Source organism: Amphibalanus amphitrite, unplaced genomic scaffold (assembly GCF_019059575.1).
Source record: "Amphibalanus amphitrite isolate SeventyFive unplaced genomic scaffold, NRLGWU_Aamphi_draft 000118F_arrow, whole genome shotgun sequence".
NCBI classification, from domain to species: Eukaryota; Metazoa; Arthropoda; class Thecostraca; order Balanomorpha; family Balanidae; genus Amphibalanus; species Amphibalanus amphitrite.
Genome location: NW_024881613.1, coordinates 501,454 through 643,803, shown reverse-complemented (window position 1 = coordinate 643,803; position 142,350 = coordinate 501,454). Strand labels below are relative to the sequence as shown.

The 142,350-nt window shown below is 48.4% G+C and overlaps 9 protein-coding genes and 1 long non-coding RNA gene across 12 annotated transcripts; 5 read left to right on the top strand and 5 right to left on the bottom strand.

Moving 5' to 3' along the window:
* Positions 1–2,587: 2,587 nt before the first annotated feature.
* LOC122381335 (microfibril-associated glycoprotein 4-like) lies at positions 2,588–3,982 on the top strand. The gene has a single exon (XM_043365372.1). It carries the CDS (start codon positions 3,040–3,042, stop codon positions 3,964–3,966), a length of 927 nt encoding a protein of 308 aa, XP_043221307.1. The 5' UTR covers positions 2,588–3,039; the 3' UTR covers positions 3,967–3,982.
* An 11,451-nt stretch (positions 3,983–15,433) lies between these two features.
* LOC122381334 (techylectin-5A-like) lies at positions 15,434–17,256 on the bottom strand. The gene has a single exon (XM_043365370.1). The coding sequence runs from the start codon at positions 17,188–17,190 to the stop codon at positions 15,850–15,852; it is 1,341 nt and encodes a 446-aa protein (XP_043221305.1). The 5' UTR covers positions 17,191–17,256; the 3' UTR covers positions 15,434–15,849.
* A 15,088-nt stretch (positions 17,257–32,344) lies between these two features.
* Positions 32,345–34,122, bottom strand: LOC122381333 (alkaline phosphatase-like). The gene has a single exon (XM_043365369.1). The coding sequence runs from the start codon at positions 34,069–34,071 to the stop codon at positions 32,410–32,412; it is 1,662 nt and encodes a 553-aa protein (XP_043221304.1). The 5' UTR covers positions 34,072–34,122; the 3' UTR covers positions 32,345–32,409.
* A 2,241-nt stretch (positions 34,123–36,363) lies between these two features.
* Positions 36,364–39,567, top strand: LOC122381332 (alkaline phosphatase-like). Its single transcript, XM_043365368.1, has one exon. It carries the CDS (start codon positions 36,399–36,401, stop codon positions 38,052–38,054), a length of 1,656 nt encoding a protein of 551 aa, XP_043221303.1. The 5' UTR covers positions 36,364–36,398; the 3' UTR covers positions 38,055–39,567.
* On the bottom strand, positions 38,457–39,545 carry LOC122381304. The gene has a single exon (XM_043365310.1). The coding sequence runs from the start codon at positions 39,543–39,545 to the stop codon at positions 38,457–38,459; it is 1,089 nt and encodes a 362-aa protein (XP_043221245.1).
* A 3,840-nt stretch (positions 39,568–43,407) lies between the features above and the next one.
* Positions 43,408–89,418, bottom strand: LOC122381331 (cell adhesion molecule 1-like). The gene is made up of 6 exons (XM_043365367.1): positions 89,337–89,418; positions 66,475–66,680; positions 65,895–66,027; positions 52,208–52,347; positions 46,572–46,800; positions 43,408–45,035 (listed from the first exon to the last, which is right to left on the bottom strand). Exons 1-6 carry the CDS (start codon positions 89,386–89,388, stop codon positions 44,947–44,949), a joined length of 849 nt encoding a protein of 282 aa, XP_043221302.1. The 5' UTR covers positions 89,389–89,418; the 3' UTR covers positions 43,408–44,946.
* A 661-nt stretch (positions 89,419–90,079) lies between these two features.
* On the top strand, positions 90,080–102,786 carry LOC122381303. Its single transcript, XM_043365309.1, has 3 exons — positions 90,080–90,450; positions 90,947–93,244; positions 102,405–102,786. Exons 1-3 carry the CDS (start codon positions 90,080–90,082, stop codon positions 102,784–102,786), a joined length of 3,051 nt encoding a protein of 1,016 aa, XP_043221244.1.
* A 6,078-nt stretch (positions 102,787–108,864) lies between these two features.
* LOC122381330 lies at positions 108,865–112,761 on the top strand. Its single transcript, XR_006256518.1, has 2 exons — positions 108,865–109,079; positions 111,428–112,761. It is a non-coding gene; the product is annotated as an uncharacterized LOC122381330 (long non-coding RNA).
* A 1,377-nt stretch (positions 112,762–114,138) lies between these two features.
* LOC122381328 (transcription factor IIIB 90 kDa subunit-like) lies at positions 114,139–137,765 on the top strand. 3 transcript variants are annotated; one of them, XM_043365365.1, is made up of 13 exons: positions 114,139–114,258; positions 116,803–117,058; positions 118,342–118,432; positions 118,976–119,112; positions 121,302–121,406; positions 130,547–130,790; positions 131,189–131,321; positions 131,900–132,008; positions 132,408–132,569; positions 132,888–133,142; positions 134,549–134,828; positions 135,223–135,455; positions 136,539–137,765. In XM_043365365.1, the coding sequence occupies exons 2-13, from the start codon at positions 116,848–116,850 to the stop codon at positions 136,652–136,654; spliced, it is 2,076 nt and encodes a 691-aa protein (XP_043221300.1). In that variant the 5' UTR covers positions 114,139–114,258; positions 116,803–116,847; the 3' UTR covers positions 136,655–137,765. The 3 variants fall into 3 exon arrangements, with proteins under 3 accessions (XP_043221300.1, XP_043221297.1, XP_043221298.1); XM_043365362.1 differs by lacking the exon at positions 114,139–114,258 and adding an exon at positions 114,451–114,579; XM_043365363.1 differs by lacking the exon at positions 114,139–114,258 and adding an exon at positions 114,463–114,567.
* On the bottom strand, positions 122,318–129,625 carry LOC122381329 (BTB/POZ domain-containing protein 6-like). The gene is made up of 8 exons (XM_043365366.1): positions 129,429–129,625; positions 125,589–125,855; positions 125,166–125,313; positions 124,762–124,978; positions 124,363–124,545; positions 123,990–124,175; positions 123,522–123,782; positions 122,318–123,332 (listed from the first exon to the last, which is right to left on the bottom strand). The coding sequence occupies exons 1-8, from the start codon at positions 129,499–129,501 to the stop codon at positions 123,114–123,116; spliced, it is 1,554 nt and encodes a 517-aa protein (XP_043221301.1). The 5' UTR covers positions 129,502–129,625; the 3' UTR covers positions 122,318–123,113.
* Positions 137,766–142,350: the final 4,585 nt, after the last annotated feature.

Here is a 142,350-nt window from a genome sequence, read left to right as displayed (position 1 = left end):
ATTAGGCTCGTCGAAGCGTAGCGCTGTTCCAGCCTCGAGGAGCTCACGACGCATGTCAAGTCAGTCTGGATTAACTTTAAGCTTGCTATGCAGCCAAACATGCTGGTTGGCATGCCGCAGCATGTGTTCATGTGTTTGCCTATTAAATGGGGAGCACATTGAGGGGTCACAAATATATCAAGACGCAATGTACTCTGTTTCACATGCAAATATAATGTGAGAACGAACTTATGAGACACCCTGTACTTCCGGAGATATAAAGAAGGGGTGTGCACTGTGCACGCGCTTACGTGCAGCAACACCCCTCTTCGAAACATGGGATTGTGGTAGATCTATGACATCTGACAACACACCGAATTTGAGCTTGCTCGGGCCAGTGGTTACTGAGATATAAAGAAGGGGTGTGCACGTGCGCACGTGCACCAGCACCCCCTGTTTCAGAAATGCACTAGTGGCTAATTGATGTCATCTGTCCACATACTAAATTTGAGCTCAATCGGGCCAGTGGTTACTGAGATATAAAGAAGGGGTGCGCACGTGCGCACGTGCACCAGCACCCCCTGTTTCAGAAATGCAATAGTGGCTAATGTATGTCATCTGGCCACATACCAAATTTGAGCTCAATCGGGCCAGTGGTTACTGAGATATAAAGAAGGGGTGCGCACGTGCGCACGTGCACCAGCAACCCCTATTTGACAAATGTGATAGTGTCGGATGTATTGTATCTGGTCACATACCAAATTTGAGCTCAATCAGTGACGCGGTTTTGGAGATATCATTAGACCAACTTTGTAAACACCCCTCACGCGCCACGCGCAGACCCTCCTCTGTGCCAGCCGATATCTCCCGGAGACATTGCATTCAATTTTTAATGCACGGGGCCATCAAACAGTGAAGACCGGACCTATCTCGGTGTTACTGATCTCGAGATATAACATCTGAAAGTTAGGGCCACTATGGTCATGGCCGAAATTTCTGCGCTCAGTCCAGGTGTACAGAGGTCTATGATATATATTATCATATGCTCTCTATGATCATCAGGTTATTTTGACGTTAACTAGCTAAGTGCCTTTTTCATCAGTAGGTGCATTTTGTAGTGTTTTAAAACAAGACGCCTCTTGTACCAAAATCCTCTTGCACCAATGCTTGGATTATTTTGCATCGTATACCCAGTCCAAGTCTCAAATGTAACAATTTACGTGCAAAATTTAGCAAGCACATGTAGGATTATGTATTGGGCTATTGCAAACAAATTTACCATCGTTAGATTAGCTTATTCTGAAACCGGTTTTTCGATTTTACCTAGCTAGGTAGTTTGGTGCAAGAGACCTCTGTTCACCGGGGGGAGGGGGAGCAGTCACTAATATAAATGTAGGTACGAGTACTCTGCTGATGTCCACATGGTTTACATAAATATTATAGAGGGTACTAGGCTTCCAAGTGTTTATTGTCTGTCATTCCTACAGACAGATGGCTGGAGGTAGGTATACAGATGTTTTGCAAGCTGGTTATAAATTAACCCTCGCCCATGTAGGGGGGGGGGGGGTTGGTGCAACCCCCCCCCCCCTGAGGTTTTTCTTAGCTACACGCCGAACCGTTTCAGATAGCCTGCTCAAATTTTCAGTACCCTATTAGGCATCCTTTGCGCAACTTTTGGTTTTTTTTGTCAAGGTCATGTCAGGTCACGGAGTTATGACGTCATAAAGGGAACAACCTCCGGCCAGATTTACGCTAAATTGGAGATTGCTTCACATTGGTATAAATGCCGACTGACCTGACACACTGATGGATTGTTTTAGAATCATAACTGGCTGATTTGACATTGGCACAATGTCCGTTGACCTTTTCAAGGTTACTAAAGGTCAAGGTCAGGTCAGTGACCTCGGTTGACCTGTAATGACTTCTTGCACTTGTATGCCTTTTCGGGGTATTTTGATGCCCTGAATTCGAATTTGCTATCCATTTCAGGCATCGTCGGTTGTTTCTTGTAGTTCATTTTGGGTCAGGGTCAGGTCAGTGACGTCACACGCCTGACGTGACAAAATGCACAAATGACCTTGCAGACTTCCGATGCTCCCAACGCATCATTTTTAGAGTTATGACATCGAAATACACACCAAACGATAGAGAATTGATCAAGGATCACGATAGTGAAGGTTTCAAGTCGATATCTCTTACCGTTTTGCCGCAATCGGCGCGGAAATCTGAAAAAGTTCGATTTTTCCGAAAATTTGACCTTTGACCGGTCATAAGTAGGTCAAATGTTGACCTAGGACCAAAAAATATACCACCAATCGCGAGATCTCGTTGAGAGCAATCCGTTGGTCTTTTCCGCTAAGCTCTACGACGCTCCGTTTTCAAACGCCAGGGGGGGGTCGCACCAACCCCCCCCCCTGCATGGGCGAAGGTGGCAAAATACCGTTAACGGGCGAGGGTTAAACTACCGCTAACACCTAAACATCAAGTCGAGTTTCAGAACTGTCTAGCGGCTGGTTTGCCCCAGAGAACATAAACAGCTCCCTGCCCAGCCTCTGAACACGTATATACAGCCGCTGTCTGCGGCCTAAGAGACAGTATCCGTCTACACAGCGTGGCTAGTGCACATCTCCGGCTGCTCGTCATGGCCTCGCACGCCGGCGCTCCCCCTCGGTGGCCGCTGGTGCCGCTGCTGCTGCCGCTGCTGCTGACCTGTCTGACGGGGCTGGACGGAGGCGCCGTCTCCGCTCATCAGCCGGCCGACCCGGCCGCCGCGCCGGCGAGGCCTGTCTGGCCAGCACGCTGGACCTGCTCTGGTCAACCGTCGGCAGGATCGTCCGCTCGGCCGTGGAGCCTGAGGTCGCCGAGCTGGACGGCCGGCTGGCCGGACTGCAGACTCAACTGACTGAACTGGCCGTGAGACTGGACAGGATTCAGGGAGGACAGGAGGCACAAAATTCCACAGTTCAGATCCATCTGCAAGAGATCGAGGTAGGCCTGAAGAAAGGCCACCTTGATTTCACATCGAAGGTTGATGGAGTGCAGTCCCAGGTGACGGAGCTGATGGCAAAAATCGACGATATTCAAGGAGGACAACAGTCTCAAAATGTCTCACTTCAGCGCCAACTTCAAGGCATGGAGGAGGGACTTGGAAGACTGGACTCTGATCTAAAGTCAACACTAGATGGAATTCAGGCCCAGACAGAAGCACGACTAGGAACTGTTCACGCCCGGTTGGAGTCCAAACTGGACCGCGTTCAGTCCCAGATCGACACGCGGCTCGGCCAAGTCCAGTCTCAGCTGGAGTCCAGGCTGGCGGACGTCCAGTCCAGTCCAGTCCGGGACTGTAGTGACCTGCCTGCCGGTGCCCGGAGCGGCGTCCACCTGCTGCGGCCGGGCCTGAGGCAGCCGGTGCCGGCCCTCTGCGACCAGGACACCGACGGCGGCGGCTGGACCGTGTTCCAGCGCAGGGCAGATATCCAGCCGCGACAGGACTTCTTCCTCGGCTGGGAGGCGTACAAGTGGGGCTTCGGCGCGCTGGATGGGGAGTTCTGGTGGGGGCTGGAGCACCTGTTCCACACCACATCGCTTCTGGACCGGCGCTACGAGCTGCGCATCGACATGGAAGACTTTGAAGGCGAGAAGAGGTTCGCGCTGTATCAGGACTTCAAGATATCGTCAGAGGCAGACGGCTACCGTTTACATGCCGCCAACTACTCAGGTACTGCCGGGGATAGCCTTAAAATCCACTTTGAGAAGCAATTCACAACTAAAGACAAAGACCAAGATGTGCACAAGACCGCAAACTGTGCCATTTCTTACAAGGGAGGTTGGTGGTACGAGAAATGCCATTTGGCGAACCTCAATGGCCTCTACCTGGGAGGTGAACACTCCAGCTACGCGGACGGTGTGAATTGGCAAAAGTGGAGAGGATACGAGTACTCACTGAAATCCGTTCAAATGAAGATAAGGCCCTTTATTAAAATGTGATTATCAAATTGATAAAACCAGTAAAACGCCTTTTGGGCGAAGAACGAGCGAGCGAGATTGTGAGCCTTGCACGTGCGGAAGGGCGAGAGGGTACTTCCAACGGGCTTGTGCAAAGCACCCTTCTAACCGGTCGCTAGCGGTGTGCCAAATTTGAACGCAATCGGCCCAGCCGTTCCTGAGATCTGGAAGCGGTATTCTGCACGTGCGCACGTGCAAACGGGGTCCAAAATGACTTTTGCACGGCACCCTACTAACCGGTCCCCAACCGTGTACCAAATTTGAGCGCAATCGGTCCAGCCGTTCTCGAGATCTGGAAACGCCCCCTGCACGTGCGCACGTGCAGTAGCACCCTAACCGCAACACATGGGAATGCATTGCCTGGTGGGTGCCTACCTGTATGCCAAGTTTCAGCGAAATCGCCCCAGTAATTACCGAGTTACTGAAATAGGAACAAATTTGGCACCTCTTCTTTTTGTATTTTGCACGTGCAGTGGGGGTCACTCACATAGATCAAGAGTATCCGACCTTTGGTAGAAGAGATTCAGCTACCCTATAAAAATTACCGCAAGACAATCGCTCAAGCCGCTACTGAGATATGGGCCTCTCAAAATCATTACTTTTGCAAAACTGCTTGAACACCCTTGACTTTTCACGTGGCACGTGCCACGACGGTCACTGAGATGTATCAAAAGTAGTCAATTACGGGGTAGAAGGGATGGGGCTACCCAGCAAAAAAGACCGCAGGCCAATTGGTCCTGCGGTTGCTGAGATATAAGCCTCTCAAAAGCGTTACAGGCCGGGCCGGGCCGGGCCGGGCCGGGCCGCTCATACTGAGATTTTTCCGTTATATTGAAAAGACTTCGCTTCGCTCGCTGCGCTCGCTCGCTCGTAACGAGTTCACGACATTTACCCGGAGACTTTTTTTTTGGAAAACGAGCAACCTTATCGAAGACTGTCATAAAAAAGTACTTCTGAGTGGATTGGAACACCAAGCAAATAATTATGGACCTGGCGGAAACCAAAATTCCTAACCACCCAACCACCACTACCAAGTTTTAAGCTGTTACCATAATATTGACATGATTTCAGAACCAGCCATTGGCCCAAGAGAAAGAGAATGGTTGCTGTTCGAGGGAAGAGTGGATTGTGGGCTGTGCTCGGATGCTGTGAAACGTTAATTCCTTTATAGTTTCGTTGAAACAATGCCATTTGTTTATCAGGACCCTATTTGGTTGTGTTGTTTTGCGACTGCAGCAGAGATGTAAGCGGATGCATGAGACGATAATCCGGGATTTGACCTCATAGGTGTCGTCTGAGATTCTCTTGCATTATGCTCCAAGTTTTATTTTTAAAAGGTATTTTGCATCCTAGGGCTAAACGTAATTGTGCACCATCGCAAATACATCTTGGATCCTGTCATGATTTTGGTTGAGAGCAAACATAATTTACCGGCACCTTCTTTCAGATATTCGAATAAGGCCTGGTCAATAATTGACAATTGCGTTATATTAGGTTATTTAACTCGCGCAGTGGAAAGGGGGCGGATTTTACCCATCCCTCCTCTTTTTCGCCAATAACTTACGCCGTAACCATCCCATTAACCCTCGCGGGCCAGGAGGGGCGTTTTTCGCCCCCCCCCCCCTGGAAAATATTTGCGATAGCTCCAGAATGCTTAGGGATAAGAAAGCGAAACTCACAGTAACTTTTCTGCCATTAATTTGACATCTTCTGAAGTAAAAAATTTAGACCTAGCCCCATTGATGACGTCAAAGGGTCAATTTTTCTAGACCCCTGCACGGCAAACTTCGGCGTCACAGACGCGAACTTCAAATACAGGGTGACACAAAAAAAACGGTCATCACCAAAATTCGAATAACTTCGGAAGTTTTATTCAGATCATCACCAAACTTCGGCCACTTTAGGTCACACCTATGTAGCAGACATCCACCAAGTTTCAAGTCTTCACTACGAATACTTTTAGTACAGTGTGTGTTTTACGGACGCTCCACAATGTGCTCCAGGTGAGCGCCCCGGCGCTGCAGGGCGTAGACACACCTGCTTCCGGCGGGCAAAGTTGACGATAACCCGATAAGAATAACGTTTCAGGGGTAGCACACCCCCTGAGCACTGTCTCCAGAGGCCATTGCACTCTGTAAAGTGCACAGCCATCGGGTTATCGACAACTTTGCCCGCCGGATGCAAGTGTGCCTACGCCCTGCAGCGCCGTGGCGCTCACCTGGAGCACATTGTGGAGCGTCAGTAAAACACACACTGTACTAAAAGTATTCGTAGTGAAGACTTGAAACTTAATGGATGTATGCTACATAGGTGTGACCTTAAGTGGCCGAAGTTTGGTGATGATCTGAATAAAACTTCCGAAGTTATTCGAAATTTGGTGATGACCGTTTTTTTTGTGTCACCCTGTAGCTGCTAAAAATAGAGTTTTAGAGATAAATACAAATCACGAGCACGGTTGTGTAGCGTTTCACCTAGAGAAAAATAGAAAAATAGTTTTGGTGACCTGAGGTCAGAGGTCAGGTCCACGACCCCGAGCTGTGGGTTTAGTTTTTTTTTCGCAAATAACTTCCACAAAAAATGGTCCTAGAGCTACGGCAGTGGTACCATCGCATTCGCCTTGTCAAGCCGCGTCGAGTGACATATTTTTTGTTTGGAAAAAGGTCAAGTTTTATGTTGACCTCATGTGACCTCGAATACCTTTGGTTGACCTTGACACATGAAAGGCCGTTTATGATGGATCCGTACCCGCTGATCACGAATCTGACATCTATTTTCCTCTAAGCCTTCATTTAGAGCCTCCGGATGGCAGAATTGTCTTACTTATTATTACTAACTTGAATCAGTAAAATAACCTCTAGCAAGGGCACTCTTCTGTGACCTTGACCTTTGAACAGCATTGTATCGTAAGATGAACCACAAATAGGGACCTGCTAAGCCTCAAAACATTTCAAAACATATTGGAAGTTAGCACGCAACATGTACGAAAAAGTGCAAAGTTTGTGGTCAATTTTGAGCATGACCTTGACCTTGACCTTTGATGTTGAACACTTTTTCGGAAGCGACTGGAACGGACCTATGAATGCCGCCCCTGTAGGTGGAAAATGTGCCGCTCCTGCGCTGACTGTCCCCACCCTATAGAAATCCTGGATCCGCCCCTGACGGTGAGAGCGGCATTTAAATGCCCTGTTTAAGTTGTGCTTAATCTAAAGAACACATTTCTTGCGCCATGACATCGTCCGGTCGTAATTGATCGAGACGAGGAAAGTCTTTTCACGCATCCCATAGCAATGCTCCAGGGTCATGGAGCTATCAACTGTTGGATATTTTCGGACAATCAAGGAAGGTTTTTGGTCCTTTGTAGGTTAGATCCAGGGTCAGGTCATTTTGCACCCATCAGCCCTCCCTCTAATAAATGTTGGCAAATAAATGTTGGCTCATGTCTGCCTTGATATTTTTTCATATCATCCTTCGCATTCGAGACGCATTTTTTTTCATCCGAAAAGCGCCATGCTGCTTATCAGTTGATCTGTAATCTTGAAATGAGCACATTCGACGTGTTTTCACATATGTTTTCTAACATGTTTGATCCAGAGATCAGAATACATGCTTAGAATATATGAACATGGAGCTAGAGCTCTTGATAAGTGACAAAAAGTGATGAAATCAACATGTAATACAATGTATTACATATGTAATACATATGCGTCATGCATATATATGCGTGATGGTAACATATGTAGCAGGGCACTAAAGAGTCACTAAAGAGGCACTAAGATATGTAGCTGTGAGTCAGTTAGGCTTGTTCATATAAAGACAATAAAGGGCGGTAAAATGTCACATGGAGCTTTTAACCCTCGCCGGCGCAGGCCATTTTCCGTCCTTCGACGGCACAAGGGTTGGTTGGTACGACCCCCCCCTCGCGTTTGGCCCCTGATCGAGCTAGAGCTTCGCGGAAAAAAACGAGCGTGCTGCCCGTCACGAGAGGAAGCCGATAATATCCAATTTTAACCCGCGCCCCACTGGGGGGGGCTATTCATAGCCCCCCTCCCGTTTTTCTGCAATAACTTCCAAACCGCTTGACGTATCAACGCCAAACTTTCAGTACCTTCGGCTGCATCAATTTGACACCTTGTGTCGAAATTTGAACTTCTTAGCTACCATAGGTCGGCTGGAAATGACGTCAGAGTGACGTCATGTACGGCCGATTTCGACGCAAAACATTGAACCACGGCAATCGCTCCCAAGGGCTCAGTTTTTAAGCTAGATCCATTTTCTTTGCATGAGAGGACTCAAAATAGACTGCGCTATCAAACTGCTATCTCGGATTTTCGAAATTCTGAAAATTTCGAAAATTTTATATAATAAAATTCAAAATTTACATTTTTACATTTTTTCCAAAAAGTTTTTGACTTTTCGAAAAAAAACGGAATATATGCGATAGAACGCGTTATTATTACTATAGTCCATTTTTTTTTTCAAAAGGCGCACGGCCCGAAAATCGATTTTAGAATTGTCACGTGCGAAGTGATGGTTTTTACAGAAATCAACGAACACCGGCTTGGCACGCTTGGCACCACTTGGCACGTTTCGAAATCACTGGCCGGCTCGGTCGGCTGGTCTGGGCTGGTCTCTGACTTGCGATAGTTTGGAAAAAAGTATAGACATTCGACTCATAATGAGGAACTGTGAATCGAAAATGCTTCCACACGGGGTCTAGCCATAGGCACTAAACAAATGATTAAACTGATGACGTGGATGACCTGTTTGCAGACCTACAAAAGTAACACACGGATTGACATTTTGTTTTAGATTTATTTCTGTTGAGTACAAAAAGAAACATGAGCCAGTATATCTGCCGATCTATTACAATGCTGATCGATCGATTTCTGCACTGGGAAGAAGTCGGGTATGCGCCAACTAAATCTGGAAAGACTTATAAAAAGACGACTGAAGTTTGTAGGTAGCATGCGAGAACACAATGCAAGACAACAATACGGAACGTCACCAGCTTCAGCAAATAATGACATGTTTTCCATGAGCTTTTCGCTCAGAATTCCGGCCCCCGACAGATTCTGTCTTGAATGTTTAAATAGTTGCCGCTTGCTATTTCTCAAGTGATGGGCTAGCTGTGGAATCAAGGTTAACCCGCGCCCCACTGGGGTCTGTGTATAACACGCCCTACTGGGGGGGGGGGCTATTCATAGCCCCCCCTCCTAACTCCGAAACTACTGGGCCGATCGTCAAAATTCAAACGGCGTCTGATAGCCCCGGAAAAACTGTCGAGCGAAACCTAATTTCATTGACCTCGAGGTCACCGATGACGTCACAGGTCAGGTCAAAGTAAAAATTATTAGCACTTTGGCTTGTTCACATTTTGGGCTCTGGCCGCCGTCTTACAAGTCAGATCAGGCTCATTTTTGGTTTCCACACTCGTGAACAGATGCTCTAGATACCTTCAGGGTACCAAACTTGTACCTTGATTTTCAGGTCAGGGTCAGGTCATCACAGGTCACGAAAATATGATATCATGCGTCGGTCACGTGACACATGTTTTATGGTCCATTTAGGCCATAGATTTCGAATTTGATGTCGTCTGTGCCATTCGAGGTCATTTTGAGTCGAATTTAGCTTAGGTCAGGTCACTTTCAGGTCAAAAAAGGTCAAATTTTGAAGTTAAAATTTGTCAACAAAAAAGGTGTCTATTGGATGCAGTTTGAGCTCAGGAACACGATGGTGCCATTTATATTGGTGTACGATGTCAAATACGTGCTGAAAAATTGATTTGAAAAATTGATAATTGTGAATTTTTTGCAATAATGCGTATAACTTGGCCATTTTTGAAGATATTTAGCTAAAACTTGCTAGAGTTAGTCATAATCATGCGTTCTGTCACATATATTCCGTTTTTTTTGAAAAGTCAAAAACTTTCTGAAAAAAATATAAAAATATAAATTTTGAATATTATTATATTAAATTTTCGAAATTTTCAAAATTTTGAAAATCCGAGATAGCAGTTTGATAGCGCGGTCAATTTTGAGTCCTTTCATGCAAAGAAATTGGATCTAGCTTAAAAACTGAGCTCTTGGGAGCGATTGCCGTGGTTCAATGTTTTGCGTCGAAATCGGACGAACATGACGTCACTCTGACGTCATTTCCGGCCGACCTATGGTAGCTACGAAGTTCAAATTTTGACACAAGGTGTCAAATTGATGCAGCCGAAGGTACTGAAAGTTTGGCGTCGATCCGTCAAGGGGTTTGGAAGTTATTGCAGAAAAACGGGAGGGGGGGCTATAAATAGCCCCCCCCCAGTGGGGCGCGGGTTAATACAGGAGTGACGTTAAATTTGCATGCAAAATCAACAGAATGGCTCAAATCTATGAAATTACTAACATTCTGCAATGTGACACGTTTTAAAAGCTAAATTGAACAACTTGCTCCGTTGCACCGTGCTTATCTTTCAAAAATGGCCGAGAAATTCAAGGCCCTAAAACATAAGGTTGGACGAAGTTTCCTACCAACAAGGTACTAGAATTTGTCGTGATATTTCGTCCTTGCAGTTGTTTCTTTACAAATATAGAGCAAACAAGCATGTTTTCTAATAGTATGAAAATTTAAAAGGAAATAATAAGTCACTTTACATTTGATTCACAAAAAGCCATTTCGAAATCAAATTCAGTGTAGTTTTGACCAAACTCTAGTCGACTTATCCAGTATCTACTTAATTTTCCAGATGCGTGGTTCAGACAAACACGTTGCTATGGGCGGTTGCTAAGGACGCTATCTCGTATTTGCAGATAGTTTTGTTGTTATGAAATAGGGTAAAACAAGCTCTTTGGATATTTTCCTGTATTTCGGGGCTCATCTAATTTATCTAGCTTTGGCATAATATTTTTACTTTATCATATCATGGTTCCAGACACAGGTGGTTAATTTCAGCGCGTAAAGAAATAAGAATAAAGACTTATTATGTTATACAGAATGCAAGTCGCCAGTCCCTGGTGGTAAAGTGAATGATACGCAGAGATATCTGTTTTTATCCCGGTAGAAGCATCCTTGTGATCTAAGTGTGATCGATCATAAATTGTCTGAGAATCAGAAGTTTTGCTATAAGTCAAGAACCACGAAACAACCAGCTTATAGCTGGTGGAAGAGCCGCCACTCAGAAGCTTTCAGAAAACCGTGAACGGTTGAGACAGCCGACAGGTTGAGAAATCAAGAGACAGAGAACCAGAGAATGCCTGGAAACTTTAACCCGCGCCCGGCTGGGGGTCCTGGATTTCCACGCCCTGCTGGGGGGGGGGGGGGTTTGAACACCCCCCTTCTAACTCGGCTCCTGGGCCACGTAGCGATACGCGGAAGGCGGCGTTCGAAAGAGCGTCAAAAATAATGACGAGATCACTTCGGTCAATTTTTTGGTCAGGTCAAAGGTCAGGTCACCAGAGGTCATTGAAGGCAAAATTTCGCCGATTTCCAGGTCGAATGTCGACAATTTCCAAGAAGCCGACGCATAACTCGGGAACCAATAGAGCTACAGCGCCGCGGAAAAGCGCATTCGATAGCCCTATTAACGCCCTTTCTGAGGAATTTTATCAGATTTGACCTAACGTCAACGGTTTTGCCTGCAGGGGGCAAAAACTGCAAAAAAGCCGATTTTTTCGGAAACAGTTTTTCTGCAATAACTTTTGACCCAAGCCTTGTACGAGCTTACTTTCATCGGCATCGTGTTCCTCTCGTCAAGACGCATCGAATGAACTATAACTTGACCTTGAAAGGTCAAGTTGAAAACTTGACCTCAGGTCAAGGTCATGACCTGACCGGAAAGGGTCATGTTGCATATCAGTCGATCCGTATCGTCTAGCTAAACACATCTAAGGCGTTTTCATTGCTCTAGCATGTCTCTATCAAAAGTTATTTGCGAAAAACTGTTAGATACAATTCGTGACCTAAGATGACCTCAGGGCATATACAAGGGTCACGGACACCATTTTCATATTCAGTGTGTCTAAACCACTTGTAATTCGGTGTTTGGGAGTGTTTATAATGTCTTTCGTCCAAAAGAGGCGCATTTTAATTTTCTCTCATTGACTTATAATGGGGAGGTCGCAAAATTGACCTGACCATAGGTCATCGATATCAAAATTCTGAGATATGCATTTTGTACATGCTATTGCTCTTAGCAATCGCTAAAAGTTTTAAAGCGATCAGTCACTCGGTGTAGCTATGACAGACATTGAAACTTTTTATGAGGTGAGGTCACTTCAAGTGACCTGGTGACCTGACCTTGAATGACTTTGGTCTGAAATTTTCACAACATGTGTAGAATTGATGTATGATAAGGTGTACCAAAAACGTTGAGATATTCGCGAAAAACCACAAGGGGTGTTGAAACACCCCCCCCCCCCCCCCCCAGCAGGGCTCGGGTTAATCAAGAATCATATCTCTGTCAAAGGTTACGGTAAAACAAAAAACTGCTGGAGACCATTCTTGACCTGAAATGACCTTAGGGACATAAAGAGGGGTCACGGGTGCAATGCTGCGCCTCTTGGGGCACCATATGCGATGAGATCGATGCGTGGCGACTGGCGTACACCTCGCTGTTTCTGCCTTTGAACAATTTTGTCTGCTTTATCTGCTAAAAACACAATAAACACATCGAGCGTAGAAGCATGACTCTTTTGTTACGTACAAGCTTTGTTCAGTTTGTCTGTAAGCACCATCAAATATTGCAAGCTTCAAGGGGTCAATGCCCTGGGGCTGTGACGTCACGCTGGGGATCGTGACGTCAGCCGTGGGGTTGCCAGTCTAGTATGAACTAGACTTCGACCCCCCCTGGAGAAATTAATCTCAGCTTGCGTTATTTTCTAGCGTCTCGCACGTGCCAACTCCAAAATAATACTTCGGGCCATGAGCCTTTTGAAAAAAATGGACTTTTTTATAACTCTAGCAAGTTTTACCTAAATATCTTCAAAAATGGCCAAGTGATACGCATTATTGCAAAAAAATTCACAATTATTAATTTTTCAAATCAATTTTTCAGCACGTATTTTACATCGTACGCCAATATAAATAGCACAATCGTGTTTCTGAGCTCAAACTGCATCCATTAGACACCTTGTTTGTTGAAAAATTTTAACTTCAAAATTTGACCCTTTTTGACCTGAAAGTGACCTGACCTAAGCTAAATTCGACTCAAAATGACCTCGAATGACACAGACGACATCAAATTCGAAATCTTTGGCATAAGTGGACCATAAAACATGTGTCACGTGACCGACGCATGATATAATATTTTCCACGGTGACTATAAATAATATTTTCGTGACCTATGATGACCTGACCTTGACCTGAAAATCAAAGTACAAGTTTGGTACCCTCAGGGTATCTAGAGCATCTGTTCACGAGTGTGTGAACCAAAAATGAGCCTGATCTGATTTGTAAGACGGCGGCCAGAGCCCAAAACGTGAACGTGACGTGAACAAGCCAAAATGCTAATAATTTTTACTTTGACCTGACCTGTGATGTCATCGGTGACCTCGAGGTCAATGAAATTAGGTATCGCTTCGACAGTTTTTCCGGGGCTATCAGACGCCGTTTGAATTTTGACGATCGGCCCAGTAGTTTCGGAGTTAGGAGGGGGGCTATGAATAGCCCCCCCCCCCAGTAGGGCGTGTTATACGCAGACCCCAGTGGGGCGCGGGTTAAGGTCCTAGGTCATCGGGTGACCTTCCAGGTCAGATCAATGACCCGAAAATCGGGAAAATCGGGACCTGTTAGAAAGTCGTAAAGTGTGGCTGCTATGGGGTTTCCGGGGTGCTGATCACGAATATCGTGTTAGTTTTGATCACAGATGATGTCTTTAACCCTCGCCCGCACATGCTATTTTCCCATCCTAGAACGCACATGGGGGGGGGGGCTGCCACCCCCCCGCGCCATTTCGTTCCTGTTAGAGATAGAGCTTAGCGGTAAAGACCAAAAACATTCTTTGGGAAGAGACAAATCCAATGATACCCAGTTTTACCTTCTCAGGTCAGTCATTGACCTTCCAGGTCAGTTCAAACTAAAAAATGTTGCTGTTTTGGGTCACCGTTGGATATCAAGTGCGCTGCTTATCATATACCGATGACGATGCCGTTTTCTGGTGCCAAGCCAGCTAGAACCTCTTTGTCACACTACCCGACCAGGTTTTTGCTGCTAAGGCCATTTCAGGTCAAGTTAGGTCAAGGTCAATTATGTGTGTTTGTATGTCTGTGTGTGTCTGTGTGTATACTGATGTGTGCACCGATCGTTTATGTGTCCATATTACATGAAATCATGATCTGAGAAGCTTTTACCAAAAATGTAGTCAAAAACTTCACAAAAAGTAAATTCCGCTTCCCTAAAACGCAATTATCTTAGATGACCTAGGTTGACCTTGACCTTGACCTTGATATCTGTATATCGTCGAACAACATGTTCCATGATAGGTGGGAGGTGAGACTGGCAAAAAAGGCCGAAATCAAGGTGTCAAAAGCTCACAAGGCCCATAGCCAACGCAAAATGTTGAGAATTGGCCATTTGGGTCATGACATGACCTGAAAAACAAGGTCATATCTCCGAAACCAAAAACCAAAGAAACTTGAAATTTTCAGTGGACATCAAGAAAGGATAGAGGAGCAGCTATACGAAAAATCAGCCTTCTAGCTATAACAATGTTGAGTGCAGAGCAGAAAGACTACCTGGGGGGGGGGGGGTGGCAACCACCCCCCATGTGCGGGCGAGGGTTAAGCATTTAGACCAGGTCGGGTCAGGTCAGGTCAGGGCAACCGGCAGGGGTCGTGACGGGTATTCGTAGTACGTGTCAACCGCATCTGACAGCTTCGTAACATGTTACGAAGGCACCAAAACTACTTCGTAAATGTTCAAATGGTTGCTAAATTCGAAATCAGCTCCGAAAACTAGCCTAGAAACATGTAAAACTCGAAAAAGTGAACCGAGGTCACCAAAGGTCAATGACCTGACCTGACCTTCAAGTGACCTTGACACCCACCCTAATGCATGCGAGCAACATCAAATCACATGTTTGAACGTTTGAAACCACGAAAAGCTTGCAAACGCGCGGCTAATGCGAGCCGACATACGCCGAATCGCGATTCCGGCCAAACATGGTCTCGGAAAAGAGGTCACAGGTCGAAGGTCATTTGGGTCAGGGTCATGAGATTTTCAGGGTTTGTGTAAAATTGATCAATACGAGGATACTGAAAGTTCCGTTGCAAATCAGCCGCTTTTTACGCGAGTTAGTCGCGAAAAACCTTAGGAGGGTACATCAACCCCCCACCCCCTGTGCAGGCGAGGAATAACGCAAGCACCCTTTTCAACGTGTCCTTCTCTCCGTTTCATGAGTTTGTTATTTCTCTCTATTTATTCCATCCTTTGACTTCATCCTGTAACATCGTGAATTCATACGCCTCCATTTTCCCCGGCTGTTTATTTGCAACGACGAAGGTCCACAGAGAACATGCGTGAAGGAACATTTGGCTTTGCTTGATACATATAATGTAAAAAAATGTTTGTACATATAATGTAAAATGAATCACTTTCAGAGCAAATAAAGAAAATAATTTTAACTAAACCAGCAAAAAATAATAACGGCTAGGGACAGCACGTGTGGACAGGACATGTGTATTTAAATACAGCTAATTTTCAGACGTTGCATTACCTCAATTCTTGGTGCGATGCTTTTCAAATTTGCATTTTTTTCATTCTTGGGCTTCACATTTTCCATCAGAGCTCTTCTAATTACAATCCAATGCTTGGTAGGCAATCCGACTCCCTGACGCGGCTAAGCTTCGTGTGTCCATTATCATTTGTATGAAATGGCGTTGTTTTTCATAGCTTCTTAGATGCCCTGATCTTCATTTGAACTGATTTTAGCGAATAATTATGCTGCCTCCATGCATACCAATTGATGCCATCTGCGTAGCTGGAGTGTTCTCCGCCGAGGTAGAGGCCATTGAGATTCGAGGAGTGGCACTTCTCGTACCACCAGCCTCCCTTGTAAGAAACGGCGCAACTACCTGGTGGATGATCATCTTGGTCTCTGTCTTTGGTGGAGAAACGCATGCCATTGTGAGATTTCAGGCTATCCCCGGCAGTACCTGAGTAGTTGGCGGCATGCAGACGGTAGCCGTCTGCCTCTGACGATATCTTGAAGTCCTGATACAGCGCGAACCTTTTCCCACCGTCAAAGTCTTCCATGTCGATGCGCAGCTCGTAGCGCCGGTCCAGAAGCGATGTGGTGTGAAACAGGTGCTCCAACCCCCACCAGATTTCCCCGTCCAGCGCGCCGAAGCCCCACTTGTACGCCTCCCAGCCGAGGAAGAAGTCCTGTCGCGGCTGGACATCTGCCCTGCGCTGGAACACGGTCCAGCCGCCGCCGTCGGTGTCCTGGTCGCAGAGGGCCGGCACCGGCTGCCTCAGGCCCGGCCGCAGCAGGTGGACGCCGCTCCGGGCACCGGCAGGCAGGTCACTACAGTCCCGGACTGGACTGGACTGGACGTCCGCCAGTCTGGACTCCAGCTGAGACTGGACTTGGCCGAGCCGCGTGTCGATCTGGGACTGAACGCGGTCCAGTTTTGACTCTAACTCGGCGTGAACAGTTCCTAGTCGTGCTTCTGTCTGGGCCTGAATTCCATCTAGTGTAGACTTTAGATCAGCGGTCAGTTTTCCAAGTCCCTCTTCCAAGCCTTGAAGTTGGCGCTGAAGTGAGACATTTTGAGACTGCTGTCCTCCTTGAATGTCGTCGATTTTTGCCATCAGCTCCGTCACCTGAGACTGCACTCCATCAACCTTCGAGGTGAAATCAAGGTGGCCTTTCTTCAGACCTGCCTTGATCTCTTGCAGATGGATCTGGACTGTGGAATTTTGTGCCTCCTGTCCTCCCTGAATCCTGTCCAGTCTCACGGCCAGTTCAGTCAGTTGAGTCTGCAGTCCGGCCAGCCGGCCGTCCAGCTCGGCGACCTCAGGCTCCACGGCCGAGCGGACGATCCTGCCGACGGTTGACCAGAGCAGGTCCAGCGTGCTGGCCAGACAGGCCTCGCCGGCGGCCGGCTCGGCCGGCTGATGAGCCGAGACGGCACCTCCGTCCAGCCCCGTCAGACAGGTCAGCAGCAGCAGCACCAGCAGCAGCACCAGCGGCCACCGAGGGGGAGCGCCGGCGTGCGAGGCCATGACGAGCAGCCGGAGATGTGCTAGCCCCGTTGGGGAGACGGATACTGTCTGTTAGGCCGCAGACAGCGGCTGTATATATGTGTTCAGAGGCTGGCAGGGAGCTGTTTATGTTCTCTGGGGCAAACCAGCCACTAATGAGCTCTGAAACTCGACTCGATGTTTAGGTAGTTACGATAGTGTCCGAAAGCAGGATACACGGAGCCCTGATAGCGTCGGTAACCAGGAATTTCTAAGTCACCGACGTTTTTTGGAACGATATTATGTTATGCTGCATCATGTTATTTATTTATAGTTACACTAATAGTTTACATCTGCTCTGGAAAGCCATGGCAGGAGTCACAGCAAATGAGACAGCAAATGATGTGCTATTGTTTTGTCCAGAAACAGAGCTTTTTAGGGACAGGTTCCCCAATCTGAATTTTAGGGATTTAGAAGCGCTAATGGAGGGAAACCTTTTATACTTAGCAGGGTTTTGTCACATGGTTTTAGATCGCTTCGAGTGCTTTGATCGATGACGTGTTGTTATGTTATGTTCTAAGCAACCTTTTAGTACATATAGTCGTACATATATGTCATTTAGTTTTTTATCATGTGTCAATAAACTAACTAACTAACTAACTGACTAACTAACTAACTAACTAACTAACTAACTAACTAGAATCCTCACAGCGTGCATTGCCCCTTGTTTTGCACATAGATAACTCCTAGATTGGTCGCAGCAGTCCTTGGTGTAGTTCAAATGAATCGGTTAAGTATTTCGAATGAATATTGCACGTCATATCACACATGCCCTGGCAATGAGAGCTGTTTATGGCGCCTGCCTAGTCTGAATAACCTAATTATAGTGGCATTTTGCTTACGAACATTATGAAAGTAAATCTTCCTCAAGCGAAATAATTGTTCCTTTTGTTTGTTTCGGGCCACACTGTTCTAAATTAGTTATTTAACCTGAATATTTAGGCTTTATCGAATTTCCTCCACTCCATTCAGTAACCTTTTCCACGGGAGTAACGAGTGCATGCAATCGATGACGCCCTTGTATGCTCGAACACATGCTGAGCGTCTGCCGTCTGATCACACACATCTTTTGACAACTTATGAGTGATATCAAGATAAACACAGGGAAAGAAATAATGCAACGGTTCTTGTTCAATACGCCGATGACGAAGCATAATTAAAACGGATTATTTCTCTCGTCGATGCTATCGATCCTCAAAACTGACTCGGAAAACCCATGCTGCTGATTGCAGACATTTATAGAAGTTGCATCGACAAAACTGATGAAGCCTCAGCTCACGTGCACCAGGCACCGGCACGATCGCTCCGCCGTGCGTTCCCTTAGTAGTTGCCCGGTCAGCGACCCCGGTTATCGCAGGCTCTTGACCCTGTACCAGATCAGCCGCTGACCGGCAGGCAGTGCAGCGGTCATCCTAGCAATACACCCACGATGCACACTCTAGAATGCGTATTGTAATGCTCAAGAATGGTAAAAGTATCAAATTTTCAGTTTCTTAAAATCCTCAGCCATTTATTGAGGCAATTGAAATCACGTTGTTTTCAATGGAAAAAAGTTTAACCCTCGCCCGCACATGCCATTTTCCCATCCTAGAGCACACATGGGGGGGGGGGGGGTTGCCACCCCCCGCGCCGTTTCGTTCCTGTTGGAGATAGAGCTTAGCGGTAAAGACCAAAAAGATTCTTTGGGAAAAGACAAATCCAATGATACCCAGTTTTACCTTTTCAGGTCAGTCATTGACCTTCCAGGTCAGGTCAAACTAAAAAATGTTGCTGTTTTGGGTCACCGTTGGATATCAAGTGCGCTGCTTATCATATACCGATGACGATGCTGTTTTCTGGTGCCAAGCCAGCTAGAACCTCTTTGTCGCACTACCCGACCAGATTTTTGCTGCTGAGGTCATTTCAGGTCAAGTTAGGTCAAGGTCAATTATATGTGTTTGTATGTCTGTGTGTGTCTGTGTGTATATTGATGTGTGCACCGATTGTTTTTGTGTCCATATTACATGAAATCATGATCTGAGAAGCTTTTACCAAAAATGCAGTAAAAAAAAATTCACAAAAAGTAAATTCAGCTTGCCTAAAACGCAATTATCTTAGATGACCTAGGTTGACCTTGACCCTGATCTTGACACCTGTACATCGTCGAACAACATGTTCCATGATAGGTGGGAGGTAAGACTGGCAAAAAAGGCCGAAATCAAGGTGTCAAAAGCTCACAAGGCCCTTGGCAAACGCAAGATGTTGAGAATTGGCCATTTGGGTCATGACATGACCTGAAAAAAGGTCATATCTCCGAAACCAAAAATCACAGAAACTTGAAATTTTCAGTGGACATCAAGAAAGGATAGAGAAGCAGCTATACAAAAAATCAGCCTTCTAGCTCTAAAAATGTTGAGTGCAGAGCAGAAAGACTACCTGGGGGGTGGCAACCCCCCCCCCCCAATGTGCGGGCGAGGGTTAAAGACCACGTTTTTGCATTATGATTTTTTACATATGTCACATTTTTTCAAGTACAGTGGAATCCGCTTAATAAATCCACCTTGGTGACAAGGTATTTTGGATTTATTAAGCGGTGGCTTTATTAGCTGGAGTCAGTCATATTCATTAAAAATGCATGCATTGGCTATTGCAGCTGCACGTTCCGTATCCCCACAATACAAGCGTACAGGCTAACATTCCTCATTGCCTTGCTTATTACAATGAAAGTGCAAGCAGGGGCTCCGCTACCGTTGGGGTCACGTGGGTCCGGACCCCAATAATTTGACTTTCGTAATGCAGCCTAATGTATAAAGGCAGGTTTTAGAGTTGGGCATGCCCCCAAACCTGCGACCGTAGTGACCGTAGTGCAGGGGCATATCCCCCTGAAAGTGACCAGCGCACACTGCAAAGCTGTCGCAGCGATCAAGTCAACATATCCATCCACAATCACTCCCCGTCATGCCTGCTATGCCAACGAAACAGTTGAGTGTGCGGCAGTGGCGTATCTAGGATTTCTCTCAGGGGGGGGGGGGGGGGTCCGCAGTCAAAAGGGCCCTTGACTGACTGGGTTCAAAGGGCCCTTAACCCTCGCCCGCACATGGGGGGTGGTTGCCACCCCCCCAGGTAGTCTTTCTGCTCTGCACTCAACATTTTTAAAGCTAGAAGGCTGATTTTTTGTATAGCTGCTCCTCTATCCTTTCTTGATGTCCATTGAAAATTTCAAGTTTCTGTGATTTTTGGTTTCGGAGATATGACCTTGTTTTTCAGGTCATGTCATGACCCAAATGGCCAATTCTCAACATCTTGCGTTTGCCATGGGCCTTGTGAGCTTTTGACACCCTGATTTCGGCCTTTTTTGCCAGTCTTACCTCCCACCTATCATGGAACATGTTGTTCGACGATGTACAGGGGTCAAGGTCAGGGTCAAGGTCAACCTAGGTCATCTAGGATAATTGCGTTTTAGGCAAGCTGAATTTACTTTTTGTGAAGTTTTTTGACTGCATTTTTGGTAAAAGCTTCTCAGATCATGATTTCATGTAATATGGACCCAAAAACAATCGGTGCACACATCAGTATACACACAGACACACACAGACATACAAACACATATAATTGACCTTGACCTAACCTGACCTGAAATGACCTCAGCAGCAAAATTCTGGTCGGGTAGTGTGACAAAGAGGTTCTAGCTGGCTTGGCACCAGAAAACAGCATCGTCATCGGTATTTGATAAGCAGCGCACTTGATATCCAACGGTGACCCAAAACAGCAACATTTTTTAGTTTGACCTGACCTGGAAGGTCAATGACTGACCTGAGAAGGTAAAACTGGGTATCATTGGATTCGTCTCTTCCCAAAGAATCTTTTTGGTCTTTACCGCTAAGCTCTATCTCCAACAGGAACGAAATGGCGCGGGGGGGGGGGTGGCAACCACCCCCCCCCCCATGTGCGTTCTAGGATGGGAAAATGGCATGTGCGGGCGAGGGTTAAGTGGCAAAAGGGCCCTTGTAGCCTGAGTTGAAAGGGCGTTCAACCCGCGTCCCGTGGGGGGGGGGGGCGAAACGGCCCCCTGTCCTCTTCCGTAGCTATCTCCTAAATGACTGCAGATATCCCCACAAAACTTTCAGGACCTCTACGGGCATCCATTTTACACATTGTGACCAATTTTTTCCAGAGGCTATGATAGGTTGGCCGCAAATGACGTCATGTTCTGCCATTTTCGACCCAAAAAAGGTTTCGCAGGAAGAGCTGTCAGCCCTACAGAGCTGTAGAAACATAAAAATGTTCCGAGATAAAAGGTGTACAATTAACAGGCCTAGGTCAAATCTGAGCACAGTTAAGCCCCGCCTTGGGTTGGGCTCAGGCTGGAGCGTTGACCCTAGGTCAAATCTGAGCACAAATTACAGAAAGAGTGTCAAAAGAGTTTTGTTTGTTTTGTTGGGCTATACCCTTTCGGTCTGACCAGACCATTTCAGGGCCGGAAGGGTGATAGGAATTGAGGGAGACATTCGTCTGGGCGGGCACCTTGGTGAGTCACCGGGGCTGAGCCTGTCCAACAGGACAGGCCGACCAGCCCCCCAAGTGCTCACTGCACCCGGTTACGAGTGTGCTTCCTTAGGAGCTGCAGTGCGCTCCAATGGGAGCCGCCCGCATGGTATAAAGTTGCCCGTCCAGGTCCAGCCTGGATCATGGGTTGCGGCATGGAGGAGAAGGATTTGAATGTCCTGAGTATGGAAACGGCGAAACGGGTGTTAACCCGCGCCGGGCCGGGGGTGTTTGAACACACCCTGCGGTTTTTCTCAGATATCTTAAAAACGGCAGCGCGGAGCGCCGCCGTTTTTAGCACACCTGTTTGTGCATCTTTTCCGCACATGTGAAAATTTCAGACCCAGGTCGCCTTAGGTCAGGTCACCAGGTCACGCCAAGTGACCTCACCTCATAAAAAATAAGAGTGCTCGTCATAGCTACACCGATTGATCGATTGCCTTGAAACTTTCAGCGATTGATAAGAGCAACATTATCTATAAAATGTTTATCTCGGAATTTTGATATCGGTGACTTAAGGTCAGGTCAATATCGCGGCCTCTCCATTACCTATCCGTCAATGGGAGAAAATTGAAAAACGTCTTTTTTGCACGAACGCTATTCTAGACACTCTCTAACATCGAGATGTAAGTAAAATTGGCACACTGAATCGGAAAATGGCAACTGTGACCCCTCGTTATGTCCCCGAGGTCATCTCAGGTCACGAACAGAATCTAACAGTTTTTCGCCAATAACTTCTGATAGAGGCGTGCTAGAGCGCTGAAAACGCCTTAGATGTGTTCGACTCGACGTTGCGGATCGACTGATATGCAACATGACCCTTTCCGGTCAGGTCATGACCTTGACCTGAGGTCAAATTTTCAAGTTGACCTTTCAAGGTCCAATTATAGTTCATTCGACGCATCTCGACGAGAGGAACACGATGCTGGCAAAATTAATGTCATGACTTTTTTGAGTCAAAAGTTATTGCCGAAAAAACGCTTTTCGTAAAAACGGCTATTTTTGGAGTTTTTGCCCTCTGGAGGCTAAACCGTTGACCTGAGGTCAAATCTGAGAACATTGCTCAGAAAGGTCTGTAAAAGGGCTATTGAACGCCCTTTTCTCTGGCGCTGTAGCTCTATCGGTTCCCGAGATAGTCGTTGGCAGTTTCCAAAATGTTGAAATAGTCAACATTTTACCTTTGGTGACCCCTGGTGACCTGACCTTTGACCTGCCTTAAAAAATGACCTTAGTGTTTTTGTCCTTATTTTGGACGTTCTTTCGATTGCCGCTTTTCGCGTGTCGCTACGTGGCCCAGGAGCCGAGTTAGAAGGGGGTGTTCAGACACACCCCCCTTCCGGCCCGGCGCGGAATCTCAGAGCACGGGCCCGGCGCAGGTTAAAAGAGCTATTAACTACGCTTTTCCCCGGCACGGCATTCATTTCCAAGTGATGCGGTGGTTTGTTGAAAATTGTCGAAATTGGACCAGAAAATTGGCGAAATTTAGCCTTGGATGACCTATGTGAACTGACCTTTGACCTGATCTAAAAAGTGACCAGAGTAATTTCGTCATTATTGTTTGCGTCCTTTCGAACGCTGCCTTTGGCGTGCTGGTACGTGGCTCAGAAGCCGAGTTAGAAGCAGGGGGGTGGAGCCGGAGCTGGAGCCGGAGCCGCCGGAGCCGGCATATTTTGCCCGGAGCCGGAGCCGTCCAAAAAGGCGGCGACTCCGGCTGCTTTTTTGAAGAGGAAAAAATTATTGACCTACATAGTTCGGTTTGACAGTACAAGGCAGTAAAACATGTGGTATTCAAAATAGCCTTGTTATGCAAATACAGAAGCAACGTGAACCAATCCTTCATCTTTTCTCTTCCACCCGTATTTAATTGTATAGAGGATGTACTGAGTATTGGAGCCGGAGCCGCCGGAGCCGGACCATTTTACTCGGAGCCGGAGCCGGAGCCGAATCCGATTTTTTCTCCAGAGCTGGAGCCGGAGACGTCTGGAATTTCCACGGCTCCGCATCCCTGGTTAGAAGGACCCTGGCCGGCCGAGTGGGAGGGTGGGTGCCACCACATCGTTTTTTTTTTGCGACAGCTCGGAACACGTCGGCAACAGAGAGCCAAAACTGGGCATAGCTACCTGACCTTTGATGCAAACCGGGCCTTGTGACACCTGCATTTTCAAGGGGGCCTCTGGTCGTCTTAAGGACCCTCTGTTACCCTCAGAGGGACCCTCTGATGGCCTCTGCACTCTGCAGACCATCACTGGCCTCAAAGGGCACTCTAGTGGCCTCCATGGACCTTCTGGGTACCTGAAAGGGCCCTTTGTTTTCTCTCCAGGGGCCCTTGTTTACCTCAATGCTTTCTCTCCAGGGGCCCTTGTTTACCTCAATGTTTTCTCTCCAGGGGCCCTTGTTTACCTCAAAAGGTCCTCTTTTACTTCAGATGGCCGTATGTTTGTCTAATACATGAGGCCCCTGGTGGCCTGAGAGGCCCTGTTTGTGTCCCAAAGGGCCCTTTGTTGACCTCTTAAGGCCCTAGTTGGCCTAAAAAGTCCTCTGATTGTCCTAAAGGGCCCTCTGTTCCCCTCAGAGGGCCAGTCTTTTCCTCAGAGTGCCTGCTGACCTCATAGAGCCCATAGTGGCCTGACATAGCCTTCATATCACCTCAGAGGGCCCTCTGGTGTAAGGCTCAAGTGACCTTCTCAGAGGGCTCCGGCTGCCCTGTGACTGACAATTGTCCACTCTTATCCCCCTTTTGGGTGACCTATTTCCCCCTCTGACACCCAAGCCAAAATACAATTTTGGGACACTGACTCCGAGGGCCAGTTGATTTTCAGAGGGCCCTCTTTGAAGTGGATGTGAGGACCCGCTATTCGCCTCAGAGGGCCCTCTGGTGGCTTCAGACTTCAGAGGACCCTATTTTGGTATCAGCGGGCGCCTCTCTGTGGCATCAGAGGGCCCTCAGAGGCCTCAAATGGCCCTATTACATCTCAGAGAGCTGTCTTTGAACTCAGAGGGATCTTTTTTACTTCTTTGTGGTGTCAAAGGGGCCCTCTGGCCTTTGTTCGCCTCAAGGGGCCTCAAGGGGTCCTCCGATGACTTCCAAGGACCCTCTTTGATCTCAGAGGGCCTGATGACCTCATAGGGCTCATGGTGGTTTGACATAGCATCATATCACCTCAGAAGGCCCTCCAGTGGCCTGAGAGGGCACTTTGTGGCCTTTGAAGGCCCTCCATTCGCCTTAGAGGGCCCTCTTTGATCTCTTTGATATCTTCGATCTCAGAGGGCCCTCTTTGAGGTGGCTGTGAGGGCCCTTTGTTCACCTCAGAGGGCCCTCTGGTGACCTCCAGGGACCATCTTTGATCTAAGAGGGCCGTCTGGTTGCCTCATAGGATACCTTGTGGCCTGAAATTGACCCTCGTACCTCAGAGGCCCTTCTGTTCGTCTTAACAGGCCCTCTGCTGGTCTTAGCGGACCCTTTGTGTGCCTGGGAGGGCCCCCTGAGTACCTTAGAGGGCCCTCTGTGTGTGTGAAAGGGCCCTCTGTGTGCCTGAAAGGGCCCTCTGTGTAGTTTGCCTGAGAGGGCCCTCTGTGTGCCTGAGAGGGCCCTCTGTGTGCCTGAGGGGGCCCTATGTGTACCTGAGAGGGTCCTCTGTGTGGCTGAGAGGGCCCTCTGTGTGTCTCAGAGGACCATATGTGTACCTGAGAGGGCCCTCTGTGTGTCTGAGAGGGCCCTTTGTGTGTCTCAGAGGGCCTTTGTGTGCCTGAGAGGGCCTCTTGTGTGCCTGAAAGGGCCCTCTGTGTGTTTGAGAGGGCCCTCTATGTGCCTGAAAGGGTCCTCTGTGTACCTGAGAGGGCCCTCCGTGTGTTTTAGAGGGCCCTCTGTGTGCCTGAAAGGGCCCTCTGTGCACCTGAGAGGGCCCTCTGTTTGCCTGAGAGGGCCCTCTGTTTGCCTGAGAGGGCCCTCTGTTTGCCTGAGAGGGCCCTCTGTTTGCCTGAGAGGGCCCTCTGTGTGCCTGAGGGGGCCCTATGTGTGCCTGAGAGGGCCCTCTGTGAGCCTGAGAGGGCCCTCTGTGTATGTACCTGAGAGGGCCCTCTGTGTGTCTCAGAGGACCATATGTGTACCTGAGAGGGCCCTCTGTGTGCCTGAGGGGGCCCTATGTGTGCCTGAGAGGGCCCTCTGTGAGCCTGAGAGGGCCCTCTGTGTGCCTGATAGGGCCCTCTGTGTACCTGAGAGGGCCCTCTGAGTGCCTGAGAGAGCCCTCTGAGTGCCTGAGAGGGCCCTCTGGGCTCTGGTCCCCGTTCGTCTCAGAGGGTCCCTTTATTCGCCCCTTCAGAGGGCCCTCTGTTTGCCTCAAAGGGCCCTCTGTTTGCCTAAAAGGACCCCCTATTCGCCTCAGAGGGCCCTTTGGTGACCACAGCTGGCTCTATTGTTGCATTGTAGGGCCCTCTGTTGCCTCCGAGGGCCCTTTTTATCTCAGAGGGCCCTCTTTGAGCTCAGAGGGCTCTTTTTGACCTCTTCGAGATGTCTGAGAGGGCCCTCGGGCCTGAGAGGACCCTCTGAGTGCTTGAGAGGGCCCTCTGAGAGCCTGAGAAGGCCCTCTGAGTGCCTGAGAGGGCCCTCTGAGTACCTGAGAGGGCCCTCTGAGTGCCTGAGAGGGCCCTCTGAAAGCCTGAGAGGGCCCTCTGAGTGCCTGAGAGGGCCCTCTGAGTGCCTGAGAGGGCCCTCTGAGTGCCTGAGAGGGCCCTCTGTGTGTCTGAGAGGGCCCTCTGTGTGCCTGAGAAGGTCCTGTTCGTTGTAAAGGGCCCTTAATTTACTCTAGAAGGTCCCTCGTTGGCCTAAAGGGGTCCTCTGATAGTCCTAAAAGGGTCCCTAACAATGTAATTCATACTTTTCATTATGTAAAAAAATGTAAGTGGTGAAAAGGGCCCTCAAAGTGTTTTCAATTTTTTTTTCGAGTAAAAAAAAAAATTTTTTTGCTCCAGGGGGGATCCTAGGACCCCCAGGATCCCCCTTGGATACGCCACTGGTGTGCGGTGTGCCTACTTTGCGGGAATATTTCTTTGAAGTGCATAGTAATTGCACTCTTGATAGCGCTTAACCTTCCAGGCGGTGGGGGGCATTTTTTTGCCCCCCCCTTTAGTTTTTTGAATATATCTCGAGAACCGCTGCGCCGATCGTCACCAAACTTTCAGTACCCTCCCGGGAGCAGCTAGCGCACATGGTGACCAAAAAAAATTTCCAAAGGCTATGATAGGTTGGCCGCTAATGACGTCAGAGTGACGTCATTTTTGCCATTTTCGACCCAAAAAAAGGTTTCGCGGGAAGAGCTGTCAGGCCTACAGCTTTAGAGATACAGAAAAATGTTTCAGACATAAAAGGTTTGAAATCAAGAGGGCTACAAAACTGTCCTTTCAGTTTTTCGAATTGTTTGGATTTTGACCCCCAAAAATCAAAAAATAGATTTTTTTGAATATTATAGCCAAAAAATCAAAAAAGTTTTTTGAATTTCGAAAAAAAACGGAATATATGTGATAGTCCCTACCGCCTTCTATCTACATACCAAATTTGAGATCGATACCTCTTTTTTTGGCCTAGTTATAGCGAAAAAAAAACTGTTCAAAATTGATGACGTCAAATTTTCAAACTCAATTTTTAGCAGTTCTAGACCTCGTTGCGCAAAAAAAGACCACCATTAGACTCCCCGTGACGAGCTGCATCGAATCAATACCCATTTTATGCAAAAATATCAGTTTTGAAATTTGACCTTTTTTGACCTGACCTTGACCTGATCTCCACCAGAAAGTGACCTAAACCGTACCTGATGGTCTTATAACCAACACCATTGAGTTGGAAATGAAAAACTGGCCATAAAACATGCATCGCATAACCTTAGTAAAAATGGGCTCATGTGGTGACCCTTGGTGACCTTTGGTGACCTGACCTGTGACCTGACCTGGTATGACCAGTGACCTCTAACAGCAACATATGTACTAGACAACTGACGCCTTATCGCTGATTTTCGACAAAATGCGTTTTACTCGGTGTTATAGCGCTTTCCCTAGAAGCCCCGTGAACGGTGAAACATTTTATCTTTGACCTGACCTGCGACGTCATCGGTGACCCCCCAGGTCAATGAAATTTGGTTTCCTTCAACAAATTTGACAGGGCTATCGAACGCCGTTTGAATTTTCTGGATCCGTCCAGTAGTTTCGGAGATACGGGGGGGGGGGGCAAAAAAATGCCCCCCCCCCCACCGCGCGGAAGGTGGCTGGTAGGCCCACCGCCTGCCGGGTTAACTCCTGTTTTTAGAACTCCAACTGCTGCAGACCGCCGTGCTGTACCAGCGCTGTTCTTTAGGAGTGGGTTGGATGCCACATTTCGAATAGGGAGACGTTACTGCGGAGTGCGGACTTCGGAACTCCCAAGTGGCTACTGGCGTTATTAAGCGGAGTACGTGGGTCTATTTACTACAGGTATCTATGGGGAAAATCCGTGAACAGCTCAAACGGCCACAATAAGCGGCTGGCTTTGTTATCCGTGGATTTATTAAACGGATTCTACTGTATGATCATGTTTGCTAATCGTTCTCAGTTGTTCCCCAATCTCATTCTCTCAGCTAAGTTTTATTCCTAGCTAGAAATAGTTGTCCATTCCGTTCCGCAATGGAGTGGAGGTTTCAGGGTAGCAATGCTCATTGCTGTGAAGTGATCTTCCTTGAGAAGATATAGCGGGTTGGTCCGTGTCTCGTCTGACATGTGCAGAATAATCATTAACCCGCGCCCCGTTGGGCTCTGCCGAGCAACGCGCCCCGTTGGGGGGGGGGGGGCCATTTTGGCCCCCCCCTAAGATCTCGAGAACCACGCAACCTAGCGACAAGCGGCAAACGGTGTTGGATAGCCCTATCAGGGAACTACCTTGTGACCCAATTTTATTGACCTAGGTCAAACCGATGACGTCACAGGTCAGGTCAAAGGTCCAATTTTCACCGTTTACAGGCATTTCAAGAAATGCGTTGTAAAATCGAGTAAAATGCATTTCATTGAAAATCATCGATGGGGAAATGTTCTTCAAACACATATTTTGCTATTTGAGGTCACTGATACCAGGTCAGGTCACAGAGGTCAGGTCACTGGGGGGTCACAATATGAAAGTGTCGTGTGATACATGTTTTATGGTCCATTTCACATGACAAATGCGATTATGTGGGTCAGGCAGCCTTTGGGGCCAGCTTAGGTCACGTTTTGGTCAAGGTCAGGTCAAGGTCAGGTCAAGGTCAGGTCAAATTAGGTCAAATTTCAAAGTTGATATTTTTGCATAAAATGGGTATCGAATCGATGCAGCTCGTCACGGGGAGTTCAATGGTGGTCTTTGTTTTGCCGTACGTGGTCTAGAATCGCTAAAAATTGAGTTCAAAAATTTGACGTCATCATTTTTGAACAGTTTTTTTCGCTATAACTTGGCCAAAAAACGAGATATCGATCTGAAATTTGGTATGTATATAGAAGAGCGCAGGGACTATCACATATATTCCTGTTTTTTTTCGAAATTCGGAAAATTTTGGATTTTTTTTAGTTTTTCTAAAAATATGAATTTTTTGAATTTTTTGGGGTCAAAAACCCAAAATTTTGAAAATCCGAGATAGCAGTTTTGTAGCGCCGCTTTTTGTCTACTAGACCATATAAAGAACTTTGAAATTGCTTGATAACTGTAGATTTGGTGAGCGTTTCAAGATTGCATGTTTTTTGCTCATTTTTGCTCGAACATGACCTCAGTTTGACCTCAATAACTCCTGACCTAAGGTGACCTAAGACTTGAAATTTTGTGTGAAGGTGTCAAATTGATGCCCGGGAAGGTACTGAAAATTTGGCGGCGCTGCGCGCCGCCGTTTTCTTGCTATTCAGGAAAAACCACAGGGGGGGGGCCAAAATGGCCCCCCCCCCCCAACGGGGCGAGGGTTAATCGACCCACGCTCCATAAGATTATCATCATTTATCCCTTTCGGCCAAACGACAAATCATCTGTAGTTCGAAAAACAGTCGCGATAGTCACTGAGACAGGGGGCTTTTTGTCACGATGCAAGAACACATAAAAAAAAATGCTACAAACTAGGACAAAGAGGCACAGGTTACTCGATTCATAAGGATATTCAAACCATCAGTTTTCATGACAACGTCAAAGATGTATTAACAGAGGTGAAATAAAGTGCCGTCACGGCGACGCACGGCGGTGGAAAATCGAACAAGCCAGCGGTCCTCGATGGTGGAAAAAATGCCGCCACCGATGCTCTGCCTGGTTTACCCGATGCGACTTTCTGATGTCTAAGGAAAACAACTAAAATTAAAAAAGGAATGTTTTTATCAAAACTAATACTTTTTATCTCTTTTTTCCTGAATTTCACTAGAATTATGAAGACTTTTAAAACCCTAGAGAAATATTCAGGTGTTTAGCAGATTTCTTGGAAATTCCCTATATCCACTGACTTTTCGCCGGAAGTTCTGGTTGGTGGAAGATGGTGGAAGACGAAAATAAAGCAAACTGCTGCGTTGAATGCGTCAATACTGCCACCAAATATAGATGGGATTTTTTAGATCTCGATGACCTCTTTTACTTTGTTCATAACTCATTATTTCTTTAGTTTGAGGCCTTATTGAAAAAAGCTAGTGATGAAATGCTGCCGACGGCCGGCGACGGCGCGCCGACGATGGTGGAAGAGCAATACTGAAAAGACTAGGAAATTCTGACATTCGATAATTTCCTCAAAATCTTTGTTTATACCACACCATTCTAAAGTATTAAATTTGTATGTATTTTTATGCTGTTTAATAAAATAACATTTATTTCATGCATAAGCGCTCAACAGTTGAACAGCACTAGGAGCTCCACTGGTTTCCGCGTTGTTCAAGGCCGCGTTCGAGGCGCGGAGTGTTATTAGTGAGTTGCGGTGTGGTGGGAAAGGTTGGCGGATAAATTGAAGCGAAGAAGTGGATAAGTGCAGGTACTCAGTGTTCTACTACTTGCCCTGGATCTGAATTGAAGTCACCATAACTGTGAGTGAACTGATCTGAATATTATTCCCCGTTTAAAATTTCGGTACCCGTCGCCCGTGCTGCTGTCGTGAAGCCATCAGAAAATTCATTGTGGAGATGTATTCATTGCCAAGTAAAGATTTGTGTATTTTTGAAAGACGCATCCAACGGTGTTATTTTCATTCGTCTATCTGCTCTCGCTTGCAAGAAAATCGTCAATATCTGCAGGACTATTTTCTTTCCCGATGCGGATGCTTTCAACTACTACTTCTCCCCCTGCCAACCGCCTCGGTTGTCATGGTGACCAACCCCTACCGGGGCCGGCCGGCGCCTGAGACGCCGGTAGCCGGCTAAACCAACAATGCCGGCCGACCCTTCCCCCTGCCCCGGCGGCCCGCTTGGCGCGGCCGTCGCGCGGGCTGTCGCGCTCGGCGTGCGAGGGGACATGGCAGCCGACAGCTCACTGCTTCTGGCACTGGGGCGGGCCCCGGACGGGTCTCGCCGTGCAGTAGAGTACTAAGCACCGGACAACGATCACCGACGGGACGACCACACTGCTGCATCTGCCAGACGTGCATACGACCTGGCTCATCTGATGGCGGTGGCCGTGGGCGACCGACTAAGCAACGACACACGGGAAGTAGCCGAGACTATCCGGCGCAGTCTTCCCGCCCATCTCCTCCGCCGTCATAATCGGTCACGCCCCCTCATCCCAGCAGAAACGGCTTGTGGACCCCGGCCCGCACGGCGGACTCCCCAGTCCAGTCGGCCGACTGACCCGCTCAAATTACTAATCGGCGCCCTAAACATCCAAAGTATCAAGAGCAAAACTTCAAGTCTGAAGTGTGAACTCGATCGCCTCAGCTACGACGCAATGCTGCTTTCCGACTTCCGAGACCTGGGTTACGTCCGCCTACCCCGAAACGCCTCCTGGTTATTCCTGGCTACTCGCTCAGTCGTGTGGACCGTCCAGATGGCTGCGGTTATGGCGGTGTCGCCATCATCACTAAAAACACAATGACGCTAAAGATACCTCCTGAAGTGTTTGCGGCTACTTCGAATGAGACAAAATGACGTGCCGAGCACCTAACTGACAAGTAGGTCAGTGAACGTTCAGCTTCTTAAGTCACCATCGCCGAGAAACGTTTTTGTCATTAAATCATTTTTAGATTGGTGATAATGTCGATAAAGCATAATAAGTGGTATATCGTTCAAGTATCGCCATATTATCCAGTAGCGGCAGAACACCTTCAATTAGGGGGGGGGGGGCACTGACGACTTTTGGTCCCATGCTTTCTATGCAACGTCCATAGGGCTTATGTTAAAATGTCAAAATCAAAGGGGGGCACGGTGCCCCTGTGCCCTTCCAGCTTCGCCGCCTATGATATTATCAAATGGACGAAATAGTTTTTTTTACATTTGCGGTAGTAAGAAACAGCTCACTTTATATTTACCTATTATGGTGGGAGCTTGGTGGAAATCTAGTGGTGGAAGAAATGCTGTCGGTGGAAGATTCGGCCTTTGTTTCACCTCTGTGTATTAATTCAGCGGTTGAACAGCATTCCAGCGTAGTTCATTTTGCTCTAATGTCAAGAAAGAATGATCAATCGACAATCATCATCAATTCTGTTTTGTTGGTATCGGTATCCTAGGCAATTCATTCATTTATTTCTTGTCGCACACGGTGGCAAAGTCTCCCTGGCAGAGGGCGTAGTTTATGACGTGGTGGATGACATTCTCCTCCAAACTGCCACGCAGGAGGTGGGCGCCCGGACCGCGCGCGAAGATGCCCACATCCTCTCCACCGTGGGTCTCCTTGGGCAGGTAGATACCGGCGATCTGCTTGTAGTGCGGGTCGCGCCACTCGGCCGTCTCGCTCATGTCGGTCAGACGAGCGCGCTTGGCCTCGAACTCAGCCCAGTCCTCGGTGCCTCCCGGGCCGTTGGCGTACTGCATGATAGGGTAGGGCAGCTTGGGCGGCGGGCCTCCCTTCTGCATACCGCCGGCCAGAAACGAGGACGGACCGAACATGTCCAGGCCGCGCTCCGGGTAGCCGTTGATACCGAAGGTGTGCGAGTGATCCGAGGAGACCACGATCAGCGTCTCCGACTCATCAGTGTTGTCCATGACGTGCTGAACGACCTCCTCCAGCTCGATGGTCTCGTCGATGGCCGTGTATGCGTTGCCGTAGTGGTGGCCGTGGTCGATCTTGGCGCCCTCCACGAACAGCACGAAGCCGTTCGGTCCACGCTTCAGGATCTCCAGAGCCTTCTTCACCATCTCGGTCAGGTTGACGTCGTCGGGGGTCTGGAAGGCGCGGTACTGCATGTGGCTTCGGCTGAACAGACCCAGCACGTAGTCGGCGGAAGTGGCGTCGAAGTTGTTCAGCTCATCCTTGGTGGTCAGGTAGGCGTAGCTGCGTCCCAGAGAGGCCTGCTTGTCCTTCCACTCCTGGATCAGGTCACGGCCGTCCAGACGTGAGCCACCCTCGACCTCCTTCGGCGTGAACTTGCCCCAGCCGCCACCGAAGGCGACGTTGATGTCGATGCCCTCACGCTCGACGAACTGGGTGGACAGGTCCTTCATGGCGTTCCTGCACGAGTCCTTGACGGGCCCGGTCATCCATTCCATGGCGACGAAGTCGGCGTCCGACTCCCAGGTACGGTATGCGGTGTGGCCGAAGGTGGCAGCGGGAGAGGCGTGCGTGATACGGGCGGTGGACACCAGACCGACCCACTTGTCGGCCTCCACTCCGTAGCGGAGGATCGACTTGGGCGAGGAAGCCTCGTTGACGGCATCGCAGTTCCAGATGAGGACAGAGCAGTCGACACCGACCGTGAGGAAGTTGCCCTTGGCGCCGGTCAGGTAGGCGGTAGCCGTGGAGGCGGAGTCGGCCGTCCAGCGGTCGCAGTTGTACGTCTTGGACAGTCCCAGGTAGGGGAAGGTCTCCCAGGAGAGCATGGTGTGCTCGGGCACATCAGCGCCGTTAAGGAGACCCTTGCGCTTTCTGGCGGCCGCCAGCGTGGCGATGGACATACCGTCTCCGATGAAGAGCACGGCGTTCTTGGCCTGATGATCGTACACGGGATCGGCCAGCTTGGTCCTCAGGATGTCCTGGGCGATCTCCTTCCAGAACACCGAGTCCAGCACCTGACCGGAGCGGGAGAGGGAGGCGCCGTCGCCGAGGCCCATCTGCTGCTGCACCTCCTGGTAGGTGGGCGCGTTCATCTCGTGCATCTCCAGCTCGTCCTGGTCCTCGACCCGGGAGTCGAGCGGCACGGCCACGGCCACGGCCGCCACCCAGGCGGCGACCACCAGCAGCTTCATCCTAGGGATCTGGTGGAAGGATTGAGACAACAGACCCACTACTGCAGGCTGTCTGTGCTGAGAGGAGCCGCGGGCGTTGCTTTATACGTGAGATTCGTGATGACTGACACTTGGGCCGCCATCAGAGGTAATCATATATAATGACGTGACCGCGTTTCGAGATTGGTTCCTCTAGTCACGACTGCCTTAAACATCTGTGGTCGCAAGTGTGGTCAAAGCTGTGATGACAGACACGTTGAATTATACAGTACTTTATATGTACTCTATACTGACAGAAATAATTTTTTCGTCTTTATAGTACGAGTAGGCATTGTATTATATTGTATTAAGATTCAACGTAAGTCCGTGTTCTCACAGTTTTGAACCCCCCCCCCCCCCGGCCCGGCGCGGAAGTCTCGGAGCACCGGCCCGGCACGGGATAGGCGCCATTGGGGCCCTCAAGGGAGGGGGAGTATGGCGGCTATGCCCTGTTGACTGTCCGACTACTAGTCCACTGCGCTTATGGACAGAGCATGGAAACAAATGGGCAGGTGACCATCAATGTCCGTGATTACCCCACGCATGCATCCCCGCTGGGCAGAGAATGATGGGCACAGATCTTTTATTAAGCTCTCACTGAATAGATTTTGTGGTTTGAGGCCTAAATGTCGTCAGAAATGGTGTTTAGTCAATAATTGTTTTTAGAACTGACGAGCCTCCCATGAGGAGCCTTTATAAGTAACATTTTTGAGTGGTGTAGATAGATAGATGAAGATATTTCTTTCATCAATCAGTTCATATACGGCCTATATAATATTGACAGCTAATTGGTGCAAAAACATTTTGCTTAAATTGCAGCACCTCTCGGCTCAAACACGTTGTCGCCCGAGTCAGATCACTTGGCCACGCCCGCGTCGCCCCCGCAGCGACCGCCGCCTCCATCACCGCCGCCGATCCGCCCGACCGTTCCGGCTCCGACCGGCCCGAGGGGCCAGCCCACCAGTGTGTGGCTTACATACTTCTGAACCACTGGAATAATTCTTATTACTTTCTTTAATCTTCAGTACTTAAAGAACGTGAGCCATATCATCATTAGAACAAACGATAATCAAAATCCCGCTTGAAACTTTCTACAGAAGAAGTATTAAATACCAACAAAACATTTCCCAAGGCTGTTGTTCCCCAAATTTGAGTTTAAGTGATTGTTGATGTGTATTTCGTGTTTGCCATGTGTTGGCCTACAAACATGTCAAGGTTGATAAGCATCGGATGAAACACCGAAAAATTGTGATGTGATTCTTTCAATAAACTGTTTGGGGACATGTATTTGCATATCATATCACTTCAAGTTTCAACGTAAAATCTATACCCAGTAAACATGCCGACGTCGGCCCGACATCGGCTGGACGTCGGATATGCCCGCATCTTCCGACGTCCAGCCGAAGTCCAGCCGACGTCGAGCCGACGTCGGGCCGAGGTCGTTTGCCGAGGTTGACGAGATCGTTTGTCGTTGGACCGACGGGGCCGACGTCGGCATGTTTATTGGGACAACGCGCCAAAAATATCAACCGGCGGCGGGATTCGAGCCCCCCAGTCGCCGACGTCGGCATGTTTACTGGGACAACACGCCAAAAGCATCAGCCGGCGATTGGATTCGAACCCCGTGTCAATTGAACGCGAGGTTAGTGCGCTAACCACTACACCACGCATCCACATAGCGAATCTAGTTTGTTTTCGGCCGGGCAGCAAATGGGTGGTGGCTGGCTGTGTTCATGCTTGACCAATGAAGACTTGCCTAAAGCTAGGCGACCCCTACATTGGCAGTATGGTATGACAGCGCCACCTCTTTTACCACACATCTTAACATTTTTGCGGCATCTATGTAGATGATGGTCGCGGCGTGTACCACGTGCCAAATAAAGAGGTGTCAATTTTGTTTCCAATCGAAAATGCAATACACATGCAACGTGTAAAAAGTACACAATTCCTCACTCATTTTTTGTAAAGATATCATTATGAAAAAATGATAAAGGTACTATATAAAACGCTCGGGGACGAGATTGGACGAGGCGTAAGGGTGACCATGAGTTCTGCAAACAATCATAATGTGTTATGTGATTAGTAATTGGGATGATAACGCCTCGAGCAAAACACATGGTTAACCTAATCATCCACCACATGCGTAATTCTTGACATATGTCTAACCACACACGACCTGCGCGGCAGGTAACACTTGCCTGACCACATGTAACGCTTCAGTCCCTAATATTCTGTGGTATATAAGCGCACGCGAGTGAGTGGATCAGTATCTTCGTCTGACCACCAGTTAGGCGGCGAAATCCCTCAGGATGAAGGTGTTCGTGGCCGCCACCCTCCTGGCCCTGGTGGCCTCTGTGCCGCTCGACTCCCAGGTCGAGGACCAGGATGAGCTCGAGATGCACGAGGTCTGGGGCTCTTCCTACAAGGAGGTCCAGGAGAAGATGGGCCTCAACAACGGCGCCTCCCTCTCCCGCTCTGGTCAGGTGCTGGACTCGGTCTTCTGGAAGAGCATCGCCCAGGAGATCATCCAGACCAAGCTGAACGACAAGGTCTACCACCACCAGGCCAAGAACGCCATCCTGTTCATCGGAGACGGCATGTCGATTCACACGCTGGCCGCCGCCAGGAAGCAGAAGGGCCTGCTGCACGGAGCTGATATTCCCGAGCACACCATGCTGTCGTGGGAGAAGTTCCCGTACACCGGCCTCTCCAAGACGTACAACTGCGACCGCTGGACAGCCGACTCCGCCTCCACGGCCACCGCCTACCTGACCGGCGCCAAAGGCAACTTCCTCACGGTCGGTGTCGACTGCTCCGTCCTCATCTGGAACTGCGATGCCGTCAACGAGGCTTCCTCGCCCAAGTCGATCCTCCGCTACGGAGTAGAGGCCGGTAAGTGGGTCGGTCTGGTGTCCACCGCCCGTATCACGCACGCCTCTCCCGCTGCCACCTTCGGCCACACCGCATACCGTACCTGGGAGTCCGACGCCGACTTCGTCGCCATGGAATGGATGACCGGACCCGTCAAGGACTCGTGCAAGAACGCCATGAAGGACCTGTCCACCCAGTTCGTCGAGCGCGAGGGCATCGACATCAACGTCGCCTTCGGAGGCGGCTGGGGCAAGTTCACGCCGAAGGAGGTCGAGGGCGGCTCCCGTCTGGATGGCCGTGACCTGATCCAGGAGTGGAAGGACAAGCAGGCCTCCCTTGGACGCAGCTACGCCTACCTGACCACCAAAAATGAGCTGAACAACTTCGACGCCACATCTGCCGACTACGTGCTGGGTCTGTTCAGCCGCAGCCACATGCAGTACCGCGCCTTCCAGACCCCCGATGACGTCAACCTGACCGAGATGGTGAAGAAGGCTCTGGAGATCCTGAAGCTCGGACCAAACGGCTTCGTGCTGTTCGTGGAGGGCGCCAAGATCGACCACGGACACCACTACGGCAACGCATACACGGCCATCGACGAAACCATCGAGCTGGAGGAGGTCGTTCAGTATGCTGTCGACAACACCGACGAGTCAGACACCCTCATCGTTGTCTCCTCCGATCACGCCCACACCTTCAAGATCAACGGCTACCCGGAGCGCGGCCTGGACATGTACGGACCCGCCTCGTTCCTGGCCGGCGGTATGCAGAAGGGCGGTCCGCCGCCCAGCCTGCCGTACCCGATCCTGCAGTACGCCAACGGTCCCGGCGGCACCCGCACCAAGGAGGAGCAGGATGCCAAGCGCGCCGCCCTCACCGAGACCGGCCCCGACGCCGAGTGGCGCGACCCGCACTACAAACAGTTCGCCGGCATCTACCTGCCCAAGGAGACCCACGGTGGAGACGACGTGGGCATCTTCGCGCGCGGCCCGGGCGCCCACCTGCTGCGTGGGAGTCTGGAGGAGAACTACATCCACCACGTCATCAACTGGGCCCTCTGCCAGGGAGACTACCTCACCGTCTGTGATGAGTAGTCGCAGTGTTCTTCTTATTCGGAGAGGACGTTTTACCTGATGATTAATTTGAATAATGAAATTGTTATTTTGGTTATTGTGTTGTCAATGTTCAACACCCGGAGGTTGAGTACTTCAAGAAACGACGAAATATATTTTTTTTCGTTTATATTTCTTTCTACAATTGGCATAAACAGTGAAAAAAGCGTAGCTCAATCCCACCAGCATTGATATTACCAGAGTACCTACATTAGAAATTATAATCAGAATATATTACGAAACATTTTGAAGACACATTTGCAAGACAAGGTCCCAATCTTCTTGCCTGGAACAAAAATGGAGACAAAAAAGACAGAGGAAACAAAGCATCCAGACATGATTGTTACCACACGTATATAAAAAAATGTCACGAGCTACATCGCACTAAAACGGATAGCCGCCGCCATTGAAGGAGCCGGGGAACACTGGAGCGCGATTGAATGCGCCCGGGAAGGCGGCTGCCCCTCCGAAAGGGCCCGGGAACTTTCCGAGCCCTCCTACCCCTGAGCCGGGGAAGCCTGCGCCACTAGACAGGGCTGAAGGGAATGCAGCACTCCGGAAACCCTGGTTCTGCGGGTTTTTGAATGAGAAAGAAGCGTAGCCCTGTGGCTTCTTGTAGGGATCGTTCTTGTATCCATCACCATGTGACTTGTAGGGATCCTGGTTATATCCGTCATTATTAGGCTTGTATGGATCCCCGTATCCATCACCATTGGTCTTGTAGGGATCAGTATCGTATCCGTCACCATGGGGCTTGTAGGGATCTTTGTCGTAACTGTCACCATGGGGCTTGTAGGGATCTTCGTCGTAACTGTCACCATGGGGCTTGTAGGGATCCTTGTCGTATCCATTACCATGGGTTTTCTTGTAAGGATCATCATACCCGCCAGTTAGTCTACCAAGCGTAGGGGAATTCTTATACGGATCATCACCGTAGCCGGTGTGGGGCTTCTTGTACGGGTCAGAGTATCCATCTTGCTGTTTGTTGTGTGGGTCATTGTCGTATCCATCTTGATGGCTCTTGTACGGGTCATATTCGTTACGCTTCTTGTACGGATCCTGATCATATCCGTCATAGGGATGGTACGGGTCTTTATCATATCCGTCATTAGAATGGTACGGATTCTTATTGTATCCGCCCTGATGACGTTTGTACGGATCACCGTACCCACTCGACAGCTTCCCGAGCGAGTGGGGGTTTGCGTGCTGGTAGCCGTTGTCGTGTGGGTTCTTGTACGAGTCGTATCCGCCAGTGGCTCCGTATCCGTACCCGTCCTTTTTGTCGGCGTACCCTACTCCATCTGGGTAGCCGTGCGGAGGACCGTAGCTGGAGCTCGGTGTGCGGAGACGCGATCCGGCGGCGAACGCTCCGGCTCCGCCAGCGCTCGAGAAGGGGCCACCGCGGTGCGGGCCTCCGTCGGCGGTCACCAGCGCTGCGGCGCAGAGCAGCAGCCCGGCGCGGTGGGTCGCCATCTCCGCCACACCGCCAGTCACCACTGGTAACCGCTGGAGGTCTGCAGGCCGTATTTATACGCTTCTGACGGCGTGAGAGCCAGAGAGGCTGGAACAACCGTGCAGCGTCACACCAGGAGACTTTCCCGATATGGGTGGGGCCAACGGTACCTCTGCACCCAGCAGACACTCGGTGCCATATGGGGACGATGTATGGATTGAGCCGCGTCTTTGGGACGGTGACATATGGATTGCCAGACTGATGAGAAGAAGCGCAGCTGCTCTCTTTTTCTTTGAACTCGTTACACAGCATGTGCACTTTGAAATGACACCAGCTGTTGGTTCGTGATTTTGGGGAGCCACTCCTGTCTTTTCAGTGTAATTTAGATTCGGCACCACTGGCTGATGTTTGGATGACATGAACTGACCTAAAAATGAAAATCTGTCTGCTCCTTATTTAGACCCGTGTAGTATCTGCTTGATAAGGAAAATTTGTGCACACAAAGTTGTCAAAGACATCTGCTAGTTCAATAACAAGTTGTAACAACTGGCACGAAAACCAGACAAGAGTCCCCAGTTGGCAGGTCTGGGTAGTGAGATGTTTGACAGAGGATATATCCTTTGGGCTTTGGCATACCCCATCCAATGTTACTGATATCCTTAGGATTCAGCATTAGCTCTAGTCAAGATAGTGCCGAAGTTTATTTCTCTCGATCAGTTAGCGCTTAATTCGTCGTGTCTTAGTTTTTTTATGCACGCCTTTTACAATATTTTAAGACCCTTTCAGTCCAGTCATGCCGTGGGCCCTTTCCATGTGACTTGACGTTTCTAAGCATAGCAATCCAAGTATAGAAGTCCTGTGCACACTAGTGGTGTCAATCGGAACTTGAATCTTCGGAATTCCGATTTTGTCCAATGTCCAATGCGGAATTCGGTTGGACAATGACAGCAGGCCTTGGACAACTTTGGACAATCGCTTGCTACACCTCAACATGTTTATAAAGTAATCGTGTTTAACATTGATTGGCTATTAGAAAGCTCAGCTTTCGATATGATTACCACTTTTGAGCTGGTAACGATACATTAAAACCAAATTAAATAGCGGTGTTGAGTGTAAACTATTGTGTAGATGTCGGACATCTTTGGACAAATGGCTGGCTTGGAAATTTTTGGACGGACAGTCGACGTAAGTATTGGACATTGGACGGACATTGGACATATGTTTTCTGAAATTGACATCACTAGTGCACACCACTTCGAGAACAAGGGAAGCTAAATAGTCACTTACTTTGAAGCCCTCAGTCGTTGAAAGTATATAGGCATATCCTAGACGAAATTATTGTGAATAGATAAAATCATCGAAGCACATTGACCAGTCGAAAACCCCTAGAAACAGAAAAAGCAGATTGGGTGTTCTCTAGAGACTAATGCTGAGCCGCATTGGTCGCTGGGCACCACTTCTTCTCCGAACAGTTTCCCAACTACGCCGTGTTTTGCTTTACAGCCGAACAGCGGGACCATTGGACTGTTTTGCGTCTATCCGCTTCATATGCAGCTGTATTTTAATGCAAACGTGAGGAGGAGCAGAGGAACCGAGGCTGCAAAAGAATCAGACTGCTAGGTCCGTCAGGTCCGTGTGGCTCACCAGTGTTGACTATCGACAGGCTTAGATTTTCAATGCAGTTGAAAACTCCTATATCAAATATCAGAGTACTGTACCACAGAACACCCCTAACTTTATCAGCCAACTTAATTAACCCTCGCATGTGTGCGGCGTTTGCCAGCTTCTAAGTTCTAATGTGTAGGGGGGGGGGGTCGGTTGGACCCCCCCTTGCCGTTTGGCCCCTGATCGAGCTAGAGCTTCGCGGAAAAAAACGAGCGTGCTGCCCGTGACGAGAGGAAGCCGATGATACCCAATTTTAACCCTCCAGGCGGTGGGGGGGCATTTTTTTGCCCCCCCTTTAGTTTTTTCGATATATCTCGAGAACCGTTGCGCCGATCGTCACCAAACTTTCAGTACCCTCCCGGGAGCAGCTAGCGCACATGGTGACCAAAAATTTTTCCAAAGGCTATGATAGGTTGGCCGCTAATGACGTCAGAGTGACGTCATTTTTGCCATTTTCGACCCAAAAAAAGGTTTCGCGGGAAGAGCTGTCAGGCCTACAGCTTTAGAGATACAGAAAAATGTGTAAAACATAAAAGGTGTGAAATTAAAAGGGCTATAAAACTGCTATTTCGGTTTTTCGAATTTTTTGGATTTTGACCCCCAAAAATCAAAAAATAGATTTTTTGAATATAATAGCCAAAAAATCCAAAAAGTTTTTTGAATTTCGAAAAAACCGGAATATATGTGATAGCCCCTACCGCCTTCTATCTACATACCAAATTTGAGATCGATACCTCTTTTTTTTGGCCAAGTTATAGCGAAAAAACTGTTCAAAATTGATGACGTCAAATTTTCAAACTCAATTTTTAGCAATTCTAGACCTCGTAGCGCAAAACAAAGACCACCATTAGACTCCCCGTGACGAGCTGCATCGAATCAATACCCATTTTATGCAAAAATATCAACTTTGAAATTTGACCTTTTTTGACCTGACCTTGACCTGACCTCCACCAGAAAGTGACCTAAACCGTACCTGATGGTCTTATTACCAACACCATTGAGTTGGAAATGAAAAACTGGCCATAAAACATGCATCGCATAACCTTAGTAAAGTTGGGCTCATGTGGTGACCCTTGGTGACCTTTGGTGACCTGACCTGTGACCTGACCTGGTATGACCAGTGACCTCTAATAGCAACATATGTACTAGACAACTGACGCCTTATCGCTGATTTTCGACAAAATGCGTTTTACTCGGTGTTATAGCGCTTTCCCTAGAAGCCCCGTGAACGGTGAAACATTTTATCTTTGACCTGACCTGTGACGTCATCGGTGACCCCGAGGTCAATGAAATTTGGTTTCCCTTGACAAATTTGACAGGGCTATCGAACGCCGTTTGAATTTTCCGGATCCGTCCAGTATTTTCGGAGATACGGGGGGGGGGCAAAAAAGTGCCCCCCCCCCCACCGCGCGGAAGGTGGCTGGTAGGCCCACCGCCTGCCGGGTTAAGGTCCTAGGTCATTGGGTGATCTTCCAGGTCAGGTCAATGACCCAAAGTCGGGAAAATCGGGACCTGTTAGAAAGTCGTAAAGTGTGGCTGCTAAGGGGTTTTTCGGGGTGCTGATCACGAATATCGTGTTAGTTTTGACCACAGATAATGTCTTTAAGCATTTAGACCAGGTCGGGTCAGGTCAGGTCAGGTCAACCAGTAGGCATCGTGACGGGTATTCGTAGTACGTGTCAACCGCCTCTGACAGCTTCGTAACATGTTACGAAGGCACCAAAACTACTTCGTAAATGTTCAAATGGTTGCTAAATTCGAATTCAGCTCCAAAAACTAGCCTAGAAACATGTACAGCTCGAAAAAGTGAACCGAGGTCACCCGAGGTCACCAAAGGTCAATGACCTGACCTGACCTTCAGGTGGCCTTGACACCCACCCTAATGCATGGAAGCAACATCAAATCACATGTTTGAACGTTTGAAACCACGAAAAGCTTGCAAACGCGCGGCTAATGCGAGCCGAGTTACGCCGAATCGCGATTCCGGCCAAACATGGTCTCGGAAAAGAGGTCACAGGTCAAAGGTCATTTGTGTCTGGGTCATGAAATTTTAAGGGTAGATGTAAAATTGATCAATGTGAGGGTACTGGAAGTTTCGTCGCGATCGGCCGCTTTTTACGCGAGTTATTTGCGAAAAACCATGGGGGGTCCATCCGACCCCCCCCCCCCCTACACATGCGAGGGGTAAAATTTATCTAATGCTACTTGCAATAAATATTTATGAATCGTTACTTTTTTGTATTCATTCAAGCACCTGCTAGAAGAAAACCAAACGATACAGAAATATAATTTTGACATTCGTAGTCACAACATCTCAGCACTCACAACATCCCAGCACAAATAAACGCATCGCAGTCGAAAAAGCGTCATCCACAGCGACACAAATGCCAACAAATAATATAACACCCTATTTACAGCATACGCAAATGCGATACCTAAATAAACCTCGGCACATAGTCGCAATTTAAGCCTGCAGTAACCCTGTGAATTTACACCTGATAACACTGCGTCTTTCAGGAGCAGTAGGATCGCACATCGCAGCCATTGCGGGATAGCTTATGAGGTATCAGGCAGAACCATGTATCAGGAGCAAATGTAGCAGTGATAGCCTCCTCTTCCGACAAACTAACGACAAAGTTGCTGGTGCAAGAAGGCACCTCCACTCAGCAACGGGAATCAGAAGCGCTGCTTTCTGCTCTCATATATCCAACGCGTTACCAGCTCGTACAAAGATTCACGAGAATTACATTTAGCGATCGGCAGTACATCCTCATGCAGTCGATGCGACTGGCACGGCGCCAGGTAAAAAAAAAGAAAAGAAAAAATATGCAACTTGCAAGTTTTCCTTCCCTAGGCTTCCCAAACTGGGATGAATCGCACCCTACCTCAAATGCTCCCACCTATAATTCCCTAGACTAGAGCATATAGTCTGAATAATATTTTCCCATCCGAGCAACGAACGCCCAAAGACTATCCCGGCCTTGATGCGTTCGATACATTAGGTATGTATAGCATTTACATCATTTCCTATTTACAACAAATCACATCCATATCCACCACTTTGAACACGGCTGAGTTTTACTACAGTGCTGACTGGCCGGAGCACAACAATAGATCCCTGTTCAGTTCCGGGCGCCAGCCGCACTTCCGGTGAACGGCGCCCGCCCGAACTGCCGACCGGAGACGCCCGTTTCCGGCCGCGCCCGAGCTGCGTCTGGGGGCTGCGCTGTCTCGTGAGCCGACGTTTTGCTGTCGTTCGACAGCTCCGTGCCAGGTAAAAAAAAGAAAAGAAAAAATATGCAACTTGCAAGTTTTCCTTCCCTAGGCTTCCCAAACTGGGATGAATCGCACCCTACCTCAAATGCTCCCACCTATAATTCCCTAGACTAGAGCATATAGTCTGAATAATATTTTCCCATCCGAGCAACGAACGCCCAAAGACTATCCCGGCCTTGATGCGTTCGATACATTAGGTATGTATAGCATTTACATCATTTCCTATTTACAACAAATCACATCCATATCCACCACTTTGAACACGGCTGAGTTTTACTACAGTGCTGACTGGCCGGAGCACAACAATAGATCCCTGTTCAGTTCCGGGCGCCAGCCGCACTTCCGGTGAACGGCGCCCGCCCGAACTGCCGACCGGAGACGCCCGTTTCCGGCCGCGCCCGAGCTGCGTCTGGGGGCTGCGCTGTCTCGTGAGCCGACGTTTTGCTGTCGTTCGACAGCTCCGTCGGCACAGAGGCCGTCCTAAGTGGCCGCCATAGTGGTCCGCGCGAAGATGCAGGCCAGACCGGAAGCCAGCGCCACCGGAAGCAGCGTCGGACGCCACACGCCGCCTGTTGGGAAAATAATCGAAATTAGATGCCAAGCGAGCACAACTGCTGATATCAAATATTGCAGTTCAGTACCTAAGATTTACCTTTAAATAGCTTATGTGGATCATTGCCGTAAATTCGATCGTTCATGCCTACTAGGCATTGTTAGGCATTGCCTAGCAATTGTATGTTCTGTCGCTCGTAACGTTTGAAATGTAATTGTTTTAATTTTCCCACCCTCGTGCAGCTTTCCGCCATGAGGTTGGACCAATGTGTCATGACTTTGCAAAGCAAAAAGTTTGGTTTCAGAGTTCCCAAGACTGACAGAGCAGGCGTGACTGATAGCTCAACCTTACTGCGGCCCCTCCATATTGCCCATGTTGTGGTCGTGCATCGGAACATAGCCTTGTGCGAAATAACGGAGCCTGCAGAGATCATAGGCACCACCTATTGTCTTGCAAAATGCAGCGTTGAACAGTGGGATTTCATAAACCGATAAACGCATTACCAATGAATAGCAACCATGTAAACCGCTGAAGGTAATGGTGCTTGAAAGGATCGCTGATAAAATGCTATTTTTATCCAACCTGCTAATGGAAATGTTGTCTTACATGGGTTAGAGGTCACAGCCGTTATATGTAGCTTCAACTATAAGATCATGTTCTTAATTGGCATTATTTATATTTTAATGATAGAGTCGTCTTGACATAATTCATGAAAAGTTAAAGTATCTTTAACTCTCTATAACCTGCTAAGTGCTAACTGCTTCCAGGCTTACCTGCGCAAATGGTACAATGTATGTGAGTTGACCGAACCCAAAAGAAGACGAGCAAAAAATGGCCTGGCTCGAATCAACGCATAAAACTCAAGTTTAAGCAATTCATCCCCCTCACGTACTCAGGAGCGTATCAAACAGGCGATACTGAGCTCTCTCCATCGCTCGCTCGACTCCCATCACTGCTCTGCACCCTCCTCCAGCCACTGCGCGCCCTCCCTCAGCCACTGCGCGCCCTCCCCAGCCACAGCACGCCCTCCCCCAGCCACTGCACGCCCTCCACCAGCCACTGCGCGCACTCCCCCAGCCACTGCACGCCCTCCCTCAGCCACTGCACGCCCTCCCTCAGCCACTCCGCACCCTCCCCCAGCCACTGCGCGCACTCCCCCAGCCACTGCGCGCCCTCCCCCGGCCACTCCGCCCCCTCCCCCAGCCACTGCACGCCCTCCCTCAGCCACTCCGCACCCTCCCCCAGCCACTGCGCGCACTCCCCCAGCGTCTGCGCGCCCTCCCCCAGCCACTTCCCCCTCCCCCAGCCACTCCGCCCCCTCCCTCAGCCACAGTGCGCCCTCCCTCAGCCACTGCGCGCCCTCCCCAGCCACAGCGCGCCCTCCCCAGCCACTGCGCGTTCTCCCTTAGTCATTGCGCGCCCTCCCCCAGTCATTGCGCGCCCTCCCCCAGTCATTGCGCGCCCTCCCCCAGCCACTGCGCGTGCTCCCTCAGTCATTGCACGCCCTCCCCAGCCACCGCGCGCCCTCCCCACCCTCCGTCCGTCCACTGACCTGCTGACCAGCCTCCCAGAGGGCTGGAGCGCTGCGCCAGCGAGCGCCGGTGCACCTTCACCTCCCGGCCGCTGTAGTAGATGTCGAACAGCTCGGCCTTACACTTGAGCGACACCACGCCGTGCCGGAAGTGGTCCTCGCGCAGCCGGAAGTCGAGACCGAGCACCACGGTCTGGAGGCCCTCGTCGTCGGTCGCGATGGGGTAGAGGGTGGTCCACCGACTTCCCGTCTGAGGGAGAGCGAGCGGGGTCAGAGGAGGGGTGTCAGATCATCAGAGGAGTGGGACACTGGCTGAGATTGGTAGGGATACTTGGACGGCGCTGGTTCACCCACAAGAATATGCAACTAAGGTCATTTAACTATCATGCAATCATGTGGTATTTGCTATGTGTACGGTCATCACAGTCGAAGTCGTTGCTTTCAAGATGTGATGGCGAGCCAGGACACTAAACATAACAACGCAAAGCAAGTTGTTTGTATGCAATAGCACCAATAGGGACGTCTCGTCTACCACGCTCGCGTTTGTTTTCCGGTGACACGCTCCTTCTGTCCATTGACACGTGAACAGAGCTCAATGCACTGTGAGAAACATATGGGATGTGTGCGGCAAAATCTAGTCTGCATAACCGACTGCCAATTCTCGAAGAAGAGCAATCGTGGCTCCGAGCTGCACAGCTTACCGTAAATTGGCTCCGTTGCGACATCCATGTTCATGTGAACGATGGCCGCTGTACCGATCTGTGACGGATTGGAGCTACATTTTCTGACAACGTTTCAGATAATGGCTGGGACGAGTCGCAGGCCACTGCCAACCGAGCTGTAAAGTTTACTGCGGTCCATCCGAATAACGATCGGGCGGCCCAATGTGGCCGCAGAGCTGGCACCCTTTTAATGCCGCGCCGTTAAAGGAAGCCGGCCTGCGGACGCTTCAGTGAAGAGCGCTATGACTAACGTCCGATATATTTCAGTATCGCCCGGAATATGTCGGCGATTAGTTGATTAGATCGAGTAACTGGGAACATTTTCTGTAGATTACTTGCTGCTCAGGCATTCATCTTCAGATTGGTATTCAAATAAAGAGCTTTAAACCGTCTGTATGCAACCGCAGTCAAACTCAATTATTTACATTACTGGCGCATTTTCATCGGAAAGTTATCATATTTGAGGTGATCTCTACAAGGTTTACCACAAGCAAAGCCAGCCTTTGTGACAGTTAGACCTGTCTCAAAAAGTAAGATACTCTAACTTAACCCGCGCCCTGATGGGGGGGGGGCATTTTGGCCCCCCCCCCCTGTGGTTTTTCTTAAATAGCGAGAAAACGGCGGCGCGCAGCGCCGCCAAATTTTCGGTACCTTACCGGGCATCAATTTGACACCTTCACACAAAATTTCAAGTCACAGGTCACCTCAGGTCAGGAGTTATTGAGGTCAAACTGAGGTCATGTTCGAGTAAAAATGAGCAAAAAACATGACATCTTGAAACGCTCACCAATTCTACAGTTAACAAGCAATTTTAAAGTTCTTTATGTGGTTGTGTAGAGAAAAAAACGGCGCTACAAAACTGTTATCTCGGATTTTCGAAATTTTGGGATTTTGACCCCCAAAAATAAAAAAATGATTTTTTAAGAAAAACTCAAAAAATTTCCAAAAATTTTTCGAATTTCGAAAAACCGGAAAATATGTGATAGTGCCTGCGCTCTTTGATATACATACCAAATTTTAGATCGATACCTCTTTTTTTGGCCAAGTTATAGCGAAAAACTATTAAAAATTGATGACGTCAAATTTTTTTAACTCAATTTTTAGCAATTCTAGACCTCGTAGCGCAAAACGGAGACCACCATTGAACTCCCCGTGACGAGCTGCATCGAATCGATACCCATTTTATGCAAAATATCAACTTTGAAATTTGACCTAATTTGACCTGACCTTGACCTGACCTTGACCTGACCTTGACCAAAACGTGACCTAAGCTGGCCCAAAAGTCTGCCTGACCCACATAATCGCATTTGTCATGTAAAATGGACCATAAAACATGTATCACACGACACTTTTATATTGTGACCCCCCCCCCCCCCCCCAGTGACCTGACCTCTGTGACCTGACCTGGTATCAGTGACCTCAAATAGCAAAATATGTGTTTGAAGAACATTTCCCCATCGATGATTTTCAATGAAATGCATTTTACTCGATTTTACAACGCATTTCTTGAAATGCCTGTAAACGGTGAAAATTCGACCTTTGATCTGACCTGTGACGTCATCGGTTTGACCGAGGTCAATGAAATTGGGTCACAAGGTAGTTTCCCGTTGGGGCTATCCAACGCCGTTTACCGCTTGTCGCTATGTTGCGTGGTTCTCGAGATCTTAGGGGGGGGGGCCAAAATGCCCCCCCCCCCCATCAGACCGCGTTGCTCGGCAGACCCCATCAGGGCGCGGGTTAAAAACAAGGCTATAGAACTCTTTCATAACACAATCGTCGTTTTCTTGGCAAGAGTAGAAAACAACACATACGCTTGCTATATACATACAGCCCTCGCAAAATCAGAACACTATTGAAATAGGCATGGACTACGGCCGGACCATGCAATATTAAATATAGAATTTGTTACATGAAAATTGAAGGGGGTTTAATGGATAAAGGTAGCTAAACCCTTCTTGAACGGTCAGCAGCTGTAGTCATAACGAACTCTTTTGCAGCATGTAAAAATATTTTCATTTTGAAACCTGTTATACGACCTTCAGAAAATAACATTTTTGCAATCCTTTAAAACTATGTTTATAATTTGTCACCGGCGACCACTTTATTAGTTCCATAGTCCCATAACAAAGGCAAATTTAAGTCCGATACTGAAATAAGATTTCAAAGTCCCATAACTTTCCTAGGCGTGAATGAATTAGAGCTCAAGCTTCTCACGGTCCCTCGAGAACCTTACGATCGTGACCATCAGCCCTTACCTTCCGAAGGGAGCGCACAATAACCCAAAGATACAGATGCGAGACCATTTGTCCCTCCCACTCACCCCTCCCTACACATCACAGGCACAGATATACGAACACACCATTATATATAGTACTTACTGCAGTGCCGCCAAATGGACTGAGAAAAACGGACCCGCAGAAACAGAAAAGGGCTGTGCGTTTACGTAATGGCAGTGTTATAAGCGATCTCGTGGAAGACTTTTAGCCTTTCATATAGGTCACAGCACGTGGAGGCGGACGTGCATGAATCTTTGAACCCACTGAGCCGCTCACACACGTTCAACTAGCCGCAATGCCCATCTATGGGCGTTGCCCTTTACACTTTGAGATGGCTTTTACGAGACTCAAGTGCGGAATGTCTGATGTCACAACAGTTCTAGTTTCTATAGAAAATATTTTATACTTTTACCAGAAGAGGATAGTCTCATCAGCTTGAACGTGACCAAAGAAGCTTCAAGCTGTTACGATATTTTCAGAGTCAACGTCTGCGAGCTACAAACTCCGAACAGTAGGTGGCTATTCCATTTGGTAGCTCTCCGTCTTGGGCGCGTGCAGATGGCAGCCGAGTGTAAGCGCGGCGTTTTCAGAGCGGCGGCGGCGTTGGCGGCTCCATCGTGGCGCCTATGGCGGCCATTTGTCGTTGTGACGCGCGTCCCTTCCGCGCCATATCGCCCGCTTTCGATCCCGGCATTGTGTTGAGCGCACTAAGCAAAAACTCGGCCGCTGATCTGATGGAGAACTGATTGCGGCGCTCGGAAGCCGCCGGCAGGCGCGGCTCAGCGCCGCAAAAGCCGCCACCAACAGCTTAAAAGCCGCGCTGTGGAGCGCCGGCTCCCAAATGATTATAAATAGGTCCGGATTGGACCAGCCTGAAAAGTTTGCATTTGGTCCGACAATATCCGGCACCGGAGCGGCGATATCTGTCTTGAACGATGATTTGTTTTGAATGATATCTGATACATGTTAGGTCGGACAGTTCAATAACGATATTGCTGCGCTGTGATCGTGTTACTGAGATCGGCCGCCATTTGTGTGATAAAGTGTCTCAACGAGCTGCAGCGGCTTGGCGCTATTCGACTGCAGAAAGCCAAAAACGAAACGCAATTTGCTCGCAATATTCCTTTTCTTTCAACGATCAGTTTGTTTTTGTACCAGTTAAAATTTAAGCATTCTTAAGGATGTTAAGTTTACCCGCCGAGACAGTTTATGTAATGGCATGGTTGGGCAATTTCAGCATCATTATTTTGTATTTTAGTACAGCTTTGCATTTAGTTGAGGATTTTGAAGTGCGCTTGAGCGTAAACTCAACCACGTTTGTTCAAAGACCGCTCATAAGCAGACGCGGGGACAATTGAAAGACATTCCTATGTCATCTTTTTATCTGCAATGCAAAGACGCGACATAATAATTGGGTATGTTCGTAGGCAGTCAGTGAACATATTTGTTAAGTGTAAAATTTGTAGCCTCATCTGATGAACAAAGAGGTCTGCTCTGCAGCAACAGCGATGACAGGAACCTCAGGATTTCCGTGTGGTGGCCGGTGCCAATAAAGACAGCATGACTCTCCAAAGAATGTTGTTCATTCATGACAGCACTGACACATCGTAAAACTCTTGGCGGGGTAATCCACGAGCATCGTAGGAAGGATCTGGGACTGATGAAGTGGGCAATGATAACTTCTGCCAGCATTCACACCAACTTATTTAATGACATGTGTTGCTACCGGCTGCCGTGCCCTCCGGGCTTTTTACCGCGCAGCTAGTATGCCAAGTTTCCGCACCCCGTCCCGCCGCACCCCGGCCGGATCGAATCAAAGTCTGTCCAAGTATCCCGAGTCACGAGTCGCGGCCATGACAAATGAGCGTGTCTGTCCCCGTTCGTCCGCGCCGCCCGCCGCCGTCCAATCCGGCTAATGCCCGGCTCACATTACCGTGATGACGGCCGCATGCGTGGTCCGTGCGGACGGGCGGACGGGCGGACGGCGGACGGCGGACGCCGCGTGACTGACGGCGTGACGACATGAAAGAGCATCGTCACAGCATCGGTACAGAGCCGGCACAGCACCGGTACCGCACCAGTCGACCCAGCTCTGTGTGTCACTGGTCTTCAGCGGGATGTCTCAGGCAATATGGCGCTCTTATCAAAGACGTGCTACCTCCGGAAATATCTTATTTGGAAGTCCGTTACCCTTAGGGAAAGCCGAAACATGCCATCCAGGAAGCGAGCCTGACGAAAAAGCTGTGAGGTCTGACACCTTGATGCCAGTTGAGTTCGAGAGAGACATCAACGATTGTTCTCGTATCCGTTTTGCAATTCGTGCTGAGTTGTGGCGCCAAAATTATTTTCTGTTCAGCTAAGCATTCAAGTAAAGTAAAATGCATTGTTTTCAGTCAAACCAAACTATTTTATATTACAGATAAAACTGTATTGAGAAAGAATCATACGGTTGAAATATGGAGGAAGTGGCGCTAAAACAACGAATTGAAGCAATAACGGTACGGCCACGAATAGGTATGGATAGGCATTAGAACGTATCATCCTAAGGCGCCGCATGCTAAAAGGACTAGCTAAGCTCGAGCTGTCGATCTCCGGGTGTGTGTACCTTTTCGTCGTTGTTCCTTTGCCTTCCTTTCCTTTACGTTGTTCCTTTACCTACCTTTTCGTCGTTGATGAGCCAGGTGAGGTTGGCGGCCGGCCGCGACTGGACGGACGTGCAGTTGACGCTAACCAGCTCCCCGCTGTCCCGCTGTATGACGTCCTCAGAGCTGGTCAGGGGACCCGACTGCCGCGGCAGCTCTGCAGCATACACAGACACACGTGTGGGCTGACGGTGCTAACATACAAATATTCACACAGGGCACACATACAAACATACCGAATTCTACACATTAACACTCGCACCGACGGGGGTCTGCGCCAACTTCGTACCGACGGGGGGGGGGGCGGATGACCGCCCCCCCCCTGAGATCTCGAGAACGAAGCAAGATAGCGACAAGCGGTAAACGGCAAGGGATACGTACGGACAAGGTCTACAATTTTTACAAAGGTCATTTTCAGGTCAGGTCAAAGATGACGTCACAGGGGTCAAAAAAGTCAAAATGGCGGAGCTAGGTATGGAGAGAGTTTTTCTCAAATAACTTTCGAACTAGTCAATATAGGAACAAACTAAGGGCAGCATCGTGATCCTCTCGTCAATCCGCATCGAATGATATATATGTTGACCTCGAAAGGTCAAGGTCAAAGGTTGACCTCAGGTCACGTGACCTCGAGGTCATCATGTATATCATTCCTTGCGCCTTGACGATCTGAACACAATGAGACCATCCGCGCGGCTGTATCTTGTTCCTGTACGGAGTTATTGTCAAAAACTCTTTGGTGACCTTTGATGACGTCACATGACCTTACAGCTGCCCAACAGCAAAACAGACCTCAAGGTAGTGAAGGTTGATCGTATATGAGGTCATGTATGGTTTATGGGGCCATTCCGACCCGTTTTAGTGGTAAAAACAGGGAGTTGATTTTTCCCCCTTTGACTTATAATGGGGAGGTCGATAAATTGACCTGACCTTAGGTCATCGATATCAAAATTCCGAGATATACAAATTGTAGCTACTAATAACCTTATAACATCCTGCGACTTCCAAAGGCCTCCGACATCTACTGTAGCTCTGGCACGGTGACAAAGTTGCAAAAAAGTGACTTGAGGTTGGGTCATTCAAAGTGACCTGGTGACCTGACCTTAAAAGTTAGAAAGTTCAAACTTGCACACCATGTGTAAAATTGATGAGAGAATAGTCGTACCAAATTTCGCGGTGCGTAGGCTTCCCGCTATTTGTGAAAAACTTCAGGGGGGGGCCGGATATCCGCCCCCCCCCCCGTCGGTGCGCGTGTTAACTTATTTTCAGTTTGGTGTAGTTCTGGTAATACCAGCACGTGTCCGTGTCATGCCTACTCGTGCGTTTTTTGTTTCAGCATGTGTGCCAAAGAAAACGCAATGCCAAACTCGTCACGGCATACATGTAGGTGTTCCGTAGCTCAATCTTACGACGCGCGGTGACTGGCTATTTGCATAGCTATAAGTTGAAATGAGCTGCCACTTGCGGATGCAGAGGCCACAGCGTCCTTTCAGGAGTGGCCGACAGTGTTTATTCCAATTAACTGACTTCTTGGTTCCTTTGATGTCTTTGATAACAAAAATGCACACGTTAGCATTTTTAGTTGAAGTTAAAGAAAAAAATGCCTATTCTGTAAGCTTTAACTAATATCACGCTATCAATTGAATCATACATTTAACCCTCGCCCGCACATGGGGGGGGGTGGTTGCCACCCCCCCCCCCCCCAGGTAGTCTTTCTGCTCTGCACTCAACATTTATTTTTAGAGCTAGAAGCCTGATTTTTCGTATAGCTGCTCCTCTATCCTTTCTTGATGTCCACTGAAAATTTCAAGTTTCTGTGATTTTTGGTTTCGGAGATATGACCTTGTTTTTCAGGTCATGTCATGACCCAAATGGCCAATTCTCAACATCTTGCGTTTGCCATGGGCCTTGTGAGCTTTTGACACCCTGATTTCGGCCTTTTTTGCCAGTCTTACCTCCCACCTATCATGGAACATGTTGTTCGACGATGTACAGGGGTCAAGGTCAGGGTCAAGGTCAACCTAGGTCATCTAAGATAATTGCGTTTTAGGCAAGCTGAATTTACTTTTTGTGAAGTTTTTTGACTGCATTTTTGATAAAAGCTTCTCAGATCATGATTTCATGTAATATGGACCCAAAAACAATCGGTGCACACATCAGTATACACACAGACACACACAGACATACAAACACATATAATTGACCTTGACCTAACTTGACCTGAAATGACCTCAGCAGCAAAATTCTGGTCGGGTAGTGTGACAAAGAGGTTCTAGCTGGCTTGGCACCAGAAAACAGCATCGTCATCGGTATTTGATAAGCAGCGCACTTGATATCCAACGGTGACCCAAAACAGCAACAGTTTTTAGTTTGACCTGACCTGAAAGGTCAATGACTGACCTGAGAAGGTAAAACTGGGTATCATTGGATTCGTCTCTTCCCAAAGAATCTTTTTGGTCTTTACCGCTAAGCTCTATCTCCAACAGGAACGAAATGGCGCGGGGGGGTGGCAACCACCCCCCCCCCCCCCATGTGCGTTCTAGGATGGGAAAATGGCATGTGCGGGCGAGGGTTAACCTATTATAAGAATTTTACCAAATATGCCCTCAGTCCCAGCGGATAAAAACAACACCTAAGAATGATCCGCATAAAACTTGGCAGAAAGCTCGTTAAAGTACTTGGTCTGTATAGCTCAGAGGTAGAGCATAGGAGCGCTAATCCAAAGGCCCGGGGTTCGAGTCCCCGTACAGCCCAAATCTTTAACGAGCTTGCAAAAGATGACGGATGTCATCACTGTCAACCGTGGAAGCCGTATGGCTTTCCATCTACGCTGGAGTACGAAAAACATCATCTCACGCTCTCAGTCCCAGCGGATAAAAACAACACCTAAGACTATATTTATTACATCTTCTACATACGCCCCGGCCGACGTTGGTACGACCCCCGCTAGCTGTTTTGCCCCTAATTGAGCTAGAGCCTCGCGGAAAAAACGAGCGTGTGCGCCCGGCGCCGTTATTAGACGCAGTGATTGATACCCGATTTTAAGGTCTCAGGTCAACCGGTGACCTATGAGATCAGGGCAAGTGGCATAAAGCGCGGGCTCGTTTTTTAGTAAATAACTTCGCCATAAATGGTCAAAGAGCCACAATTTTGGCAGGATCGTGTTTGTCTAGCTCAGGCAGCTTGAATGGTGTACTTTTTGTTCGGATGGGGTCAACCTAAGGTGCTGACCTCAGGTCAAGGTCAATTCAGAGCCCTTTAGGTCACGAAGTTGGTCGAAGGAGGTCATATGGCACATCATTCCATTTGGCAGGTCTTGCTGAGCCCATTGATGACTTTCCCGACTCCCTAGCTCAATTTGATCGGGAGTTTTGAAGAAAACTAATATGACCTTAGTAACGTCATAAATGGCTCACGCAAGGTCAGCAAAGCAAAAGCGAAGCATCGAACCTTGCAAGAATTGCAATAAATCATGGTTTCGTGTGCTGGAGAAAGTTTTAGATCATTTTCCAAATAACATTTTCCATATTTTCTCCATTGACTTATATTGGTGAGGTCACGTGACCGACCTGACCTCATGTGACTTTTAGGAAATATCCGAGATATAAAATTTGTGAGATCTCTGGAGAATACTAGGTCCTGTACGTTTCATCTCCCTGCAAAAGCTCCTCTGGCACTGAGGGCGAAGTTGCGACATTTCAGGACTGCGCAGAGTTATTTATGGTGTCATAAGTCAGTGAACCGACCTGACCTGAAAATGCGGTTGAATTCAAAAGATGTGACTTGAATTAACCTTCCAGGCGGTGGGGGGGGGCATTTTTGGCCCCCCCTTAGTTTTTTTTCTCGATATATCTCGAGAACCGCTGCGCCGATCGGCACCAAACTTTCAGTACCCTCCCGTGAATAGCTATTGCACGTTGTGACCAAAAATTTTTCCAAAGGCTATGATAGGTTGGACGCTAATGACGTCAGAGTGACGTCATTTCTGCCATTTTCGACGGAAAAAAGGTTTCGCGAGAAGAGCTGTCAGGCCTACAGCTTAAGAGATACACAAAAATGTTTTTGACATAAAAGGTGTAGAATTTAGAGGGCTACAAAACTGCTATCTCGGATTTTTGAAAATTTTGGATTTTGACCCCCAAAAATCAAAAAATAGATTTTTTGAAGATAATAGCAAAAAATCCAAAAAGTTTTTAGAATTTCGAAAAAAACGGAAGATATGTGACAGTCCCTACCGCCTTCTATCTACATACCAAATTTGAAATCGAGACCTTTTTTTGGCCAAGTTATAGCGAAAAAACTTCAAAATTGATGACGTCAAATTTTCAAACTCAATTTTTAGCCATTCTAGACCTCGTAGCGCAAAACAAAGACCACCATTAGACTACCCGTGACGAGCTGCATCGAATCAATACCCATTTTATGCAAAAATATCAACTTTGAAATTTGACCTTTTTTGACCTGACCTTGACCTGACCTCCACCAGAAAGTGACCTAAACCGTACCTGATGGTCTTATAACCAACACCATTGAGTTGGAAATGAAAAACTGGCCATAAAACATGCATCGCACAACCTTAGTAAAGTTGGGTTCATGTGGTGACCCTTGGTGACCTTTGGTGACCTGACCTGTGACCTGACCTGGTATGACCAGTGACCTCTAATTGCAACATATGTACAGTATGTCTAAAAAGAATGTACCGTCGCCACTACGTGGCGCTGGTGTCGCGAGCCGGTAGTTGGCTGAATCCGCACCAGACCACACATTCCCAAGCGCTAGGTGACAGCTGCGCAGCGGCCGGTAGTAGCGTAAGCCCGAACCTTCGTGACACGACCCCGGGGGGAGGGAGGGGAGCGGGCGGGGCAGCGCGTGTAGGGAGGGGTGCTCCGGCAAGCTGGCAGTTGTCGCGGCCAAAGTTCAAGGACCAAGGGGTCACACACCAAGCGAACGGACGCTGATGTGGGTTCGTGGGGATCATGAACTTGTGTGTGGTAGGTGCGTCTTGCGATGCACGGGTGATACGCCAGGTCTAAGCCAAAGGATTCAGGGGAGAGCTGAAGAAAAACACCTGGTCAACTACGGCGAATAATGGTGCTGAAAAGTGGAAAGTATGGGTCAATGCAAGCCTTCATGACTATAAACAACTTTTTTTAGGACGCAAAGGCCAGCATTGAATAACGATATCCGGATCGAAATTAGCAATGATTTATAATTACATGCCGAACTAATAGCGCTGCAAAACCCTCCTAGTAAATTGTCAAGTCGGATTATACCCACTTGAATTAAACTATCCTAAATAAAATTGTTAATTAACTTTCTAACACTGACGTTCTTTATCATACGATAAGTATGGGGTTAACCAAGATTCAGCATCTTCCGCGTTCAAACAATCACTCTGTAAGGCTAGAACATTAATGGCCAGGTAAAAACATGGTCGGGATTTGATTAACCGGATAATAAGTCGATTTTTTAGTCGGGATTTGATAAGTCGGATTTTTTTTACGCCAACCGCATTTTTAAGTCAAGTCAGGTCACTGATCTATGACGTCATAAATGAGCAGTCCTAAAATGAACTATGTGAAACTGTCCAAAACTGTCCTAAAATGAGCATTTTAGGACTGTGTGCACAGTCCTAAAATGTTCCAACTTCGCAACACCCTCAGTGCAGAGCTTTCATAGGGAGATAAAACTCACAGGATCTTATAGTATGGTCGAGAGGTCTCACAACTTGTATAAATGTATATCTCGGATTTTCTGAAGGGTCGCCTGAGATCAGGTCGGTCTCTCACCATTAAAAGTCAGGTGGAATATGGAAATTGCTAGTTTGGTCCGGAAATGATATACAACTATCTCAAATTCTCAAGCACACGGAATCGTGATTTCATGCGCTCCTTGCAAGGTCTGATGCTTCAATTTTGCTTTGTTGATCTTGCGTGACGTCATTTATCACGTAACTAAGGCTATCAGTTTTTCGTCAATAACTCCCGATCAACGAAAGCTACCGAGTCGATAAAGCCACTAATGGACATGAAAAGACCTGCCGAATCAATTGATATGCAATATGACCTCCTTTGACCAGCTTCGTGACCTGACGGGCTGTGACCTGACCTTGGCCCGAGGTTAACACCTTAACTCTCGCCCGTATTGGTGTTTTTCCAGCCGCAAACGTATAAAGGGGGTCCGTTGGACCCCCCCCCCCCTTGCCGTTTCGCCCCTGATCGAGCTAGAGCTTCGCGGAAAAAACGAGCGTGTTGGCCGTGACGAGAGGAAGCCGATGATACCCAATTTTCATAGGTTATCGGTTGACCTTCCAGGTCAGGTCAATGACCCAAAAGTCGGGAAAATCGGGACCTGTTAGAAGTCGTAAAGCGTGGCTGCTATGGGGTTTTCGGGGTGCCGATCACGAATATCATGTTAGTTTTGATCACAGATGATGTCTTCATTCATTTAGGCCAGGTCGGGTCAGGTCAGGTCAGGTCAACCAGTAAGGGTATTCGTAGTAGGTGGCAACCGCCTCTGACAGCTTCGCAACATGTTACGAGGGCACCAAAACTACTTCGTAAATGTTCATATGGCTGCTAAATTCGAATTCAGCTCCTAAAACTGGCCTAGAAACATGTAAAACTCGAAAAAGTGAACCGAGGTCATCAAAGGTCAATGACCTGACCTGACTTTCCGGTGACCTTGACACCCACTCTAATGCGTGGAAGCAACATCATATCCCATGTTTGAGCGCTTAAAACCACGAAAAGACTGCAAACGCGCCGCTAATGCGAGCCGACATACGCCGAAACGCGATTCCGGCCGCTCATGGTCTCAAAAAGTAGGTCACAGGTCAAAGGTCATTAAGGTCAGGGTCATGACAATTTCAGGGTGGGTGTAAAATTGATTAACGCGAGGGTACTGAAAGTTTCGTCGCGATCAGCCGCTTTTTACGCGAGTTATTCGTGAAAAACCGAGGGAGGGGGTCCGTTCGACCCCCTCCCCCCTATACGGGCGAGGGTTAAGTTGATTTCACCCAAAGAAAAAGTATACCATCCGACACGCCTGAGCTAGACAAACACGATGCTGCTAAAATCGCGGATCTGCGATCATTTTTAGCGAGGTTATTTACCAAAAACCGAACCTGTGCCTTGGGCCACTTGACCTGACCTCCGAAGTCATCGGCTGACCCTGGTCCTTAAATCGGAGACCAATCGCTGCATTTCGTAACGACGCACACGATCGTTTCTTTCGTGAGGCTCTAGCTCAATTAGGGGCGAATCGGCGAAGGGGGTTGTTTCCTCACTTCCAACCCCCAACGCCCCCTCGGTATTCAGAAAACCTGAAGGTCCGGTGAGGGTTAAAACGTTGCTCCTGGACGAGGAAGAAATGTAAAAGTCAAAGCTCTATAGACGTCCTGTAAAAGTGGCCATAATAATAAATTCGTTAGAAATAAGATGCTTTTTAAACGACTTCCTCATATAAAATCAGGTGCTGGGACCAATCTTATAAACGCTTTAGAATGGACAGGGCGTGACTGGCTAAAGTTTGGGTGCAGAAAACGGCTATTACCTAAATGCAAAATGGTTTTCATGCATTTCAGTCAATTGTATATTGTCGGTCCCAGTGGCCGAGCTGAAAAAAATCGGTAGTGTTTTGCATCTTTTACGCCCTAAGAAACTACACCATCTATCGAAGTGGGCGGGCTTATTTGAATGGGAGGGCGCATTATGCACGAATCGTGTGCTTTCGTTTGTTTTGGATTGTATTTTACCACATCCACTGCTGGTATCACTATATTAATATTATCTAATGCCGTGAATACGACAGCATTCCATTTATAAGATTGGGCCAATGGAGTCGCGCCCCGCGAGCTCGGTTTTCCGCTGGGCCGCTACAGGCCAGGAAGTCGGTCTTCGCCTGAGGGCAGGACAAAGGTCAGCGAGGGAGCGCGGGGTCAGCCAGGTATCGCCCAGTGCCGAGCGGATGCCGCTCCCTCCCCTCTCTTCCCCTCTTCTCCCCTCCCCACCTCGGTATAGATGGGGAGGGACCGAACTGCCAATGACATGCGAGCGGTCAAGGCCGCTCGCGCAGCAGCGACCCTGGCGGCCGGGTGCCGCAACTGGGATTCAGCCAAGTTACCGATTCGTCTCCTGTGGGAGAGCCAAACCAGGGGACATACTTTTTAGATATACTGTACTAGACAACTGACGCCCTATCACTGATTTTCAGGGTTTGATGTTTGTATATTTGTTCATGAACAGTTCGTGAACAATGTTTGTTTGTTTGTTTATTTGATAGTTTACGAATTTTGGCATTCAAGGTCACATGTTCACCAACGATTCTCTGTTCACGAACAGTTCGTGAACGTTCATGAACGTTCATGAACAAGTCATCATTTCTTATATCTTTCTAGCAATTGTTATCATACGGTGCAGACATGACTGCAGACATGTTTTACATGTGAAAAATGCACCATTCATATCTCAAGCACATGGAATTGTGATTCATGATTATTCTTGCAACGCTGAGGCTTAAATTGTGCATTTAAGACCTTGCATGACGTCATATAAGACGCTACTAAGGTTGTTTGGTGTAGTAGGAGCTTTTCGCTAATAACTTCCGATCAACTTGAGCTAGCGAGTCGGTTGAGCTATCACTTCACTCAGAAAGAACTGCCACATCGAATGATATGCAGCATGACATCCTCCATGCAGCTTTGTGACCCGAATGGCTTTGACCTGACCTTGACCTGAGGTCAACATCCTAAAAAGACCTAATCCAAACAAAAAGTATATCATTCGACGCGCCTGGCCACGACGAGAACGATGGTGCCACAATCGCGGCTCTACCCCCATTTGTGGCGAAGTTATTTATAAAAAACCAAACCCCTAATTTATGACACTTGACCTGACCTCAGGGGTAACCGGTTGGTGCAAGACCTTGAAATCGGATACCAATCGCTTTGGTTCGTAAAGACGCTCACGCTGGCTTTTTCCGCAAGGTTATATCTCAATTAGGAGCGAAATGGCTAAGGAGGGGGTCTTATCTACCCCCTCTTTACCGTGTTCGCGAACAGTTCATGAACGTTCGCGAACTGTTCGTTGTTTGTTTACCAAAATTTGACCGATGACGTCACTTGTTCGCGAACACATTTGTTCGTGAACAGTTTGTTTATGTTTGTTTATTTAAAAAATTAAACAAACACCAAACCCTGCTGATTTTCGACAAAATGCGTTTTACTCGGTGTTATAGCGCTTTCCCTAGAAGCCCCGTAAACGGTGAAACATTTTATCTTTGACCTGACCTGTGACGTCATCGGTGACCCCGAGGTCAATGAAATTTGGTTTCCTTCGACAAATTTGACAGGGCTATCGAACGCCGTTTGAATTTTCCGGATCCGTCCAGTAGTTTCGGAGATACGGGGGGGGCAAAAAATGCCCCCCCCCCACCGCGCGGAAGGTGGCCGGGAGGCCCACCGCCTGCCGGGTTAAAGTTCGGGTACCTATGCCAAGTTTCAGCTTTCTATAACCAGAGTCTTCAGAGCTATCGCGAGAACCTTTATAGGGGTGGCGGCATCCTTCCTCCCCCTTGGCTGGCGACGGTTAACCCGCGCCCCATTGGGCTCTGCCGAGCAACGCGCCCTGTTGGGGGGGGCAATTTGCCCCCCCCCCTAAGATCTCGAGAACCACGCAACCTAGCGACAAGCGGCAAACGTTGTTGGATAGCCCTATTAGGGAACTGTCTTGTGACCCAATTTTATTGACCTGGGTCAAACCGATGACGTCACAGGTCAGGTCAAAGGTCGAATTTTCACAGTTTACAGGCATTTCAAGAAATGCGTTGTAAAATCGAGTAAAATGCATTTCATTAAAATCATCGATGGGGAAATGTTCTTCAAACACATATTTTGCTATTTGAGGTCACTGATACCAGGTCAGGTCACAGAGGTCAGGTCACTGGGGGGTCACAATATTGAAATGTCGTGTGATACATGTTTTATGGTCCATTTTACATGACAAATGCGATTATGTGGGTCAGGCAGCCTTTGGGGCCAGCTTAGGTCACGTTTTGGTCAAGGTCAGGTCAAGGTCAGGTCAAGGTTAGGTCAAATTAGGTCAAATTTCAAAGTTGATATTTTTGCATAAAATGGGCATCGATTCGATGCAGCTTGTCACGGGGAGTTCAATGGTGGTCACGTGGTCTAGAATCGCTAAAAATTGAGTTCAAAAATTTGACGTCATCATTTTTGAACAGTTTTTCGCTATGACTTAGCCAAAAAACGAGATATCGATCTGAAATAGTATGTATATAGAAGAGCGTAGGGACTATCACATATACTCCGGTTTTTTCGAAATTTGGAAATTTTTTGATTTTTTTGAGTTTTTCTAAAAAAATCAATCTTTTGAATTTTGGGGGGTCAAAAACCCAAAATTTAGAAAATCCGAGATTGCAGTTTTATAGCGCCGCTTTTTGTCTACTAGACCATGTAAGGAACTTTGAAATTGCTTGATAACTGTAGATTTGGTGAGCGCAGGGCTGGGAAAGATGCTGAATCTGCTACATACCAGATATTACGAGAAACTCTTATTAGCTACATTGCCACAAATGTTCCTCACATCCTTTCTGCTAAAGAAAATGATTTTACAAGTCAATAGAAATTCTGGACAGAACTTTCCGCACTACCATTTTCTATCTTTTCTCAAAGTGAGCTTTAAATGCTTTGATTTAGTTGGCTGCACGCACAAAAAAAAGATACAGTGTCTTGCTTCTGCCCCCTGTGAATGTTCTTTTTCTTATTTCTTACTCTTTGTAGGAAGCATACAAATACCAAAATAAGGTGCTGTGGGGTTTTCTCAGGGCAAGTTCCAGCACCCCCCGGAGCACCAGGAAGCTCCAGTGAGCCCTAGAATTTTCATATCAGCATCCCAGCACCTTTAGGATTCAGAAGGTATTAGCCTACTCAGGCAGAAAGTATTTGAAAGAAATCAGGTTGATTTGGCTAATCAGTCTGGTCAACAATTTACAATCATTGTGCATGCCGAACCCGCTGTACAAATGTTGCCAGTTGTCCACCTATCAAGGTTTAGAGGTAACATAATAATTGAACATTAACCCTCGCCGGACGAGGGGGGGGGGGCGGGTGCCGCCCCCCCCCATAGGGTTTTTTCGCGATAGCTCCGAACACGCTAGCGATAGAGAGCTGAAACTTGGCATACCTGACCTTTGATCCAAGCCGGATCTTTTGACACCAACCGCATTTTTGGGTCAGGTCAGGTCACTGACCTATGACGTCATAAGTGAACCTCTGCACGGTCTTCAGATGTCGCAACTTCGCAACGCCCTCACTGCCAGAGTAGATGTCACAGGGAAATGAAACTTGCAGGATCTAGTATCCATTATGAGTCCCACAACTTGTATATCTCGGATTTTTCCTAAAGGTCATATGAGGTCAGGTCATTTTCGTGACCTCACCATTATAAGTCAATGGGGAAAAATGAAAACTGCTATTCTGGCGCCGGGAACGATCTCCAACTATCTCAAGCACACAGAATCGTGATTTGATGCACTCCTTGCAAGGTTAGATGCGTCATTTTTGCGATGTTGACCTTGCGTGACGTCATTTATGACGTCATCAAGGTCATATTAGTTTTTCGTCAATAACTCTTGATCAAATTGAGCTAGCGAGTCGGGAAAGCCACCAATGGACTCAGGAAGGCCTGCCGAATCGAATGATATGCGACATGACCTCTTTCGACCAACTTCGTGACCTGGGGGTGCTGACCTGACCTTGACCTGAGGTCAACACCCCAAGTTGACCTGACCCGGACAAAAAGTATATCATTCGACGCGCCTGAGCGAGGCGAACACGATGCTGCCAAAATCGGCGCTCTGCGGCCGTTTTTTGCGAAGTTATTCACCAAAAACTGAACCGTACCTTGGGGCACTTTACCTGACCTCAGAGGTCACCGGTTGACCTAGGACCTTAAAATCGGATACCAATCTCTGCGTCTCGTAACGGCGCACACGCTCGTTTTTTCCGCGACGCGCTAGCTCCACCAGGGGCGAAACGGCGAGGGGGGGGTCGTACCCGCCCCCCCCCCCCTCGGCCGGCGCGTATGTAGAAAACCAATAGGTCCGGCGAGGGTTAAAGAAGTAAATAAAATATTCTTTTCTGGGCGTTACTTGATCAATATTTCAATCAGATCTCACCTTCTGCGCAAATCCGATCATATCTCCCTATATCTTCACATCTTGCTTTGCGTGCTGGGCGGCTACCTTGCTCTTTAACTGGGTACTGACTACTGCACGCCGCTATACGGACAGTTGTCATTACAGCACTTGAAATTAGGCCTGGAACATCCCACTTCCCCAAACTAGAGGCAAAATGAAAGATACACTAAACACTTGCCGAAATGATGCAAAAACACCCAGAAACACTCATCAAAACCCATCAAACTACCCACGCGAAACGACAACTAGAATGGTCTCTAATGCGCCAGAAACAACGCATCAACCAAACACACAAACGTAAATTATGTTTTTGTATATTTTTGTAAATGTTTCTTAATGTTACTTACAAAAGAAGGTTTATTTGTGCTTTGTTACTCGTATTCTATTCAAATATATATATATATAATTTAAAGAAAAATACACTAGAAACTGACAAAAAATATTGTATGACGTCATCAAAAAGAATTAAAGACGTTGCAGGATACTGCTTCATAAAAGATGGCTTTTTAGAGCTGTCATGGGCAAAATGAGTTGATTCTTTTCGTATTTTTATTGATCATTGAACAATTCCCTTTTTAAGACAATTTGTTTTGTTTCGTAAATATGTCGTTGCAATATTTCACAAATAACAAAATTCCTTTTTGCAATATTTATAAGAAAGATAGCGCATAAAAAGGCGTAGCAGATACCTTTAGCTACACGACTCAGAGTATGAAGAATTAGTGAAAGCTACACTGGAAACTGCTACAAAGAGCGGCCAGATTCGTTATAAAATGGAGCACAAAGCTGACGTTTTGAACTTGTGTTGGCTTTACATCTATGTTTTGTTCATATTCGCCGACGAGATCACTGACCGGTGGTACCTCTATTTCGAAAATGTGCGAATTTTGATGTTTTTATTGTATTTTTCTTTATGATCTACGGAAGAGAGAAATGCTGATTTTGCTACAATTGATGGAACAATAAACCGATATCTGCTACCTACTGGGGTATGAAAGTATGAGGGATTTCCCAGCCCTGGAGCGTTTCAAGATTGCATGTTTTTTGCTCATTTTTGCTCGAACATGACCTCGGTTTGACCTCAATAACTCCTGACCTAAGGTAACCTAAGACTTGAAATTTGATGTGAAAGTGTCAAATTGATGCCCGGGAAGGTACTCAAAATTTGGCGGCGCCGTTTTCTTGCTATTCAGGAAAAAACACTGGGGGGCCAAATTGCCTCCCCCCCCAACGGGGCGAGGGTTAATTACAAGTGCATTTATTGGTAAATGTATGCTTTGTGTGACAAAATTGTGTCGAAAAAGGTATATAGATGAAAATTAGATGAGTTTTGATTCACATGTATCTCTGGATATAAAGGTGACCTGTTCTTGTTGTTGTTGTTGTTGTTGTTGTTATTGTTGTTGTTTTTGTTGTTTGTTTGTTTTTTGGTCCGGTAAGCTGTTGATTAGGATTTAGCGTATATAAATGACACGCCGCGATGCCACTCACCCACTACTGTAACGTTGCCCTTCTCCAGGACGGTCTCGTACGGGTAGTCTGTGGAGATTTCGCAGCCGTACTTGCCCTCGGTGTCTAGGTCGACTGCCTCCAGGACCACCTTGGAGTCGTCCGACTCTGCCACCTACCGGCAGCAGTGCCGCGAGTCGCGACCGGTCAGAGAAGGGACACTTCAGAGAGGGTTGCCCAACTGAGACTGGGTGAAGCTGCTACGGGGATATGATTTTGGGGGTACTACATAAAGCAAGCTATCAAGAGACTGGCACGCATTGCCCGTAAAAATATGGTGTGACAGCATGTATCATTTGATATTTATGCTAGCAATGATATAGTAGCATTGAAATTTTTATCATTGTCTTACGCTTAATTAGCTTATGATAAATATCACCAAAACTAGGCATTACACAATAAGGAGCATGTCTGCGCTTTCTGTCAATAGGTCGTTATAGTTTTAGATCATTTGATATTCGTCACTTTCAGTAATAATCTTTGTAAGTCATTTTAAAGTCGAGCTTTTTAAGCAATTTTAGGCAATCATTCTTCCACCGAGAGCCGTGAAGTCTCCACTCACATTGACTCTGGTTCCCACGACGGGAAAGGCTCTCCGCGGTGGGTCGAAATCGGGCTGGTGCCGATAAAACTCCTGTCCATCCTTGTACCACTTGGCCTGGTAGATTTTCTTGCCTCCTGGGTCCACCTCGCAGATCAGTGTCAGTTTGTAGCCGCGAACGACGGCCCTCTCGATGGACGTCCTGAGCATCCTCAGACCGGAGCAGCCTGTAGACCAGAGTGGGTCGCGTGTCAGCGGCGACATGGGTGACATGTCAAACAGCTGACCGAGTGTAACGTCAGGCAGCTGACTGAGTTTTATGTCAGACAACAGTGGGAGTACCATGTCAAACAACACAACATATGTACAAAGTGACATGTCAGACAACAGACCGAGTGGCATGTTAGACCAAGTAATATGTCAGACAACACAACTGACAAAGTGACATTCCAGACGAACAGATACATGCTATATCATTCTTAATGCCTGCACTCATGCATTTTAAGGACGCATTGCAATAGTACGTCGATTGTGATTTGCCGTTTGTTTGCCTATCCGACTCACTAACTTTCTCTCTCTCTCTCTCTCTCTCTCTCTCTCTCTCTCTCTCTCTCTCTCTCTCTCTCTCTCTCTCTCTCTCTCTCTCTCTCTCTCTCTCTCTCTCTCTCTCTCTCTCTCTCTCTCTCTCTCTCTCTCTCTCTCTCTCTCTCTCTCTCTCTCTCTCTCTCTCTCTCTCTCTCTCTCTCTCTCTCTCTCTCTCTCTCTCTCTCTCTCTCTCTCTCTCTCTCTCTCTCTCTCTCTCTCTCTCTCTCTCTCTCTCTCTCTCTCTCTCTCTCTCTCTCTCTCTCTCTCTCTCTCTCTCTCTCTCTCTCTCTCTCTCTCTCTCTCTCTCTCTCTCTCTCTCTCTCTCTCTCTCTCTCTCTCTCTCTCTCTCTCTCTCTCTCTCTCTCTCTCTCTCTCTCTCTCTCTCTCTCTCTCTCTCTCTCTCTCTCTCTCTCTCTCTCTCTCTCTCTCTCTCTCTCTCTCTCTCTCTCTCTCTCTCTCTCTCTCTCTCTCTCTCTCTCTCTCTCTGTCTCACTCTCTGTCTCACTCTCTGTCTCACTCTCTGTCTCTCTCTCTCTCTCTCTCTCTCTCTCTCTCTCTCTCTCTCTCTCTCTCTCTCTCTCTCTCTCCCTCTCTCTCTCTCTCTCTCTCTCTCTCTCTCTCTCTCTCTCTCACACTCACGCACTCAGACCCCTTTTCCGTTTCCCAGCTAAATGGGTGTCTTAAGTCATCTCATCAGGCCAGATAAGGCTCACAAAGTTAACCTGCGTCACAGCTTACCTGGTCAGAGTACATATGTAGATAAGCCCCACCTGAGACAGTTGATGTCAACTAACTTCGTGCGTCCAGTCCAACCAAATGACTGCTCTGTATTTCATATGCTGCATCTGCGCTGATGTCCTAACAGACCACTGAGGCTCGGTTTTACCGACAGAAGCTGGTCCCAGCAAACTGTTCCGAGCACATCGGCAGGCCACAATTCATTACATGTAAAATACCCATGTGAATCGCCTCGAGAGTGAACAGTTTTATTACATTAGCGAGAATTTCTCAGCAGGCGTCGCGGGCCAAATTTAATTCCGTCCCAGCTCTGCAAATGTCCAATTTGTGAATAGTAATTGCTCTCACACCCAGTAAGAGTCGAGAGACGATACATTTTAGTAAAGATAGGGCTGAGATCGCTGTGGAAGCCCCTGAGGCAGTGTCCATCTCCAACGCCAGCAAGAGCGCTGATTGCAATGAGTTGTCAGTTAGAATAACATTAACTGATTTCCGTGAATGCCGATTCGGTTCTCTCAATGGCGAAAATCTCCTTAAATATACGCCCCAAAACCCCGAACACCATGCCGGTGACTGAAGTCTCATTGATCTCTGAGGAAGTCCCCTCGACCTCGAGTCGCTGCACTTGACCTCAAGTGGGCTGCAGGTGGCCTCGAGTCGGCTGCAGTTGACCTCGAGTCGCTGCACTTGACCTCGAGTCGCTGCACTTGACCTCAAGTGGGCTGCAGGTGACCTCGAGTCGGCTGCAGTTGACCTCGAGTCGCTGCACTTGACCTCAAGTGGGCTGCAGTTGACCTCGAGTCGGCTGCAGTTGACCTCGAGTCGCTGCATTTGACCTCAAGTGGGCTGCAGTTGACCTCGAGTCGGTTGACCGCGGCAGTATAATGTGTCCAAGCACGTACCACCGATACACCGTCGGCACGTCAGACCGCCGATCATCGTCAGCGGCGACGAACGGCCGGCGACCGTCGAGCGCGACACGTGCAGGGGGCAGCGCTGCGCGGCCGTGGCGGCACCCTGATGGCTCCAGTTGCGGGCGCCGCGGCCGGCCAGTCATGATCTGATAAGAGACGAAGTGAGCGCTGCTGAGCTCTTTTCGGGTTATAAAGCTCTCAGCGTCGCCAGCGTCGGCTCGACAGAATTGCGTGGCGTAATACGATTCACATGAAATCCCTCAAATCTGCTGTTATACTTTGACAGCTTGCTAGCAGGGCGGATATTGTAAAACGCGAACACTAAAAATAATACATTATTTTAATATTTTATCTGAGACAACAATAAAAAGTCATTTCAATCAGCAGCATCTTAACGATATATCATTCTTTTTTAAAATTGAATAACGCTAACTGCTATTGATCAGGCGGTAAACGCCGTTCTATCTGGCAAAAATATCAGCAGTTTGCGGATATATCCCGTCGACGGTCGATGAATTCATCCACGAAGCTAGTAAAGCTGAACCACTCGTTTTCAATCAGGCAAAAGCTGTAAACGGTTCCCGACGGCTGAATATCCACGACATGGAGCGGCCACAGTCGGGCCCGCGTGACATTCAGCAAATTTATACGGCGGGCCGAGCGGCGTCGCTGCGTCGGGCCCGTAATTCTGTCCCGCGACTAAGGCAGTCCGTCAACTCCACTCAGCGCGTCGGCGGCCGCCGGCTGACTCATGGGACGCAGGGTAGCCCGGGCCGCGCCGCGGCGGGCTGCGCCGGGCTCATTGCGGGCTCATTGGGACATGGACCCGGCCCCGGGTGCCTGCAGGACCCGTTTTTGGATTTGTCACGGAGATGGAAGTAGGTATTATTCAGTTCTACACCGTCCTTCCGACCATATCGTGTCAATGCTGTCGTGCGGTAGGACTGGGGTGTCAGGTTATAAATGGAGCCCGTCAACACTGAACTCGCAGCGTGATAAAGTGATCTCGGTATGTAAATTCTACCCTCGACTCCTTTGCACCAACATGGCGTTGGCCGATTGAGGTGGAAAATGTTGTCGGATGCAATAAGTTGATGTTTGATATTGACAGGAATAAATTGGACACGCGAACCAAAGGGCGTACGATTTGCCCTAATCGTGTGTGTTCTATGCCAAATATGTTTGCATTCATTTGTCTTATTGTCAGCAGCATTATGCGTGCCTGGTAAAGTCAGCACGGTGCTTTGCAAAAGTTTTTAGATTTAGCCACCTACGGTCAAAGCGGTCTGAGATAGCCGTAAATATATATAGGCCTCCCTCTAAAATGGAGCGGATATTCTCTCCCAGCTGTGGTGTAATTTTTTAGTGAATGAAAAACAACTGCGTTCTAGTTGTATAGGTCACTACCCGGGCCGGATCTACTATAAAGGTCAGCGCCATGTCAGTGAATGCATCGGCACTGCTCAGACTTAAGTTGGACTATTTCGCTTCGCTGACTTGTCCAATACCCATTCCAAAGGGCCCCAGCCCTGAGGAGATCGTCCACATTAACAATTCATGCATCAGATATTCCAGGCACCGCTTCTGAGAGACAACCACTAAATCTGGGAAGCGTGTCAGCCCCTGTCAAAAGCGATTGTTCAATGCATCTGATCGACCATTCGGCGGTCTCGACTGCCCATCTCGGCGCTGCCAACTTATCTCCCACGCATCTCATCAGCAACTACGGACTAGTTCAATGATTGCACATCAGCTGAGGTAGGCGACCCCATCGCAACGTACGACATGTCATCAGGGGCTATTGACCCTGACAGACAGACAGACAGACAGACAGACAGACAGACAGACAGACAGACAGGCAGACAGACAGACAGACAGACAGACAGACCGACAGACAGACAGGGACAGACAGACAGACAGACAGACAGACAGACAGACAGACAGACAGACAGACAGACAGACAGACAGACAGACAGAAATTAAACAAACAGACGGACAGTCAGACAAACTGACAGAAAAACACACAGATAGTCAAACAGACAGACGGACGGACGGACGGACAGATGGTCAGAGTGACGAATGAAGCAAAGAGTGATTTTCGTTCTCAGCCCCAGAGTTATGTCGACCTTCGTTATGCCGGGGCTCCGATAGCACCCTGAAGGCCGGCGGTGATTCGTCGGCTCTCGACCGAGACTGCCTCCTTCCATCTTCCATCTTCCTTCCTTGTGCCATGCCGCCATCGGCACAAAGCAAGCAGACAAAGCCGGCGCGATTGGCCGCCGAGTTTCTGCTTGCTCAGTGCCAATCAATGGCCGGCAAACAGCGTGTCAAATTGCCGGTCCCGGCGGGCGCTCTCAAAACTGCGGCTGACCAGGGCAAACGGGGCGCCGCCAAACATTCCCCGGCGCCCCCTCCCCTGCCAATGACCCGGCGCCGGCGGCGGCCCGCCCCGGCCGGCCGAAATTGACACTGGTTTACGAGGTGCCGCTGGCCGGCTAGCGGGGCGGTCCGACGGACGGATCGGAGGGCGGCGGTCCGGCGCAGCGGCCCGGTGGAATCGCGACGACACTCGGACCGATTGACTTGGCGGCGGACTGGGGACCGACTGTATGCGGGCCTCGAGCCGCTCCGAGACGCTCTCAGACGTTTTGAGCCGTCCCGAATCACCGGCTTACACGCTCCCCGCGAGGAGTTGGCAAACGGCAGGTTGTATGAAGAGTGGACGGCACGAATTGTAAGCTGAGAGCTGAAATACGTGCTCCAACTCAAGACTGATCCAATGTTCTCAGAGCATCAGAGAAAAGGGCGCCTTCATCCAAATAGCAATAATCTAGTATGACTGTCGCTGTTCGTTTATGTCGTGAGTCACTGACAAAGTGTGCAGAAATAGAGTAAGAAAATTGAGACACTAGGTAAAGTTTTATAATAATTTAAATAAAAATGGTTCCTAAACACCACATCAACTGCCACTTGACAACCTCGCACACGAACCTAAGTTTCCACCTCTGCTCCCCGCGGGGCTCACATGTTGACCGCGTCATCCACTCTGTCCACCGGGTTGTCACCCCGGCAGCAGCATCTTCAACAGGTCGTCTGCGCTGGCTGTAAATTTCCGGCTCGTTCACGCCGCCGTGGCCAGAGTAGTTTGTCAGAGCCGTTAAAGCCGGTCGAGCGTGTAATCGCCCGGGGCTGAATGCTAACGACGTGGTCCAATGGGGCGGAGACGAGCAGGGGGCGGTGTACCCCGCGCGGCGCGACTAAACTCTGAGAGGGGTGACGGCTCGACAAAACTCTGAGCGGGGTGACGGCTCGACGGAACTCTGAGCGGGGGTGGCGGCTCGGCGAAACTCTGAGCGGGTTGACGGCTCGGCAGCTCTCGGGCGACTCGCGGACGAGCCGCACCGTGGGGCAGCCTTCACTGTAAAAAATATTGACTAGCCCCTCGTCAAATGATTCTCAACGCTAAATGTCGGGGGTACAGACTAGTTTTGCATCCTACTTTTGACACACGCTGCGAGCCCCTGGCTTGTTTTGTGTTCGTCAGATGACAGTTACCATGTGTCGGTTAGTTTTTACCACGTCCCAAAAATAGCTGGAGCGTTTCTGCCTTGTTTTGGAAGCAGGTCCTCGTTAATGCTGTGTGTGATAACAAAGTACCTAGTAACAATAATAGCGAAAAACAATGTCAAAACGAGGGCGACTTGTTTAGTGACGATGTTCAAAAGAAGCACCGTCTTGTTCCTACTTAACGAATGAAGCCCAAACTAGGTCAAAACTAACGTATTGCTATACATTTGAACCCCACGACGAACCCCCCAACTAGGCCCTAATCAACCCATAGTCAGATGACCAGCAGATCCTACGCCGCCCAATCCAGTCATCGAATTTGCCAGCGAATTCGTTTGAAGACCATCATATTCTTAAATATCGGTGGTCTTCAAACGAAATCCCTTACCGGTTTGATGACGAATTCATCCGGCCCATTCCAAAAACGCTCAAGATAAAATGAAAGTGTATTTCTGAAATAATGTGCTTTCTTGCAATGCACCTTTCGTATATCAAGCGAACATTTCACTTCCAGCGCCCGTTTACAGTTATCAATCGAATCAGAAGCATGCACATATCGATAGATCTGAACCTAAGAACACAGAAGACATTTTGTAGAGTACCTGTCTGAGCCTATGCAGTGGAGCCCGTGAGCCGCCCAACCGCAGCTGCCTCATGAACTTGATGATAGGTCTGAACCTCAGATTGGCCAGAGCTTGGCCGTCAATAACCAGCTTATTTATATCCACAGTTGTAGTGACTTAGGGTTTGGAATTTGCCAAACCTAAGTTTTGATTACCAGGAGAAGTTTTGTACTTCTTGCACTTGCCTTTTCTTCATAACTTTGGCGGAAATCGTCGTAGTGAAACTTCAGTGTTCCGTTAGCTGTCGGTTCTTGAGAGAGTTGGCCAGGCCGGACACCGGGGGCGGCTCCACAACTTTTGAAAAATCAAACCTAAGTCCTATTGCACTGCATGGAGAGCAATTCATTTAAAATCGCTCTTGTTCCCCCCCCCCCCCCCCACGACAACTTTGCAAACGTCTCTGCGCGATTTAGTTGAGAATAATGGCTTATGGCAAGTTATTGAATCAGAACGTCGATCACTGCAGGTCATATATCGGAAAGCAATTCTTCATAACTAGACACTGCACAAATGGAAACGATACAGGTTTGCCCTGTGATAAACACTCGCACTTCACAGACGCACGCACCCCCGACCGGACGCGGCACGGCACACGGCGCAACCGGCGCCGGGTAAGCCGGGAACACATTAAGTGAAGGATTCACAGGTGCGCAACTTTATTGCGAACAACAAAAACCTACCGCAAACGATTTAAAAAAAAAGTTTTAGGGCAATTGGAAATACAAATGTATTGACTTATAGAAATACAATTGTCATTCACCTTCCAAATAACCCAACAATTTATTTGCCGTAAAAAGTGTCTGGAAATGGAAAGTTGCAAACATGATTCAGCAAGTAGGGAAACGCAGCAGCTACCTGGCGAATAATCTCAGGCTGGTTTAGTGACGAGTGCATTGCTACGGCTTGTTCCGCACCCTTCACAGATTACTATGACAAAACTACCCCTAGTATTTTGATCATTCTGAGGCTGGCTTTCACCTAATAATTTGATGAGGGTCTTCCTCGTTTCGGATTGAGGCGAAAACAAACGTCAAACAACCTTGATAGTTAATTCAGCACTTCAAAACAAAGGTACACCTAGGGTATCATTACAATACCGGATCATAACGATCTGGATAGTTCTCAGCCTGTAAGCTAACTAAGCGGTAACTAGTCAAGTGGTAGGTACCGGAAGCATTGACAACCTGGTGACTGTTTCGAGACCCTTGTTTTGACACATAGCTCGTCAATATTTTTTACAGTGTTGGAAAGTGCTGCTAATAGGTGAGATGTTTGGAAGATTCTGCATAATTGCTCTATGTTTCATTGACATTCAGTAGCTTGGTGATTGTAGAATGTTCAGCATTGCGCTTATTACATATCTTCAACTTAACGCTGCGCTGAAAAGTTAGCAAATGAGGGTGTGTCTGGCCATTGTGTCATGATGTGTGAAGATGAAAAGCGTCTGATGTCTAGCCTTGACAGGATTACTGTTTCACGGCACTGCTGTAGATCTAGATCTCTCCGAACCTCTCCACAGAGTGAGAGATCTCTGGTGACACATCTGACATCAGCTCTGGGCGCTCCTAATGCGCACTTGCTCCAACTAATTAAAACAGCTCAACTCTGGTCAGTTCCTGCAACTGGCCAATATTCCAATGAGCGGGGATTTAACGGCGAGCCGACAGATCTGCAGAGAGGGTCGACAGAGTCATCTCCAGTAGTCAGAACATGAGGGGCATATTGCCAATGTCAGTCGAGCTAGATGCAATCGCTCAGACGAAGACGACATGGCCTGCGGCACAAGACGGGACATAAACTTCTCTCCATACTTGCCTCAAAGAAACCAGACATCAACTGACGAGTGACGTGACTGATATTCATAACACTTCTCGGGCCCGAGCAACACTTATTCCGCACATTGAGACGCCCATTATGATCACCACTCAAGTCGATATCCTTTGCACGGTGGGCGATCAAACGCTGTCCGACAGTGGAAGGCTCACCAGCCGCCGAATGGCCCAATTTCAGCTCTCTGCGACCGCGCCGGCGAAGGAGTTCGGTCGGCCTTTCTCTCCGGGCCGGGTCGGATTAGCCGCGGGCCAGTGGACCGCTGTTGACCGACCGTTTCAGAGGCGCGCCCGCTCGCATCGCCAAACAGCAGCCGCCACCGGTAAGTCGCCGCTCGTCGATTCCGTCTCCGATCCCACGCATCGATTGCTAGTCAGACTGCCCGAGTCGCTCGGCCGGTCGGACCGCTCGGCAGTCGCTGCCGGAGCGCACATTTCGGATGCCGGGCTGAGCAGCTGAGTCGGCGGCCTGGTGGGCCGGCGCCCGCCGGTGACAGGAGCCGGCGCGCTGACCAGCGAGGAGCCTCCACCTACTGACCGCTGACCGATAGCTTCTGTTTGCTGACCTCCGTGAAATGGTGAATGACGTCTCTCTTCTCACCGCTAACTGACAATGGGCTGAGTCAGCCGACCGCTGCCTGCTGACATCAGTCAAATGATCATGAACATGTATCCAATGATCGCTGACTGTCACTGGCCGAACGCTGATTGATGATATCAGTCACATTTATCCGATGACCGCTGATTGTTTCAGGAAGCAGACAGCTCACCGATGGCTGTCACTGATTGTCTCTCTGATGTTCCGCACTGTCCGCTGACGGCAGATCACTGTCCGCTGACCGCTGATCGGTGACCGCTGACAGTCACCAGCCGCTGACTGCTCCCAGCGGCCGGGTGCCGCCGGCCACCCCTGTGACCCCTCGTGGGAACCACTGATGGGACCCGTCTCCGCTGACCGGCGTTTGCCTCATGTCGGACCGGCCACCGCCAATGGCCGGTAAATTGTCGCCGAGGCCGGGCCGCCGACCGTCCAGCGCTGTCGGTATTGGACCAGGAACGACGCGGAACATCCCGGAGCGCGGCGGAATGCGGCGGAACACGGCGGAACGCGACGTCAGCGGACTCCCGGCGGGACAGCGCGGCGTGCGACCGGCCCGCTCCCCCGAGATGATGTCTGTTTGCGCCCAGCAAATAGGCAATGGTCACTAACGATGTTTGCGCAATGGAAATAGTCCACCGTCTCGGTGGCCCGACCAAGATGCCGCCGCGCCGGCGATCAAGGTACACTTCTAATGTTTAGCAAACAGTGTAAAAAGGGAACATCAGCGAGCCGGGTAAATAGCGCATCAGGGAGCGTCCCGCCGAGAAATGGAAATTGATTGGGAGATTGATGAGATCACAAAGACGGCATTAGGGAGCCGACTGGGGATCACGGGCGCACCTGGAATGCTGCATCGGCAATATTCACTCTTTACTATCGTTCCTTTACAATACAAGCTGCCTGCATTCCATGGATAATCGTCAAAATTAAGAAATCATTAGTGGCTACTGGCTACTATGACGACAAAACAAATAATGTCAAAATGTATGGAAATTTCGCTAGTGTGAAGTCATCGTTTTTTTTTGCATTGATGTCACAATGCAAAATATGTTTAGATTTACGAACAGGGCTGGTAAAGTGTTATGTCCTATTGACGTCGTCGGGGACACAGTACCAGTAAAAGTTCAAGTACCCGGGGTCAAAATTACCACATTTAGTAAACTTTTACAGTAATAAATAACTTTCAAATAAAGCAGAAACTAAACGCAAGTAAAAGATATCATTGAATCCACAACGTATATCCCCTTTAACAAGGACATAAAAAGCCCCTATACCTAATACATACCTACAGCATGGTTATGAACAATTAGTAGCCACAACTCACTTCCGTTAACAGCAAAACTACCGTCGACAGTTGCTAACGAAAACTAGATCAAACTAGATGATCAAACACATACTAACAGACGCTTAGACACCGACCCCGCTGTCGGCTGTGCTATTTCAAGCGGGGTTGATTGACGACCAGTTGTAGCCAGCTATACGACTAGACAAACGACTAGATTCGGAACCGGGGTCGGACCGGTTGGACATGGTAAATTCATGCGGGGTCGATAGTTTCTAGCCGTCGTCGTTGTGAGCTACCGATACAATAGCGACACCTATTGCATCTGTTCGACGATCGTAGCGCCCCCTACCCTTTCCGGGTTCTTCGTCTGTTACGCTACCCGCTGACCGAGTGATGCCGTGACATTTTAATTAACAAACTGGAAATTTCGAAGCGCGAGTCTGATAAGCAATTTAGTACATATGACTGCTCGTAAAAAATAATATAGAAATGAAACCTAAGGAAACGCGCATCGTAGTTGCATGCAGCCTGCATACATGAATCGTAAAAAGGTCGGGGTCATTTTTCGCTCTCATTTTTTTGGTCGGGGACGCAATTTGCTTTTTTACCAGCCCTGTTTACGAAGAACCTATTATGTCCTTCCCAGAAGGCTGACAACACTTGGGTACAATCTAAATGGACGCTGGACTGGAAATGATATCGATGTATCTAATTATTATTCAAAAGAAAATGCTTCAAAAGAAACCCATGGAAAACGCTGTGATCTGTGCATAGGAGAATAACCACAAGAAAACGCTTATTCTGGGCGAGAGGATATGAAATGAATGTTAACTTCCAACAGCAGTAATGTAAGGAAGTTGCTTATTAAATGAACGTTGTTCTTGTCAAAATCTGCGCGTTTGACTGAGCTAGCTGGCATCGATTTTTTACGTTTTAAAGTATTCACGGAAGTGAATATCCACACGGAATTCCACCAGTATCGTTCGTGCGCGGACCAACCATATATATGTAGTGCCGCATGCTTGAATGCTGATAGCGGAATTAGTGAATTTATTGTTGGAACGTGATGATGATTGTAAGATATGGTTTGGACAATAGACGCTAAAAATAGTGCCTTATTCATCATAGCAAATTTATAAAAGAGGCTTTGTCCCAAGATACCGCAATCATGTGTTAGGAAGCTCATAATGCTCCCCACTCTCGCGGTATAAGAGGAACGAATATATTTTACCAATATTAGAAGCTACATGTCATTGTTTTGTGTTCAGGATACCTCCAGCCTCCTCATGACTAATGGTTATAGTTTTCCGTCTCGCCAATGCTCCCTATCTCACTAAGTTTTTCAATGTCCCCTGTGTCCCAGGAGCACGACTCCCAACATTCAGTCGGGGCCTCAAGTTTGACCTTTGGTGTTTGCAGCACTCCACGACATTCCCACGGCCCAAACGCTAATGGCACGACAGACTGGACGATACGTGTGATTGGTTCACCAATATTTTCTCGGAGCTATAATCACCACCGAAATTTTGCGCTGGTGACACCTCCTCCCTGACTTTCCTCCGTCGTGTGCTGAGAGATGAAAAAATTTCACCCTACCTAAGGAATAATTGAAAGTCAACTATTTTGGGCGAGGTATTAGTCAAACGGTACAAAAGCAATCGCACAAAGCATGTGCTCATATGAGGATTTGGAAATATTAGTACGCACTTACTGAACATTTATATGAGCATCGTCGCAGAGCTTCCAGAAGAACTGATGCACAGGCCTGCTGCTTGTGTAGACTAAGCTGCTTACTCCGGTTCGGGCGCATCACCTTCTCATCCCGGTCAGTTGGGACAAGTGTTCGCTAACTTCCCCTCTGTCCCGTCACACTGCCTGTCTGTCAGCCGACTTGACACGGTGGTGAGTGGACCTCCAGCGAGCCTGAGCGGGGGCGCCGGTAGAGCTGGGACGCGGCAGCAGTCGTGGGGCCTCCACTTCCAGTGCGGTGGGTCCCAGTTCCGTGCAGGCCAGTGTGGCCTATGGCCATGAGAGGGTGGAGGATAGATCCGATATATAAGTAAGGGCTAGGTAAATACAATGGCATTATGGCGTATGATATTTCTTCACGACCAAGAGGTAAGAGGGGGTTGATGTCTGTCACCCCTGACCGTTTCCTCACAATTGCTTGAAACGCACATTTCAGGGAAGGTCAGTTCATTGCCCTATGACGTCACAAGTGAAACTCTTAACGGTGCACTTGAACTTAAGTTAATCTTTTTTATCTCCTGCAGGCGAAAAGGATGCCAATATCATTCGACGCACCCGATCATGACGAGCGATGGTTCTCCCAAATCGCGACTCTGCAACCATTGTTGGTGAAGCTGCTCATTAAAAATCGCACCACTCCTCTGGGGCATTTGACTTGACCTGAGAGGTCACCGGATGACCTGAGTGCTTAAAATGGGTACCAGTCGCTGCGTTTAGTAACGGCGCACACGCTCGTTTTGTTTACGAAGCTCAATTAGGGGTGATCTGCTAATGACTACAGGAAGAATTGCGCGTGGTGTCCCAAATATACGAAAAGAATTAGAAACCTAGGCGCCATTTGCATTGCTTTCTTTCGATGTGCTGCTAGTGGTTGTCACTTGTCACCAATAAAGGAAGATGCTTTGATTATGACAAAAGGCAAAATGCCACTAATATTAGGAATAATACTCAGTTAACCCGCGCCCTGATGGCGGGGGGGCCATTTTGGCCCCCCCCCTGTGGTTTTTCTTAAATAGCGCGAAAACGGCAGGGCACAGCGCCGCCAAATTTTGGGTACCTTACCGGGCATCAATTTGACACCTTCACACAAAATTTCAAGTCACAGGTCACCTCAGGTCAGGAGTTATTGAGGTCAAACTGAGGTCATGTTCGAGTAAAAATGAGCAAAAAACATGACATCTTGAAACGCTCACCAATTCTACAGTTAACAAGCAATTTTAAAGTTCTTTATGTGGTTGCGTAGAGAAAAGACGGCGCTACAAAACTGCTATCTCGGATTTTCGAAATTTTGGGATTTTGACCCCCAAAAATCAAAAAATTGATTTTTTTAGAAAAACTCAAAAAATTTCCAATTTTTTTTTCGAATTTCGAAAAAAACCGGAATATATGTGATAGTCCCTGCGCTCTTCGATATACATACCAAATTTTAGATCGATACCTCTTTTTTTGGCCAAGTTATAGCGAAAAAACTGTTAAAAATTGATGACGTCAAATTTTTGAACTCAATTTTTAGCAATTCTAGACCTTGTAGCGCAAAACGGAGATCACCATTGAACTCCCCGTGACGAGCTGCATCGAATCAATACCCATTTTATGCAAAAATATCAACTTTGAAATTTGACCTAATTTGACCTGACCTTGACCTGACCTTGACCTGACCTTGACCAAAACGTGATCTAAGCTGGCCCTAAAGTCTGTCTGACCCACATAATCGCATTTGTCATGTAAAATGGACCATAAAACATGTATCACACGACACTTTCATATTGTGACCCCCCAGTGACCTGACCTCTGTGACCTGACCTGGTATCAGTGACCTCAAATAGCAAAATATGTGTTTGAAGATCATTTCCCCATCGATGATTTTCAATGAAATGCATTTTACTCGATTTTACAACGCATTTCTTGAAATGCCTGTAAACGGTGAAAATTCGACCTTTGACCTGACCTGTGACGTCATCAATTAGACCGAGGTCAATGAAATTGGGTCACAAGGTAGTTCCCCGTTGGGGCTATCCAAAACCGTTTACCGCTTGTCGCTATGTTGCGTGGTTCTCGAGATCTGAGGGGGGGGCAAAATGGCCCCCCCATCAGACCGCGTTGCTCGGCAGACCCCATCTGGGCGCGGGTTAATGTGATTGTCACAGCACAAATTCAACATTGCAGCGCATTGTCAAGCGTCGAACACCAGCTTGTGCTCCTTCCTAATAAGAAGACTGTTCGAAGCGTAGCGCGTTCGATTGCGGAAATAAGCCTGGCCTTGTTCTAACTCAGTAGGCGGAACTATGGTCAAGCGTACCCATTTTCGGGAACGCATTTTCGTTCCCATGTTTGGGAACGATAAACCCAAATATGGGAACGCCATGTAGGCATTATTTAAAACAAGAAAAAGAACCGTTAAATGACGTCCAAAAAATATAAAACGATCGTGAACCGCCTGATATTTGTCTCAATATTGTTGGGAAAGAGTTTGATATTGTAAGGCCCATCGTAGTTTCAAATCGTTCCCCTATTTCTAAAGCAGTCCATCATCCGGGCCGCGAGCCCAAATTTGGGAACGCTCTCGTACACTGGCGCTGCAAGCGTTCCTTATTATGGGAACGGCGTACCCAAAATTGGGAACGATTTCACCGACGCCTTTCAGGGGCTCTTTTCATTAACAAGCATCACGTCCAATGCCGCAAATTATTGTTAACGCAACAATCATCAGATGACCTTTCCGGCAAGACCGTCGCATGTTTCGCCCGGTCTTCTGCGCTTTTATTCCCGTCGATCTCGCAGCGGGCACGCCCCCCCCCCTCTGCAGGATTACGTAATTCACAACGCTCAGCGATGTTCAACAAGGTCTTCCATACCTATATCCACCGTCCGCGCCGAGGGTGGAGACATGTCAAGCACCTGTCAGTTTATCACCGATAGTTGACGAGCACAAGGAAGTATCCAAAAATGGGAACGCTGAATATGTTACACCCTCAAAACACCTAGTCCCAATGAAAATCTAGTTTTTTCCTTTCTTAATGAGTGTAAGTGGCAAAAGGCCTGGTAGGATGGGCACGAGGAATGATCGAAATCAGCATAAAAATTATAAATAAGCCACACAGAGCGACCTATATAAGAGAAATTCCCCTAAAACGATCATGCTTAGAAACACGGAAGACAAAAACCACGCTCATGACGCTCCTTATAAAACAACGCTAAACAGCTAGCATCCAAATAAAATATGTCTTTCAGGGCTGATAAAATACAGCTGAATAATTATCGACCACTTAAACTGAGTTTACAACAGTAGTTCGGTAAAATCACGCACGTTCTACGCGGTCGTCCACCTCGACACCAAATGTCAACAATATTACCTCGGGACTGTCCGCGTGTTCGCTTGCATATGTCAGCATCTGGTGTCGCTAGTATGAAACTTCATAATCAGGCGAAAATTATTATACTTGACCTCAAAATGTAAAAAACGCTTCATTTTCCTTAAAATTGCATGTTAAATGTAGTATAGGTAACCCATGTTTTCACCATTCCGTCATTTCAAAAAATCATTAAAAATATCATTCGACGGTCAATTTCCTTGTTCAACGGTCAGATTAAAGATAATTTTATAGAGACTTAGTAGATACTTAAATTAGCGTGCACTTTTTTGAGACGTGATGCACTAATGAGTTTTAGTGGGCGAACGGCCGAAAAATTACCTTCCGTTCTCATAAATGGGAACGCCCGTTCCCATATTTGGGAACTCCGTTCCCAAAAATGGGATCGTTCCTATATTTGGGTACTCATGACCATAGTTCCACCTACTGAACTGAGCGCGGCCCTGCCAAAGCCCACCTGACGCTTCCGATAGCGTGGAGCCACGGTAAACAATGGATCAATCTCAATGAGTAAATGTCACGCCTATCTTTGCTTTACCATTATCGAACGATAAGGTACAGCAAATATAAGGTATCCAACAATATCATGTTTAAAATGACATTTTATATGCTCAAAACTCATGGTCCTCTGATACTCTGTAGTTCTTAGCAGCATGACAGATCCAATTATATTACTCCCTCCACTCTAAGAGGATACAGTTTCATAAATCTGCTTGCAAGTACCAAGTAAAGTCTCACAAAGAGTTATTTATAATCTCGGGCCAGGGCTGCGGAGTCGGAGTCGGAGTCGGAGTCGGAGTCGGTCGGAGTCGACAGTTGTGACCGGAGTCGGAGTCGGAGTCGGAGTCGATTTTAGAAACCCGAGCCGGAGTCGGAGTCAGAGCCACCGAAAATCTGTCGACTCCGCAGCCCTGCTAGGTCTGCGGAGTCGGAGTCGGGAGTTGGAGTCGGTCGGAGTCGACAATTCTGCCCGGAGTCGGAGTCGGAGTCGGAGCTGGTTTTTGAAAGCCGGAGTCTGAGTCGGAGTCGGAGTCGCCGAAAATCCATCGACTCCGCAGCCCTGTCTCGGGCAATATCGGGAGACTGCGCCACAGCACGGCCACGCTGCCAGACCACTCGTGTCCTGCTATACGGCCGAGGGCCGGCCGCCAGAGCCACCCCTGCCTGTGCCTAACGACTGGCCGAGGCCGGGCCGGCCGCCGGGGGCCGTAGGTCTCACTCGAACCGACCGACGACCGTCGCTCGGCGACCGGTCAGCGCCGCTGAGATCGTCGGCTCCGACTCGGCTCGGCAACTTATTTATTCTAATAAATCAGACAAAATGAAGGCAAACAAAAACAAATGGGATTGGTGCAAAAGCATGATGCTTAACTCAAAGGACCTCTCCACGATAAACAATGACTGACAAAACATGCCACCCCACCAAACAAAGCATGACACAAACATGATCGACGTATGCCCAAACCCACCGCAGACGTGGCAGACCAAATATCACCCGACCAAGACCGCGGGCATACCAATCAGTCACCGTGCATTCAGGGCCAAACAGCGAGGGAATGTTGAAATTCTGGCCTTGGTTGAAATATGGCGCCCCAAGTCTCCTTCCACCGACAGAAACCTATTTTAGTTTTTGCAGTTCATCGTAACATGCAAAAATTAATTGGGCAATGATTACGACTGGCTTCGAAGTGTTGAAGCGACGTAGTGTGTGGCGTTAGCAGTATGATAAAATATAAATAGCGCCATTATCCAAGCTGATGACAGTAAGCGCTACAGTACGCCCACCTGTTTCAATGTGGAAACTCCACATCAAGACCTAAGCACAAAGTTGTGCCTCCAAGCAGGATCCGTTGTACGAACCTAATTAACTAGGAATTATGTGACCTAAAGGCATAGAAATGCTTTCAGCTCTAGGCACGCATGTGCTTGCATTCATTGAAATGACTCAGCTCTGAATGTAATTAACTATGTCTCGCGGGGCGTCGCACTGACTGGCCTTATTCCGGCGACGACTGGGTACTTGGCATCGGGAAACTGGTGGGCGGTAGCGCCAGGTAGGATAACGAGCTATATTCTACCCTCTTCACTAATCAAATGAAGATGTCTATTGACAAACGGTTAAGATGCATCACTATAATACTTAGAGAAGATGTAGACATAGGAAACGAAGCATAAAAGTACGTCAGCAGGAGAGAGGCAGAGGAGGGTCGGGGGCGGAAGAGGAGCGGAGAAATAGCGGCGGAGGGGTCGGGGTCGCCGCGCCACTCCACAGATTGGCTGTATTCCATTTGAGAGCGTCAGTGGCGGAGACAGGCCGAGATTGGCCGATCCGGGAGAGGGAGAGGGAGCGGGGCTCGGTGGAGACGCCGAGTGGGCCCGGCACCGGCCGCCGCCACCTGGCCCTCCAGCTGATTGAATTTGCACGCGCCTCCGAGTCGAGCCATTGTTGGCAAGCTACGACACGAGATTAGCCGTGCTCTCAGTGCGGGATCCAGCCATGCAAACCGGTGAAATAAACCATCGCCGGCTCAAATTGATGGCGGAGATGAGAAATGGCTTTACGAGGCCGGCCGATAAATCTATAGGGCGTCAGACGGGCCGCTCTAGCGGTGATCCGATGGACGATTTATTTTAGTCAATCCTTTACAGTTACAGCACTGTTAACGGTTCCCTCATTAACCTTTTAGTTGTAAAGGTGGGTGATATCAATTCTGCAATATATTACCAACATCTTGTATAGGCGTATACGCGCAATGCATTGTAAGCATTATGCATTTGAAATACCTATTTAAAGTCCGTAACAACTTGAGGTTTCATAAACCACCCACTATGAAACCTCTTGTGCTTGAACAATAGCTATGCTGAAACCATAGACGAAACGCTAAACCATTGACAATCCAATTTTGATTCAATGGCCAGGATGGCCATTGCCCATTGCAAGGTCTTGGTGCCTGCACCAAGTCGAACGAAGACTCACAAGTTCGTTTTACAACGAAAGAAAGCGTCGAAAAAAGAGGCGCTGAATTTAGCTTATTCAAAAACTGAAGGCAATAGCCGTTTCCACGACGGCTACGCAGTTGGTGCGCATTAGGTGCATCTTTGGTCAAATTAGGTGCAAATTTGGTCGAATTAGGATCACTGTGTTCTTTAACCCTCGCCGGCCGAGGGGGGGGGGGCGGGTGCCGCCCCCCCCCCCCATAGGGTTTTTTCGCGATAGCTCCGAACACGCTGGCGATAGAGAGCTGAAACTTTGCATACCTGACCTTTGATCCAAGCCGCATCTTTTGACACCAACCGCATTTTTGGGTCAGGTCAGGTCACTGACCTATGACGTCATAAGTGAACCTCTGCACGGTCTTCAGATGTCGCAACTTCGCAACGCCCTCACTGCCAGAGGAGATGTCACAGGGAAATGAAACTTGCAGGATCTAGTATCCATTATGAGTCTCACAACTTGTATATCTCGGATTTTTCCTAAAGGTCATATGAGGTCAGGTCATTTTCGTGACCTCACCATTATAAGTCAATGGGGAAAAATGAAAACTGCTATTCTGGCGCCGGGAACGATCTCCAACTATCTCAAGCACACAGAATCGTGATTTGATGCACTCCTTGCAAGGTTAGATGCATCACTTTTGCAATGTTGACCTTGCGTGACGTCATTTATGACGTCATCAAGGTCATATTAGTTTTTCGTCAATAACTCTTGATCAAATTGAGCTAGCGAGTCGAGAAAGCCACCAATGAACTCAGGAAGACCTGCCGAATCGAATGATATGCGACATGACCTCTTGCGACCAACTTCGTGACCTGGGGGTGCTGACCTGACCTTGACCTGAGGTCAACACCCCAAGTTGACCTGACCCGAACAAAAAGTATATCATTCGACGTGCCTGAGCAAGGCGAACACGATGCTGCCAAAATCGCGGCTCTGCGGCCGTTTTTTGCGAAGTTATTCACCAAAAACTGAACCCTACCCTGGGGCACTTGACCTGACCTCAGAGGTCACCGGTTGACCTAGGACCTTAAAATCGGGTACCAATCTCTGCGTCTCGTAACAGCGCACACGCTCGTTTTTTCCGCGACGCGCTAGCTCCACCAGGGGCGAAACGGCGAGGGGGGGGTCGTACCCGCCCCCCCCCCCCCCTCGGCCGGCGCGTATGTAGAAAACCAATAGGTCCGGCGAGGGTTAAAAGCTGCTCGTTTGGCTTGCACAGATGCTTATAGACGTCATCTTTCAAATTATCAGATATTATTTTCGATTAAAACACTGGAAATAAATTAATGATATGAAGATATATGTTGTAAAAGAGATTCGGTGCAGATTTGGCCAAATTAGGTGCATTCACCAACCAGCCCGTCGTGAAAATGGCTTTCATAACACAAGAATCAGATAATTCACCCGACAAGAATTGTATAGGTACACCCTTCGTTAGATTCAACCTACCCACTGAGAGCATGACCCAAAATCCACTTTTGTCGTTACCATAAAAGGAAGAGCCGGCGAAAGTTCAAAGGCATCCTGGCTAAGTTCTAGGGGCGTCCTAACCGAGGTCCATGTGCGGCCAGCCAAGGTCTGAGGGCTCCAGCCTCCAGGTCAGACCGACCCGAGGGCTCAAGTGCAATCTGGCCCCTGCCGAGCTCTGTTCTGTAACCCTGACCCTGTTCGGCGTCACAGCCCTCTACAGCTGACAGTCGTCATCCTGGATAAGTGAGTTGCAGACAGCTGCCATGAGACTCCTGCACAACGCGCCGCGCGCCGGTGCATCCTAACTCGTCCGTTTTCATTGGTTCCACCACTGCACCTTACGCCACGCTGATAGACTCTCAGGCTCGGCTCTGACGCTCTGTCTGCACCCTGGTGCACGTGGACCGCACGGGTTAGGACGCAGTTGGGTTAGGGAGCAGAGACCCGCTGTCTGTCAGGGTATGACTGAGTGGACCGCGTCGTGCCCGACACCAACAATGGGCCGTCCGCTCGACGGTCGAGGCCGCATCGCGCCACTAGCCGTGTCGTTCCCGAGGAGACTCGTAGATTAGGTGAATGGAAGTGGTATGTTCTGAGTCACTGAGGGGGTGGATGTGCCACGATCACCGGTTCTCCAGCTGGTGCTCCACAGTTCGCTCTGTTTTAGGGTGGATATGTAGACGCTGGGCCGGGGAATCCACGCATCTTTAGGAGCATCCATCGCTGCGATGCCACCCTCCCATAGCTAAGGCGCCGGAATTTCTGACCAGTTTCGCGGCGAGATGAATGAGAGTGACATAGCCGAGCCGATTCAGTCGCTCCTGAATATAGCCCGATATCCTCAGCCTCACATCAGTAGTTTCGCTTGTTGATGGGCCACGTTGGGGCTTATGAACCCTGGCGGGCGACGATCAGTCCTCCACTGGCGATACATCACAGCACTGTGTGCGTGTTGTCTGCGCCGCTCAATTGACACAGGTGCGCTGTGGATACACTGAATCAGCAATGTGCGCCGCCATCTCGTTACCCGCCGGTCAATGGTGCTGCTCGGAGGACGAGGTCGTCATCGGTCGCCAAAGTCGTCATCGCATTGACTGAGACAGACCGACAGGGGAGCGGTGGCCGAATGAAAACCCGAGCCAACTGGGTGTAAAGTCCCGCCGGAGCAGGTGACGCAATCCTTGTTGGAAGACGCCAAAGTTATTTGTTGAGGCAAAAGTTGGGAAGGTCCCCCAGGTCACTACTGAGGGGTTATCAAAAAGAGACGATTGTATTGCTGTTTCGCTGTTGCTCTATTTGGAGCTACAGTTAGGTCGGGCTCGTTAGAACAGCACAAGCGAAAAGCCATCAGCAATGTAGATGCAGCGATCGTGTGACGGAAATGGAGCGAGTATTACTGAATGACTGAATGGATAATGACGAGATGCGACGGTGTGGGTAGGCTTGGTCACAGATTTACCTATATGAGGAGAGGCATGACGTAACTGCAGCTGCTTTGAAACTGCGTAAGCTGCAAAGCAGTAAGCATAGATAGGGTTTAGAAGATGGCAATATAAAAAACAAGTCAATTTGAGCAGTCTATCGTTGTATATCGAATTTGAAAACACCTCCTTTTATCATGACAAACGTGACTAAAGATATTTATTTGACAACGTTTATAGAATACCTAAGCTTGGTGAACCAAGGAGGCTTTTATTCCGCGTTGTTAACTGGAGAATATCTTAACGACATAGTCGACACAGGAATTGTGCAATATACATATAACATTCATAGTCAAAGAAGTATTTTGCCTCCTCGTCAAAATTATTGGCCAGATTGCGTAACACACCGTAACGGACTATTGTATAAATCTCGCTATTGGTCTAAAACACTTCATTACCATGTTTAATCGCCTTTTTAACATGGAAAGCTTCACCGTCTCTGCCGGCCGCGCGAACTTTGCCCGTCCTAAGTTAGGCAGTATCTTATCTCAGCTTACAATGAGACGATATTGGGCTAACCGGACCATTAGAGCTGACTCGGTTGGACGAGAGATTCTCTCGATGGCGAAATTGGATAACAACTTCGACGTTATTGAGCACAAAGAACAAAGAATGCACATCTAATTTAGCCGGCGAATCGCCGCCAGACCACCAGTAAGAAACAGAAATGTCAAAAAGGAAAATACCTACTTTTTAGTAAATCACTATTTGTTCACCAGAAAAGTTTTGGAATGTAAAAACGAAAACGTAATTGGAACAACTCACAAGGATATTAGAACAAAGTGAACCCGTCTCAAAATCATAAACGGATTCTGATTAATGAGCTAGGTTGCAGTGCAAGCTCGTGCTGCTGAAGTTGGCATCAGTCCTGTTCTCTGCATGCCCCGCTGTCACGCTGGCGGTGATTTATCAATACCCAGATTGATGTGGCAGCGATAGACAGAGCAAAATGAATGCAAAGCAGAAATGCTAATGTGCGCACAGGTGCTGCTTCAATTGAGAGCCATAAGGCCGAGCTGGTCTGTTCTATTCTTAGCTTTGTACCTAAGAGGCTGACAACAAAATGGTCGAACACGCAGAAAAATGCTTGTTTAATTGCTTTGCGCATTAAACACGAGATTAAAGAAAGTAAGCAGGTTTTCGTAGATTGCCCCTTCAAGAAATATGTTAGCCTACAGTCAAAACTGGTGAAATGTTAGCCTCAATCCAGGCTGTAAGTCCGGTTTCAACGTTCTGCAGTCTGGCACCCAGTAGCAAGACTTATCAAACTTCTCAGAAGAATCATTGTGTCGACAGATTGCCAGTCGTGTTCTCTGGCAGGAATGATAAACATAAACCGGATTTGACGCAAAGTTATGCACTACTGGCATTTGCAGAGCAGACAGTGGCGCAGTTTCTTGTTTGTAAGGAACATATGAAACCACTGATGTAAATCGCAATTTTCGAGAAGGCCATGGATGCCTAGATTGCATCAATGTTAGCAGCGTCTGTGCAATAGAACTTCAGGAAGTATGTAATGTTTTACGATCACTACACAGAAGCCCTCTAAGCAACAGCGCCCCGAGTCCACTGCGTCCACGGTCCAGCAACAATATCATACACCGTTAACACACCTCTCTGAGTCGCCCCACCAAAACTCTGTGCCCCCTGCCCGCTATGCCGCGGCCCTCACCTGCGATAAGCGCCAGTAGGGCTGCAGTGCTTAGGAGCCGCCACCGCGCCATGCTGCCGTCCGACTCGACACACTGCCTCGGGCGCAACTGGTCCCGCCGACCGATGCCCCGGGCGCCGACGCGTCGGACGACGTCCCCCTCTGGCAGGGGGGGGGGGCGCCGAGGGCCAGGACACATTCGGGGGTGGTTACAGAGTTGAATAGTGTCTGTTTAGTGCAACTGGGGATTGACAAAAATATTTTGTGTACAGATGTGGCACTTGTAGGGTGCTCTATACTTGGGTGCTCATGCATCATGCTAGCTTGCGTTTATTAATTTTTATTTTGCGTTTATTTATTTTATTATTTTTTATTTATGTATTAGAATCTTGTGGCCGCAGTCGTGCCACTGCGGCGCCGCCGCCGCCCCGTGCAGGCTCGGGATGAGTTATATGGCATTGTGCGGGGCGGGGCCGGGAGGAAACGGCCGGCGGCACGCGCAGCGCAATTGTAAATTTAAGATATGTCATTTAAGGCACGTAGGCCGCCAAGCTGGCGCCTTCCGTCACCTCGTCGCTGCTGTGCAAGTTCGCACTCGTTTTGGGCGTGTTCTAGACGTTTCGTAACCTGTTGAATAAAAGGTGGGTCACGTACGACCCCCGGCCAGTCTGGGCCGGCGCGCGACGGAGGCAGCTGGCAATACAACGGCAATGTGGACATAAGGAGTTTACCACAAGCTATTTCGGCCTTGGAAGACTGCCGTGATGGGGAACGAGAAGGAGACCTGTGATCTGCGAGACGCTTACCTGCAGATCCACGTGCACGCATCGCTGTGGCCGTATCAGACTGTAGCGTTCCAGGGCAGACGGTGGTGTCTGAGCAGACTTGCCTTTGGGCTCAGTCTCGCACCGATGGTGATGAGAAAGGTGCTGGAAATGGCCCTGGCCCTGTTGTCCACTGACGGAACGCACTTCACGGTCAGCTGGAGGCCGTACTCATCTCTCAGACTCTTCACGGTCTCCAGGCGCCTTCTAATCAGCACTACTCGTGCGGGCAACCGAACCATATCGCCCGCGACTGCACGGCAGGCCGCGGACAGCGGGGCCGTGGAGGCCCCCGTGGTGGACGGAGCCTCGTGAGGTGCTACAACTGCAACCGGCAGGGGCACATCGCCTCTGCGTGTCCGGAAAACGACGCGGGAGGGGAGAGATCAGCGCCAGCCTCCTCTCCTGTCGACCAGTGAACGGGGCGCTGCCAGTCGCGCAGCTGTCGGTGGACGGAGCGAGCTGCCAAATGCTGGTTGATACAGGATGCAGCCAGTGTGTAGCTCACGTGTCAGTTTGTCGGAAGTGGAACCGACGCCCGGTGAGCGTGATGACAGTGAGTGGAGGGCGTTATTGGTGTGAGGGGTCAGGCGTGGCACGCGTGCAGCTGCGGTCCGGTGAATCAGTGTCCGTAGATGTGCTCGTCGTAGCATGTAAGCCACTGGGGTTTGAGTTCATCCTCGGGATGAATGGTATCAGAGCACTGGGTGGCGCTACAGTGAGTTCGGATGACCGAGTCAGATTCGGAGTTGAGGCAGCGGTGTCTCATATAGCGGCGTCAGCGGCCTCACCCGGTGACCGGGTCAGCTGTGATGGTGAGAGGACTGGGGTGTCGCGTGCAGTGGCAGCGACTGCACGGGTGAGTCATGATCAGGCGAGCAGTGAGGCGGCCCCAGCGTCAGGTGCAGCGGCGACAGCTGCAGCAGTGAATCGAGCTGACAGCAGTAAGGGGGATCCGGTGTTGGGTGCGGCGGCGGCGGCCGCACCGGCTAATCGAGCCGACGAGAAGGACTTTGTGGTGAGCTTTGATGAGACAGAAAAGAAGTGGTCGGTGGAGTGGAAATGGTGTGGAGGAAAGGAGCCCGAGCAGCTGCACAATACAGCAGAGGAGTACGCGATTCCAACAGAAGCCCGACACGAATACGAGCGAGAACTCTCCAAGTGGGTGGCGAATCAATGGCTCGTCCCTTATGATGAGAGCGTGCACGGGAGGGTCAAAGGCACGATCCCGCTCATGGCGGTCATCCAACCGAAGAAGGACAAAGTGCGTCCCGTCATGGATTTCAGGGAGTTAAATACGCACCTGGACCCGCATACAGCTGACGCGGATGTTTGCAGTGAGAAAATCCGTGAGTGGCGTCGGTGTGGACGAAACGTGTCTCTCCTAGATCTGCGAGACGCTTACCTGCAGATCCACGTGCACGCATCGCTGTGGCCGTATCAGACTGTAGTGTTCCAGGGCAGACGGTGGTGTCTGAGCAGACTTGGCTTTGGGCTCAGTCTCGCACCGATGGTGATGAGAAAGGTGCTGGAAATGGCACTGAAACGTGACCCGAGGGTGCACACCGCTACATCACCTTACGTGGACGACATACTCGTAAATGAAAACATCGCTACTGCATTGGAGGTGAAGGGTCATCTGGAGGCGCTCGGTCTGACCTGCAAATCCCCGGAGAAGGTGTCAGAAGGTGCTCGTGTCCTGGGCATTCGAGTCTGGGGGGAGCGGCAAGGACTGTTCTGGAAGCGGGACAACCAGGATCTACAGCCGCCGCCAAAGCTGACGAGGAGAGAGGTCTTCTCGCTGTGCGGACGTCTGACAAGTCAGGTCCCGGTGTGTGGCTGGCTGCGTGTCTCCGCATCCTACCTGAAAAGACGCGCCACTGCAGCGACAGACGGCTGGGATGACGAGATCACCGACCCAGAACTCCAGAAAATGGTCATGGAAACGCTGCAGCGCGTGAAAATGGCCGATCCCGCACGAGGTCGCTGGGATGTCACCGGCGATGAGGGAGTCGTGTGGGTGGATGCCAGCTCCCTCGCCATAGGAGCCGTGCTGGAGATGGAAGGCAGCATCGTTGAGGACGCCTGCTGGCTTCGGAAAAATCCCGAGACACACGTGAACCTTGCAGAACTGGACTCTGTTGTGCGTGGCATCAATCTGTCCCTGGCATGGAACCTGAAGAAAGTGACTGTCGTGACGGACTCGAAAACGGTCTATCACTGGCTAACAGATGCGCTCTCCGGCAGAGCTCGGATAAAGACGAAGGCGGCGAGTGAAATGCTGATTAGAAGGCGCCTGGAGACCGTGAAGAGTCTGAGAGATGAGTACGGCCTCCAGCTGACCGTGAAGTGCGTTCCGTCAGTGGACAACAGGGCTGACGCACTGACGAGAGTGCCGAAGAAGTGGCTGAACCAACAAAGCGATCCTGAGGTCTGCGGCGCTGCCTTCTCGGCGCCGGATGTGGTCAGGATCCATGAAACAAGCGGACACCCAGGCATCGGGAGAACGCTGCGCCTGTGTAGGGAGCACGACCCGGCTGTGAGCAGGCACCAGGTGCGCAGTGTAGTTAGCCAGTGCGAAAAGTGCCAGTCCATCGATCCAGCGCCCCAGCGGTGGACACATGGTTCGCTGAGCGTGACCAAATGCTGGGACAGGGTCAGCATGGACGTCTGTCACGTAAACGATCAGCTGTACCTGACTCTGATTGACTGCGGTCCGTCTCGGTACGCGATCTGGCGGCGGATAAAGCGACAGGACACCGACAGCATCATCACGGCTCTGGAGTCGGTATTCCTGGAGCGCGGCGCTCCGAGGGAGCTGCTGACGGACAACTTCACCTCATTCCGCAGTGCCGCATTCCACGAGTTCGTCAGCCGGTGGGGTGTCAGCGTCCGGTACCGAGATGCCCATGCGCCGTTCGGCAATGGTGTCTCTGAGAGAAACCATAGGTCGGTCAAAACAATCGTAGCGCGCAAAGGCTGCTCAGTGGCGGAAGCAGTCTACCGCTATAATGTGATGCCGCGCAGTGATGACCTGAACTCTAGTCCTGCCAACGTACTGTTCAACTACAAACTGAGAGTGCCGGACGTGGAGAGTGAGGAAAAGTGCGAAGAGAGTGAGTGTGCTATGTTCAGTGTAGGCGATAAGGTATGGATCAGAGACCCTAGTCGCCGGTGTGATGTGCCAAGTTCCATAGGAACAGTCACCCGACAAGTGTCGGCGCAGTGTGTGGAAGTAGACGATGTCCCCCGTCACGTGAGAGATCTGAGACTGGCTTTCGTTCCCAGTCCGGAGAGTGGCCAGACTGAGCCGCCGAACAATGACAATGACGACTCTGGCCCAATTATCTTGCGAGAGTGTGCGCACGAAAGCCACGGGAAAAATGTGCCCCCTGTGACGTACGCTGAAGTTCTACGCCGCGGCATGCGGGAGAGACGCCCCGTGCAGGCTCGGGATGAGTTATATGGCATTGTGCGGGGCGGGGCCGGGAGGAAACGGCCGGCGGCACGCGCAGCGCAATTGTAAATTTAAGATATGTCATTTAAGGCACGTAGGCCGCCAAGCTGGCGCCTTCCGTCACCTCGTCGCTGCTGTGCAAGTTCGCACTCGTTTTGGGCGTGTTCTAGACGTTTCGTAACCTGTTGAATAAAAGGTGGGTCACGTACGACCCCCGGCCAGTCTGGGCCGGCGCGCGACGGAGGCAGCTGGCAATACAACGGCAATGTGGACATAAGGAGTTTACCACAATTTATTTATTATCCACGCGTTTATTCTGTATAATTGGCTTCTTTCGTGGATGAGGATTGTTGGCGTAAAAGGGTGTGGAGAAATGTTACAAACACATGTGGGAATAATATATTTTTAAGCTACCTCTTTGCTCAGAGACATATTGCATAATGCAGCTTCTGCGTTGCATGACTGCTGTGAAGTTTCGGAGAGCGGTGATGAGGCTATCCGTTGTTTAAAAAAAAACTGACTTTCAATATAGTACCGACGTTGGAAGTTGTAAAGACGTGTCCATTTTTTCATTGACATAATTTAAATTACTAAAAAAAAAAACTTAGTGAAACAGTTCATTCAACGCACTTATTTAGCACCACAAAGCCTGACAAGTGAGCATAACAACCTTGTCAACAAACTCTAGTAGTTTTCGCATGGTGCCGCGCATCCCGGCAACTATTGGACCTCATTGGAATCATGTCGATATTGAGCGATCCACACCGCCAGAGTGCCACAATTTTCCCTTTGCTCTCCACCTCATTGATGATTGAGCAATTGGTCAAGACATAATAAAATATTTTTCAATATCGGTGGCTAGCACTGTATTGGATTTTACACAACACCATGGATCCATTTTGCAAGGGAATAAGGTTTTTGTGTGTATGATTTTTAATGTGCAGTTACCTACAGAACACTTACTTGTATTCTGCACTCTATTTTTAGTTCATGAATAATGTGTGCAGCGTGCAGATTGCACAGCATACCTGCACATGCACACACACTGATCTGATCCTGAGAGACATACAGAACTTCTCGATTGTTGATATTGATTTAATTGATTTACTGATAACTACATGATAAAAAGGTCATCGCAAAGGGAATTACAGGCCGAGAGAGAGAGAGAGAGAGAGAGAGAGAGAGAGAGAGAGAGAGAGAGAGAGAGAGAGAGAGAGAGAGAGAGAGAGAGAGAGAGAGAGAGAGAGAGAGAGAGAGAGAGAGAGAGAGAGAGAGAGAGAGAGAGATAAAATCTGTTTGGAGAGACCTTTGTAGCAGCATCCCGAAGTGCTGGCGCCGAAGCTAAATGTTGCTCGTAGGCTGAAAGGCCGCATTTGTCATGAAGTGCGCGCCTGTTCAGGTACAGGAAAGTTTTGCAATTGCACTTTGCCAAATGAGCTGAGCTTCGGAATCGCTGATGAAATAAAGTTGCATGAATTAAATCCTGCTTTCATCGCGGATTTTAGCACTGACTCATTCCAGGGTCACCAGGTAAAACAGCCACAGTAGCGCTGCCACGGAAAGGGTGAGAGCACTCTCTTTTCAGAAATGTAAGATGAGATGTGAGTTATTTCTGAAAATTATACGATTACAATGGATCGAAAAGATGGCTGCTGCATCATCAACATTGGTTTATTGACTTAGGAATGCCGTAACTGGTGTTCAGTGTCAGGTTTGCTGGTATACGTGTCCACTTATAAAGGCTCCCGGTTTTCGGACACTCAGGACCAGCTTCTCACAACGGAATCACAGTGACGCCGCCGGGAGCATTAGCGGCAGGTGACGCCAAAGTCAGGCGTCGTTCCGGCGGGTAATTCAAAACATCGCCGTCCCGCCCAGACCGCGGCCGGCCCGCCACCGGTGTCGTCTCGGCCGATGGACGATATAAGATGCAAATCCGGACAGGGAGCCGCGCTGTCGGCGGCAGTGGTGGTTATATCCAACAGAGGCCCGCCACCGTGCCGTAGGAACACGCAGCGCGCACGCACGCACGCACGCACACGCACAGATAGGATGAGGTCTCAATTATGCTTGAAAAACAGCACTGACCTGGGCCTCTCGTTTGCCTGCGTGACTGATGTTTACCCGCTGGACTGAAAGGCATTTGTTTGTGACCTGATTGACTGCAATAAATCGTTCATGGGCCGGTCAAGTTTGCATCGTTTAGAATACCAATATGACGGCCTCACATCCATAGATCACATTTTGCCCGGTCCGGTCGGTTTGCTCTGCCGTTGTGCTGGGACGTGGCGGGCCGCGACACTGCCGGGTCGCGGCCCGGCCCGCCCGACCTGTCAGCCCTGTGACGATATTGCAGCCACGAACGTCTGGGCGGCTTAGCTGAGACGTCGCGACAAACAATTACATTTCCCAGTGGGGGCGAGGGATCGCGCGGCTTGTCGCGGCCGCGGGGTGGGGAGGGATGGGGGCTGCACTCGATCGAACACCGTGAGACGATGCAAAGGCACGCCGCCATCTGACGTGGAACCTTACACATTTCTCCCTGGTCTTTTCCGCTCATTTCACACCTTAGTCTTTGTGCCATATGTAGTGTGATGCAGCACAACAGGCTACCGCATGTCCAATCACCGCCGTAAATTACCGATGCGCTTCTCCTCTATCGATCACCAATTTATTACGCCCTATGGGTCACACTGCATACCGGCAAAGTGCTACCGATGCTATACATTGTGACATAAAATCGATGCATGTTTGTCTCTGAAATGGCGTATCTACTTATGTACATACACTAGTTGAAAGACACCATATGGAGTCACATTCGCTCGGTCGTTGCCGCGGCGTTACTGTTGGCATTACCAAGGGATTGCTGCATCGGTTGATAATCGTGTTTAGGCTGCAGCCGCTGGATGAACTGGCGATTGTTACCGCCGTTTTATTTACTGCTGAGGGAGCACAGTTGTGTCGGCGGGGGCGGGGGCGGGGGCGGCCGGGACTGGTGGCACCCTCCGCGCCGGGACCGCGCCCCTCTGATTCACTGATAGCCTGGCCCGGCAGAGCGCACTGCTCTCCGGATATTGATCGGTAGAGAGTCGAACCACCGGACACACAGCAGACGGCCCCAAACCAAAAACGCCCACACCCGCGCTCCGCCGCCGCGAGAGCACACATCAGCCGGTTTTGTGGGGCGGCGTGGGCCAAATCAGCGGCGTGCTTCGATCAGCACTGAAAACCCATAGTGAAAGGTGTCTCAGGAAATTGTTAGACGGTTCATTTATATTTATCAATCGATGTGATGAAATTTAGCGAACAATGTGAGATTGAGCGAAGAGTTTCAAAAAATCCATCAGCTCTTAGCAATGTCGATTACGCAATACGCATGCCCTTACTTCTCCCGTCCGATCGTGAATTTCTAGACGGCCGGCAAAAATTAGGGCCGGGTGTTGAATGTGTACACACGACCGTCCGCCCTCGCCAACTTCATCAGCGCCGTAACGCGATCACTTTACCGACCGCGACCCATTCCCGTCACGAGCAAACAGCGAGCACCGATGCGGTTTTACTGCAGCCCTCGGCTCGGACCGAAGCGGCGTCTCGGTTAGATGTTCCCTTGGATGCGATCCTCTCGCGGAAAGACAGTTCATGTCTTTCCTACAAAAGAAAAAAGTATATTAATAGTGTTGAGATTGACGTTTTACAGTCAGATCAGAGAAATAGTCGTTTACCGTCGAATAATGGTGTGGTATATCTATTTTCGTAGCAGCCAGATCTTGCTACCGTCCGAATCGTAGCCACCACCAAATAACACAGCCGTATTTATCATGCTTATGTTTATTACTCGAGTTTTTTTCGCATCCTCACCCATATTATAGTGGCCAAGGCCATCGTTCTGTTTACAAGCCCAGCCCCTTTATGACCGCTATAAACATAAAGGATGTAATCATACAGCTCCCCTCCGATTCGGCTACCGATATTGTCCTTTATTGATTAACACAGCACAACGCTGAATACAGTCGCAGCAAAATTAACTGAAAATAGATAGCATTATGAAACTCGTTGTTCATGATAATACGATGCATGATCATGAGTGATCCCTTGCTATGAGAGAGATAGACAAATTATGCGAAGGCCTTAGTGAAAACTAGTGCGACTACAAAAAGCAGACCATGGGCTATATCTGTCACTGACTCTGACTCATTGCTTACTCCGGCCCCTACTCGTCTTTCTCCACATGGTGCATGGGGGCATCAGCCAGGCTGGAAAGGGCTAGCAACAGCCAACAAATCACCATCAGTAGGCGATGCTCCCCTCCCTGGCACCAATCGAGGACCATCGCAACGCCGTCTGATTTAGAGGCTGACCGCCGCCCTGGCACCCATCGTCCCCTCTAATCCCCTGTCCCATAGCCCCATTTCATGACCTCCCTCCTCCCCCCCCCCTTCCCAGCTGATTGGTACCGTCCGACGTTCCGAGTCACGTGTCTGTCGGTCTGACCAAAGCTGATGTGAATCGTCCGCGGAATGGTCTGATCGGACTGTTACTAAATTAAGCATCTTATGATATGTTTAAGTCGTTGGCAGTTGACGGACATTTTGTTCATCCAGTCAATTGGATAAAGCTGTTTTATGTTTTCATTAAGACGTTTCGCTGTCGCTTTATTGAATCAACTCATTGTAAAACCGTTACCAAAGCAACAAACACCACACAAAGATAGAAGCCGACCCAAGGCGGTTTCCTTCTTTGTCCTGCTGCTGACAGTGTCGTTTGGTCCGCGGGGTCAGAGGAGCCCCCCCCCCGGTGGTCCCCCCCCCCCTCGGTGATGCACGCCCGATATCTGTCCCCGGACGGTGATAACTCAATCTATTATTGCCGCGGGGCAGGAACGGGAGCCACTAGCAGCAACTCAGGCACCGAGGACGGGACACGGGTGAAGGCATCACGGTAGCTATCAGATTAGGGTGTAACTTTGGTGAGGATACCGGTAAGACTAGATTTATGAGGCGTGAATATTGAACAGCTTCTATATTGCTTGGGTATCTTAGCTTCGTTATTAGCTATAATGTAAAAAAGCGATATTGTATTTGAGTACGAGCCATACGCAATGCACATAGATAGGTTGTGCCGGTGCCATCACCCTGAGCTCTCGGGACGATGCACGGTAGGCGATCGGGCCGGTCTAGCCTCGCGAAACCTCAAAGACACTTTTTTCCGAAAATTGGAAAACAACGCAAACTAGTCGACAGAAAATTCATCAAAGATTACGATTAGTGCATTTGCATGGCTCAGGAGACATTTTTTCGTAGACAAAAGTATCGTTAAAGACAGCGTTCCGTAACACTTCATAAGGGGGATAATCACAGCCGATTTTTACGCTCTTTGAATATTTTGCGGAACGATGAAATTGCTAGGCGTTGAGCATCCATTTTGCATGGAAAGTGAAATTTAGATGTTAAGACGATTCCGCCATAGAAAGCAAGTAGACAAAATCAGTTCGAAATGTATTATAATTAGGTTAATTTTTATATTTTTTTCTACCGCCGAACATTACGTTCACTGAATTAACCAAGCCCAGCAAAAAAAGTTTTACGAGGATGAACTAAAAATAATGCTGTATCGCATGCACTAAGACACTATCTATTAGGGGAGCCAGTGAAAATTTGCAGCCACTTGCAGCCCTGGCATCCAGACACTTTTTTCTTCTAAGGGTTGGCCTTGGCTTGGTGCACTTGGGCACAAGTGGTAAATGCCCCAAAAGGTGTTTTCGCGATAGCTCAAAACACCCAGGCAATAGAGAACTGCAACCTGGCATACCTGACTTTTGATGCACGCTGGATCTTGTGACACCAACCGCACTTTCAAGTCAGGTCAGGTCACTGATCTATGACGTCATAAATGAACCTCTGCACGATCCTCAGATGTCGCAACCTTGCAACGCTCTCAGTGATAGAGTAACTTTCACAGGGAGGTGAGACTTGCAGGACTTATTGTCCTTCAGAGGTCTTACAACTTGTATATCTCAGATTTTTCCTAAATGTCACATAAAGTCAGGTTGGCCACGTGACCTCACCTATAAGTCAATGGAGAAATATGAAAACTGTTATTTTGGCGCCAGGAATGATATTCAATTGTCTCAAGTACATGGAATCGTTACTTCATGCACTCCTTGCAAGATCTGATGCTGCATTTTTGCATTGTTGACCTTGCATGACGTCATTTATGACGTCACTAGGGTCATACGCGTTTTTCGTCAATAACTCCCGATCAAATTGAGCTAGAGAGTCGACAAGGTCACCAATGGACTCCGGAAGACCTGCCGAATCGAATGATATGCGATATGACCTCCTTCGACCAACTTCGTGATTTGAAGACCTCTGACCTGACCTTGACTCGAGGTCAAGGTCAGGCTGACCTTACGGTGGCCTCACCTGAACAAAAGTATACCATTCGACGCGCCTGAACAAGGCGAACACGACGATGTCAAAATCGTGGTTCTGCGGCCATTTTTTGCGAAGTTAGTTACCAAAAACCAAACCCACTGCTTGGGTCACGTTATGAAATGGGGCCTTGCCGGGCGAGATTTACGCTGTTTCATGATATGTATAAATTGGTAGGGCATAATCGTTTGAATAAAAAATTGGTTCGGAAGCAATTTTCTACGGAAGTACACACCATTTCAATGTCCTACCCAGCTCATACCGTCATAAATTTCGACCTACCCTCAAAAGTATTCATGCGTTATTCGAGCAGTAATTAGGCAAATTGCAAGCTCGCCACAGAGCACAAATCCTATAAGAGATAGTCCTTATTTAAAACATATGCTCATTGGATATTCAAGAAGGTTGCTCCTAAATATTGTGGTTCTAGCTTCAAAAACATGGATGTTATGAATGCCGATAGGTTTCGCGAGGCTACACCGGCCGGATCGCCCACTGTGCGATGGCGAGTGAGCAGGCACTATGCTAACTGACGCAGGGCTGCCTCATTTATGCGCGGCCGCTCCCCGGTCGACACTGCTCTGTTTTATCGAGTCTCCTTGTCTCCGAGTGGCGTGTGAGGTATCCCTCCTCCCTCCACAGTCCCGACCTGGAGCACTGACCCCTGCAACTGTGACCCGGATACTGGGGTGGTTCAAACCGGGACCCGGACAATGACGCTGGCATTAGGGGGCGTTATTTATTATTATATTCACTCTTTTAAAAACCATTAGGATTGCAGAGACTTGCTAATTGCAAAGATAAGTGAGATAAGCTGTGAAGGCTGCTCAGTGCTCATAAGGGTTTGGATTAATCACTTGTTATTTCTTTGTTTCCTCAATATGAATAATGTTTCATACGTACGCGTATACGTTTCGTGAAAACCAATTAAAATCATATTTTACCAACTCGTTGGAGCCTCGGCACATCCCAGTGGTATGTATTTACCTGAGATTGGATGCGTTTCAAAAACGGTAAACTCAGAAAATGTGGAGAAAATGTGGACCCCATAACCTATAATTCTTCATTAGCACCTGATCGATGTTAGCTCACATGACTTTAGGGCTTTTCCGACATCGATGTATTCCACTCAACTTATTGGATAGGCTTCACAGTATCTAAAACCCTGATGAAAAATCATTGCAACTACGTGGCGTAGTGTGTGCCTGAATCCCATTGAAGCCTGACACCAGTTACCAGTCTAATACAATCACGCCCTGACCTGGAACACGTGTCCGCAGGTCAATGACCTAGGGAGACCACGGGTCGGTCGGAGCGGCGCCAGGCAGAACAGGGCTGGGGGAGGGGTGGGGTGAGAAAGGGGAGTCTCGTGCGGCTCTGGACTGGCGCAATGTCGCCCGCTCCGCCGCCTCCGCCCCGCCCTCATTAGCAGGCCTGTCAGAGTTCCTTTAACTCAAAGTTTGCAATGAATGCATTGATTTCTTGAACACTTCATAAAGAAAGGAAGCAGCTGACACGCCGAGGCGCGTGTGAGAGAAGCAGTAGGTACTAGATACTGAGAAGAGACCTGCGACATGGGCCAGCGTATTGCTTTTATAGGCAATCATGATAGGCTCTGGCTTATTAGTTTCACATGATTCAAATGAAGCTTAATGCCATTGATTTATAATCCCCGAGCCCCCAAATTAAGAAAGACAAAGCAATATTGCTAGTGCTCTTTTTCACTGCTAAACGCCCAACGCAGCGCCAGCGTGTATTGGCAGTGCGCATCCCGAGCGGCCTGAAATGATGGGATGGGTAGGCTGTACCGCAATACCGATGTGCGTGGCGGAACAGCCTACCTGCCTGCTGAAGCCGCTAACACCATGCTGCATTCACCAGCACACTTCAGCTCCAGCGGGAGATGGGCAGAACGCTACATATTCTTGGTAGCTCGGTCACCACACGGCTTCTGCCACTAAAGGTTCATTCCCATGGCGCATTGCAGTTTCATGTAAACATCTCAGGATTTTATGTTCGTCTCGGCTCGTGTTGTATATGACAACTGTGCACCGCACTGGAAGGGCCGGTCTGAGGAGAAAATGGATCTCTTTATGCGTCAATCTGAATCCAGTCAAACAGTATGGCATGCAGGGAAGGGAAGCTTGTAGCAGCGATTAGGAATTATCTGACATGACATTACCTGCACGAGTCACAGTCACGGTTATTTCAGCCGCCACGGCAACTAGCCGGCCGTCAGTGGCCGAGTCAATCCATCAACGTCACTCAGTGTCCAAATCACAGTTCTGTCAGACGTCATTTGGCCTTCAACTGTCACAGATTGTCCGTCCGTCAGCTGCCACCCGACATACGTCATTTGACCGTTACACGTCCCCAGAGGCATCCGTCTGTCAGCCGCCACCCGCCGTCTGTCGGCGGTGCAGGTAGTGGACATTGTACGGGCTGTCCCCTACCGCTGGACAGTGGACATTGGACGGTGTATGCCGGTGGATGGACAGTGGACAGTGGCCGTCACTATACGGGGCGCCGGAGGAAAGCGGACAGCGTCCTGGGCGCCGCTGGACAGGAGACATTGTCCGTCACTATTCAGAACGAAGGACAGCGGACAGTGGACAGGGTCCATCAGTGTCCGGAGCACCAGTGGACAGTGTCTGTCAACTCTGTGGGCGCCGGTGGACAGTGGACAGTGTCCTTCACTGTCCGTCAGTGCCGGTGGACAGTGTCCGGTAGCTCTGTGGGCGCCGGTGGACAGTGGATAGTGTCCTTCACTGTCCGTCAGTGCCAGTGGACAGTGTCCGGTAGCTCTGTGGGCGCCGGTGGACAGTGGATAGTGTCCTTCAATGTCCGTCAGTGCCAGTGGACAGTGTCCGTCAGCTCTCTGGGCGCCGGTGGACAGTGGACAGTGTCCTTCACTGTCCGTCAGTGCCGGTGGACAGTGTCCGTCAGCTCTGTGGGCGCCGAGCCGCGGCCGCTCTCCATTTCCGCCCAGTCGGGTCGGACAGTTCACTCCGCGCCATTAGTCTAATTAAGCCTCTGTGGGGTGGCCGTGGCAGACCGGCCGGCCCGGCGGTGGCTGCAGGGCCGGCGCGGTGGGGCCCGCCGGTCACCCGCAGGGGAGGGGGGGGTTCAGGACCACGCCCTGGTAGCGTGAAGACACGACCGGTCCTCGGACAGCGGCACACGCTGGGGTCGTCCCATATCGCGCGCCATGTGCTAATCACAGTCCCGTGGAGCGCCGTTCGGCGACGGGGACCGTGCGCCCGGGGGCCGGTGCCGAGCGAATGGGGAGCTGAGGCGACAGTTAACGGGCTAGGGCGCGATGTCGTGCTAATGGATGCTGTTTAAAACAGCGAGCACAAAGAAAAACAGCAGTGGTGGCACCCCATGAACTATTAATATCAACAAATTAACGCCGAGCCTAGGTCATTTATCCCTTCAAGCATACAATAAAGGGAGATAACATAGCTCAGTCAATGAACTAGAAAGAAACTTTCGGCATTTTACTAAGAGACTCGCAAGTCACAGTTCTTTATTGCCTACATGCGCACTGAGTTTATGCATGACATTCAGTCCACGGTGTATGCATGCTCAACCAAGATGGCCTCATGCATCGGGCGACCACTGCACGGCGTGACTGTACATCCAAGCAGAGGCGCGGCTCACCAGATGTGAGAAGACAGAGGTGCCTGGACACCGCTAGACATATTCGCTCGTAAAGGGAGCAGCTCGTCAGCCCCGGGCGAGTTACGAGCGAGGAACCTTTCATGAAATGAGTGTAAAATGTAGGAGGCCTGGCTGCTCATTGATGAAGCGAGAAAACGCTGAGCGATTGGATGTGATCGGGTCCACTGCACTGTCCACATCTGGGGGTGCCTCACACTCTGAAATTTGCTTCTCGTTCTATTTCATATGTAGATCTGACTCAGACTGAGACTGGACTAAGAACAACAGAAATCCGTTTCACATTCTATGGGCATTGCTCTCATTCGTGCACCATTCGCCACTTAAGTACACACGCAACAACAGGAGGAGACGGATGAACTGCCAACACCAGGTACTTTCAGCTAACAACATTTTTTTAAGTCAGCTATCATGCTATGCACTTGGAACAAACATAATTCCTCGCAAGCATTCGGATTTTGAGGATGAGGTACTCCTCACCTTTTCGCCTTAATTAACCCGCGCCCCGCTGGGGCTCCAGGATTTCCATGCCCTACTGGAGGTGTTTGAACACTCCCCTCCCCCTTTAACTAGGCTCTTGGGCCACGTAGCGATACGGGATAGAGCGGCGTTCGAAGGACCGTAAAAAAATAATGACGAAATAATAACTTAGTCATTATTTTTTTACGGTCCTACTTACGCTACTTTTTGGTCAGGGCAAAGTTCAGGCCACCAGAGGTCATCGAAGGTCAAATTTAGTCGACTGTCAAGTCGAATGTCGACAACAAACCGACGCACAACTTGAAAATAAATAGAACCATGCAGCGCCCCGAAAAGGTGCATTTGATAACGCTATAAAAGTTCTTTCTGAGTACCTAATTCCCTCAACTTTGAACTAAGAATTTACTTATTTTTGAATGTACTTAAATTGGAACTAAGATTAAGAACGATTTTGCCTGCAGGGTACAACAACTGCAAAATATGTAGACGTTTTTCCGGTAACAATTTTTTTTTCAAATAACTTTTTACTCAAACCTACCACGAGTTTCATTTACCGGCATCGTGTTCTCATCTCATGAAGCCGCATCGAATGAACTATAATTTGACTTTGGAAGGTCAGCTTAACCCGCGCCCTAGTGGCGGTCTCAGCCAACTTCGCCCTAGTGGGGGGGGGGGGGGGGCATATGTTACCACCCACCTCTAACTCAAAAACTGAGAGGACTAGAAAGACACGATAAAAAGCAGTCGATAGCTCTCGATGCGTACGTTTGAAAGTAGTTCGGTCATTTTTCATCTTAGAGCAATATTGGGGTCACCAGAGGTCATCAAAGGTCAAAATTTGCGAATTGTCATTATATTTTCAGAAAACATGCCATTATCTCAGGAACTATGATAGCTAGAAAAACGCTGGGAAAAGCAATCGATAGCTTTTGAACTCTGCTTTTGATAAGCTTAATATCAAAAATGTCCTCAGGTCAACGGTTTAGCCTCCACAGGGCAAAAACTCCAAAAATAACTGTTTTTACGAAGTGTTTTTCATCAATAACTTTTGGCTAAAAAACGCCAGGACATTTCTATTGCCAGAATCGTGTTCCTCTCCCCAAGACGCGTCGAATGAACTATAATTTGACCTTGAAAGGTCAACTTCAAAATTTGACCTCAGGTCAAGGTCATGACCTGACCGGAAAAGGTCATGTTGCATATCAGTCGATGCGTCTCGGCAAGACAAACACAATGAGGCCAACCCCAACGTTCTATCTCTTTCCAATCGAGAGTTATTGGCAAAAAGCTGTTTGTAGCCTCAAATGACCTCGGATGACCTTCCTAGAGGCTATCATCAAAAAAGACACCTTGGTCGTCACGGGTGGTCCAAATCATTATGATTCTGAAATATTTGGACTGTTACTATGCGTACACACGGATCTAGAGGCATTTTCGTTTTTCTCCATTGACTTATAATGGAAAGGTCACGCCACTGACCTGACCTTAGGTCACGGATACACAAAATCCGAGATATAAAAACTGTAGACGCTCATAACATCATGCAATCCACCAAGTTCAAAACCTCTCTGACAAAGACTGCAGGCTGGACATGATTGCAAACTTTTTTAGGCTTGGTCAGTTAACTTGACCTGGTGACCTGACCTGACATGACCTTGGGTCAAAAATTTCACACATTGTCCAAAATTGATGTGCAAAAAGCTACTCCAAGCGGCGCGGCGCTACGCGCCGCGGTTTTTTATTCACACGCAAAAAACGCGACAGGGTGGTAATATATGCCCCCCCCCCCCACTGGGGCAAAGGTTAAACTTAGGTATCATGTCGTATCTATGTTGAAATTTCTCTCCTATCGGTATTGTGAACACAACATCGGGACAATGTTGTATCGATGTTGAATCACAACGTTGAAATTCTACCTATGTTGATATTGTGAATTCAACATTGGGACAATGTTGTATCGATGTTGAACTACAATGTTGAACTTCAACCAAGATTCGACAAATCACAACCAAATATCAACGTGATATCAACGTTGAATCAATGTTGAATTCGTGTTGAAGCACCAATATTGACAATCAACCTGATTTCAACATATCTCAATGTTGTATCAATGTTGTGTGCTACTAGGGATCGGCATGGGCGTCGAAAGCGGGGGGACGGGGGACGCGTCCCCCCAGTCGAGAAATCTTGGGGGACTTCAATTGAGGGGGGGGGCGCTGCCGACCTTTGGTTCCTTTCTTTCCATGCAACGCCCATTGGGCTAATGTTAAAATGCCCAAATAAGGATCACGGTGCCCCAGTGCCTCCCCGTTCCGCCGTTTATGTTACGAAGGCACCAAAACTCATCAAAGCGTTTGGCGTTTGGCCCTTTCGGGGGGCCTCCTGAAAACCCCAAGGGAGGGGCGGGCGCCCCTTCCGCCCCCCCCCCCCCCCTTGGCTACGTCTCTGGGTCCAGCGAGCAACTCACCCAGCTAACAATTTGCCGTTGTTACAACGTCGTTTAAACGTTGTCAAATGGTTACCACAACGTCCCGATTTATCGTTGTGACAACGTAATTTTGTAGACTCCAGACAACGGCGTGACAACGTCATCCGACCATGCATTTGAATGTCATCACAACGTTTCTGTAACGTGGCCGTGACGTCCCAAAACTGTTCTTACAACGTCCCGCCAACGTTATGAAATGTTTTCTGTAACGTACCAACAGTGTTTCTGGAACGTTGTCACCACGTTTCCGCAACGTGACTACAAGGAGTATAGAACGCTTTGGCAACGTCTCTGCGACGTTTTTATCACGTGCGCACCACGTTGTCGCCACTTCGTATTGCCGTCCCTGTGACCCTGAGTAAACGTCCTAAACATTTTCGCAACGCCCTCTCAACGTGTTTGCAACATACTCAGAATGTGTTTCCGACGCTCTCTTCCCGTTCTCTAGACTTGTAAAAAAAGGCATGTAAAAAGTGTATATTTCAATACATCATACAGGTCAATTTACAAAAAAAAAAAAAAAACGACGGCGGCGGCATCGGTGATGGGGCATGGGGCCCAGGGGCGCCCCCATGGGGGCGTGGGACGGAATTGGGTTCTACCGGCTCTGGCGCTAGCCGCTAGCACGCCAGAACTGGTGGAAGTTCACTTCTTCACTAACCCTCGCTGGGAGGATCACTCGGCGGACCGTTAGGCACCGGCTCATTTGCGGCCTCGATGTCCCTAGGCAGCTGGCAGTGTCTGACTAGACGGTCTGCGCACCCCCCGTTCCGGTCGCATCTTCCGGACAGCCACTTCGCTACCGCATTGCCGACAGTAGGCCTGCCACAAGGCGCGCTGACGAGTTGCAGGACGTCTGCGGGAAGACATGAGGGAAAATCAGACATTCAATTCATGAAAAAATCACAAAAATACCTGCACCACTTTCCGTAACAGTGCGACAGGCTAGATCAAACATGTCAACACCTTAGAGGCTAGAGCTACAATGAACTATAGCCTAAACCGCACGATATTACAAGGCGCAATCTTGCAAATGCTTCTCGTAAATGGTACTTTAACTTACCAGTCAAAGCAACAATCGCATCAAACGCAGACAACTGGCGCTACTTTCATCTTCCAGCTATCTCAGCCGCGCCCGCCGCCGGCCCTCACCGCTCGCTCGCGCCGCGTAGACTCACGGTACATAGAATACTAGGTAACACCGGTTTGTCCGCTCAACACAGGGCCAATGGTCACCACTTTCTTCAGCTGACGTCTGTGACCTTGAGCTGACCTAGGATGATAAACAGCTGACAATTTAGGCCATTTGGAGCTCACTTGACAGCTGAAGAGCGTGATTTAAAATATAAATATTTGTCAGGCACTGACAAAAGATATTATTCGCCAGTCATTTTTTAAGCACATTCTGTCATAAATTAGCTGACTCCCTCTGGTCTTCCACACAGCAGAAAATGCAAGTGCAAATTCTGCCGTCTTGAAGTGAGCCAAACGCTTATGATACACATGATCGTTTCTCTCAGAGCACAACGGAAACTGCGAGAAAACAAGAGAGAGTCGGACTCTACAAATGAATGAATTTGGAAGAAAAATAGCTGTATTTTTTCCTGTGTAAATGTTGGCTTTGAAAACATTGGCCATCGACTTTAAAATTGCCCCCAAATATGAAAATGTGTGAATTGACAAAACAGGCAATCTTGCTGTTTTTGCCCAAGTTTGTTCATGATTGAGAGAGATTCGATGCGAAAATGCACTGATATATACTTTTGAAAGCGAGGTCTCGATCAGTGTATTAATTTTGATTTTTACCTTAACGCTAGTCCCACTTTTCCCTCCAAGAAAATATATTTGTCAATTTTTCAATAATCATATTATGCGTCATTGCTTTAAAAATAAAGAGAGTCGGACCGTAATTCTTTCAAAATGACTGATCGTGCTCAATATCTATCGGAATATATCAACAGATTGGCCAGACTCATTGGCTAAATATGTTTAAATTGCATTTTTCTTACTTTCTGCAGATTTTCCTGCAAAATTTAACTGTAGTTTAAGCTGCGTTTCCTGCAGATTGTGTTCACAGACCAATGGGAGACAAGTATTTCTTCAACATGCGCAGCTTATGTCACAGCTGCGTAAGAACACGTTCGCTTGAAATCATATGGATCATTATAGAGTTCAGTGTTTGGATATTTCTTTTCGGAATATCAAAGGTCAATGTTGATGCGTTTCATAAGATTTGTGGTGGCGGGATTATCGTCATTAACTAATTACTTGATATATTTTAATGAGGAGTGGTGTAATGCCCGCACGACTGTTGACTTTCATTGTAATTGCTTGAGCTGGTTCCTGGGCCGCCTCAGATAGCAGGATGGTGTTTCACTTTTAGTATCATGGCCTGACAGGAAGGTGGGTACCCAGACCCTTGCCCAGACCCCTAGTCCCCTAGCTCAATATTAATCTCAGATGAAGCCTGTATATATGTCTTAGAGCTTGTTTAAGTTTTAACCTCACCTTCATATAACCTAACATAACCTGAAATAACCAGACATGCTAGAACCCTTATTTTGGTCAAATGCCGATGAGCAGAAAAATATTAACTTTTTGATGATTTGCCATGCCTACCTATTGCTATGTCTGGACGAGGGTTTCTCGGTTACTGTGTAGATAAACTATGGTGAAGATAAAAAACATCATCTACCCTAGCCTAACCTTTGCGTACTAAACTACCACTTTTAGTAAATGTTCAGAAAGAGTGATTCACTTTTCAGGCATACATTTTGTACATTCTTGCACTATTTGACATCCTGAATCCAGATATGATATTTACATGTGATACAAATACAAAACAAAAATCAAACCTTACCTAACCCCATGCCAGACTGGAAAACATCCATACACTATGCCGGATGCCCGTGAGACTATCTTGCGCCGAAATTCGGCGCAAGCGATTTTGCGCCGAAATTTCTGAGTGATTTGCGCCAAAAATTAGGTGCCTATTTGTGCGAAAATTAAGCCCTTTTCATATAAAGCACATGTGCACATATACTGATCAAGGCTATATCAACCAGGCAGAGTGTTTCGGGGCTTTGTACACTATCCCATGTTTGAGCGTTCGAATTAGTTTTTATTTCCACGTAAACCCAATACCTCGGTGGGAGCCAGCGAGGGCCCGGCAGCGGAGCAGCACGTGCTCGGGCACATCAGCCTCTTCTCGGCTCACGGTGCAGAGCGCCGCTGGGCACCGCTTGTCTGGGCACTGCTGACACGCGGTGGGGTGGAGACAGCCGATTCGGTGCCGTATTGGAGCGAGCTGCCCCGGTGGCCCGCCCTCATCTGGTGCACCGAAATGGCATCCTCTCGGTCCTCTCCGGGGAGAGGGAGCGGCGGCGTGCTCCCGAGGAGTGGCTTGAATAGTGATTCTGAGCAGTTGTCGCGCCACTGATGCGAGGCCGCACAATGAACCGCCCTGGTCAGCGATCGGGCGTTTGAGGGCAGGGCGGCCGCTAGTTTTGCCAGATCGTCCACGCTCTCATTCCCCTCGATACTGCAGTGGGCAGGAACCCACTGCTATTGCTTAACGACGCTTGGCGACGTTCAACAAGGTTTTCCATGCCTATCTCTACGCCGAAGGTTGAGGCCTCACCTGGGCGGCCGTTCCTCCGCTGAGTAAACTCAGGGCGGCTCGCCAGTTCGAGCACGCGACGACCGGGGCGGGGACGTCTCGTCCCGCAACCTCTCCAGAGCTGCCCACGGGGCGAATCTGCTGCTAGATTGACCAGCGTACCGCATAAATTCGGTGACTGTTTTCGCCAAAAAATTATGCGACCGCCCTGCACCGAAAAATTCGTCCGCCGCCATGCGCTGAATTCGGCGCATGCGAAGTTACGCCGGACGTGCGCTTAAATTTTCGGCGCAATCCCGCCACTACGCCGGACATATTCGGCTTAACGTGTATTTTTTTCCAGTCTGGACCCCATGTTGCATATTCATATGAACTGTAGATCAGATATTTTTTGAACAAATACCCATCTTTCATCCTTTCAGCATGCCTACAACCTACTAAACAGCCTTGGTATTAACCTACCATTCATACTTTACCTACACATACATATTGATATATGGGGTATGTTTGGTTCAGTAGGTTATAGTAGGTCAGGTGCCTACATGCTATCATTTGTCATGCTTTGATTTCAGGTGGTGTCTTGTGGGCTTTATAGTGGGCTTTGTGGCCCTCTCTAAGTGCAAGGGTTAAGTGTTGATGCACATAATGCAATGTTTTTTTTCCATGGGCGCAGGAACCTCACGTAAAGTGTGGGGGGGGAGGGGGGCAGAGAACTTCAATGTCACTTTGTGGGAACCCCAATACCCCTATGAACAAATTCTTTGCAGTTTCGTGCTTATCTCACCTTGCCGAACAATTTCTTGCTGTTAGTTTTGAATTTAAATGAAAAAATAAATATTTTATTTTTAGCATAACTGAAAAAGTGGGGACATCCCCTTCCCGATCCTAGGCCGCCTATGTTTTCTTTTTCTTAATGGTACAAATCATCCAGATTCATATGAGAAGGGTAGGTAGCTACCTACAAAATCAAATCAATGCCTCAATTGTTTATTGTTTTATTACAATAAGTCCCTCCTCTGCCAATCACACTAAACTATCTACTGTCACAACGCAGTGTGCGTCATGATTTCTCAACTCTATGCATACAATATATTTCCATTTGTCAATCACATATTGTTTTTTTTTTTTACAGGCTTTCCGGTTATGACTGAGGCCAGCATCTCACGTGCCCTGGCTACGCCAAATCACTGCGGATGCCGGATGCCGAGGACCGGAGAGCCAACCGCTTTGAGGCGTGAGCTCTGTGGCGTGGCTCGAGTGATCACCAGGTTCTGACGGCTACGGCGCCGTCGACCTGGTTGAATAGCTGGGGCCTGGACGAGGGTGCCCTTAGTACGGTGGTCAATCGGTTACGTCCGAGGGACGCTCGAACACGCTGCCGTCGCGTGGCTGCCGGCGGCCGCCCCCTCGCACGTGAATCTCCTGGAGCGAGGACTGCGGGAGGCGGCCGCATCATCACCTGTGTCCGCGCTCAACACCGTGCCACTCACTAATGGCGGATGCCCGACTTTCTCCGATGGAGGAGAGAAGCTGGACGCTGGCTGCCAGGCTGCTGGGGAGGGCGCTGGGTCTGCCATCAGGGGACCCCCTGCGCGCGACCGCCGAGGCCTCGGCACCGGCGCGCCTGCCTTCGGCCCGAGGCTGGAGATTGCGAGGCCGCCAGGCCTGGGCGAGAGCGAGAATCCCACCGTGGCAACAGACGGCTGGCGTCACCTTCCGGTTGGACGTGTGCCCGATCCGGGCTGGGGCCACGGCGGCGGAAAGGGAAAGCGTGGCTACGCTGCACCTCGCGTTCCTGCCCCTGTGTGCTGTCCGGCTTTGGACGGACGGATCTGTGGAGGGCGGAGTCTTCAGGCGCTGGGCGGGAGCCGTGCTGGTCTGGCTGGACGAAGAGGTCGAGGGACTGCGGGCCCCGGCCGGAGAGTTGTGCTATAGCTACCGCGCGGAGATGGTGGCGCTGGTGACCGGTCCGGAGACCGTACTCGGAAGAGACAGAGACCAGGACCTGCGGTCCGTACCTATCTGCTAACTGTGCGGTAGTGCTGGTGTAGTGCAACATTTTTGGATGGCTAGCTACATTTCTCGATTAAATAGCTGGTACGTTTCAGTGCAGGTGGCGTGACGAACAATGTATCTGTTGGCCACTTCTGCGGCCGCTGCCATTTCCTACTCGAAGGCGGGCGTGCTGTTTGGCTGGGCCGGCAGGATGTTCCCATTATGTGTCGACGACAAAGCGAGTATATTCATGTTCTTTTAATGCACAGAAGTCTGTTGTATATTTGAAGTTTTATTTTAGGTTAACGATTGCGAAGGGCAGATTCATCTTCTCTCTTTCATTTGTGTTGCCACTTAAGCGTTCATGTTTGTCATAAGTGTCCTGGTCCGGCTTGGTTGTCATCTTTATTCGTGATGTATTTTATTTTACGAACATGCTGGTGATCAATGCAATACACTTTTGATTAATAATGCTGCTTTAGCTCTGATCCTTTGTGGTATGTCTTGATTGTACTACTGCGATAGTGATTTTTCCTCACCAAAATATGCAGGCAACAAATGTAAATGCTGCCAAAAGTTTGTCATTGCGTGATGTATCTAAAAGACATCAAGTTTCTGAACGTGGTCGTGTACTACGCAACCGGAAACTCAATAGGACGTGGAATGCTGTGAAGCAAAACTACAGAAGTGAGGCTGGCCACGCCAAAATCAAGTGAGATATGTCTAGCCTTTCTTCAGCCGCCAAGGCTTCGACAGACTATCCGCGGGTTCGGTGTCTCTCGAACTACGAAGATTCAACGTCGTCCGGCCAATCCTGGTTAAGGTCAGCGGGGACTTAGCTGTGGTTATGGAACAGGATTGGCTGTCCGAGAGACTCCGAACCTGGGGTATGCTGCAGCACAGCTATGTCGACCGAGTGTCGTCGCAAGCTGCCCCACTCGACGAGAAAAAGTAAAACCGTCCCGTCCTAGGCTGACTAGGCTTAGCTAGGTGGCAGCACAGTCGCGCCGGCAGGGGGCAGTGCCACAACCAGCCGACTGATATTTTCGTGTGACGTCAGAACCGGTGCCTCCCTGCGTAGACTGCGGCTCGGCCGGCTGGCTCTGAACGCCGGCCGGTGACACTGACGTCACGGCCCCTCAGGCGAGGTCAGGGCGCGAGCCACCGTTCGCCTGAGTGGCGGCCCGCGTGGCTTGCTGGCAGCCGCGGATAACAGCCGCGTTTACATAGGGATAGTTGCAAGCCTCTAGCTCCGCCTGTGATGTTGCAAAACATGCCAATGACGCTTTGCAATTTACACATGTTATATATTTATATATATATATATATATATATATATATATATATATATATATATATATATATATATATATATATATATATATATATATATATATATATTAGAGAGAGATAGAGAGAGAAAGGTATCAGAATTTACTTGTAAAAACACCGCTAATTATTCAGTACCTATAATGTCAAGGTTGTGAAAAACCGTTTTAACAACGTGTTGGCGACCACCAGCTGACAACGTGAACAGTCCAAGTGTTAAAATATGTCAAATTTAACGATGAAAACTGAATATGCGCATTGAAAGTCAAAGGAAATGCATTATATGGCCATATATGTCACCATGCATTATCAAAATATAATGCTGCAAGTGCGCGGTTGCTGCAGCGTACCAATAAAACGTTGTCACGACGTTTTACCACGACTTTCGGACCAAACCATGGCTTCACAACGTTCAGAACGTTGCTACAACGTAATTAAAACGTAATTTCGCAACTTACCGAAACACGACGTTGTGACAACGTTGTAGTAACGTTTCCTGTTAGCTGGGCACCTCCCGTTGGTACTTGCACTTGAGCCCGGCAGCGCTGACGTGCCTTTTAGACCAGAATTGGAGGTCTGCCTCATTTCACATTAGTCATTTGAGCCGGACAGGTCGTCGGGTCAATCACCTTCACACTGGTGAGAAAGAGCTACTAAGTAGCGAAATTTGCTACGAAGTAAGTGTTATTAGGAATGCTTAGTTCGATTTACTGAACATTGAAAGTGTTAGTTATATTTCCTATGATTTAGTGATATAAAAATATTTTCCTAGCGAATTAGCCAAGCACCTGGGAAACATGTCAAGATATGGTAGCACTTGTTTCATACAATAGTGACGCCAGAGGCTCATTTCCGACCGACGGAAAGGTCAAGGCGGTGTGTGCCCACGCTGCCGTTCTATTATAATTTTCACGTTTTTCGTATTTTTTTATATTTCAATTTTAATCTGTAAGTAAAAAGGTAAATATGTCCGTAGTACTAGCCTTCGCACTTTCCTTTCATCAGCAATTAACGTATTCGTGGACTTATTCGCTTATTCGAGCTTGTAAGGTGGTTTTGGACAGCTGGGTCTTAAACACATTGATTATGGTTAGGTATTTCATCCATGTTTTACAGTTATACCTACTCGTCATACATATAATGTACATCCAATTTTCTTATGCTTCATGATATGGTGCTTTTGCTGAGGTGTTGAGTTAGCTTAGTTTACTGTTGCGGATATAGATAGCTGTCGTAGATGTAGATTTATATGGTACCTACCTAAGTGACCCAATTTGTGCCCATATTTATTATACATCCTGTCATCCACAGAACAAAAATTATAATTCCTTATTGTTTACAGCTTATGCTCTCATGGAACATCTTTTCAAAGTTCAAGGAAATTGAGAAAGGCCCACTTTTCTGACACTGCATGTTGTGCCAGAAAATTGGTTTGTCATGTTTCCGCATTGATGCTGTAGAGCTGCATGCAAAGTCTGCTCTGCTGCACTACACCACAGGAAAGTGTAGTCCATGCTGACATGATTTTGACGAGTTGCCATCCTTTGTAGTCCGGTCCTTATACCTACTTATGTACCTAGCCCCTAGGTGATGCTACTTCAATATGTTTCAAAATTCATGATTGGTAAGGACATATTCTTCAAGCGATAGCTTAGAACCTAGTAGGTAAGTTCAAGTTTTCTCAATGTACCTAACTCAGGGTAAGATGTGCTGTGAAATTAAGCATGATCTCTCTTTGGACTTTGGTGATAGTTTTTATCAGCTTGCTGCTGGTGTCCCCATATAGGTAAGCTCTTTGCTGGTGTTTCTTGGCCTCTTGTTGGTGATTTGCTGAGACCATGTAAAGATGACTGATAAGAAATGGACACATCAGTTGATTGCCAGTGTGATGATGAAAAATGACATCAACATGATCCTTAGGAGAGGAACAGCCCCCTGTCTTTTCTCCCGATTTTGTCTTGAATATATGCTGTTCTGCTATTTAAGCTGTGCTAGCCCTATTCACTTTTCATGTGGGCAGAAAAGATCATTACCTGGGATTCTGGGAATGTTGTAAAATTGCTGTCATGTTCTGCAATTTTAGGCATGTTTCAGGGTACAGCCATGGATGAAGTATTCCTGGATAGGACACTCCCTATTCCCCAACACTAGCGCCGGCGACTTAGCGGCCGCCGGTGGCGGAGCGCCGAAACATCGGTGGCGAGTGCACCGGCGGCCGCCGCACCGGCGTGCGTGCTGAAAACGTATGGAGAGCGAAATTACCGAGCTTTAGCTCATAAGACACAGTCATTTCGAATGATTATTATGGCTTTATTTAGTCACGTCACTATCACATACGAAACCATTACCTGATGCCTATAAACTGAGCCGATATTCTTGACTTGCCGTTGCCGATGCAAACTATCGCCAAATATCATCGTTCCTCGGCAGTCAAACTAGTCCCTATTGATGATTTAATGTAAATATAAACTTATTTTCATGTTATCTCATAAAACTTAACTTTATTCTAACATTGGCTCTACTGCTGTAATCACGAACCTTCACTTGTCAGCAGAATTTAAGCGACTTTTAAAATTAAAACTGGGAAAATAATATTTTCAAGACATTCCTCAATTCCTGTTCTACCAGGTTCACAAAACTTTTCATCAAAATCGGTTACAGGTAAGCAATAAACGACTAAAGTATACAAAAAGACGCTCCGCCCATAGCACGCAATGCTAAAATGGCGCCAACGCCCTCGCCGTTGGAAAATCCGCCGCCGCCGCCGGGTGGTCGGAAAATCGGCGGAGTGTCCCATCCAGGAATACCTAATCTATGGTACAGCTTCTCCGCTTAGAGCATACAAAAAAGTTTAGCATAGGAGCGACAAGTGGGTGAGACTCCCACCAACAGCTAGCATAGCAATTGGATGTCTGTTTGCTTTCTTATGGCCTGGTAGTTCTTGAGAAGTGAATAGGTTGTTTTCAAAGTAATTTTATTGTTGGCTAGGCATCTATTGTGTCTTATCGGTCTCCCAAATGCATTTGAACTTGGGTGTGTCAAGGCTGCTTCTATCAGTTCTACCTATTGTTGCTGTCAGTATTCTTGAAGTCTACATCGAGCGACCCTAAGAAAGCCCCTCCTTTGTTACAAAAGCGGTTAAATTTTGCGCGAAATGAACCATTGTTGCTCCCTCTGCTCCAGAGTCAGCAGTATTCCGAGTAGCGCCTGCCTACCAGAAGTGCCGCCATGTCGTCCCGCACGTGTCAGCACTGCGGCTGCAGTGAGATCGACGTGGACGCCGGGCGCGGCGACGCCGTCTGCACCGGCTGCGGCTCCGTGCTCGAGGAGCACATCATCGTCTCCGAGGTGCAGTTCGAGGAGAACGCGCACGGCGGCTCGAGCGCCATCGGACAGTTCGTCGGCGCCGACGGCAAGGGCGCCAAGGGGCTCGCGGCCGGTGAGTAGTTGGGAGTCGCCGATTGGGGGGAGTGATGTTGAGGGAGCTGATGGATCGGGGACTCTGGCTGTATTAATTGCTTTCTAGTTTCTGGAGCTCAGTATTTGGAATGATGAAAGAAACTGATAAGTATCATTTGTAGTGAACTGATGCCTGCCGGATCATTGACAGATATAATCGATTTACACTGTCTTCATGTTATCTATGCTTGTGTCAATGAAGTATTTTAGCCTATATGGATCGACAATCGACATAGCCCATGGGTCAGATTCTAGATGGAGATATTAAAGCATAGACCTCTGTATACCTGTATGATTAAAGATATAAATATTAATTAATAGTAGCATAAATAGCATAAATAGTAGCATCACTCTGTATATCTGTATGATTAAAGATATAAATATTAATTGAAAAATCATAAGATATGCTCGAGTGACACAATCCCCTCAATCCCACACAATCGATTTATCATTGTTTACTTTACCTCGGCTCAGTAACAAAGCAGACGATAGGTTTCTTATAGCTGATCAGCAATTCTTTATTTTATCGAACTACATAGCATCTTGTTTTCATCCAGGTAGATCATTACCTAAGTTTTCTCTAACCGGCTTCATCTCGGGATGGAGCACCGCTCCCCTCCCGACTCCTCCCACCCGTCTGGCGAAGCCCCGTCTGGCCGTCTGACCTTGTGCCGCCTCCCACCGTGTTCCCACCCCGCCCGACACACTGCTACCTCCTGTCTTCCCCATCACCCCGCCCTTGTAGACCGTTCCCCCACCCCCACCGTCCGACTGACCGCAGCCACCGCACATCCGGCACGAGTGGTGTCCACCACCCCGCCGACACCTGCCGTGTTACGGAGCTCAATGTGAAACTGACCGGATACAGCCGTGTCTAACTAAATGACGTGCATGGTAGGGTTTCTGAATGAGGCTCAATTAATTAATGCTGATTTCCGTGATCGCCCCTGACTGGTCCAGTAATTTAATGGCCGCGCTCCAATGGTGAAGGCCATCCACTATGCGATGCACACCTGCAGCTGAGACGTGTGAAATATGAGTTATTCACGGGGAGTGTTTCGTCAGGGTTTTATCCTTTTTTTTAGTGACGACAGGATTATTGTAGCTTTGATTTTTCCATAATGCATTTGATGCGCTGCTTTACCGGAACGTGATCTTTGATATCACCGATGGGTGCCTCAGACCGTCGCAGTCCGGCCACCCCTAAACCCCAATAATGCTAGTTATCTATTGATTACAATGATCCACCTTTCTCTGCCGCAGGGTTTCACGCCGGTGCTCTAGGAAAGGAGTCCCGAGAAGTCACATTACGGAATGCGAAGAAAAAGATCAACTGGCTGGCTCAGCAGTTACGGTAATTCTACCCCTGAGCGACACCGACCGTAACTGATAAAGTTGTCATGGTATCATCTGGAATGAATCATCCTGTTTAGTCTTTTACGTGACCTGAGGGACTAGTTATATGTCATTTGAAGCTGTTGATTGGTAAAGGCTAGCTTTGCCTCACCCTTGAGTGACCTTTCATGTCGCTCTGCATCCGACGTCCGAGGCCAAGATAAATCAAATAAACATTCTCTTATTCATGGCGCTTGCTGTATGGGTCAATTGCCATTTGGTAGTTTCTTCTCACGACAACGAGCGATGTTTCTATTATTTCACGAACAACTTTTGAATTTAAATGGCAGTTGTAGCGTTTTACCCACTCAAGCCTACATTCGAGAGGTCTCAACTTGCTCTAAGTTTAACATTTTGCCAGCGATGTGTTTTGTCGTCAAAAAAGGTCTGATGAATGAGGAATAAGGTGTTCTAGAGTGCATCGTGGTACATTATTGCTTAAAAATCTTCATAGCGCTATTGGTACTCTGCCATGCATGACAGGGTGTATTTTCTGTTACAGACTGAACCAGCACTGTGTAGACACGGCTCACAACTTCTTCAAGATGGCGCTGTCCCGTGGTCTGACGCGCGGCCGGCGCAGTAACCAGGTGATCGGCGCCTGTCTGTACATCACGTGCCGCACCGAGGGCACACCACGTATCCTTTCCGGCAGGTGCCGCGACGCGTCACGGCGCTTCAGAGGGAGGAAGGCGGGTTATCGGTGTTCGAATGAATGTGACTACATGCATACTGCTTGGTTCTTCTGACGTCTTATGGATTGCATAATTTGATTCTAATTTGAGTTAGGTTGAGAACGGCGACAAGTGATTAGAATGACTGAATAATTTGATTACGTCAGTGAAACGCTTTTGATTCGAAATTGCTGTTCAACTTCGCTGATTTGACCGAACAAAACGTAGCTCACGCCTTGGATAGGCTATCTTATCAAAGTGCAACTTTTATCCAAGTTAATGGGCCAATGACGCTTTGACGTTACCTATCAGCATTTTTCGTTTCCCCCGCATGTATCATTGGCATGTATAACGGTCCTCATTAGATGACTTAAGTCGAGGGTCAGCAGTGTTGCTCGATTTATAGTTTTTTTTTTTATTCATCACCGATTCTAGCAAGCAGCAGAGCTAATTTTCGCCCTCCGTTCCGGTCGCCGATTTCTCAGCTCCGGACGTGGTGCAGTGATGTTATCACAGGCCGCGGGTTCCGCCGTGCCTGGGGCCACGTGGGGTGAGGGGTGGGTGGGTACTGAACGGCCCTAACAACGCGAGGGACGCATGAAACGACGTTTCGAGACTTCAGCGGGGACACTTAACCCGCGCCCCGGGGGGGGGGGGGCAGATTCTGCCCCCCTCCCGTTTTTCGCCAAGAACTTCTAAACGCGTTACGCCAACAACGTCAAACTTTCAGTACCTCATCATACATCAATTTGACACGTTGCCTGAAAATTTGAGCGAAATCCGTCGGAAAATTTTGAGAAAATGACGTTTTAGTGACGTCATGCTCGCCATTTTTGCCTCAAAAAACGGCAAAATTTCAAACGCCGCCAACATCTTCATTTTTAAAGGAATCAACACGTAACAAAAAAGGTTATACGTGATTCTACTTTGTCTATCAAATGGCTATCTCGGTTTTTTGAAAATTTTGGATTTTGGCCCAAATGAAAAAAACTGACTTTAGGACAATAATTATAAAAACCAAATTTTTGAGTGTATCAAAAAACCGGATTATACGTCAGAGAAGTGGTATATGTGCACTTACATACCAATTTTCAGAAGAATCGGTTCAAAAATGTGGGAGTTATTCAAAATTTTATGACGTCACGACACACAATTTTTTTGAAAAATGATTTCTTGGAAGTTCTAGACCTTGTATGGAAACCAAAATAGCACCATTCGATTCGCCGTGATAAACTACATCAGATAGACACCTTTTTAGGCCTTAACAACCAACCTCAAAATTTGACCTCACTTGACCTGACCTTAACCTGACATCGACCTGAAATTCATCCAGAGGTGGTCCATATCACTTATTGAGTGTGCCGCCTATAAAATCATATGAATAAAATGACCCATAAAACATGTGTCGCACATGCCCTTTTCTATATTTTGTTTTTGGTGACCTGACCTGACCTGACCTGACCTTGACCTTGACCTTTGAATGATATTGTATGTAACGAATATTGTCTTGGTAGCCTAAGAACACGTTTTGGGCAATCAGTCTCAGTCCATTCTTCGGCAACTACGGTGCAAGGCCGATAATGTAGAAACCTGCATTTTGTACCCTTGACCTGAACTTGACCTGACCTCTGACCTACTTAAACAAAAAATTGGGCTCTTAAGATCCGTCTTGTTGAGAGCTTTCGATTGCCGTTTTCCCCGTCTTTCTACGACCATCGGTTCGGAAGTTAGACAGGGGGGGGGCAGAATCTGCCCCCCCCCCGCAGCAGGGCGCGTATGGCTGAATAGTCCAGAGGGGCGTGGGTCAAAAAGCCAATCACTGTTTTTCTTTTGGCATTCAAACTGAAAATATTATCACTTCGTGATGAGATGGGCGACGATGTAGAACAATAGATCATGAATCATTCGCGCATGGTGTGCCAAATTTTTAGCCTGAAATGCCTCGTCAGGCAGGTCCGTCAGTATGGAAAAATGAAACATCATTTGATAGCAATCTCGGCATAGGCAAGGCACGCGACTTGTTCATTTTTACATTAAATATCTTGATTATGCATGCGTAGGCCTGATTAGGGACCCCTCTGATCTGGACGGGTAGACCAGTGTGTCGGCCGTGCGCCTGTGTGTGGTTGGCTTCCTTGACCGCGCCGCGTGCAGACATGCTGATCGACTTCAGCGATATCCTGCTGGTGGACGTGTGTGAGCTGGGGCGGACCTACATGGCGCTGGCCAACGCGCTCTGCATCAACATTCCCATCATGGGTGAGTACAGGGGCGCGCTAGGGCCCGTGCCTTGACTGTCCGCATCGGACACCCCGCCCTGCATATGTTCTCACCCTCAGTCTCACCAATTGGCATTTCTATTCTAGCTCAACCACGCACATACGAGTATCCCCTTATCATGCACAAAATAATGCCTTAATCGTAGACTAGATTTTGTATTATGCAGGTGCTATCCTGCTAATTCTTTATCTCCTTCATGCTGGATTGATTTGCTTATTATTAGCATTTATCCGTTAATCTACATTATGAACCGTAGATCATGTGTTGTTGATAATGATATTATTGTTGGCTATTTTACTATTGTATCATCAGTTGAAAAGTGGACCGCCATGGCAAACCCTACCTTATCGCACGATATTTTCTGAATTCTGGTCATCATTCTGTGATTCTCTTCAATCGAGTTCTCAGCTTTGATTTACTTATTCTTTGACGCCTTTCGATTTAGGAAGCCTTTACATAAACGTTTTGTTCCAATTCTTTAGCCCTGTTGTAAAGATACGTCTTCTCTTGACTTCCGATATTTTTATTTAGTTGGTTTCAGTTTCCTCATTTGTTGCTTTCAATTTGTTGAAGACGCCTTCATTCGTCAAAACTCTTCCTCGCTCTAACCACCCAAAAATAGCCGGTGCAGAGCAACGATGTCGCTCGTAAACTCGATGCACATCCAAGTGGGTTCTGCTCAGCATCGTTCGCTGGTGCTCGGGACACGTACCGCGTATTTCGTTCACCATACGTTTCCCGCAGGCCGGCATCGCTCAGGGCGAGGCTGTAAGTTGCCCGGGCGGCGCGCTTGCCGGTCACATTTTCATCAGGCGGCTCGCAGCTGGTACCGTGTTCCGTCGAGCTTTGTTGCCCTTCCGGCCCAGATCCCCGGTTGAAATACGCCACGATTTGTTGGCGAGATTGCTGTATTTATGGAGACAGATGTCCAGTTGCCCGAGCCGTAAACGTGACACGGCCGATCGACGCATCGGCAGCGAAATCGGCACGGCTGCCGCCGGCCCGCTCTATCAGATCAATAGGTCCGTGACCGAGCCGCAGAGTCACGGGCGTCACCGAACGTGACGGTGAGCGAGACGCCAGACGTGACGTCCGACCCAAATGAGGAACGATAAATATCAGCTCTGTACACTATAACACCACTCCCCCCGGCCCTATTGGGAGAGAGGCGGATCAAAACGCGGGCGATATACTCGTAAATGTGCTTCACCCATCACTATGGGCGACAGCGTAAAAGGATAAACCGGTAGGAATAAGTGGTCGGCGTGAACAACGATCAATCTGAACGTCACTCTCTGAATCCTATTCACAGACACACTCGGAGGAACGCTGAAGGGTTCAGCAAACAAAAATAGTCTCAGATCCACCCATTCGCCATCATTCGGCCACCACAGTTGCACATTATTCCATACGCGCGGTCGCTCCACCACTCATGTGCATTAGCACGGTCAGAACTTGTCGTTCCGCCAGTTCCTTGTGGTATTGTCGGTTTGTGGTATGGCACTCGCCCCGCTGGATCGGCCACGTTGTGTGGCCTCAGCCCTGCCAGTCCATAGTCAACAGTTCGTATCTCGAATATAGTCTCTCACTCGTTCACCACCCCGCGAACGGCGGGCCACTGCGCACCCGTCTGGAAGGTCGACGCTCCGCCGTCGTCCCGGCGCCGCCGTCCGCGCCGGCCCGCCGCTACAGTCTGGACTCCTCGGCGGGCGGCGACGGCCCGTAGAACATGAGCTCGGGGATCTGGCCGCCCTGCACGCCGGTGCCGTTGGTCGAGTCGGAGCTGCACTGGAACTGGAAGGTGACGGGCCCGACGGCCACCTCGCTCAGCCCCTCCTGGCCGAAGTAGGAGAGCTCGGCGCCGTCCAGCACCGCTGAGGCTGTGTAGTAGGTGTCCGGCTCCACCTGGGGGATACGCCGCGTTAAACCGGTGTCAACAAAAGGACTTATCTCTGATTCATCGAATGACTAAAGCAATGCTATCTACTCCTACACTATCAGATATCCTTTAGCATTACGTCAACTGTTGCTAAAAAAAAGCCGTGTGACAACCTTCACAATCGTGGACAAGTGCACCTCGCGCCGCGCTCTCACCTGGATGGGGTGTCTGAAATGCACGTGGAACGTGTTGCTGCTGCCGTCGGAGAAGAAGTGGGCCGTGTTCTCGGCCAGCACCCGGCCCAGCCGCTTCAGCTCCATGCGCACGCGGTAGTCGGCCGCGCCGTTGGACGAGCCGTACAGGCCGAAGCCCACGATGAAGATGCGCTTGTCGACACAGAACTGGATGCTGTCGCAGCGGCCGCGGTAGCGCCACTGGTTGCCGCGGTAGGCCGACGACTGAAAACGGTGGCACACCTGCAAAGGGAGATGGGGTTGTTAGGAGACTGCTTCTCATAATCATGTGGCGTGGTTTCGGAGACGAACAATCCGGTGTTTATGCTGCTCCTCTATCGGTACGTCACTAGCGCTGAGCGTAATTATACAATCGATCTCTTTCAAGTCAAGTTCATTGCAGCGCTAGATTGTTTGTAATTTTAAGCGGCAATCATCCGCGCTGCTCACCTGCGCCTTCAGTCCGGTGCGCGGCACGGCCGACAGCTCGATGGCCGGCTTCTGTTTGGCCGTGTAGTGCAGGAAGATGTCGGTGGTCTCCTGCAGTGTGAGGATGCCGGACTGGGCGGCCGTGTCGGCATACTCCTCCAGACTCATGGCCGGGATCCGTATCAGGTACAGCACGTCACCCAACGCCTGCGGGTGGACGGGCAGAGGCGAGTCAGCTCGCTGCAGCTGCGCCGGTGGCTTGCGTATAGAACATTATTGATTTGAATTATATTTGCTAATTGACCATCTCGCAATTTCTCAGACAAGCAATTCTTTGTGCAAAATGTGCCAGCTCCATCATGATTTACATCTTCGCTCTGTCCTATCGTCTCACCTCTCGCATCTTCTCCGGGGTGGGGTGGTCGACGCCGCGCCTCTGGCACTCCTCGCGCGCCCAGCTCAGCGCCGCCTCGAACACCACCACCTCCTTGCAGTTGAGCGTCTCGCGCGCCAGCACCGACTTCAGCGTGTTGTGGTCCACCTCGGTGAAGCCCTCAGAGCGTAGCGCAACCTCCGCCTGCGGGAAACAGCGACAAAATGGGTCACATGCGTGCATCGGTGTCGCCATTGGCGAAGACATTCGTAACTAATTCGTTCGATGTTTGGAGAGGGCATGATGTGAAATACAGCAACTCAGTGGAAGCTCATCAGCTAATACCGTTTCTTTTTGCTGATGACTACAAACTGAGCAGTGCCGGTGTCCACGTCAATCTAATCTGCCTGCAAGTCATACCTGAGCGTCGATGATCTCCCAGCAGCGCTGCATGAGCTCCGGCTCCTCGAATAGCCGGCTCTGGCTGAGCAGCAGACACGCGTTGCCCGCCGTCAGGCTCGTCTCCAGGTAGCTGACGCAGGCACGCGCCAGGAACGGCACGATGTATTTTTTGGCAGCGTACAGTGTGGCCAGGACGGTGTCCGCCTCCGGGAAGAACTCGTCCGTGTACAGATACCTGACAGAAAAGGCGCATATTGTTGTCACTGGTCGACTTACAAAACCTTGTGAGGAAAGTTACTGTGTTTTGAAGTGGATTATAGCCAACGCTTTAATGAATCCCGTCAGGTCGAGTGAATCGAGTCAGGTGGAGTGATGACAGCGGAAACGATCTAAAACCTAAAACATCTCACTCTTCTCCTCACCGCAGCATGACGAGGAAGGCGACAGGCTCGACGTCGGGCACCTCGATCTCGTCCTGCTCGTCGGCCAGTCCGCCGTAGAACATGGCGTAGAACACGGAGCTGCCCGTGGCCAGCACGTACTTGTGCGCTGGGATCCGCTGCGTGGCGCCTGCAGGGCACGACAACGCGGTCAACGGACGGACGGATGCAGTGGAGTTGGGGTATCAAGGAGGGTATCGTGGCCTCGATTTACAGTGATGAAGGTGAACTTACAAAATGAATGTTAACTTGCAAAACTGACAGCTTATTATTGACGTTGACATCTGTTGGACAGGAAGGGATAAAGTGTTGATCATTTATTCGTTGTTGGCATTCTACGTCCTCCGGACCACACATTGGCACACTTGTTGGCCGTCCTGCCACTCTCTGCCCGTGCCGGCTCACCGGGCGGTCCGGCCACAAAGTGCACGTCGGCCATCAGCTCGTTGTTGAACATGGCCGCATTGCGCTCGCGCAGGCTGGCGCGAGTCGCCTGCCAGTTGGGGTCGCTGGTGGAGGGCACGGGCGTGGGCGAGAGGCAGTGCGGTCGCGCCGCCGGCGAGCCGGGCGAGGTGGGCGCGCTGAACGGCTGCTGCACCTGGACGGGCGTCTCCGGAGAGTCGGCCGGCGCCGGCGGCGGCGGAGACAGGTTCCCGCCCACATTGCCGTACGCTGCGGTAGACGAGCCAGAGGTCAACGGGAGAACGTGGAGGACAGGAAAACGACACCTCCTGGCATTGAATTAGCAATTTAGTATGACGACACAACAGCTGGCATTGAACTAGTAGTTTTAGTACATTCATTGGAATGGGCCCATAGATTATGCATCACGGTTCCTTCGAGCACGAGATCCGGCCCCGGGACTACAGAGCATCTCATTATGGTGTTTTCTATGATTGTCCTATCATACCTTCACTTATCCTTCAACAACGTGGATATCTGATTTCCTATATGCGTGGCGGCATTTCCCCTCTTTAGACTTGAAAATGCAATGTTTTCACCTGCACAAGGTAGGAAATTAGTAGACAACGCTTCAAAATATTTACAAAATGTTTAAAAACGGTGTTTAACTGGAGAATCTGTTCTTCACCACGGGATAAATATGAATACACCATAACAGTGTACCAAAATCATATTTTTGCTTGGGTGTCAGAGGGGAAAATTGCTGACCAAAAAAAGGATGAGTGAAAATTGTCGGTCAGGTAAGGCCCAAAAAGAGTGGGAAAATGATCAAAAACATTAATCTATCTACAATTGTGACAGATGTAAAACAACCATTCCCGCAATTGCTCCTTCTCGGTGGGATTGGGAGTGGAAAATTGGGCTTGAAAACTGGAGGTGAGAGTGGAAAATGATTTGCATTTTGATGTCGTTTCCCACCCACATCTACAAATTTTGGGACACTGCACCATAAGTGGCTGACCTCAGGCATTCAAAAATCACTTCCTACTTTCTTTTTACACCGGTTGGAAAATTTGTAAGCCTGTTAGTCTTATAGAGTACAATTTATTCCATCTTTTTTGGATAGTTGATAGTCACTGGCTGTGCAGATTCCAAGGTTTGATAGCTTATGTCTGGTGAGCTTATTCTGAAGTCAGGTTTGCGAGTTGGCTGCCTTTCCAGCCAGGGTTGGATAAAAGCCGGCTTAAATTGAATTTATGCCAGCCAGTGGTTTAAACCGGTTTAAACCGGTTTAAACCGGCTTAAATTAATAAAAACCACCTTCAGTCAAAACATCTACTATAGCTTATCTTGTGGGTCAGTGTACTCGTTGGTGACTGTGCAGAGTCAGCAGGAAGTCAATCATTTGGTATTATGTCAACATTTTGGCATGTGATTATGTTGACAATCTGGTCAGTAGGTAACTAAGCTAAGAAACAAAGTAGGTATAAGGCATAAGCACATTCTTATCTTAACATTCGGTTTACCAGTTGAAAGTCTCACTTTATTTTACATGTAAAATGTATTCTGACCTATTTATATACACTGTGTTCTGACCAATCGTCTGGGGACTGGGCCAGTAACACTAGAAAAAAAAAATTATTTATCATTGTAGGTATCACCCATTCTGTGTTTTTTTTTTCAATTATTGCACAGGAAATAATGGTAACAACTCATTATTTATAAATCTTCTGAAATGTTCCTATGGTTTGTGTTTTTTCAGGTAGTGCATGTTGTTTTCTTGGTATAACAGTGTCCCTGACTAATCACACTTATTATTGTTTTTTACATGAACTTTGGAGCCTATAATGGTGGCCGTGCTGTCAATTCCTTTGTTTAGTGTCACTGACTGCTTAAGCAATAGACAGTTCCCTAGTAAATAGGCAATGTTCTGTATGATAGTTCTTAGGCCTTACCATTCACTGATCCTTGCACCATGCATTTGGCATTAGGTCATGTTTGCTACAGCTTCTCATAAAATTGAAATTGGCTTCTTTATTGAAGCTGTCTTAAAGACTTTTCATTCCATATACCACCCATGCCATGTAAGCAACTAGTTGTGTAAAACACTGCAAATCAAAATAAACATTTGATACAGGGGATACAGATCAATAATGAATGACATTATGTCAACCCCCAGGAAAAAAACATTACAAGTTAGCATGTATAATTGAAAGGTGTGTATAGAAAATGTGAAGAGAAGAAGCAGTTTAACCCAAGTGATGTTACGACAAGTTAACGTAAGTGGCTTTTATTATGTTTGTGCACACTGGTTTAAACCGGGGTGGCTTAAATTAGTTTATGCCAGCCGGTTTAACCCTCGCCCGCACATGCCATTTTCCCATCCTAGAACGCACATGGGGGGGGGGGGGGTGGTTGCCACCCCCCCCCCCCCGCGCCATTTCGTTCCTGTTGGAGATAGAGCTTAGCGGTAAAGACCAAAAAGATTCTTTGGGAAGAGACGAATCCATTATTGACCAGTTTTACCTTCTCAGGTCAGTCATTGACCTTCCAGGTCAGGTCAAACTAAAAAATGTTGCTGTTTTGGGTCACCGTTGGATATCAAGTGCGCTGCTTATCATATACCGATGACGATGCTGTTTTCTGGTGCCAAGCCAGCTAGAACCTCTTTGTCACACTACCCGACCAGATTTTTGCTGCTGAGGTCATCTCAGGTCAAGTTAGGTCAAGGTCAATTATATGTGTTTGTATGTCTGTTTGTGTCTGTGTGTATACTGATGTGTGCACCGACTGTTTTTGTGTCCATATTACATGAAATCATGATCTGAGAAGCTGTTACCAAAAATGCAGCCAAAAAACTTCACAAAAAGTAAATTCAGCTTGCCTAAAACGCAATTATCTTAGATGACCTAGGTTGACCTTGACCCTGACCTTGACACCTGTACATCGTCGAACAGCATGTTCCATGATAGGTGAGAGGTAAGACTGGCAAAAACGGCCGAAATCAAGGTGTCAAAAGCTCACAAGGCCCATGGCAAACGCAAGATGTTCAGAATTGGCCATTTGGGTCATGACATGACCTGAAAAACAAGGTCATATCTCCGAAACCAAAAGTCACAGAAACTTGAAATTTTCAGTGGACATCAAGAAAGGATAGAGGAGCAGCTATACGAAAAATCAGCCTTCTAGCTTTAAAAATGTTGAGTGCAGAGCAGAAAGACTACCTGGGGGGCTGGCAACCACCCCCCCCCCATGTGCGGGCGAGGGTTAATCCATGGATTAAACCGGTTTAAACCGGCTGCTGGCATAAATTTGCCAACCCTGTTTCCAGCCCATTATGACATTTTTGTCTTGAGGTATTTTTGTGTACAGCTTGAAAAGCTTGAGTTTGGATTGGATCCCAAATGGATCTCTGGATCGGATCCAAATGATTTCAGCTTTGTACCTATGGTCATTGTGCTCATCGGACCTTAAATGCCTATGTGCAGTAAGTACCCAGGCTAGGTATTAAGCTGAGTTCAAACTACAGAACTGCTGCATCAATTAAAGACATGATGCAAAATGTACAATTTTTGCTAAGGCAGATACACTGGCTAATAAATGCCCTGATAAATGTTTGTTTTCAACAAGTGACCTTGTGATGTCTTTTTGTATGGTTTGACCGCTCCAGCATTTATCAGCTAATTTTATGCTTAGTTTGCATGCAGCTTTAAGTTGACACTTTCTCTTGTCAATTTGAATTTAAACTGTTGAAAGAAAATTCAAAATGACCCAAACTCAATGGTATGTAGCTGATTAAGTCTTGGTCTAGGCGGCAAATATGGCGCGCTTTCGTCTACCAACCATTTTCCCAGGCTACCGCTTGGGTTATTTGCAGATTTTCCATGATTTGCTGTTTCACTGGTTTGCTAGCCATTCTTCACCTATGCTCACTGCTATTCAAAGAGCGATTCATTGAGAAAGAAAGACAAAACACTCAAAATGCCCCACCGCTTATGCCATCTGTGTTACTGATGGCAGCAAGTGCTGCCATATGGTCCAGTTATATTTGTGCCAAAATAATCAATATAAGCCAAGATTGGGCTTGGCGAATTTTTAGGCGGAATATCCAACAATTTTCGTTACATTAACCCGGTTTACATAGCATATTTGACGAGGCTCTAGCTCGTTGATTTGGCGATAATTTCGTTGCAGTGGTCTTCAAATATTTAGAGGGGATCATTTTGTAAATTGTTAAGCACCATTGGCATCTTTTGCAACATCACGGACGGAGATATAAGCTTGCAACAAACCCTATGTAAACCGGGTTATTGTGCAATGACCATGATGTAACTGTCACTAACTTGTTTCCCTTTTGATGGTAGGTAATAAATATCATTCAAATATGTTAAGATTCACATTTTCTGTGAAGTTTTCTCCAACCAATATAGATAGGTTGCATCGTGCGAGTCCGTGAACAGTTGATAACTTGCGTCCTTATTTTTATGTTGCGGCCGAAGAAGGGCGCCCCCCCCCCCCCCCTCTCTCCCTATAACCCATTAAACCTTTGCCATTTTGAATATATTTTTTTAACGTTTCGGCTTTGCTACTGCATGGAAAGAAATTGTTACCCGACCATCAACAAACCCCACCTTTCTGTTAGTTCCCGGTATCCCTCAGCAGGAGCCCTCCAGCATGCCTGATGTCGCATCAAATACCTGACTCCGCGTGGGAGCACTTTTTAGGAGGGATTGGAGGCATATGTAGCTCTAGCCCGGTCTTGAATGAGCTGGAGCTGGTTCTTTCTGGTGCTGATGCATAATGTCTCCCCTATGTGGTGTTCTGTTATCTCACCCCTCCACGCTGCCTTCCCCCACCCTCCTCTAACCCACCCGGCGCCATTCACCTGACCCCACCCCTCCCGTCCGGCAGACCCGTGCGTGTATATACCTGACCCACCCCACTCCCCTCTCGCCCGGCAGACCCGTGCGTGTACGTGCTGCGCTACGCCAACAAGCTGGAGCTGGGCTCCAAGACGCACGAGGTGTCGGTGACGGCGGCGCGACTGATGCAGCGGATGAAGCGCGACTGGATCCACATGGGTCGCCGGCCGTCGGGTCTGTGCGGCGCCGCGCTGCTGATGGCCGCTCGGCTCCACGGCTTCAACAGGACCGTGGATGACATCATCAAGATCGTCCGAGTCCACCAGAGCACCGTCAAAAAACGGTACGTGCTGTGGGAGCTGAGTGGTTCGGCGGGGAGCGTATTGTAGGTAGCGTTTGGGTGAGGGAGGTTATTAGTTAACATTTATTACTTTTGTGAGCTATGAACAATAACTGAGGTCATCGCCGAGAATGTCTGCGATTCGCGGTTCAATTGCCTTTGGCTTCTTGGCTGCAGAGACTTGAGTTCCAGTTGGATGGTTCTATCGCCACTTGAGAAGCATAGTGTGGAATGAGGTCGCTCGAACCGTATCTCGTCACACCGTCTGCCGCCTTCCACCCGGTCTGGCCACCGCGACTCTGACGTCCGCGACTCTGACGTCCGTGACTCTGACGTCCGTGACTCTGACGTCCGTGACTCTGACGTCCGCGACTCTGACGTCCCGCGGTGTGCCCCGGCAGCCTGTCCGAGTTCAAGAACACGCCGTCCTCCTCGCTGACGGTGGAGGAGTTCATGACGGTCGACTTGGAGGACGAGATGGACCCGCCGGCCTTCACAAAGTCGCGCAAAAAGGATAAGGAGCGCATCTCGCAGGCACGTGCCGTCATCGACCTCGGCGTGACTGGGGTACAGCGGAGACGCCGTTGGGGTTTCAGAGCCGAGGGGATCAGAGTGGGGCTGGTTGGTTATTGCTGCAGGGTTACTCTGAATGGTGGTTTAATTTGATGAAACCTTGTCTTGCTCTATGGCATGCCTTGACGTCCTGGCTTGCGAGACTGTAGATTGATAAATCATTACGAGTTGCAAGGTTGTCTGCAGTCTCTGTTAATTAAAATTATTTCTTTTTATTATATATATATAATTAATTATAATTAATCTAATTATTTAATTTATATAATATATAGTATTCCGGCTTCGATTGCCGAGGTCTGTTGCAAAATAACGTTTATGTAGTGGTTAGAAATTGCTGGCTGTACTTAAAGATCGAGTTCCTAACTTCCTAGCCCTGTCAAATAGTAGTGTCGAATTATGTTGAGCGAGGCAGGGAATTTAGCAGAAGTTTACTCAGTTCCGGTACGTTACAACGCTTTCGGTCGTGTTATATTTATTGTACATGACAGTTGTCCGAACTTGTGCCGAACTTCGCGCTCTGACCGAACTATTTTGTGCAGCTCAACGAGGGGGACGTGGCGCTGGAAATACAGGCGCTACGAGTTGAGATCGACAAGGAGCTAGAGGATCGAAAAAAGCGATTACGAGGCACATGGAACAATCCAGTCTGTGAGCCAGCTGTGTTACGCGCTGTTTGATAGTGATGTTTTGGTGTGTAGTAATCAGTTGGCAAATCGATAACGATGGAGCCATCAAGCATATATTGCAAATTGATCTTTTTCAGCTATGCATTTTGCGTACTTTTGCGCATTTTATGGACAAGAAATGATCATTTACTTTTTAAGCTGCTCATGTGTTGAAAATACAGAGCATTTCTATTCAACAAAGCTGTCTTGTATTTGACAGGACTGTGTCAGGCTGTCTGCTACTCTTCTGGCAAAGATTATGAATCATGAGCTTGCTCCCAAACCGCCCAACCACTCAAGTTTCACCTCGGTATCCTATCTCCCCTGAGACCCCTTTGCGATTTTCGCTCCCACCCTGACCCCCCCCCCCCCCTCCGGACAGCTGAGGACAGCCCGCCCGAGTCCCCGGGCCGCGAGTCGCAGGATGCGTCACTGTTCGTCCAGGAACAGACGCTGGCCTCCATCCGCGATATCGCCGGCGACGACATCGGCCCCGTGGGTGACGCGGCGCTCATGCCGCCGCCACCGCCGCCCGCCATGAACGGTATGGACTGCGGCAGGGCCTTGGCGGCGTGGGAGGTGCTTAAAGGATTACATATACGCGTTCTGAGCTATAGTGGCTGTATAGTTAGTTAGCTGTGTACTAAACTTTCGTTAGCGCGTTAGTTTTCTATAAATGCTGAACACCACCCGTGGTCCTATTCGTACTTATGGTTTTTGTTTGAAACGAAACCGATCTTGAAAGTTTTATCTTCGAGCTGCCTCGCTAAGATATTTTTTTTTCTAAAAAGTGACATCACTCTAGGAAGTTTCCGACGCATTTCCCATTCACGTGTCCGTCCATCTGCCCTCTCTCTCTCAGAGGAGCCGACGCCGCGCGGCGCCGAGCACGGTCTGGGGGTGAGCCGCCACCTGCTGGGGCTGACGACCACACCCGGCGAGGACCCGTCGGCCGCCGCCGCCGCTGCCTCCGACCAGGAGAACGCCAGCAACGAACTCGACCTGGAGGGCATCGACGACGCCGAGATCGACTCGTACATCATGTCTCCGCGCGAGATCCACTTCAAGACCAAGCTGTGGATGAAGTTGAACGCTGACTTTCTGAAGGAACAGGCCGGTAGGTGGTGGTTCGATATGACGGTTGGCAGAGGAGGCGACGGGTTTCCCACCGCTGGGGATTCATGGTGTTTGGTTGAAGGTTTAGATGTACGTCATACAGACAACCGAGGACCTTTTGATGAGTAATTCTGGAAGCGTAAATTTGTCTTTGCTTTTTGTGTTTACATGGTTTTACGAGTTGATTTTTGTGCTTCGTTCGTATCTTGACGTGCTATTCCAAGCAGAAAACGTTGTGCAGCTCGTCAGTCCTCATTGCCTCATTGGTGTTATCATTGGACTTAACACGAATGTCTCTCGCCATGAACTCTCCGAGAAATATGACGTTGATACGGCCTGCGGGCAGAGCTCAGATAGCTCTGATAGGCAGAATGAGCGGCGCGGTGGCGCGTGCGTCCCGTCCCGTGATCTCATTAGGTAATGAGCCGCCATGAAGAGTGCTGACTCGGTGACATGGGAGCACGACATGACAGTGCCGCCGTCCTTTTATAGCGCTTGTTCACGGAGTCATTAGGGTAATGGTAATTAGCATCCTGTCAGTCTGACAGTGCCGGCTGTGTTCGGTCATATGGACGGGGTAAAAAGGCGATGTTTTGTACCTGGTGTGTGATGCCATGTTATGCACTGCTAAATGCTCATGGCATGTTCGATAATTTAAAGGGACTATCCCACCTTCTAAAATGTTGTTAAAACCAGTTAAATTGTGCCCGACTTTATAGATTGGATGACCAGGAACACGGTTCTGGCATTTATTTTTCATTAAACATCTTAGGCTTCCCATATTCCAAACACAAACTTTCAAATATGTGACGTCACAGCCCAAAATTACCTCCTTCCCCAGGCCACATTACTGTCATAAAGCTGATTCTTTTTACTCTGTAGGCACCGCAACAAAGTTCAGACCAAGTTTTAAGCGATTTTTCAACGAACAAACCCATTTAAATCAGAATGACTAAAGGAGGTGACGTCACCCTAACGGTCGCTCCATGTTGAAGATAGGGCCTTGCGCAAGGCCCATTTTCAAATGAAGGGAACGAATTTCTTCAACACCAAGAGGCCGCGGGGGTTGCAGCCTAGATAGATAGTGGTTTCTGAACCTCGCCGCAAACTTGGCTATCTCTACTCAAACCCCATGTTAAAGGTGGGATAGTCCCTTTAGGGTAGCATTACATGGCTTTTTTAACTCAATTTGATGTAGAGTTAATTATTATGCCGCTTTTAACATTGTATTGTATTCAGACACCCCGTTAACTTGTTTCCTTTCACTTTTCTGATGTTTTTTTCACCTTGTGAGTGAGCTATTCGACACAGCTCATCTCAGCTTTAGTTATTTGTCTGTTCAGCCTTTATGCTGCTACCAAACATATCATGTCTCTTCTTTTCTGACCTTCTCTCCTCCCACCACAGAGAAGCAGAAGCGCGAGGAGGAGGAGCGGTTACAGCGGGAAAAGGAGGGGAAGCCCGAGAAGAAGAAGCGCCCGCCGCGCCGGAAGCGCAACACCAACCTCTCGGCCAACACGGCCGAGGAGGCCATCGAGAAGATGCTCCAGGAGAAGCGCATCTCCAACAAGATCAACTACGACGTGCTGCGCGAGATCACCGGCGGTGGCGTCAAACAGGAGGCCAAGCCCGAGGTCAAGGTGGAGGTCAAGCCGGACATCAGCGAACTCGTCATGCCCTCGTCACGGTAAAGACGGCGGGGGGGAGGGACAAGGCAGGTCCGTTGGAGTGCATGTGATGCTGGTCGGAGAGGCTTATCATTAATTGGCGTGCTATGACGACCAGATGACGATCGGTGGTGGCGAGTTCTTAGTTCTTTCATGTGTAGACAGGGAGTGACCATTGTCTGTCGTGTGTATAACGACGTTACTTGTCTCTTCGAGACGGATTGATTTGTTCCCAACTGGCATGAGGCCTCGCGTCCAACGAACTACTGGCAATTTAGAATGTTTTCGCTTATATGTCTATATTTCTGAGACGTACTTTTTGCATCCTCAGGTTGTGTGGTTTTGTGTAGCTGTCCTGTGCGTCGAGTGATGGACCTACCCACGTGAGTCTCACCGTCCCCTCCCTGTCTCCAGGAAGCGGCACCTGTCGAGCAGCGAGCCGGTCGGCGCCGGCCCGTCGCGGTTCAAACGGCAGCGCCCGGCTCCCGTGCTGCCGGGCCGGCCGGGCCGCGCTGCCCCGGAGCCGGAGCCGGAGCCGGAACCAAAGCCGGTGGACGAGTCCGGACCGGTTGTGGTGGAGTCCGGGCCCGTGGTGGTCGAGTCCGGACCGGTGGTGGTCGAATCCGGACCCGTGCAACACGAGGACGGTGAGAGCTGGGAGGGATCGGGGTGCAGTGTGTGTACTGTGAGGACATCATGGGAGGTGTGTTTGAGCAGCTAGCAGGTCACGGCGGGTGGACAATGTTGGAATTGCCATTTATGGTCCTGGTCCCGGGGAATAAAATTGTTCCGGAGAACCACCCAGTTTAAAAAAAAAAACAGTAAAATCATATGTTTGGCCTACGAAATGTGAAAGCTGATAAATTGTGTTACTCTCAATGGTATTTCTGCATATTTTAGGTGTGCAGCCCTCTGCAAACTGCGTGGTAGGTATTCTTTTTTCGACAAAAATGAGAATAACGCGAATACTATGCTATCGGTCATTCGGAAATCGTAACAGCAAGACGCGCTAGACCCCGCCCCTTAGATTGGCATCATCAGCGTATCCATTTTTCATCTAGTTCGGCAATTAAACCCAAAAGTTTATATTTGCCCCCAAAACAAACTTTTGCATTTTGTCGCCACACAAGGCGTAAACTTTGTTTATTGATAAACCTAATCGAAGGAGTGGAGCATGGCGCATCTATTTGCAGTGAGTTCCGACCGACTGATAACATAACCTTTGAGTTATTATCGGTTTTGTCGAAAAAAGAATACCTACCACGCAGTCTGCAGAGAGCTGTACCTAATAACAACAATTTTTTATCACAAAGGCTGGAAAATTTAGAAGATGTCGGGCGCCAGAGTAAAAATTTGTAGAGGAGAACAAAATTTTTTGGACCCGACTGGGACCAGCAAAGGGTCTTATTTCCAACATTGCGGGTGGAGCTGGGAGTTGACTGGCATATGATGGACCATAACTGCAGAGGACATTTCTTTGTGTTTATTAATTTCAAATTGATATTATTTATTTGGATGAACGGATTAAGTGCTTGAAACATTTCACCTATACTGCGTTCGTTGAGCCTATTTTAAATGCCAGCAGGCAGCAAGTTCACTTACTGTTTTATCTTAGAAATTAATTATCTCTCTTCATTGCTCGACAGACCTACGTCTTGTCTCCGTTCGAATTTATTTGTCGCTCCCACTTTACCGTGGCCCTCCACTGACCCGCTGTCGACTTCCTTCAGACGAGGACGAGGGCGATTACGAGGAGGAAGATACGGGAATGCTGTCCGCCGCGCAGCTGCTGAGCCAGCACGGTGGCGACGACTACGGCGGCTACGACGAGGAAGAGTACTACTAGTACCTCCCGCCGGCCACAGGTGGCACCACCGGCGCCAGCCGGCCAGTAGGGCGCCGATCAGGGCTGGTCGGTCGGCTGAATTTCTTCCGGTTCGTGCCTAGGGTTGAGATAGTTGGTATCAAAGACATGCCTTTAATCAGTGTTTGTCTGTGATTAGGTTGCGTGAGCTGTTAATATCGGTGGGATTATTTCAGGGGTATGGGTTTTTGTTTTGTAAACTTGCAATTGACAGATACATATGCTGGACTGGTACACTTTAGGAACTTCTCCAGAGTATTAAAAGTGCTTGATGAACCAAAACTGCGTCACTGTGCTAGGCGTTGAACGATTCATTGTGTATCAGGTTCTGTGTGTCTGGCTGCTAGCTGGGCTGTAGTGACGGCTAGCAGGGCTTAGTATCTGCTAGCTGGGCTGTAGGGGCGGCTAGCTGGGCCGCAGGGGTGGCTAGCAGGGCCGTAGGGGGCGGCTGGGTTTTCGTACGTCTCTGCAGATCTGCACAAAAACCAGTTGCTAAATGATATTATGGTGCTGTGCGAATGTATTGTCTGTCCTTGCTGAACGTGTAGCGCGCGTGTTAAACTCGCTAGCGTATCCGTGTGTGGCGCATCGCTGAGAAATTATTTATTGCATGACTGAAAACTGCTAATGCGTTGGTGATGAAGCGCTCAGTTGGTGTAAAATGCTTACGGACCTCTGCGTTCTACTTGGAACAATCTCGTATCAAACTGAACAGGTTCCTAGCATTATAGACGTGCTCTTTCAATTTCCTACAGCAGATATAGTTTGCTCGCATTATATTATGTTCTTCTGGCCAGATTTCTCTCCCAGTAATGGTTAGCCAAGGTACACTCGCTCCATCTACGTTCGCTGTCTTGGCACATTGCCGAAGTGTGTATTATGCTGCCATTTCGCTATCGGGACTCGAGATGTCCCGGAGAGAGTACAAATGGTTGAGAGAGATTCGGTTGGGGGCTGCTGATTGTGCACTTTGTTTCGCCGGCGGACGCTCCGTGGATCTGTACCTACGGTGTACAATGTGACGGTGGCGGACCGACGGGCCGGCTAACCCGCCGTTAGGCCTCCATGCTACAATACACGGGAATTTCGCTGATGCGATAGTCTGTATTCACGTTGCTGGCAGCATTTGTGTTTTGGAACGGGGTGAGGCGGAGGAGAGGGGCTCTGACCTCAGCACAGTGGCTACATGTTGTTTTCTGTGTCGGTCTCTGGAGTTCGGGCACGCCTCCAACGATCTCTGCTTTTGGTGGATGAAGGCGAAGCATTCACTGAAATGATCTGATGTGGAGCTCGTGCGCCGCTGTCATATTTGGGGGACACCATTTCGTATAAATCCTTGGACGTGTAGGTTGAAGAAAAGAACATATTTTTCTTCAGACACGGACACGGTTATTTTGAGAAAGTATTAGAAAAGTGAACGAGTTGCACAAAATTAGGCATCATTGGACATTGACGACCAATTGCGCGAATCGTGAAAGCTAAGGGAAGACTTGTAGATTTGCAGCCATTATATCTAAAACAAATTAGTGGTCGTATTTTTACATCTTTCGAGTGACATACATGATGCCGTGCATATTTACGTCTGGACAACGAGTTGCGGGGAAAAGTGCTGATTTTGTCGCAGTTTTAGGAGCCGGTGATTAGGCTGGATTTTTAGGTTACTTTTTCGTTCCGATTCCTGTATTTCATAGTGTTAAGCTTTTAAATATTTTAGTTCTCTCAGAAAAATATTACTTGCCTAATAGATTTGGTTAAATTGTTTCATTTTTATAAGCCGACCGCTAGAGTCATAAAACAATACATCAGCACTACAATTATTGTAAACAAACAAATGGAGCACCGCTTGGCTCTGTTCCAAAAGGCCTTTTTCAAGTTCATCTGGTGTTTTCGTACTCGTGTACGTCGTTTTGTTGGAAGTTTCGGATCCCTTGTGATTGAATTATACGCGTATCATATTAAAGAAACATGTTGACTGAAAACAATTCCAAGTATCCAGGAGGCTAAGGCTCCAGAGTCCTGACTCCTGAGCCCTGAGCAATATCAAGTTGAATTTAGGAAATGTTGGTTGATAAACGCAAGTTGGTCTGGCTCACTTATCAGCAAGAAAAAGTAAAATTAAAAGAGCTTATTGGTAAAAACAAGCTATACTATTGCAGGACATCAATACTGAAGAGCACGCTGAGCAATATCAAGCCAGAAAATGCTGGCTGGTGAACGCATATTGATGTATTGGTGTGAATATTGAATTATAACTTACAACAGCAAGATTAATTTGTGTTAACTATCAAGTGAAAAAATATAGAGTGAATGAACTCGGGCAGCTTTACTTTGCAGAATGGTAATGTTGTAATGTGCATTACTCAGTGTCTGGCAAGAAACACACAATCATTCCATTGCTACTGGAGGAGACAGCTTGCCACTTGGATCACTAAATCAGCTTGATGTTTAATTTGATGTTCATCATTACTTTGCATTTCTTGAAAAAAAGGATTTAAGAAGAATTGTCAATGTGACAAATACAATCCATGCAACGATGTGATCGTATGATGTGTTCATAGTCATGAGTGATTATTGGTCCAATATACAATAGCAAAGCTGTCAGCATTTCTTTCTGTGGATGGCCAGAAATGACTCAGAACTTAGAAGTATTAGTTTTCTTCACAGGGCTGGGATAAAAAGTACTGAGGGTAATCTTCCAGCAAGGAACTTTATAGTTTATTTTGACTTGGTATGAGATGTAGGCACAAGTAGGTACCCAGCTAACAGGAAACGTTAGTACAACGTTGTCACAACGTCCTGTTTCGGTAAGTTGCGAAATTACGTTTTAATTACGTTGTAGCAACGTTCTGAACGTTGTGAAGCCATGGTTTGGTCCGAAAGTTGTGGTAAAACGTTGTGACAACGTTTTATTGGTACGTTGCAGCAACCGCGCACTTGCAATATTATATTTTGATAATGCATGGTGACATATATGGCCATATAATGCATTTCCTTTGACTTTCAATGCGCATTTTCAGATTTCATCGTTAAATTTGACGTTTTAACACTAGGGCTGTTCACGTTGTCAGCTGGTGGTCGCCAACACGTTGTTAAAACGGTTTGTCACAACCTTGACATTATAGGTATTAGGTACTGAATAACTAGCGGTGTTTTTACAAGTAAATTCTGATACCTCTCTCTCTCTCTCTCTCTCTCTCTCTCTCTCTCTCTCTCTCTCTCTCTCTCTCTCTACCTCTCTCTAATATATATATATATATATATATATATATATATATATATATATATATATATATACATATATAACATGTTTTAACACTGCCAGTCTTTGCCTTAGCGCTCCGGAGTTAGTATGGTTTCGGACCGCCAAGTCCGGCACAAATCCGGCTCCCTGCCACCCAAACAATATGCCCGGTTACATAGCATTTTTGTCAGGGCTGTTAATCACTTCTTCTGCGATAATTTTAATGCAGTACTTTTCGTATATTTAGATGAGATCATTGTGTTAATTGCAAAGCGTCATTGGCATGTTTTGCAACATCACAGGCGGAGCTAGAGGCTTGCAACTATCCCTATGTTAACGCGGCTGTTACGCGCGGCTGCCAGCGAGCAACGCCGGCCGCCAGTGTCGAGCGGTGGCTCGCCCTGACCTCGCCGGAGGGGCCGTGACGTCAGTGTCACCGGCCGGCGTTCAGAGCCAGCCGGCCGAGCCGTAGTCTGCGCGGCGCGAGCGAGCAGTGAGGGCCGGCGGCGGTCGCGGCTGAGATAGCTGGAAGATGAAAGATAGCGCCAGTTGTCTGCGTTTGATGTGATTGTTGCTTTGACTGGTAAGTCAAAGTACCATTTACGAGTAGCATTTGCAAGATTGTGCCTTGTAATATCGTGCGGTCTAGGCTATAGTTCATTGTAGCTCTAGCCTGTAAGGTGTTGACATGTTTGATCTAGCCTGTCGCACTGTTACGGGAAGACTGGTGCAGGTATTTTTTTGTGATTTTTTTTTTAATGAATTGAATATGTCTGATTTTCCCTCATGTCTTCCCGCAGACGTCCTGCAACTCGTCAGCGCGCCTTGTGGCAGGCGCCAGGCCTACTGTCGGCAAGGCGGTAGCGAAGTGGCTGTTCGGAAGCTGCGGCCGGAACGGGGGGCGCGCAGACCGTCTGGTCAGGCACTGCCAGCTGCCTAGGGACATCGAGGCCGCAAATGAGCCGGTGCCTAACGGTCCGCCGAGTGATCAGCGAGGGTTAGTGAAGAAGTGAACTTCCGCCAGTCCTGGCGTGCTCGCGGCTAGCGCTAGAGCCGGTAGAACCCAATTCCGTCCCACGCCCCCATGGGGGCGCCCCTGGGCCCCATGCCCATCACCGATGCCGCCGCTGTCGTTTTTTTTTTTGTAAATTGACCTGTGTGATGTATTGAAATATACACTTTTTACATGCCTTTTTTACAAGTCTAGAGAACGGGAAGAGAGCGTCGGAAACACATTCTGAGTATGTTGCGAACACGTTGAGAGGACGTTGCGAAAATGTTTAGGACGTTTACTCAGGGTCGCAGGGACGGCAATACGAAGTAGCGACAACGTGGTGCGCACGTGATAAAAACGTTCAGAAACGTCGCAGAGGCGTTGCCAAAGCGTTCTAAACTCCTTGTAGTCACGTTGTGGAAACGTGGTGACAACGTTCCAGAAACACTGTTGGCACGTTACAGAAAACATTTCATAACGTTGGCGGGACGTTGTGAGAACGGTTTTGGGACGTCACGGTCACGTTACAGAAACGTTGTGACGACATTCAAATGCATGGTCGGATGACGTTGTCACGCCGTTGTCTGGAGTCTACAAAATTACGTTGTCACAACGATAAATCGGAACGTTGTGATAACCATTTGACAACGTTTAAACGACGTTGTAACAACGACAAATTGTTAGCTGGGTAGGTACTTAGTCATATAGCTAGTAGTTGTGTAGGTTAGTTGGGTGCTCTTAGATTAGGTTGTTAGTTTTTAAATTGCCTAGTGTCCATAAAAATGTGACCTGAGGGCTGAGCATACCTGACTAACCTGACCTAACCTCAATCATCATTCATCACACATATTTGCAACCTACCCAAGACCTGCATAGCAGTAGCATTCAGTTATAGGTAGGTACTTACTCACCCTAGCTCCATCTCACCTGCTAACCTTCAACTTGCCAACAGTTAGCTCACCTTGCCAAGCCGCATCCAACTATCCAGGGAAACAGTCAACTGAGGAACTGGCTCATTGGGTGGCATGGTGAGAGTCTGTGCGTTTAAAGTGTCTCTTCTCTGAAGCTGCTCAGCACAACAGTGTATGCCATGTTAGATGCTCAGAAAAATGTGGGAAATGATAACTAGGCTACTTTAGTGCTTTGTTCATGCTCAAGACATCAACAAGTACAAATCCTGTGGGGTAAAGCTATGAGCTGGGTGAGTAATGAGTATGTCAGGTGAGTGTGCTGTTGGACTGTAGTAAATATACAAACAAACACAGGGTCACAGTTATATTCAATCTCCCACAAAAACATACAACAAAAACGCCCATAGCCTCACTCCGAGCACACAACAAATAGCTAAGCCTTGCAGTCACAAAAACGCTTTGATTTACAGGATAGGTATACAATATATCCTCTGTCCTTGGGGCTTGGGGATCTTCCTGCCAAGTTGAAGTA

What these genes read in the sequence shown, in the direction of transcription:
- LOC122381335 (XM_043365372.1), top strand. Translation starts at nt 3,040, where the DNA reads ATGGCAAAAATCGACGATATTCAAGGAGGACAACAGTCTCAAAATGTC.
- LOC122381334 (XM_043365370.1), bottom strand. Translation starts at nt 17,190, where the DNA reads ATGGCCTCGCACGCCGGCGCTCCCCCTCGGTGGCCGCTGGTGCTGCTG.
- LOC122381333 (XM_043365369.1), bottom strand. Translation starts at nt 34,071, where the DNA reads ATGAAGCTGCTGGTGGTCGCCGCCTGGGTGGCGGCCGTGGCCGTGGCC.
- LOC122381332 (XM_043365368.1), top strand. Translation starts at nt 36,399, where the DNA reads ATGAAGGTGTTCGTGGCCGCCACCCTCCTGGCCCTGGTGGCCTCTGTG.
- LOC122381304 (XM_043365310.1), bottom strand. Translation starts at nt 39,545, where the DNA reads ATGGCGACCCACCGCGCCGGGCTGCTGCTCTGCGCCGCAGCGCTGGTG.
- LOC122381331 (XM_043365367.1), bottom strand. Translation starts at nt 89,388, where the DNA reads ATGGCGCGGTGGCGGCTCCTAAGCACTGCAGCCCTACTGGCGCTTATC. An exon ending in CCTACTGGCGCTTATCGCAG is followed by an intron (nt 66,681 to 89,336) that starts GTGAGGGCCGCG and finishes TCTGGTCTACAG; the next exon opens with GCTGCTCCGGTCTGAGGATG. An exon ending in GGGCAACGTTACAGTAGTGG is followed by an intron (nt 52,348 to 65,894) that starts GTGAGTGGCATC and finishes TGTATGCTGCAG; the next exon opens with AGCTGCCGCGGCAGTCGGGT.
- LOC122381303 (XM_043365309.1), top strand. Translation starts at nt 90,080, where the DNA reads ATGGGGAACGAGAAGGAGACCTGTGATCTGCGAGACGCTTACCTGCAG. An exon ending in CCCGTGGTGGACGGAGCCTC is followed by an intron (nt 90,451 to 90,946) that starts GTGAGGTGCTAC and finishes TGACCGGGTCAG; the next exon opens with CTGTGATGGTGAGAGGACTG. An exon ending in GACGTGGAGAGTGAGGAAAA is followed by an intron (nt 93,245 to 102,404) that starts GTGCGAAGAGAG and finishes ACACGTCCCCAG; the next exon opens with AGGCATCCGTCTGTCAGCCG.
- LOC122381328 (XM_043365365.1), top strand. Translation starts at nt 116,848, where the DNA reads ATGTCGTCCCGCACGTGTCAGCACTGCGGCTGCAGTGAGATCGACGTG. An exon ending in CTCGTCATGCCCTCGTCACG is followed by an intron (nt 134,829 to 135,222) that starts GTAAAGACGGCG and finishes CCCTGTCTCCAG; the next exon opens with GAAGCGGCACCTGTCGAGCA. An exon ending in ACCCGTGCAACACGAGGACG is followed by an intron (nt 135,456 to 136,538) that starts GTGAGAGCTGGG and finishes GACTTCCTTCAG; the next exon opens with ACGAGGACGAGGGCGATTAC.
- LOC122381329 (XM_043365366.1), bottom strand. Translation starts at nt 129,501, where the DNA reads ATGGCTAGCAAACCAGTGAAACAGCAAATCATGGAAAATCTGCAAATA. An exon ending in GCCTTCCTCGTCATGCTGCG is followed by an intron (nt 124,979 to 125,165) that starts GTGAGGAGAAGA and finishes CTTTTCTGTCAG; the next exon opens with GTATCTGTACACGGACGAGT. An exon ending in GGGAGATCATCGACGCTCAG is followed by an intron (nt 124,546 to 124,761) that starts GTATGACTTGCA and finishes TGTTTCCCGCAG; the next exon opens with GCGGAGGTTGCGCTACGCTC.